Here is a 144,179-nt window from a genome sequence, read left to right as displayed (position 1 = left end):
TACCTCAAGGTGTCACTGAGGCTTGACTGGAGAAAAAGAAGCGTGTTCAATCACATCTCTCTTTCAGAACTGATGTTACAAATGGTTTCATGAAAGGGAAAAGGCATCGGTGATGTGCGAGGACGTGCAGAATAGTGTGCGTGTGTGTGTGTGTTCCTGAGGTGAAGCTGTTTGTGTTTCTGCTGTTGTCAGGCTCATGGCAGGCCTCAGTCTGGATCAGGAAGTCGATGTGGGCGCACATATAGAGGAGGGTAGCCCTGTAAATTGTATTTGTGCCTCTGAGTAATTATTAAAAGTGCTGAAATAAACCAAAACGTTTCTGCATCCTGATTCTCTTCACAATGGTTGCCTCATTAATAGAGAGAAGTATTCGTTTTATCATGAGTTACTCAAAGAAGCATGCTTTCTTAATATTGAATCAATGTTGACATTTTAAGGCCGTTATGGACCAATGGCCTTACCACTGTCTCTGCTACATGTCTACAGTTGTGCTAGCAGGCATGTTTGGCTGTACTGTGCTTTGTGCTACATGCTAACATTAGCATGGACATGATGATGTTCAGCAAGTATGTTAAACCTTGTTTTTAAGAGTGTTAGCATGGCAACATAGGCTAATTATCACTAAACATAATGTTTAATAAGCTGAGACTGAAGAGAATGTCAAGCTTTTGAGGTAAAAAAAAGTGGCAGGGGAGCAACAATTTAGCAGGATTTATTATAATAACCATTTTCCATGGATATTTGTACCAATGGTTGATAGGACATTGAAGTACAAGCCACAGAGGTGGTCCTACTTTTTTATTTGTTTATTATTACGTTTATACCTTTTTTCAAAGTTTTTCATTCCTGAACACACTGCTGCTACTGTAACTAGGATCAATAAAGTATCTATCTATCCATCCATCCATCCATCCATCCATCTATCCATCCATCAACATTGCAAACCATATAGAACAAAACCACTCAAACAACATTTTTCAACCTTAGTGACAATTAAAGAAAAGCCAACAAATCTTGTATTTATTTCTAATTCATCAACAATTTCAATCATAAATGGCAACAGTTTTTTCCCACTACAATTTTGTAAATGTTTTTATTTTTATGATTTTTCAGCCTACTGTGAATCAGCTAACTTTCTTTGCAGGATGTCAAATTGTGTGGCCTTAATAATAACAATTGGAGGGGTAATTACACTACACAGGAACTCCTTAGATTTGCAACATATGATGGATGGGAACAACTAGATGAACTTTATATTAAGTGGTCAAGAGCAAAGATAGTTTGGAAAGACTGCAGTAGCTCTGACAGACCACTAGAGGGCGGCATTACCTTCCCGTGAAACTGCAGCTCCATGGCAGCCACTTACATGGAGCCAAATCAATCATGGGCACATTTTTGTATCAAATGTCTTCCAGAGAGCTGCTTTCAAATGCTTGTCAACACAGTGATATGGTTACTGACCTGTACTGATCCATCTACATCATCTCAGGTTGTCAGGTTATCATCAGCTGCCCCTGCCCCATCTATCTGCACCCCCCCTTCTGTCTGACTGGATGACATCCAGTCCACGCAGGACTGACCCCCGACTGGTCACATGATCTGTCTCACACAAACAAACAAACCATACTAACATCTGATTTAATTAGAGCGTGACAGAGATAAAAGAGGGGGAGTAAATTAGACTGTTGGAAAATGATGCTTTTCATGTTGACAGATTTCAGAGTATTATTATGAAATTGTGTTTGCAAGAAGTAGTTGTTCTCTAGCCTAAAAATATGTTTCTGTTACCTAAGGAGGAAGTTGTGTATCTTATTGCAACAACACCCTGAACCTGAATCCTGTTACCAAATAATCCAGTTTTCAAAAACGGCTTCATTTTCTGGTGCAGATCTGACAAAAAGTCTCTGACAAAGACTCCCTTGAGCTTTGTCCTTGGCTGACCTTTGACCTCTTGGACACTGTGTCTGCCTTTCCTTACTTTCTCTGCACAATCTGTCAGTCCCCAGTACCGTCTCTGTCTTCTGTTTGCTTTGTTGGTCAGATCAATAGACTGGATGCTGACAGCCGACCCAACGTGTGTCGAAACTGGAAAAGTGACACAGGGAGACTGAAAACACAAACACGTGTTATCATTGATTCCAGCAGCATCAGCACTATAGTCCAAAAACAGTTAAGAGATATGTGTTCTTCAGTGTAATAGTATAGTCTTGTGCCCATATTGATTTAAGCTATGCTGTTCAGATATTTTCATCCAATGAAAATTCTTGGATTTATCCCATCAGCTGGTATAGACTGTCATTTGGATGGTTGTGTAAAGGACTGTGCCCTCAGTGCATATTCTGTTAAGGCAACCAAACTGCATGGTTAGGTTTAGTAAAACATCGTGACTTGGGTTAAATAAATATATGAATACATTACATTTACATGATTACAACAGCAGATATAGCAGATACAGTTAGGGGAATAAATGGCTAAGTATGTACACGTTATGAATAACATAATAAATAAAAAACAAAATAGCAGTTATGTACACCATGGTAATACATGTGTAATTTCAGGAGGTTATATTGCACTTGCATGTATATTGCACAAAGATTTATATCTACAGACATTGTTATTGCACATCAGGGGAATTCCAGGGGCCATGGTGGTTGAAAAGCCTGACCACTGCAGGAAGGAAGGACCTGTGGTATCTCTCTGTGAGACACCGTGGGTGCAGCAACCTGTCACTGAAGGAGCAGACAGGGTGTCCTGGAGGGGGGGGGGGGACTGTCCAATAGTGATGACAGCTTGGCCATCACTCTCCTGTCCCCCACCACCTCCACAGTGTCCAGGGTTTGGGGCAAATGTCAATAACAATGATTAAAAGAAGACAACATAAGTACATTATAAACACCATTTAGATTATAAGAACAATACATTGTATACAGGAAAATGTGTTTGCCCTTTGCTGTTAATTCGGAAGATAGCACCTTAAGAAAATAAATGCTATTAAATAAATATTAACAATTATGGCAAGACATAACTGATAAGATAATGATAGGCTAATAGAAATCACAGCAAGTGCACTTTCACCTCGTGAGGCTGGCACGTCACAGCCACTGGAATATCATAGTGACCCTATCATGGATATCCAGTAGCTGAAGGGTTAAGGAGAGGAGGAGGAGGGGGGGAGGGGCTTCGTCAAGTGACACAGGGTAAGACAGAAGCAGACCGGATATCGTCCAAGGTATCCATCAAAAATAAAAGTGTGACAAAGGTAATAAGGACGCTACAATAATGTTAATGATGAAGTTATTCAAAAAATAATTCACTCATAATCATAAACATAATCATAAAAATCTAAACTATTTTGTATTCATTAGAGAGACAATGCTTACGATAGCGTTCATAATGGAGGGGGTTAGACACACACATATATAACGTTGCTTTGCATTTTTGTGTGCTTTTAGAATCAGAATCAGAATCAGGTTTATTACCAGGTAGGTTAACACATACGGGGAATTTGACTTGGTGTTGTAGTGCATACAAAAAAATAAAACAAAAAGTAAAAACACAGATAGAACTATAATAACATCAAAAAAAGATAGTAAAATATAGCTGTATTAACATTGACTATGATTGAATTCGTATAAATAGAATTGGAATAAAATATAATGCAGTAATGAAAAACAAAATAATTATACATTGTGGGGTTGATAATTAAGATAACATAAAAATGACAACATAAAACTATTTTCAAAGTAAATAACACTGTATTGATGTATTTAAACATTTATTTGTAAACCTCAATACAGAAATAACGTTGCACAATATTGAGCGTGTCATAAAGCTTTTATTTTGAAAATTCTTTACGAGTAGCGTTTCTGGTCACTGTGCCTGACTTGACGTCGCAGCTCTACGCTTTAACATCAGTAGCAGCCTTCGGCATAGTAGCCCTGCTGCAGATCCTCTGGGGAGCGGACAGAAAGATAGCACTGTGTTTGTGTGAACATGCCGACAGATAGAGCATCTTTCTGCCTCTCATTTATCCTTTCTCGCTTTATCTGAAGAGGAATCCTGCAGAGGAAGGACTTACAGAGCCAGGAAGGAGGTGACATGCCCTTCACTGCTTGGCGCAGTCATTCGCTGTCAGACTTGTACGAGGTAAATACCGGAATTGTGCTTTAAAATCGTTATTTTTAAGGCAAAGGAAGCGTGGCCATCTGTTTTGGATAATCTTCCAGGGAGAATAACGACATTACATGCCGGAGCGACGGGGAAATGCAGCACAGCGAGCGTTTGGCTGCAGGTGGATGGCCAACCTGACGGTTCCAGCCGCTTCCCTCCCGTTCCGCAGCTCTGGCGTCACCCGGCGCTTTAAACCCAACTGAAAAACACAGAGATCCGAATAAACCATGCTTCCAGGGGTCGGTGTGTTCGGCACCAGCCTGACCGCCAGGGTGATCATCCCGCTGTTGAAGAACGAGGGCTTCGCCGTGAAAGCGCTGTGGGGCCGGACCCAGGAGGAGGCGGAGGAGCTGGCCAAGGAGATGAACGTGCCGTTTTACACCAACCGGATCGACGACGTGCTGCTGCACCAGGATGTGGACCTGGTCTGCATCAACCTGCCTCCACCTCTCACCAGGCAGATCGCAGTCAAAACACTGGGTGAGTCCTGACTCCTGATGCTGCTGCTGGGGAGGGGGGGGGGGGGGATGGATGCTGCGGCCCTGCTGTGGTGGGGGTGGGTGGTGGGGGGCTGACAGACAGGACCCCAAGCCACTGATACCACAACTTTGTGTCTTTATTGTCCTGCAGTGGAGATGGGGATGAGAGCAGATTTATGAGCAGCATCACTTTACATCTTCACTCATTTATTGATGAAGTTGCCCTCTTTGCTGACTTATTTAAGGCTGCTGCTGGATTCATGTGGAGTCAGATTGTGTCTGCAGTGCCCTTGAGCAAGCCTTATCTCCAGGTGTAGTAGCTGTAGAACAGAGGCAATCATTTATCATGACAGTGGTTTAAAATATGACCTTATGACCTTCTCTGACAGGATGTAGTTTGGATTAAGGGGTTTCACTAAGCACTGAAACACATCCTTGTTGTGTGGTGTATTGTGTTAACAGAGGCATGACTTCCTTCAGTAATGCAACTAAGAATAAACGTGCATCAGTAGTAGATGTGTGTTAGGGGACTCCCCCCTAAATACAGAACTTAACCTGTGTTAGTGAAACTGACAGACACAGAAGAGGTCTGAATGCAGCGAAAGAGAGAACCACAAAGAGAGGTTGTTCCAGTTTCAATCTGGAGCATCGCAGCTTATTTTGGAGATCACATTCAGGACTCCTGAGCTGTGCTCCACACACACTGGCTTTATTTACCCACATTTATTTGGCAGCAGAGCTCAGCCGGCAGTAGGCTCAATAGGTCAGGTTTGTGACTGAAACACAAATTAGTCTTAGTTAGCATCCAACGAGGATCTGGATCATAATCTGGAAACGCATATTGGATCCGTTTGCAAAGGGAGTACAGCAGTAGTGATGATCTTCAAATTTATAAAACGCAATTCTCCAGAGCCCAGATTGACATCAACAAGTCATGGAAATGAAGCTGTTCCGGAGCTTTCGGTCATAAAATATGATCTTTATCACTAAATGAAAATAAATAAGAACATCTGCAAACCCATGACTGCTGTGCAAATTCAATCTGTAAAAAGCTCATGTGATACATCGCTAAGCGGACCATGTCAACTAGAGGAAGTGCACCTTTGTGAACCGCAAGGTCAAGGAACAAACACTGAAGCATCTGTCGTTTTACTGAGATGTATTCGAACAGGCATCACATTTCCATGAAAGATCCTGTTCTTGTAAGACATTGTCTATTGACAACACCTAGGGTTATTCTGCACCGTTTATCCTGTCACACACACACTGTACTATATGATAATGGGATACATTTGAATGAGAATGGCTATAGAAGTGATACTCCTTGTCTATTACCATCATGTCAACAGGCTGACAGCTATAAAAAGGGACTACATTAGCGCTAAGGGACAGAGGTGAAAGGAATAGCTGTGTGTGTGTGTATGCTCCTTTTTGATCTTAGCTCAATGTCATGGTTTGTCATCTGACTTTTTGATGCGTAGCACGAGATGTTGGAATTAAAAGTGTCACATGCATCTGGTTTGGTTCGGTGTAGGTCTTAAGGGCATGTTGGCATGGTTGGAAAAGTGTCCATAAAGTCACTTCTGCATTGGCATCTCAGCATCAAGATAAGGCCTCTGTGACTCCATTCATTCTCACACTGCTGCTACTGTTTGGTTTCACATTCTGTGGAGGAGTACAGTAGACAGTGTTTGTTTTTACCGTGACCACACTAAAGTCAATATATACTGTACATGCCCGCGCTTAATCATAGGCCACACTCATGCATGCAAACACATTCCCGATTAGGAAGTACATCTCTTTCTTCATCCCATCATGCATGTGTTAATCCGTGTGAATACCAAATGTAGCCAGCTGACCCAGGATCTGGTCCCAGTGAACTTGACTCAGGCTGCAGCCACACGGAGACGATACGGGTCGTATCCGCTACAGTTCTCTATAGACGGTTCGGCCACACAAGGCCGACAGGGAAACGCAGAAACGATAACGGGTACCCAAGTTGGGTAGATCTGCAGACGCAACGCTCTGGGGGGCCAAACGGCTCCGTGATTACGCCCTATACGATCATTTTTTGATAACGAAAATACTGACGGGCTGTCAGGAGAGGGGGAGGAAAAGAGAGACTCCGTATATTATTATTATATTGTTATATAGAGTTGTTATTCATTTGTTTTAAAGCTTAATAAATAACAAAGAAGACCTTTGACCGGCACTTTTATAATTTTGTCCGGAAGATTTGAACTTTAACGGAAACTCTGCCGCCCGGTTCCCTCATCCCTTGGAAGAGGCGGAGAGGTGGGTGTTTTTCATCTGCTGGTGGACTACCGGGGAGATTTACAGCAGGAGCACACGCTTGCCTCGGGGAGGGAGAAAAGAGCCAGAGCCCTGGCCCTTGCCTCTCCCCACTTCTGCTGCTAAATCCACAGCGGAGAATAAACAAGGGCAACCATGGCAACCATGCATGCTCGTGAAGTCTTCTTCGCTGCTACAGCTCCACTTACAGGCCCGGCATATGTACTACAGCGTCTCCAGCGGGTGGAGCGGTCTCGTGTGGACGGGCACGTTTCTGGTGCCGATTGCGTGTGGACTGAATACTTTTTTGATATCGAATTCAGTTCGTTTTCGTTACCGTCTCCGTGTGGCTAGGGTCTCAACCTGCACAGCTCCTCAAAGACTATTCTTTCTCTTTCCTCCGGGCTGGTTTCCTCACAGCTCCATTGTGAGAGGGCCGCCTGTTCCTTCCCAGCATCCTCTCTTCCTCAGCCAAGTCTGAGTCCAATCCTATTTGCATTCTGTCAGAACACAACATAAAACAGCGTTGGGGAAATTCTGCTGAACTTCATTTTAATGATCAGACTTGGAGTTCAGTTCGCCTTGGTTGTGCTAGTTTGGTGACTGAGAAGTTGTTATTAGTCATGCTATGTTACATTACATTACATATTATTTAGCTGATGCTTTTATCCAAAGTGACCTACATTCCTTCAATACCGTAGACATGCTTACAGAAGCAATTTGTAATAGACTAACACAGTGGTATAATAATGTATCTGTTTATGCACATTGCACTTTACATGGAACATTTTAAGAATTTAACTTGCTGGAGAAGAGTCGGTACTCTGAAAGAATGTAAAAATAGAACAAAGTTAAACATTTGACTAAACATACTGATTATTGTATTTCAATGTGGTCCATTTTGGGTCTACCTTAGTCAGTGTTACATATTTTCAAACATATTTAAAGAGATATTTAAGAAACTATTACTTTTTATAGTGTTTTCACCTTCCCAACCTCTCCATACAGTCATAAAAGTTACAAAAACAATTGAATTGTAAGAAGACACATAGTGCTTGTGAAATAAAAGGATCAGCTGAAATGACCTTCAAAATGATTCCCGTAACACATCATTCAAAATGTCAGTACTGTATATTGCAACAGTATAATGCATGATTCTTCCAGAGAAGTCTTACGGACACAGTGACTGGTCCCCGAGACGCTAGCTGGGTGAGAATGCACAATTTACTTCCTCTTCTGTCAGGGTGTGTGAGCTGATGCTAATCTGCCCGGGGCTGGCTTATTGCTTTCCTCATGAGCTAAGTTGATAAGTGTGATCAGACTTCTTCAACAGAGGAATGTTACATTTCTAGCTTTGAAGGCATTCAACAGTAGATTGTGTGAGTTATTTCTGTCTTAAAGGTCCCCTATTATACTCTTTTTCATCAATATATTATAGTTCTCAGTTATATACAAAACATGTCTCTGAAGTGTTTGGCTCGAAATACCAAACAGATCAGGCATTGTAGCATCCCATAATCCCCTCTATTTCAGCCCTGTTTCAAAGGTGCTGATTCTGGGTCTGTTACTGTAGATGAAAATAAAGTGCCACTCCCCACGCCCCTCTGAGAGATATTTGGTTAAAAAGAACACAATGGTGCTCTAGGAGGAGATTCAGGTTATCAGGTGGGGGGGCTAATAGTTACACAACCCAAAAAAACATTATGACATCATAAAGTGGCCAATATCTGATCAGCTTGTTTTGAGACAGGTTTTTATATGTACATATAAATGGATCAGGACAAAAAGAGAGCAAATGTTTTTTTCCTGAAACTTTCAGAATCTTATCATATTTATATATAAAAGCCATGAAAAAGTGGATTTTGCATAATAGGTGACCTTAAATGTGTCTTATAGCCCATGTTTATTTTACAACAAGCGTTGAATATTGCCTGCCATCCAATGCTGACTCCAAAAAGGAATGAAGACTACACACATTAGATGTAAACTGATATAAAAATAGACTTGAAATGCCAATGTTAACCAATGAGGAAGGTGGGAAAACACTGGTTCAAGTCATCAACATGCTCCACGTGTTGTTCAGGTTTTACAGGAGTCCCCCCTCCAATCCTTTAAACCAGTCCGTCCTGTTGAGCTGCATCTCGCCTTCCATTGGGATTTCTTTCACTTCTCTTTCTCTTTCTACTACTACGGCATTCCTGAGGCGTCTGATGTCACTCAGGCTTTCAGTGTGTGGGCAGGGGGGACCTTACTGTGAACCCACACACACACACACACACACACACACACACACACACACACACACACACACACACACACACACACACACACACACACACACACACACACACTTACACACAATTCTCTGCTTTCAAATACATACTTGTCACTGAGACAGCTCCTCTGCTCATATGTTTGAATACTTGGGAAAAATCATAGTTGACCTTATTTGACCTCTAGTCATTTTCCTCTTTTTTTTTTATCCTAAAACTGTCTTTTTTTTGTTAGACATAAACAATGTTGGATTATCTTGCTGTATGAACTTTAAAGTGGCCTAAATTCTTTGAAATTATCAAATCTTACTGTTTTAGGGACGTAATTATATTATGTCGATTAATTTAAGGAACATTTTTCTTAATCAGCTAAACAAGTGATCCAGGAAATGTCCTAACATCGTGAGTATAACCAATTGAATGTCTTCAAATTGCTTTTTTTGTTTGACTAACACTTTTTTTTGGTTTAGCTCTTATTAAATTACGTTTTCACCCTATAGTTGTGTGTGGTTGGGGCAGCAGTTTGTGTGTATGTGGGCCAGATGCTGGGGGGGAATCTGAGAGCTGAACTGAAACTTTACTCCAGCCGAGTTTCAGGTGCGCTTTCTGTCCCTTTGTGCAGTTTTGTTTTGACGCTGGGAGAAACCCTTCAGCTCTGGGGGACCTGGAGAATTTCACACTGATGAGCAACAGGCATGGAAGTGTGTCATGCAAAACCCCCCCTACATCACGCTGTTCCATCATTTATCAGATGGGGAAATGGAACAAATCCTGTTATTTTTAAAATGTAGAAGAAATGTAATACAAATCACAGGGGAGTTGAAAAGGTCAAGCAGCACTGCATACTGCAACAATGACTGATACGACCCAACTGAAACGTTGACTTTAATTAAATGTATTATGTCAACTTAATATTATTGCTTTCAACTAACCTAATACAGTTATGTGAAATTTGTTGACATAATACATTTAATTAAAGTCAACATTTCAGTTTTTTCAGTATACTCAATAGGAAGCTGAATACATATTAGTGTGCATCCAAATCATTGAACTGATTACTCATGAGTCATGACTGAGCCCATTTTTTAAAGAGGCCCTATTCTATTTATTCGGGCTACAATATATTGTATGTAATAGGCTAAGAGGCAGGAAATCTCTAAGCCGTTGACCAATCACAACAGCTTTCCAATCAGAGCAGACTGGGCTTTTATTCTTGCAATTAAAAAAGCTTTTGAAAGGCAGCTTCAAACCTCCAATAATATTTTAAAGTAAAATATTTGGGCAGTTTAATAGATTTCCCATACTCCAATGCTTCGTTCCTTTCCACACATACCCTTAAAGCTGTACTCCCTCATGTTTTGATATGAGTCAAATGACCACTATTTGTTACTGTTCCTTACTAACTCACTATCTGTGTTCTGAAACTGAATTCCTTTGTGTGGCTATAACACCAGGGAGTGTATGTTTAAGTTGCCTCAAGAGTCTCTGTAGCATTAGAGGGTGTTTACCAGTTTACTGACTTTGTCATTTAAATCAAAAGATAACATCAAATAGGTTAATCAAAATAGGCCCATGAATAATCAGATGAAGTTCAACAAGTGTATTGGGTTGTCGTAAGCTGTGAGGATGATTAATGGCTTCCTCAGTGTGAGTTTATCCTGAAAGCTGTGCCGTCATGGAAATTTGAATGAGGTTATGACACCCAGTATTTTACCTCCACCCTAATGAATACCTCCTGTGATTAACTGTCAAATTTCAACATATAGTGGACAGCATATACAGCAAATTACAAGTTTAGTTGGATGAATTCCTGTATTTGAAGAGAAAAAGGGATGAAAACATGAAAGGAGAGTATGGCCATTCAGACTGTGAACCCAGCAGTGAGCAGGATACAGTGTATATATGAGTAAATACAGCCCCAGTAGTGTTTTAATGAGGTGTCCCATGATCAAGATGAGAACTAGTCTGGGTGTGAGTAATCAGCACATGACCTCTGCATGGCTTCTTGATGTATTGAGTTGTAGCGATGGTTTATCCGCTCTGCGATGAGCTCTCAGACACCTGCTCTGAAGGGCCACCCAAAGGCAAAGAGCTATTTATAGCCGGCCTGCAAAGGGCACGCAGGCAGGCGTCATCATAAATACATGCTCCCCCCCACTGATGCTCTTATGCAACTGCACTTCCTCCCACTGGTGAGCTCTTTGGCAGCCCTCTCAACTTTTTAAAGGGCTAGTAGACCCAATATTTACAGACTGTGTTATAATAGTTATACTGTAACCACCTGTTTGAGGTTAGATATTCATGCACCTAATTCGGATTTACACTTATAAAGACATGTATAGATATTAATTCAAATCCTTAACTATCTTCACTAGTATCTGTATATATTTAAACTAAACTACTCTGTGTTTTATCTATACTTTTTTATCATTTTGCTTACATTTTTATTCTCATTTCTTTTCTCTTATTGCTGTTGCTGCTCTGACAACTGAATTGCCTAGGCAGAATAATATTGTCTTCGTTTCATGTTCGTTTTTGGACAAATTTAGAACACTCAGTTTGTAAAATATAAATATACATTTTCTGTTCACTTTTTGTAGAACAGCTTATAGACAATAGAACAGCTTTAGACAATAAATTGATAATAATACAGCAATTTCTGTGGATATTTGTAGAAATAAGCTTGAAGTCTCTGGGTGTCTCATGGTAGTAGCAAACATTTGTTGTAAGGTTAACCCTAACCCTTCTCAACCTATTTCTAATATTTCAAAAATCTCCCAAGGTACATTTACTCAGAGCAGCGGTTTTGAAAGTGTGAGGTGCGCCTCCCCGGGGGGGCGCCAGAGAGCTTCAGGGGAGGCGCAGCGTGAGAAAAAAATAACGAGAAACAGTGAAATCTAGCTAGTTAACTTCAGCTAACTTTATGCGAGCGGCAACATGGAGCGATTTTTTGTGAAGTTACCTAAAGTGAGAGAGGAGACTCAGAAAACAGAGGAAGTATGACCACGAATATTTGAAGCTAGGATTTTCATGGACCGGTCCTGGCAGGGGCGGACTGGCCATCTGTGTGTTCTGGAGAATCACAGAACGGCCGGTCGTCAGCGGGCCGTTGATGGACGGCTCGGTTCGCTGAAGGCCGGCACCGCCCTTTATTTAAATTTGAATAATACTTACTTTGATCAAAAGCAAGTACCGGTCAAGGCTGCAGCCAGAGGATGATCTGCGTTTATTCCTGTCTACATTGCATCCCCGCATCATCCGCCTGTGCGCATCAAAGACGCAGACTCATTGTTCCCACTAAAGTAAGGGTGAGTGTAATAAGGAGGCAAAGTTGACGTTCAGTGCGTTGCCGGGAGCATATAAGGATGTATCCACGATGTTGAACATTTAAAAACAAAATTTAAAAAAAAATTAAAACATAAAGATAAAAAGGTTTTAAAAGTTTTCAGGAGGTGACGCTACTCAGCCAATCAAATCGGTGCAGTCAGTGAGTCAGCACGATAGATTCAAACACACACACACAGAGACGAGACAAGAAGAGAGAAACAGTCAGAGTAACTTCAAATGGCGTGCTCAAAAAAGAGAAAGGTAGACAGAGAAAACAGAGCATTTAATGACATTTTCTCTTACTGGACCTCTTTGAAATGCAATTGAATACCCCTGGATTATAGCAACAACAACAATAATAATAGCAATAATAATTGGGTGGAGGGGCGTGGCTGTTCTTATGTTCTCTGAGGGGAGGCTCACCTTCCCACACTGAAAACCCCTGACTTAGAGCCATACATTGAAACCAACTTAATGTAACCAGGCTTGAAAATACTTTCCAGGCTCAACTTCTCTTCAGTGAGACTTCCCTTTCTATTCATCAGTCTGATGGATTAGGGTCTTTGGGTCGAGCTGTGTTCCACCAATGGAGTCAGCCAAGAGAATGTTGCAGATAGAGCGTTACGCTGCCATTCCCAGGCCTTCTTTCTCAGTGTCGGTGCTAGCTCTTTTCTCCACCAGTTTCCCACTGGTTCACGTTCATGTTCTCCTGGACGTCCATTAGTATGGTAATGCCAGTGTGTGTGAACGAGCTTGCGAATGGATGACGAGGAGTAGTGAGGAAGAAAAGCAGAGAGAAAGCTTTACTTCCTGTGTAATTGCCTTTGTGCGTCAGATGAATGGCTGGACTGGGGAGGCTCTTTCAGGCCGCCGCCACGCTGCGCTGACAAGTGAGCATTCCTGAAGAAAACAGGGAGAGTAGAAGACCTCCCCATCCCCGCCCCTTCAAAGTGATGCTTTTCATAGCATGGACCCTTAAAGAACTGCTGTGTGGCGGAGAACTTGGGCTTCAGGCTTTGGAAGAGGAATCACATTGTGTTATTAAATCCAGGGGCAAGAGAGAGGGCAAGCTTTTGATAAGGAATTATTTCCAATAAATCCAAAGGATGGGATTGGAAGGAAAGCTCTCAGTAATGAATAATTCTGCGTTATCAGACTGCAGTCCTTATGAATTTTTTTTTCTTCTCTATTATTCAATTCCAGCAGAGGAAAGACTGTGTTTTGTCCTCGGGTTAATCTGTAAGCTGTCGGGGACTTTTTTCTTTGCATTTTTGACTTTTTTCATAGTTGACTGTAAGGTCACAGGAAATAGGGAGAAAACGAATGATATTTAACAAAGGACCTCGCTCAATTCAATGGGAATGTCTTAAACCTGGCCATCAGCATGCCCTGAAATGTTGAATGCTTCGAATAATAAATCATTTTTAATTTAATCACAATTTTTCCAACACTTTCAACCTCATTATGAAAACCTGTGTTTTTGCTGATGATGACCGGGGCATTTTACAAAATTAACCCATTTAGATTGCGGTTATCATCAGGGCTGGTTGATATGGATGACATTATCTTCAAAATATTAATGGAATATTTCCTGATAATGAATGGGGACAGTGACAAAATAGAAAAAGCAACATACCGTGACATTAAATAAAATTGTGGTCTACCACAAGAATCAGGAACAGCTTCAGTGCTCTTTGTCATAGATTCACCCCATGATTGGAAACTACTGGAGGGATGAACAACATTTTCTCTAAAATATATTCTATCATTTGGTGTTCAGATCAGACTGTGAAACAAGCTATTATTATATTTGAGTAGTGTAGTGTTTGCACAATGTAGTCATAGTGCAAGACATCACGTAGCAGGTGGGAAACCTCACAATGTCATGATAAAAACACACGCACGTCAGATTTTGTTGCCTTCCTCTTGCTAGTTTGACAAAATCCACCACAGATTCTTAAACCTTGACCTATAAGAGCATGCAGCTATCTTCTATGCAATTGTAGCAAAATACAATTTCAGTGAACCTGTTACCATGACTGTCATTCTCATGATGGGACAATTACACTCAGCCCCCTCATACCCCATACCTTCTTCCTGACTAACTGTATGGGGTGCAACATGAAGTTTAGTCTAACTTTTGTCACAGCAACAATTTAAAACTCTGTGATTGTATTATCTGACACAGTGACTCAAAAGATACATAATTGATATATTTCTTAGTAATTATAATGTATCACTGATCTTTACTAATATATAATATTTTAATGGATGAATTACTGCTTATAATAGAGGCAATTGTTTGAATTTAAGACCAGTAGTTTTTGTTTTGGTCAGATGTGTTGCCTCTGTTTTTCATCAGTGTAGCTTTTATATCCTGTAATGACATGCAGCTGCAATAACTTCTGGGCTTAATGCTTTTCCCCTTTAAATACTTCACTGATGAGGCTGCTTAAAACAAACCTTGTGTGTGTGTGTGTGTGTGTGTGTGTGTGTGTGTGTGTGTGTGTGTGTGTGTGTGTGTGTGTGTGGTGTGTGTGTGTGTGTGTGTGTTGTGTTGTGTGTGTGTGTGGTGTGTGTGGTGTGTGTGTGTGTGTGTGTGTGTGTGTGTGTGTGTGTGTGTGTGTGTGTGTGTGTGTAAGTGTGTGTGTGTGTGTGTGTGTGTGTTGTGTGTGTGTGTTGTGGTGTGATGTGTGTGTGTGTGTGTGTGTGTGTGATGTTGTGTGTGTAGTGTGTGTGTGTGTGTGTGTGTGTGTGTGTGTGTGTGTGTGTGTGTGTGTGTGATGTGTGTGTGTGTGTGTGTGTGGTGTGTGTGCTGTGTGTGTGTGTGTGTGTGTGTGTGTGTGTGTGTGTGTGTGTGTGTGTGTCAGTTGCATGCCAAAACAGAGACACCTGCGTAATCAGTTGTGGTATTGGGAAATCACTTGTGAAATATTTCTTTTTTGCACAAACACATGTCTCTACTGTATTGTCCTCCTCTTCCCCACATTTTCTATGTCTGGTGTCATGAACTTCATCTGGCTCTATATTTTCTGCCTTCAGCTCATCCTGTTGTATCCCCAAGGTGAAGCCCATCCATTATAGTCGTGCTCAGATGTCCTTTATGTGCCCGTGTTCAGCAGTAAGCCTGACTTTGTGTTTTAATTGGTCCTGTGAGACGGAGGACAAGAGGCAGCTGCAGATCTGAGAGCAGGGCGGCCATGCTTCAGGACCTCTGATCCACTGGCCATGTTCTGAGTGTTACTACTTCAGATATTATCGCTTTGTAGGGTAAGAGATGTGAATGGTGAGAAACACAAAACCTTTAACATGGGATGTGAGAATGAATTGAAGATTCATAGTGAAAGAGCTGCAACAGGAAGTGATATTTTGGTGTCTTTACCGCAGTGAAGTGTGTCTCGCTTCCTGTGTGTAGGTGGAAACCGTCTGTTAATGTGTTTTTGAATCACTTCCTGCTAACAGCAGGCAGAAATGTAATAGTTCACCATTATGTTTCTCTCTGAATTGACGTCCAAGAGATGTGGAATGTAATCTACCGTCCACCCTTCTCTCTACTGTATCCCTCCATTTAAAATATCACCCTGGTTTCAGGTTCATGTTACGGGATGGTTCATATCTCTTTCCATCCTATCCTATTTTTGAGATAGAGCAGCCAGCTTTTTATAATGCATGACGCTAAGTATATTCCTTCAGTTTTCCAATGACTCAACTAGCCCAGCCAGTCACAGGGATATACTCAGCAGGTGCATATCCCAGTATAAATGAATGATACTGAGAAAAAAAAGACGAAACATTTACATTTCTGATGATGCATGAAGCAGCCACTTTGATAATCTTGGTGGTTAAACGAATACTTCAAAACATTGGGAAATTGTTATTATTATCAATCCTATGTCTATGATTTCTGCTGCTGCTAGAAACAATGCTAGCAAGAGCAGTCAGATTAAACTGAAATGTTAATTTGTCGGCCACAAAACCGAAACAGTGAGCTGAAGGGCAAAAGGTTTCCATTCAATTGTCAAGCTAATTTTCGAGCTAAAAAAGGAATGCCTACTAGCTGCATCTCTACCAACTGGTTTTGAGCGAATAAACTCAGCTACAGGCTGTTTTGTCCGTCGGCTTGGTCATATAATCCATCTCCCCGAGAAACAATTAGAGGTCTTTAGAAATGTCTTTCAACTGAGCAAGTTTAAATTGTTCTATCATGTTAGCTAGTATGCTAGGCTAGCCGTTTCCTCCCGCTTGTTATAGCTAAACAACATGCTGATTCTAGCTATGTAATGAACTCTGAGACATCATTGATATACATTTTCTCATGTGATACTGTGAAAACAATATCCTAACATGTTAAACTATATAGTTTTATTGGAGACAGTATGTCAGTTAACACTGATGTGTTAACATGTACTTCAAGGAGGCTCAACATGCGGTCTGAGGAAAACATTCTAAAGATATGAAATAAATAGTGAGGAAATTATAATGAGCTGCCTTAAACAAATTTGAGGTATGTTCATATGGCAAGGATATGCTGTCCTTTGTCACAGAGCAGTCAGATAAACATGGGGAAAAGCAAATAGGTGATTTTGTATAAAAGAAAGGTTTTACCATATCTACTCAGTTATTCAAATTCTCACCGGCTGTAACAACCCTAGTTGATCTAATTATTCCTAGAAGGACAAATGTGTCATAGGTCTGGGAATGCCAAAACCACTGCACATCTTGATATCTTGGGAGACTTTGATGAGTTCACAAAATGGTTTGCTGCAGAGCCATTGCACATGTGCTTTGCATTTTCCATCTTGTTTATCTCACACCCCATAAGAGTGAATGAATCATTGTGTTGGTGCCCTGTCCTCTGTCAGCCAGCCAAAGTGAGTTATATCCTCCAAACAGCCAGGAGACAGCCTGCCAAATCCAATTGTGGTAGAAACAAATGGTCTAAAAAAAAAAAAAAGGTATACGGGAGGCAGTATCTCAACTCGTCACACAGTCTCAAAGGGCAGGAATGTGTCAATAGTTAATGGAGGTCATCAAGGTTGATTTATGTAACATCATTGTTGATCTCAGTCTCATGTTAGTGACTAACCACAGACCGTCCAGACTGCTATGTGTCATGTCTCAGTAGTCACATTGCAATTGGGCAGCATTCCCAGCAAGTGTTTATCGCGATAGGAAACACCTTTTCCCCTTAGCTATGATATCAGTGACCCCAAAGGAAACATTTAACATGTTGTGTGATACTCTTGTCAGAATAATGTGTGTGAAATAGAATCTTTTCTAAAAGGACAGAAACACTTGCAAAACCTATTTTTGTCAGTTCAAACCTAATGTACACAAGGTCTACACATCACTGAATTAAAATGAGTTGCACCACATACAGTAAACTTATTTTAAATACATTTGATGAAATTAACTAAATACCACACGTTTCTAAACATTATGCTGATAACATGTGACAAAATGGCGGATTAGGATAAGTGGACATTTCTTCTGAACAACTGCAAAATAATTGTTAAACTTAGACGCATACAAACTAGTTCTCAAGTAGATATTTAGAGAATGTTTCTAAATGTTTACACCTAGTAGCCTAACTGGCAGGTGTAGCTATTGCTAATCTGACTGAAATGAACGACTGACTGTTAGCTTCCTACGTTCATGGTTGCCTTATACGGGATGACCCTACAAATATTTTTTAGCAAAGAAAAAAACGTTTTAAATTGCTAAGACATCTTTAGGCTTTAATGGATACATTTGATTGTAAAATAGAAAATGAAGCAGCGTATGAATTAGGTAATTTTAACGTTTGTGAAACTGAATTCGAACATTTTGTTGGCCTAAAAATGTGTTTATGGTTGCGCCCATTCTAGAAGTCTTCAGTATGTTGACTTTCCTCCACTACACTGATATTTCTTATTATCTATTCTGTCACCAAATGCAGTCTGGCCATATTCCCTCTGCCTTTTTTTTTTCTCTCTTGACCTCGGTGGAAGACAGAGCGAGTGGTGTCAGGGGGCGTAATCACCATGACAACAGTCCAGATTCAAGCAAGCATCAGTGAGCTTTCTCTCCTCCCCTCCTCCTTTGTTTTGTACCGAATAAAAAAGAGAAGTTCATCTGTCGGCGGGCCTCTCCAGAGCGCCGCTGACAGTGAGATGGTTAATAGCGGAGCGTCACTGGCACACAGCTGTTCAGGAGGATCTCCGCCCCGTGGTGAATGTTATTCAGCGAAGATGTCTCTATCCATTAGTTTGTGCCTGAAGTCATTCGCCTGCCTGTTCACCTCAGGACATTAATGGTTATTAATGAGCGTTTGCTGTCTTTATTACAATGTCAGCTCATGGTACAAGTGTGTTTTCTCCCTGGTTCTTGAGGATCTCCCCAACAACCTAAATCAAAAGGTGGCATTTCGTCTTCTTGTGCTCTCCGTCAGCACATAGTATGGAGGTAATAAGCTTAAGAGGCAAATGAACATCGATTGCATGCTGTGAGTTATGTGCTGCTAACAAGAGCAGTGTGTAGATGTGTATCAGTGCATGCAGCTGTGTGTATGGAAAAACTGCATTATCTTTTAAGTGGCCAGTAACTATTAGCTCTCTGTTGCTCATTAGCAGTCCGAGCCTCCTCCCACCTAATTCAGTCACTCCTTGTCTGACACAAAGATGCCCTTCATGGCCCTGATAGAAGCCACATGAAAAGATGGGTCGAGCTCACCTCATGTTGGTCAAAGCCGGATTTTTCCCATTGAGATGAACTGAAACAGTGCCCTCTTGTCATGTAATGCTTCTAAGTTGTGATCAAAAAGGAAGTTTTTTGAAATTTGAAAGTGCAGGTTTTATCCTGGCCTTGTTTTGTCCAAGTAAATGGCAATTTCAAATGGATAACATCCAACTCAGTCATTTCTTACCTGTTTTCTCATAATAAAAAAGGGATATAACAGGTAACACATTGGACACATCTGCTTTTGTATTTCTAGACAGATGTACCATCCACCTTAATAGTTTGTAAAATGGGCACATACAGATGAACAGACTGTCCTAGAATGATATTTCTAGTAGACAAGATAGACTTCACTTCCAACAAATGATGCCCCTTGTGTCTAAGGTCAGTTTCACAGCTTCAGACATGCACAGCTCTTTAAATAAGTTGATATAATATTGATACTTCTTGGTGAAAAATTCAATCTTCTATTATTTACCGCTACTTTTAAAATAACTTACTGTAGCCAAACTCTGTCACCAGAACATTAGAAGCAGTTTCTATGGGACAAAGAGTCACTTACCTATATATTATTGATGAGCGCCGGCAGTCTCAGTGGGTGTTGTTCACTCCAGCTTTCCTCAGACATGTGAGCAGTCTAATGGCAAATTGCTCACACATTGTGTGTGGAAACGAGGGGTAGTAGTTCAGTTTGGCAGTTAATTAGACCCACAGGGGGTGCAGGTGGAGGCGTGAACACACACAGGCACAATCTCATTTGTTTTCTCATTAGGTGTTATTTCAAAAACAGCAGAATTTGTGTTATTGTTGATCAAATACAAAAGCTACTCTATAAATCTATATTCTGAAATATACTATACTCTGCCAAATGCTGAAAAACATTCAACAACAATGGGAAATACTACTTCACATTCTGGTTGGCTAACCACCTTGATCAGATGATTATCTGAGAGAAACCATTCTGCAGAAATAAATCAAAATCTAGTTGATACTACCAGAGTAAGAGAGTTTTGTAATTCAGGTGAACTTACCCTTTAAATACATTTTGGAAAAATATCCCACTTTCATAATCATAGCCTACAGACATAACATAAACCATTATGTTAGGGATATAAGGGCAATATATATTTCAGGATGTCGTTACTAAATCCTACCAAAAATCATAATTTCCTAAAATCCATCAACATTTTTTTGGGAAGAGTCACACATAATGTTTTTATAACTAACTGCAGGGACATTCAGTGTGTGTGCAGCTTCTCTGTGCACGCCCACCATTAGCATGTGCTTTCAGTGCACGCATTAGGAAACACATGGTAGGAAGCCAATCCTTCAGTTACTATTCACCACAGTAGCAGCGAGCCACTCTGGTGAAGGGGTTAATGGCAGCACTTTAACACATTTAGGAATGCTAAACTCCCTGCAACTGAAGGGCATTAGCTGAAAGGGAAAGCCAGTTGAGTGAGGCTAATGCTTGTCATCATTCATAGTTCTGCTGAGCACTAATGGACCTGAAGCTGCAACACAGACAAAACAGACCCTAGATGCAATCTGCAGTTGTTTTATCATTTCTATCAGTGTGTCAGATGTAGTTGCTTTTTCTGCCAAAGACTAAAGACAGCCTTGCATAATATTTCAACAGAAGCAAACACACAATACAAGGGTTAGGGTTACACTCACCTGTGTCAAATCTCTCAAGGAAAGCTCAACTAGTAGCGGACAATATCTACGATTTTCCCCCCAAATATTGTGATTTGAAGTTGTTGTTTTATGTGCATTTATTTGGAGACCTCTTTTGTAGTCATCCATTATGACATTACGTTTTTACCAAGCATCATCACAAACTTATCTTGTGTAAAATAATCCAGTTCCTCGTTGTTGAGGTCCTTCCAGACCTTGTTAAACTAGCCAGTCAGAGAAAAGTCAACTTCCACATATTTAATTGCAGTTTTCTATTTAAAAGATGGACTAATTCAGCTTCATTAATCAGACTGTTACATAGGTGATTTACCAAACACTCATCCTTAATATTGTGATTTAATCATGACAAACAAAATAGTTTAATTTCATTAAAGACAAGCTGCTCATCACAATGTTTGATATCTGACTGTCCCTTAATTTAAATAATACAGTTGGTAGCTCTGCACATTAGCTGCGTTTTTCACTCACAGCACTTCTCATACGCTCTTTGTATTTGACTTTGTTATACTAAAAGGGCCCCTTTAATCCTTAAGTAAACTATTATATCAACAACAGAATAGGCAATGGTTCAACTGTACAGTACTAAATAGCATGTTTCTGCTACAGCACACATATCTTATCTTTAAATCCCTTGTCATGTGTTCTTCTTTGAGAAAAAAAACGGTTAACCCCATAACATAACATCATGTAATTCAGTTTTATACACACATTGACTGTCTGCCCCTGGATAACAGCAGAGGGCTGAGCCTCAGCTGCAGGGGAAAGGCAAACTTCACCGCGTCCATCCATCACTGCTATCAAGGTTGCTTTTGATATGCTAATTCCAGACTGGAAACGCATGCCAGCTACACAATAGGGGCAAATTGGTCAGCAGGAAGCTTGTTTTCTCTGATTTACGTCCAGCAAGAGAACTTTATGCTGACATAATGTATAGTCTTCCTATATAGCCTGACTCTCTGTCCCACCCCTCCTCTTTTTGTAATTGCTTTAAGCTAAATTTAATTTGGGATAATCAGCCAAAAGATGACCTGGCCTGTATTTCTTATACAGGAGCCAGCATAACATTCACCAGGGATTTCCACCCTTTCACATAATAAATCATAAACTAACTAACCAAAACTATAACGATATAATCCTTTCCAATCCTAAAAGACACTTTATGGTCCAGTCTTGATCATATTCAAGCCTCACTTCAGTGTTTTTATGAAGCAGACCACACAGGGCATTGTAACATTGTAACATTTTGAAGGCCTCGCTTGATTACACCCTTACTTCGTGTGTGTTTGTTTGTGAATGTCTCTGTGTTTTTCTGAGCTTTTCCACCTCCACAGGCCTAATAGACGAAGCTAATTACTTTTCCAGTGCGTCGCTGGTGGAGGATGCTTTGTGATCTTTCAGGCCCACTCTCTTCCCTTTGTGTGATCCAGCACTGATACACACGGTATAACAAGCATGCACAGAATTCTGAATATACACTAACACATACTCGCTAGAGAGCCACGGACAGTTATGCGGTAACCCCAGAATTCATTTGGAGTGATATTTGTGTGCACCTGATAAATATTGTCCAATTTACACCCTGTTTAACTCAGTTTCTGGTAAATGCTTTAGTTTGTTCAAAAATATTTGTTTTTTATGAAAAAAACACTGTTAATCATTTAAAAACGTGCAAGATTTTTCATCTAGAAGGTTGGAACCATTCTATACCAAGACATTACTCTGACAAATGAGTATCTGACAAATGATTCAACAATGGTACTCCCTGATACTTCAGAATTTAAAGATCAATTAAAAAAACGTCATATAATCCATAGACTCCCTAACATCCCTGAGTGTACTAAAACACATGATGTCATTCAATACAGCATGTAAATCATAGATGACGTGTGGACAATCATTTACATCACTATTTAGTAATGTATACATCTACTTCCTGACATGTCTCCTCCTCCTGACCCTCGGCCTGCAGCAGCAGCACGTGCAGGGTGCATCGTGGCAGATGGCTATCACCCCCGACCGGTTCTCCTGGCTTTTCTATTTCTGGCTTCCTTATGCAGAAGGCCTATTGTCTAGGCTGTCATGATATAGCGTTCAGCATCCTTCTTAATCGACCTGGTTTTCCTCTGTAGTGATTTCCAGCTGTTGCCACTGGGAAGCGTTGAAGATGCTGCTGATTTTAGCACGGGAAACACATGGTCTTGTATGCAGCTGTGGACATTTGAGAGGTTTTTGTGTCGGAAACGGTTAAGAACTACTGCTTCAGGTTTCCTGTCAAGTAGATTGTATCACATTTGCCATGGTATGTTCCAATCTTGCCACGGTAAAATGTAGTAGGTAATTACAAGTTACACAAGGGAGCTTTGCTGTCATTAACACATCTGTCAGCCTTGCCCTCACTAACACACAACCTCACCTTCCTGCACAGCCACCACTTCCAGCCTTTCCTTCCTCGGCATTACTGCGCACAAACACTAGAGGTGTGAACGCACACAGTGTCATGAAGTAAAGACTCTCTCTTGCTCCTTTTGTGACCTGTGTTGTGTTTGTTGCAGCGAGGCACACATGATGATGAGAGTTGGCCTTCATTCATGATGATGCAGCTGCTCTCTCTCCTGGTCTCTCTTCGCTCTTACGGTCTCGCTTCCTTTCCTTTCCTAAGATAGCCCCTTATATGCTTTTTGGGGGTTTTCCCTTTCCTGTAGTGTGTTTTATAGGTTTTGGTACATGTAAATGGTCTGCAAAGGCTGAAATCCCAAAGCTCACGCCAGAGGGAGTTTCTCGTCTCTTTGTTCACTTCCCTAACATAATGACATCACTATGTAACACCATTGCTTCTATGGCTAGTGCTCCAACACATTGTATGTGATAGGCTAAGTGGCAGAACGTCTATAAACAGTTGACCAATCACACAAGAGCCGGCCAGCTAACCAATCAGAGAAGACAGGGCTCTGGTTTCAGACAGAGGGGAAAAAGAGGTGCTGGAGCAGTTGACTAATCAGAACAAAGGCGAGCCAGGTAACCAATCAGAGCAGACTGGGCTCTGGTTTCAGACAGAGGGTGAAAAGAGGTGCTGCAGCAGGCAGTATGAGAAAAACAAAGCCAAGCATGGAAACATGTCACAGTCGAGGCCAATACAAATATAACCTGACAATTAGCATAATAAGGCCCATTTAAAAAGTAGTCATGAGAAATCAGACAAAACAACATCTCCCATGTTGTTTATTCAGTTTGATTTTACTTCACTATTTAGCATTCAGTGAACTGCTGAGGTAAGCCCTTCTTCTGATCTTACAGTCAGTGATGTATACATTTATCAGGTACCACCTGCCTTGCAACATGTCTTTGATGTCCGTCATGGTATACAACATATCCCAATGCTTGCTGTATACTACATCGTATCAAGTTCACCTTGCTCACTAACAATTTTGCTATAATACTTGCATAATATCTATAGATTTGCTGTTTTCTCTCTCTCTCTCGCCGTCTATGAAGGCTTGATACTGTATGTGCTGTACATGAATTATTGATGTTGAGGGACTAAGCGGCCATGCTGGAGGTTTATCTGCTCCATTACTGCTCTCCCTATGAGCCGGGAACTTTACCTGTCAGTTAAGCTCCACTGTGCCCCGGCTATCAAAGAGTTACTGTAGCTATTTTACTGTCTGCAGCCTCGAGAGACTTACTGTAGAACTATATCTGTTAATACATGCCCAAACATGATCCTTACTGTCAGCGTTTCTCAGTCATGCATCTTAGTATACCCATTTCTGGAACGTATCTTGATAAAGGCGAAAGAATGTGGCAAGCCATTTCTTTTTTGTAAATCTGCTGAACACTGCAGCTAGAAACCTTGCATTCTCGATCTTTAACAAGACATTGGGGAGCATCTCACTTCAGAGGACCGTGGCAACAGGTTTAAAGGTCCTTACTCTCATCCTTGCTGTAGAGATAAGGAGCCAGTAAACTGTGTTACTATGGTAACAGGGATGTTGTTGTATCACCTCCCAACCAGTGTTGATGACGCAATGACACATATCGCTAACAATTAAAGATAGGACTAAAATGTATTTTCTTTACACTGAAAAACTGAACCGTTGACTTTAATTAAATGTAAGATTTCTCATAACTATATTATGTTAGTTGAAAGCAATCATTTTAAGTTTAAATTAAAAGAATGTCAGTTCAACTTAATATTATTGCTTTCAGCTAACTTAATACAGTTATGTGAAATTTGTTGACATAATAAATTAAATTAAAGTTTACGTTTCAGTTTTTTCAGTGTATAATAAAAACAAAAATCTCTTTTTTCACTGACTATAACTATTCAACGATAATTACAATTTAACATGATTGAAGTTAGACACAAATTTAGTTAAAAAACAGGGTGAAAAAGAATAGCTGACAAAAAAAACACTACAGTCAAAATAGGTTCTACATTTTCTATCACGCAGCGCTCTAACGGGAACAGCTGTGTGTTTTTGTAAAGGTTATGGAAGCATCACTAAACACATACACCTCTCTCAAAAGCATTTTCCACATAAATAGTTGGCTCGACAGAGGCTCCCTTTTACTTACCTCTTTTGTCTCTTCCTTTTATGATTGGTCTATTCTTTTTGTTTTGGCTAGTAAATGTTAAGTCACCTTTTTCACCCCTGGTGTTGGTTTACTGCAGTAGCGTCTATGATTTTCCCCTGTGCTCAGAGGTGCATCCATCATCCAAAATCTATTGGACCCGCATGCACAAACAATGCGCATGGGTACAAACCTCTCACTGTATGAGGGGAGGATGTTCCTGGGCAGCTATGATGACTCAACAGGCTGACCTGTCTAAGCCGACTCAACCTTTCAGAGCATTGTATATGAGAGGCGGAAGGTCATTGTAGATCTGAAGAGGAGCTGTTTTTATCCCTGTAAAGGTCAGTCAGTACAGTCATGAGTTGGAATGACTGCATAAAAAGCCTCGAGTTGGCTTTAGTGTGACATAGTTGTGGACTTTCCTGATATTATATATTGGCCAAATCATGAAGAGGATCGCTGTTGGAGAGTGAAATCTGCCTTGAAGCATTTTAGTTGCTAGCCAAGCTATTGTCCTGTAAAGACATTGGGCTCAAAATGAGTGCCAATAAAATCAGTCAAGAGCATTTAGCATTTCCCCAGAAGGGCCTTACCCTGGACAATGCATCTTCCCAGTATCTGTGTTTCTGCCAAAGGAAGGGGACGGGGTTGCTCGGTCGTTGATGGCTTTGTGTGTCTGCAAGGGTTGGGTAAAGGGTGGGGGCTCCAAAGGCGCTCCTCAGAACTGGGTCAGAGGGATTAATTTCCTGGCCTTGGCTGATTCAAGCTAATGGCAGATTAGCATGGGAAGTTTAACTTCCAAAACCTCCCCTCCACCCACAACAGACAGCCAGGACTGAAAGTGAAGCGGCATGCTGCTTTTCACACACCTGGGGCCCGAGGAATGTGTGTGTGGAGTGATGCTATCCCTATATTGTGTGTATTATGCGCTCTGTCTGACTCCTAGCTGACTATGTGTGACCATCACAGTCAGAGGTAATTATTAGAAGACAACCCAGTCTCACGGCATTTCGTGTTATAGTCACGACATTTAATCTATTGATTCGTGTTCACCAACACGATTTCCCCCTTTTTTTCATGTCACACAGAACGATTTTAAAAGCAATGTATTTCTATTGGTAGTGTGTTTCGTGCCTGCAACATGTCTTTTTGTCCGGTCGGGTCTTGGAAGACCGGAAGCTGTGTGGTTCATAAAAACATGTTCTTACTCAATATCAAGCCACGATTATTGTTTTTAATTTTAAATCGTATAATGTCTGACTTTTTTTGCCGTCCGCGAGGAAAATAAATGGGGCCTCAGAATACTGAAATCTGTATGTTTTAAATCTTTTTTTCCTTCTAAAAAGAAGGAAAAAAAGAGTGTGTGTGTGTATTACAATGCCGTTATGTGATGAATTTCAAAGAGAAAAGCAAGCACACTCGGATTAAAGTATTATTTTCTTTTTTTTTTTTAATGTTTTTCGGATTTCATATCGCATTAACACCATATCCCAACGTGCATTGCGGGTAAACAATCCAATCACCGAGCTTAAACCATAGCTGAGGATCTTGGGTAATCAGTTCAGTGGGTGTGTATCTGTTTCCGGTTATTTTATTTTGAAATTCAGTTCCTGACGGACGCCAAAAAAGCCAGAGATTATAGAATTAAACAAATAAATAAAAACAAGGATAATTGTGTGTTATTGTTGAGTAAATAACAGTGTGTTATTTAGAAAAGAATAACAAATTAGAAGGAAAAAAAGATTTAAAACATAGGCCTACAGATTTCAGTATTCTGAGCCCCATTTCGCGGACGGCAAAAAAAGTCAGACATTATACGATTTAAAATTAAAAACAATAATCGTGGCTTGATATTGAGTAAGAACATGTTTTTATGAACCACACAGCTTCCGGTCTTCCAAGACCCGACCGGACAAAAAGACGTGTTGCAGGCAAGAAAAACACTACCAATAGAAATACATTGCTTTTAAAATCGTTCTGTGTGACACGAAAAAAAGGGGAAAATCGTGTTGGTGAACACGAATCAATAGATTAAATGTCGTGACTATAACACAAAATGCCGTGAGACTGGGTTGTAGAAGAGTATTAAGACGTATCATTGGTCAAATAAAATCCTATAGATGTAGTAATCGTCTGACACAGCTGGAAGATTAAGCCAACAGATATCTCTTCCTTTTAGCCCAGTGTTTTCAGACTTTACTTACTGATTTGTAGCTGAAAGCTATAAAATGCACTCTTGTTTCATTAACTCTTTTACCTGCTAAACAATCTGTTAGCTAATGTTTGGTTTACGGTGCACTTTTTTCGGACGTGGGAAAGTAAATCGTACATTTGACAAACCACAGTCATACTTTGAAACCGCGTTTAATCAAAACAATTCAAACTGTCTGCTGTGGGCAGGCTCAAACAGGGATAGGCTAATGTTAGCTTATATTGGCATGTTGCTGCTTATTAGCCATTACTGTGACAGTTGGCTAACTTTATGACTGTTGTCTACTGTTGCTACTATAGGAGTATTTTGCTGTCCCTTTCATTTCACTTCCACAGAGTCTGCTTTGCCACTTTTTGGGAAAAAGGAACAGATATTTGTCAGTTCATTGAAATAATAATCATCAGATTTATCAGTAATGAAAAGGATTCCTAGTTGCAGACCTTATCCTAAGAAACAGATTATCTTCCTGTGACATTGGAGGATCAGGTTCAAAACCAGTTAATGATGTATTCTGTATTCCGCTGGCTCCCGTCTGTCTCCTTCCAGTCGACTGTCCAGTAAAAAGTAATAATAAAAAAGACAATGTGTTTCTGTCAGTCTCTTTTCCCTGCACCTCTTAACGCTGTTTTGTTTGGGTGTTGCTGGCACCAATGGACCGTTTAATGTGCCTGAAGTGATTTTAATTAGGTTTCATTCTGTTTCTACAGGCTCTTTATCTCCTTCCTTCTACGTCGCTTCTTTGCTTCTGGGCTCGTCTTTTTATATCAAGCTTTTATCCCTTCTGGCAGTACCAGCAAAGCCTGTCTGAAGCTCTATGAGCTATGCAGTTGCACCATACACCGCAGTTGTGACTGCAATATCTTGCATGTCTTCCAAAATTAAAGCCCCTAAATTGTATTCAATTATCCAGATTTTGTCTAGGCGATATTACAAATTCTGTTATGGTTCTAAATTTGATTGTGAATATAGGTTATACATCTGCTAATTTTAGCATGGTAGCAGTACAATTACACTTAATCTGAACAGGTTTTATAATACTATATGCAGTACACATTGTATTTGAACCCTCCTTCGCCATGACTCAGATGAGAAATCCCAGAAAGTTTAGGAATTCTTGAGTCAGCTGTTCTGGGAGTTTCCACTTTTTGCAGCTCTGCATTGTTTCTTCGGGGGATGTTTTCATGCCCAAGAGGATATTATGTCTGCTAGTGGTGTAGCAAAGATTGACCACATAACTTCAATCTCTTTTGTTTTTTTGTTCCATACCTCTATAGTTGAAAACAGTCCTGTCAAAACAATGGCATTCCACAGCAAAACCGAAAAGCTCATTCCTGTCTCTCCTCTCTTTTATAAGGTATTGGAAAGAACGTCATCTGTGACCGGACAGCAACGCCTCTGGATGCCTTCCGAATGATGTCAGCGGCCCAGTACTACCCCAAGTTGCTGAGCATTATGGGAAATGTGTTACGTTTTCTGCCCGCTTTCGTTCGAATGAAGGAGCTGTTAGAAGAGGGGTACATCGGAGAGCTTCTGGTCTGTGAGGCCCAGGTACGACAACATCTATAAATGTTTCTTTGCCTTTTATTATAATGACAACAATATGTTACTATTGTTTATGTATAGTTTGAGTTGTGCCCACAGAATTGGCAGGTAATGTGTGTCTTAAGGAGTGTTGGTTAGGGTTAGAGTTAGGGTTAGGGTTAGTTGGTCTCTTCCCAACTGTTTCCTTTGTTTTATTTATTTGTTATCCTGACTACGTTCACGAAAGAAAGACCTACTGTAATATGGTATCAAATCTTCACAAGTGTTCCTCTTGCCCTACAGGTCCACAGTGGCAGTCTCCTAGGAAAGAAATACAACTGGAGCTGCGATGACCTGATGGGAGGCGGAGGTCTGCATTCCGTGGGTAGTTACATAATTGACTTGCTAGGGTTTCTGACCGGTCAGCGCGCAGCAAAAGTCCACGGCTTCCTCAAGACCTTCGTCAAACAGACGGACCACATCCGGGGCATCCGTCAGATTACCAGCGACGACTTCTGCACGTTCCAGATGGCGCTGGAGGGCGGCGCCTGCTGCACCGTCACGCTGAACTTCAACGTTCCCGGAGAATTCCGGCAGGAGGTTATCGTCGTAGGTACGGTGGGAAGGCTTACGGTCACCGGGACAGACCTGTACGGACAGAAGAACAGCAGCGGAGGAAACGGTGGGGGTCCTGAACTCCTGCTCAAAGACAATACACCTGTTGAGAATTCTTCCTTACCGGAGAAGGCCTTCATTGACATTCCGTCCCCGTATCTCATTGGAACAATCCGCATGATCCAGGCCGTGCGGGAGGCCTTTCAGGACCAGGACGACAGGCGGACGTGGGACGGGAGGCCTCTGACAATGGCTGCTACATTTGAGGATTGTCTTTATGCTCTTTGCGTGGTTGATACCATCAAGAAATCCAACCAGAGTGGAGAGTGGCAGAACATTGTGGTGATGAAGGAGGAGCCAGAAATCAGCCCGGCCTATCTGATCAGCGAGGCCATGCGTCGGAGTAGGATGTCCCTCTACTGTTAGCATCCGGCTGATTGGCTGACGATGGCCTGTGTTTAACTTAACTGGAGGTGGCAGCTCAAAGGCTTAGTGTTGTTTTGGAACTTTATTTATTAATCTTCTGGGTACAGTTATTAAAATCATCACTCTCTTTTTAAAACCGTCCAATGTGTATTGCTACTGTTACAAACAGAGAGGTATGATACAGAGAACTATGGTTTCCTGAAACCCTGCCTCAGCAGTAGAAGAAAAGCAATGTGATCAATAATTAAACTTTTATTTATAAGGAAGCCTTTCCTGTTTTCCTTTTGACAGAAGTCTTGAGTCGTTAATGGGAGATACACTCGTAAATCAAACTGATTCATACAACAATAAGATATACTTTGGAGGCAGACCAGGCAGTGAAACTAATGCTACTGTATCCTGTTTGACCATAAGGGTATTGCGCCTTTCTTCCCTGCTTCTCTTCTTTATGACTGGGTCTGGAAGACAACACCTTACACTGTGGGTCCAAAATATGGACAGCCAAGGAAGAATGATAGTCCCTTAGCTTAAAACTGTGCTGCTGTATTGTCGCTGTAGTCTCTAGTACTTGCTAGTTTTACCAAGTGAATGTTTTAAAAAATAATCAGTGTGCTTGATAGCTTCGGACTGCTCTGTATGCTTCCTCTTTGCGTGTGGAACAAGAGAGAAAATAAATCAATAGTTTGGCTGCTGGGTTTTTCGACGGGGTCTACCTTCTGGTTAATGTATGCAATTTTTCCAGGCTGTAGTCTGTGGTAGAAATACTTAAACTTCCACCTGGAGCAAAGGGTTAATGGTTGGCCTTTATGCAGTTATAGTAGCCTGTGCATACAAGTCTTGTATGAGTGGCCAGTGCAGTTCTTATTTTCTTATTTATTTAATGCAATTTCTGTCGTAATTAAGCATGGCCAGGAAATACACTGAGCTTGTGTTGTGTGTGCATATGTCTACCGAGCCTTAATAAAAAATCTATCTTGCACTAGGTTGCGAGTAAATGCTGAGCAATATGGGTGGTTTATCCCAATGTTGTAATGCAAAGGCTCACTTGCATTTAGCTACCACGCCTCATAAAGCTTCTCTGACACGCACAGTGAGATGCAGGTTTGTCAGTTTGCATCATGCATCAGTATGCAAGTTCAGTTTGGACCGAAACATAGCATTTCTTTAAGCAGTAGTGTTGAGCGCAAAGGCTGGTGTTATTCTCTGTTCCCATGTCTGTAGCACTGATTGATGTAAACAGATGACTATGTTCCTTGTGAAAGGTGTCACTCATAGTAATGATCCACAGATTATTATTTCCTTACTCTTCAGTTCCCATCAACTCCACATAGCACATCATTATTTTCATTATTTTGTTTTTTTGGCCCACAAATGCTGTTCTGGTTCATTCTCAATGCTCTCGTAAAACGTGTTTTCAGCCATGGCCGACGGCTGTTTTCATCACCAATAGGCCCGATACACCCATGGTACTCTTCTTTTAAGAAATTGACACCTAAAATTAGCCATAATCAGGAAAAACTCAGCTAAATGAGAATGATTTTGGGCTTTCTTAAAAATTAAATAATAGCTCAGCATTTTTTGCTCAAGTTAGCCAAACATGAGGGAATAGAGCATTTGTTTGGGACTAGTTTTAGCTTTTGAACAAAGAAAATGTGGTGATGTAGTAAGAAACCAATACATGATTGCAGCCAGTCTTCACAACTTTGGTGGATTCAATTAGTGGACTAATTAAACTAGAGCAAGAGTGAGAACAATTATCAACAGTCATTCAATATAAAGGGATTCTAAAACCCACCATCGGAAAGTATTTGCAAATCTCGCTTGACTTAAGGTTTGGTATCACTCAATACAGGTGAGAGAACAGCACAGACCTACAGTACAAGCCAAAAGATTGATTTTTTTTTTAATGCATTCTCTGTTCCCGTGTGGTTTTCCAAACTCTGCTGAAATACTATCTATGTAACGACTACTGAAAATGTACATATGCAACAATATGTGTTTGTCTAAAGAAATAAACAAGTACTGTATGTATTTTATTTGTGAAAACCAAGGAAATGGAACATGTTTCGATGAGTGTTAAGCTATTTATTATTTGCTTGTGTAACAGCAGAACGAGGCCTTATATCATTCAGCTTCTTATTAATTATTGACCAAAATGATTTTCTTTTAACTTTGTTGTAAAAAGTGTGTTTGCTTTTTAGCTGCGTCATAAATCATATACTGTCACAGTAATATAGTCTCTAACAGTAATGTTTGACCCTTGTTTTTGTTTAGCGTGTGTTAACACTCACTAAAGTTACACACTTAAGGTCCAACACTGATAAGCTATCACCCTGTAAGATAACTCGAGTTAGATTATTGCGTAGTAAGCATTTTATCAAATCTGCATATAGACTTTCCCCCTTTGCCTGATTACAGTTTTCATAATATTAATGATTTGAACCTACGCACTGGAATTCCCTCTTTTTATTGAATCATTACTTTTTGTCCACTGTTCAGGCACTATGCACACACTGTATAGGAAAAAAAGGAATAATAATTGGTCCAATCTTTTTACATTTATTCCAAACAAGGTTGTTTTCTTTCCCTCTTCAGGCCTGTAAACATACTTTGTTTCTGTGTGATTTGATGTAATAGCCTCTTATGATGTCTGAATATAATTTGAATTTAAATTATTTTCACTGTTGAACTGATGTATGTATAGGGAATCTCAGGTGAGGGGCCCAATTTCACAAAAAGACAAGTCCGTTCCCTGAATCCCCCTTTACCCCTATGTTTGGTTTAGTCCAGTGTGGATCATACCATTTTCAGGGTTACACAAAACAACAGAAGGTTCATTGTTTGTGTCTGGCAGCTTCACCACTACCATGCTTTTTATAATTAGTTACTTTATTTTCCCAGTGCATAACAGTAGAACAAAAACTCTGCTCTTTTCGTAAACTGTTGGAAATAATAGGAATTTACAGACTTGTAAAATAAAATGTTAACTTGGTCTTGTCTTTGAAAACTAAATAGAAAAATAGCCATGACACAAGTCACTGTTCAGAATACTTAATTCTGCTATCATTTTAGAGAGAAATGTTGTGTCAAATTGTGCAGGGTTAATGCAGAGAAGTGTGTTTGATGCTCAGAAATTGTTTTCCAGTGTTAAAGCTGTTTTTGCTTACTAAGCTGTAGACATTTTAAGGACTCTGAATTCAGCTTTTATTACATTAAATATCTAATATATTTCATTTGCTCATATCTCTCCTTGTACGTTATATCATTTAGGCCTGTGGCGACCAGTGTTTCATTACCCAGACACAGGTTTTGGCATCTGTGTTTAAGGATTATCTCACAATAGACAGAGTTTGTTTAACTCGGCTTGGATCCCATGCTAAGATTAAATGAACTATATATTTAGCCGCTCCGGGGGTGAAACGCTCAACAGGGACTCATAACATTAGCTTAGTTTTTTCAAGGGTCTAAAACATGGATATTCTTTCACTTTGTGCTGGCTGGAGGTTTATCCATGTCCATACAGCTCCTCCTTCTCCATGGAGATGCAATTACACTGCTCAGCAGACACATGGACTGTGGTAAATGTGTCGTTAGCATCTGCTTCAAATTAAGAACATTAGAAGACCAGAGGGCTTTTCATTTCAGCAGATACTTGGCAAAACATGGAAAGATAAAAGCACCTGTAAAGGCTTTCGAGTGACACTAACCGCAGTTTCACGTAGATTCACACATTGCATGGAGGTGCATGGGCAGCAGTATGAAACAGATGAGGCAATATCTGGGTCTGAAGCACTGAATATTTAATGAGTGGAATTTTAATGAGCTGATACAGTACAGTGTGGGGATTTTAAAACAAAACGTTAATTATCCCTTCTGTTTTCTTCTAAATGTTGAACCACTGATGATTTTATTTACTCTTAAGTTATCCTATGCTGCCCCATCACTCAAATGGTTAGTGAGGTGATATTATGGCTAGTGCAAAAGAGAACTGTGGACAGTGAAGCTCATGTTTCCCATATAGTGCAATGGGCTTTTCTTTCATTTAGCTTGCTGCTTGTGGCCTATTATGGATAAACCGGCTTCAGAAAAACACATTGCAGAAAACGAACACAGGAGAAGCCCCCAGTTCCCACTTTGCATTGGACTGCCTTGTCAGTGGTGAATATGAATTGCTTGTCGCTTTGCCAGCATTCACAAACTGTTCAGGAAAGGCTTTCCTTCACTGAAGGGGGGGGGGGAGGGTAGAGGAGGAGGTGGTGGGATGGGCTGAAAATTGTTCATTTTGGAGCCGAACAACCTCAAAGAGGCACTTCCTCTGCCCTTGGAGACCGTTACTTAGCAACAGGAAGCAACGTTGCCAAAACTAGGTCCTGTCTAGGTTTTTTTTTTCACTTACACAGTAACACAGTACCCTCACTCCTCCATTTCTACACTCCTCTTTTTCACACATTCTTCCTCTATCTCCCTATTTCTCTGCACTCTGGTCAAAGGTTGACAATTAGTGTTGAGAAAGGTAATGGTTTTTGATCTCCTGTGTTCTACCTTTCTACATCAGTTTTCTCTCCGTATTTTCCCCTTTCTTTCTCACTCTTTCTTTCTACTGTGAGTCAGGTTGAAGCCTGGAGGACAAGCTCACCGGTGCTTCTTCACACATTCCCCCAAAAAACATTGAGTCTTCGCTTTAGCAGCCAGAAAAGGAGTAACCAAGGTGATCCGTTAATATAAACCGATTACAGACAGGTACAGGTTGTGAAGGCCTTTCCTCAGCTGCTTTATGAATGCTCCGTGTCTTGCTGTACCCCTGAAAATGTTCAAAGAAAAACAGATATCCACCTTGATACTGTACTGTGTGTCCAATATGTATTGTCATGTGTGTATATTGTGGACGCATGGACAGTATGTACAGAGGTACATACTGTAGTTTGAACTCTCAAGCGCATTTATGGGTCTTAATCTAGAGAATGTACTTAATGTTGGAATTATTTATATTTTCTATCCATTTTTAGGAGTTCTGTCTGTGAATAAAAACCCCAACCAATGAGTTCTCTGCGTGCTGTAAAGTGTGATGGTGCACTTTTGGTAAATTAGCCCTCCCTCCCTTCTTTTTTTGATTGACTGTGTGACTCCTGCCTCAGTGTTTTACTGCCTCATCTCCCTGCACCAGTGTTCAGCATTGATTGAATGTGTGTGGATGAGGGTGTGTGTGTGTGTCAGCAATATGGTTTACGGCTTCAGCACTTGTCTAATGCTGCAGTTTCTATAGAATAAAAAATAAATATGTACAACCATGACAAGTCTAATTTCATTTTCTTATTTAATTTCTTTGGGTTACAGAATTAATCGGTGTATTATTGTTTTTATTGAAGACATCTTCATTGTATAAAAACACCTAACAAGATTTCAAGTTTCATGTTATTAACTATATATTGTTTCATGGGAGGACATGCAGGACTCCATCAGCCTCTCCTCGGCTGCATACAACACACTTAAAGCTGCTCCTGACCCCTGCTGGCTGCTGTGGATGCTGCACATTATATAATTCTGCTGCATATTGCCAGAGGTGGAAGAAGTACTCAGATCTTATACTTGAGTAAAAGTAGAAGTAACAGAGTGTAGGAATACTCTGTTACAAGTAAAAGTCCTGCATTCAAAAGGTTACTCAAGTAAAAGTAGAAAAGTATTGGCATCAAAATATACTTAAAGTATCAAAAGTAAAATGCAAATTGATCCATTTCAGAATAATATATGTTATATGTTTGATTTTAATTATTGATGCATTAAAGTATTATCAAATCTGGTAAAGGTACAGCTAGTTTGAATGACTTTGTATACTGCAGGGTATTGTATTGTACTCCAGGTGTAACTAAAGTTTTTTTTTAAGGGTTGATTATATTTCATATCATTAATCCAAATCTGTAAAGTAAATGTAAACAAAATAAATGTAGTACAGTAAAAGTGCACAGTTAACCTCTGAATTGTAGTGTAGTAGAAGAATTACAAAGTAGTATACAAATAAAATACTCAGGTTTAATACAAGTTCCTCAAAATTGTCCTTCAAAAGTCTCAAGATGCTTGGAACACATACACCACTGGATGAGCATTAAGCCACGTTTACACGGAGACATGGACAGTTCGTCCACACGAGGCCGTAACGGAACCGCGGAAACGGAGCCCTCAAACGATAACGGGTCCCAAGGTGGGTAGATCTGCGGACGAAACGCTCTGGTGGGCCAAACGGCTCCGTGTGTACGTCCTATACGATCATTTCCTGATAACGATGACGCCATAGCCCCGCCTCTCCCCACCTCTGCTGCTCACCCCCGCGTCATTGCTGATGTGTTTCGCCAACAGCAACAACAATGGCGGATCACAGGGTTGCTTTCGTGCTCCAGATGCTACTGACCATTCTACAGATGTTAGTGCAAAATCTACAGCTCCTCTACCACAACCATCAGCAACAAGTGGACATGGAGAACTACATGAACTACATGTTGCTAAATCCACCGCGGAGAATAAACAGAAGGGCAACCAGGCAACCATGGCAACCATGCTCGGGGGGTCTTCTTCGCTGCTTTCGGTGTATTTTGTGGCGGAAGTACAGCGCCACTTACAGGCCCGGCATATGTACTACAGCATCTCCAGCGGGTCGAGCTGTCTCGGGTGGACGGACAGGTTCGTTTTCGTTTTCGTCTCCGTGTAAACGTGGCCTAAATAGCAGCAAATCAGAGGCCATTCTGATTGAACACCACATCAAATACAAAAAAACGATATCCCTCATATCAGCATCAATGGCCACTCCATTCCCCTCTCCCCACTTGTAACGAGCCTAGGTGGGAAACTGGACTCATCCCTTTCAATCCAAGCACACATAAGATGGTCTGCCAAGCCTCATACTACCACCTGAGGAACATCTCCAAAATGCGACCCTCCCTCACCAAACCGGACGCATAAAAACTGGTCCATGCCTTCATCACCTCCCGCATTGACTACTGCAATTCTCTGCTTGCAGGCATTCCAACAAAAAACACTCAGAGACTGCAATATATACAAAACTGTGCCGTCTGGATACTCACAAAAACACGCAAATCAGAGCACATCACCCCCATCCTCCACTCACTCCACTGGCTCCCTGTAACCCACCGGATCAACTACAAAGTCCTCATAATGGTCTTCAACGCCATTAACCACACTGGCCCCACCTACTTACAGGAACTGCTAACCAGAAAACACTGGGGGTGTTTCTCAACGTCGAGTAAAGCTGCTCCAGAGCCACTATTTCAAGCATACTACGTCATCGAGTGCCGCCGAAGGACTGTTCCAATGTCCAGCATACTTGGACATCTACCGAGCCCGGCGTACTTCGTAGCGAGAAATTTCGAGGCTGCACATGTGTAGACTCCGCGGTCTTAAAATCCCCACAATGCTTTGCGCACGGACCAATTTCCCCAAATCTGTGGCGGAAAATGTAAGGCGGGGCCTCTCATATGACGCACACCTGCACACTTGCTCGCCTGTTCCACTCTTCGTTTTCCGAATGCCAGGAAGTATTCTTGCCTCGCTTCTGAAGCAAGTGCCTCGGAAGACATGTGCTATCAAGCAAGCGTACTCGACATTGAGAAACACCCTGGGTGTTTCTCAATCTTGAGTAAAGCTGCTCCAGAGCCACTATTTCAAGGATGCTACGTCATCGAGTCCCGCCGAAGGACTGTTCCAATGTCCAGGATCCTTGGAATTCTACCGAGGCCGGCGTCCTTCCTTAAAATCCCCACAATGCTTTGCGCACGGACACATTTCCAAAATCTTTGGCGGAAATCGCGCTCCATTTAAGACGGGGCCTCGCATATGACGCACACCTGCACACCTGTTAGCCTGTTCCACCATTCTTCGTTTTCCAGGGCGAAAAAAAATCACGGAAGTGATTTCAAAACAAAAGCACTCGTTTGCTAAAATTACACTTTGAATCACTACAGTATCCTGCTGAAGGAACGGTGATTATTATACCGAATTTAGCGATCACAACGGAAACGGCCAAGACACATATTGAGCCCAGAAAATGGATGTTATCAGGGGCTGTAAATATAATAAGCCTATGTCTAAAATGGACAACATTGTTAGGAGATTTAAACTATACAGCGATTCTGCACTGCAGTCAACTCAGCCGCCTCTCGAGTTTGTTTTTTCAAATCAGCTGCTCTTCATTATTCCTGCTATATTTGACGAGTGATACAAATATTTTTTACCACAAGTTCTTAAGGAAACTGACACTGTTGGACTCGGTACTAGTTTGACTTCTACCAGAAATAAAATTAAGTACTTTTACTGTATACTTTGTGAGTAATCCTCTGTCAAAGTCCCCTCCACAATGAATGTTTTTCTGCTATCTTTGATGAATGATAAAAATATAATTTTACCATTAGTTCTTAATGAAATTGATACTGTTGGACTTTGTATTAGTTAGCCTACTACTTACAATACATTGAAGTACTTTTACTGTGTATTTTTTGAGAAATACTCTGTCAAAGTCCCCTGCTGAGAACAAAATCAAGCCACTTCTGCTAAGTTTGATGAGGGAATTATTTTTTGTTGCCATTAGTTCTTCGTGAGATTGATCCTGTTGGACTCAGTACTAGTGAAACTACCCCCACAAGTACTATGAAGTACTTACTGTGTACTTTTCCAATAATCCTCTGTCAATGTCCCCTCCTGAGAACAAGAATGCATGTTTCTCTGCTATTTTGAATAAGCGTTAAAAAAACGTTCTTCAAATCAAATGTATTATTATTATTACGTACATTACTTGAGTAAAGATACATTTACTTCCCACCTCTTGAAATGATGAGCTTTTGACGGCGCGCTATGCATGGGGACCCCTTGAGGGGGCTACCCGACATGTCGTTGCAGTAAATTAAAGGGTGTGTCATGTTGTCGTTGCTGTGGACCTTCTTAATCTACCTTCTTTGGGGGCCCCCTTCTGGTCCGGGGCCCCAAGCAGTTGCCTGCCTTGCCTGTTCGCAAGGTGCGCCCCTGCTGCAACAGACAGTCACGCACTCTCTTATAGGAGCCATTTACGTTTATTGCTGTCATATCACACCATTTAGTTTAGTGCAATATTAATTTGGACACTTGGTGGCAGTGATTAGATGCATAGAGATGTAAAAATGGGGGCACAGGTGACAGGAAATGGAGGGCACAGGTTGAGTAGGAGCAGAGTGTTCTTAACAGATGTTGCAGACAGACAACCCTCAGTGGCATAATTGGAAAAACTGGTCATGTACAACAACTCCAATAGGTAAACTAAATTAGATATCAGGAGTGGGATCTTCTGTTTTGTGTCATCAACAAGAAAAGAGGACATAAGGACACCTAAAAAGGCTCATGCATCTCACATGTCAAATAAAATGCTGAAAACAGTTGGCGTTTGGAGTGCAACATCTTTTCAGGATGCAGACATGGCAAAGTATAAGGTTTATTAAAATATTTGCCTTTTTTCTAATTTTTGGTTCGTCTAGTACCAATTTCTTGTATTGCATGTATAACCTCAACAATGTAAAGCGTAATCACAATCAATATGTTTCCCCAAAAACTGGGCAATTAAAGAAAGATTTATATTGAATATCACAGATGTTTATTGAAATAACATTTGGCTTTGGGTTCTCTTCTAGGCCTTGACTATAAGGGGTAAATTAATTGTTTAAAAGGTTAGTTTGGACATTCCTGAAAGAAGTTTCACTCTGAAATCACATGTATATATTTTCTACTTTTATTATATACACACCTTAAAAGTTTTAAAATGCTGTTAGTGTATTGATGTGTGGAATAAGGTAAAGTTTGGCAACCATAACTATAGTTTAAAAACGAAACACTCAAGAGGTTTTGGAACAGACAGGTGTGTGTGTATGAATTAAAAAACTGTCCTGCCTGTTAGTTTGATATAATGGTTGAATTTGGGCCCATGTCATGGCCATTTCTACTGATCATAATTCCATTGTTGAGGTATACTAAAATAGATTTATATTGTGCAATTTTCCAAGCTCACATTGGTTTCTCATACAGCATCTCTGTAAAGTATGTGTATTCACCGGTATTCACTCTCTGTCCTAAACGGCTTGTTGGAGCTCCTGCCCCCTCCCTGTGAGCCCAGTGTGCTCTGATTGGTTGGGACGTTGCGAGGCTCGTTGCTGCGATCTGCTGCGAGGAGCGGACAGGCTTCCGGGTCGGCGATACAGCGAGAACAAGCTAAACTCATCCTGAGCGCACACAAACACTCACAGCCGAAGTAAAAACAATAAGTGTGGCTTGATATTGAGTAAGAAAAAGGTTTATAACGCTGTGAGAATGGGTCTGCGGAGAGCATTTCTCCGCGATCCCAACTTAACAGCCCGAAAAACGTTTACCCATTTAAACAGTCGTGGTAGATAGCCTACCTTGTTTGTTTTAAACATCATAAATACACAAACAACAATGAATACTTACAGGTTGTGTACCCGAATCTCCCGCTGGTCCAAACAAAGTAGGAACAGCATCGTTCTTCAGTGCCCTACGCTGTACATATCCGGCATGAATCGCTGAAAGGTTTGTGAAGCTTTGTTTCGTGAAATGCTGGCAGAGGGTGTGGCCTCTGGGTATTCACACGTCACAGTACCCAGGAAGTAAACAATGGAAAATGAGAAATCTCCAACGAGGCGTTTTGGGGCAGCATAGACTGTGTTAGAGTTTTACTCGCTACAGGGTGTACTTTGAGGGTTTTTGACTCTGCAGACCGTTTACATGCATAAAAACCTTCATAACACACAAGGGGACGGGTAATAACCGGAAAAGCATGGGCCCTTTAATGGCGCGTTTCCACTACAGCCCGCAGCCCGGTTTAAGAGGGCTGTGACGTCAGCGGCCCGTTTGTGGTTGCGTTTCCACTTGGCCTAGTACCGGCCGGCGGGTCCTAATTCACAGTTTTTCTGGCCTCATAAAATCGTGGGGCCAGGGCCAAAGACAACCGGGCTGAGTTTGTGACGTCAACGCTCTCGGCTGCTGATTGGTCGGAGAGAATCGTCACAATCTGCGCGCGAGATAATCCATTTTTACAAACAGCATTTTTGTTAACAGAGGAGCTACAACAATGGCAAATAAAAGCACACCATGGTCGGTCGAGGAAGTGACGACGTCCATTATATTGCAGATAATAAGGTCCAGCGGGTGCTCGACGGGACAACTCGCAATATCAAAGTCTTTCAGGAGGTCTCTACACAGACACTGGACTCTCCAACGGCGTTACTGGAGTCTGCATGGTACGTTTTTGCTAACGCTCTGTTATTTGCTTGAAAGCTTTGTGTCCCTGCTTTGTGTCCCTATCTGTTCTAAAGCTCACTTCTAACAAATAAGTCTATTTTATCCTTACATTTATGTTCGACAACCCATCGTTTCCTATGTCTGAGCTTGTCCTTCGGGTCGGATGGAAGCATCTCTTCTGAGTCGTCAAGGTAACCCTGGATGTACCTTTTCCTCCACGGTGAATGGCAGGAGCTATTAATGGTTAGTCAAAATAAACTGGCATCATTAAATTGTGATATATATGATGGGTATAGTACAATGTGTAGGTAGTTTGGGCAATAGCATAGTACATTTTCTGTTCTTATATTATATCCTCCTCTACTGCTTTTGTCCACAGTGAATCACAGCAGCTCAGGAGGTGGAGTAAGAAGAAGAAAACATATTGAAAAGACAGCAAAGAAACATTTAGCCTTGTAATCAATTCCCAGTGTTCAAATGACACAACAATCATACTCTGGTTAAAAAATAAATAATAGATTCACATTCCGAATATGAAACAAATCAATCAATACAGGTGTTAGTTAAACAGGTAATAGGCATATTTTGCTCTGACAGTGACAAATGGTTCATTAAAAATATTATAGCAAATGTGAACAAACTCCATCAACAGTCAGTCAGCTGTCAAGGCCGACTGAAGCTGATCAGCTGTGATCACTTCAGAGGAAAGGACATCTATACTTCTCCACATTTCCTGGTTTCCTCTCTTCACATGGCTCTAATAAGAAAACTAGTCTTATCTATCCAGGCTCAGTGGTGTAAAGTAACTAAGTAGATTTACTCAATTAATGTACTTTTTTAATTTTAAGGGACTTATACTTTACTTGAATATTTCAATTTCTTGCTACCCCACTAATTCAAAGGAAATCTTGTAGTTTTACTCCACTATATGTAATACTTTTAGTTACTTTATACCAGATTTGGAATAATGATGTGATATATAATCAACCCTTAATTAAGACTTTAGTTAAACCTGCAGTAACATTCACAGCAACCCTGCAGAAATCAAAGTTAGCTGCACCTTTACAAGCTTTGATAACACATTAATGCATCAATCATTTTAATCAAAACATATCATATCATATATGCAACCCGGTATCACGGCAAGACGTGAACATGTGACGATTTACCATGCTGGGAGACACATCTAGTATTGTGATTCTTTTATTTATTATCAGCAGGAAACAAAAGCACTATGTTCAAGCTTATTTTTACTCCAATAGTAAAACTAAAAACCTTTCAGAAATATATCGATCCTCAATGTTGTTTTGATTTTCAAATTAAATGGGGGCTGTTTTAAAATGTCACATGTTAAAAAAATAACAAGTCAAACGCTTTTTCAAAATCAGTTAAAGGTTCGTACTTGTGATGCAGATCAATGTGTCACTCTGATATATCTTTCATAAAACTTCTGCACACTGCCCTTGTTTCCTTCGTTGGTAAAAAGATAAAGATGTTTGCGATGATGTTACGATGATGTTGTACTCGGATGGAAAAACAAACCAGCTGATTCTGCATGATGATTAAAAGCTAGAGTCATGTGAGTGTTTTATATCTGGTATTAATCAGACGCACACTCCACCCACACATTTCAAAGTGTTGCTCCCACTTTATTTCATGTGAACTAAATTGAACTCAATTCTGACCGTAAATAAAACAGTGGGGGGAAAAAACAATTTCAATCATTAAATATATTTTTTTGTCTGCAAGGAAATTCACACTAAAAAGCCTATGTTTTTAAAATACACCCGTGATCGTATAAGAAATTAGAACAGCATTGTGCTCCTTTAAAAAGGCTCATATCTATGTAAAAAACGTTAAAGGTCTCCTATTATACTGTTTTTCATCAATATATTAGGTCTCAGATATATACAAAACATGTCTCTGAAGTGTTTGTCTCCAAACACCAAACAGATCATTGCAGCATCCCATAATCCCCTCTGTTTCAGCCCTGTTTCAAAAGTGCTGATTCTCTGTCTGTTACTTTAGATGAAAATAAGGAGCCCCTCCCAACGCCCCTCTGAGAAATATTTGGTTAAAAAGAAAACAATGGTGCTCTAGGAGGAGATTCAGGTGATAAGGTGTGGGGGGGGGGGTTACCTTGGTTGCTGATTGGCTAATGGTTACACAAGCCAAAAAAACATTAGGACATCATAAAGTGGCCAAAATCTGATCAGCTTTCCAAAGAGGGGACACATGTTTATGTATAAAAGACGTGAAAAAGTGGATTTTGCATAATAGGTGACCTTTCAAATAAAACACCCCCAGTGTCTAGCTCATGTCCATGCTCCCTGCGGGCCCGATGCCTCCCCCCTCCCCCCCCCTGAACGCTCTGGTAGATGGAGGCCATGTCGGCATTGTTTCTGATCTGGTTTGCGAATTCGGCCATGCTGGGGCTGTGCTCCACCTCGGGCACGGCCAGCAGGGCGGCGACGGCACGCATCGCAGAGCGCCGAAGCTCCTCCTGCTTCTGAAACTCCTGCTTCACCGATCCCGCCTTCACCTGCAGGAGGAGAGTCACTGCAGTGAGGAGGGGAACTCATCTCATGCTAATTCACAAGTGTAGTCTTTAATACTACGTGCATTATGGAGTGGTGCAGGAATGAGCCCTAAAACTCTGAAAAGAGTCAGCACGTTTTTGGTTGTTAGCCTGAAATAAGGTCTGTGGTTACACAAGCTGAAGACATTTTTATTCTACGACATAAAATACGTCAGTAAATACCCAACTGGTGGATTTAAAAACAGTGGTTGCTAACAAGTGTCTAAATGAGGCGACTTAGCGTCATCACGCCCAACTTTAGCCGCCTTTAGCTTAGCGTTGGTGACGTGAAGTCATGTGAACGTTCTGTAGTTCCTTTACAGCCTAACGTTAGCTTTTTACTTCTGGAAACTGCATTTACACTTTGCATTATATATTTTATCGGAATTAAAGGTAGGGTAGGTAAGTTTGAGAAACCGGCTCGAGATCGCTAGAATTTGAAAATACACAACCGGAGAAAATCTGCCACTTCCTTACAGAGCCCCTCCTCCAACACACACGAACGCGCACATGACCAATGAGGGCACGAGATAAGTTTGTGCACAGATGGAAGGCTGTCAGGCAGGTAGGCCATCCAGTTATTTTAGCCAGGCCGGCTACAATGATTGGTCGTACTTTTTACAGTATTACGGCTTCCACAGATGAAATCTTTGTATGGATTTTTTGTCGAAGCACTTAAGATATTCATTGCTATCGGGATGTGAAGAGCATTCCATGGAATATAACAAAAAGTGTATCTCGAGCCGGTTTCTCAAACTTACCTACCCCACCTTTAAATTACTTGTGTATGTATATTACATGTATTATTGCTACTTTTACTTCAGTTAAGGATCGTAATACTTCTTGTCATTATGTTATTAGGAGGCCTATACACACATTAATATTCTACCATGTTTGCCTCTGTCTGCTTAGGAAGAAAAAATGACAACCCCATGAGCCCTGACTACATCCCCAGCCTGTTTGCGCACACGTCAGCTGGACAGTGTTATAGTGTAAATATAACCTATCTACCAATTGGATCAAATATAAAAGTCAGCCAAATTAGTATTGATACTGCAAGGAGACGTATTGTGTGAAAAGAAATGTAAGATGTTGTTTAATTGCTGATATATTTATGATCCACGTCACGTTTTCAGTTTTGGCGGCAGTGCTTCCTGTTTGTCTAGAAGTCTTCTCATGAGGGCTCTATAAATAGAGAACTACGGCAGATATGTAATATTTAATGCAGCCGAACCGTGTATTACAATGCCGTTATGTGATGACTTTCAAAGAGAAAAGCAAGCACACTCGGAATAAAGTATTATTATTTTTTTTTTTAAATGTTTTCGGATTTCACATCGCATAAACACCATATCCCAACGTGCATTGCGGCTAAACCATCGAATCACCGAGCTGAGGACCTTGCCTACTTCTGTTTCCGGTATTTTTTATGACGGATGTATTTTGTTATACACACTTTCCTTCACATTTACATTTTAATTTACATTAAAGTATTTCGTGAGGCCTTCTAAAATGTTTTTAAATATAACTACGGTTCTAGTTGAAGAGTTTGTAAATGAACATGAACCGAAGCTGTTGCCTGGCAACGCAATCGCACAACGTCACGTCCGTTAATTCCACATCCACACACATGGATTAACATCGATTTAATACATTAAAGGTGGGGTAGGTAAGTTTGAGAAACCGGCTCGAGATACACTTTTTGTTATATTCCATGGAATGCTCTTAACATCCCGATAGCAATGAATATCTTAAGTGCTTTGACAAAAAATCCATAAAAAAATGTCATCTGTGGAAGCCGTAGTACTGTAAAAAGCACGACCAATCATTTTAGCCGGCCCGGCTAAAATAAGTGGATGGCCTACCTGCCTGTCAGCCTTCCATCTGTGCACAAACTTATCTCGTGCCCTCATTGGTCATGTGCGCGTTCGTGTGTGTTGGAGGAGGGGCTCTGTAAGGAAGTGGCAGATTTTTTCCGGCTGTGTATTTTCAAATGATTGCGCACTCGAGCTGGTTTCTCCAAAATGACCTACCCCACCTTTAATGTAGCCTTTGTTTCTGCTAAAAGAGGTGTCGACCAGCTGGGGCAACAAGAAAATCGGCGAAATCGAGTGTGACTATTACAAAATAATTCATTATTATATTAATATTGACAATAACAACCGACCTTCGGGGTAGCATTTGCTTGGCATTTCCGGGTATATCTCCACTGGTTGGGCCATGTTAACAATACCGTGTAACTGTCACGTTTGAAGGGACGAAATCGTGCCATCTTCACGTCTCCCAGCATGGTAAATCGTCACATGTTCACGTCTTGCCGTGATACTGGGTTGCATTTTTCACATCTAGTATTGTGATTCTTTTATTTATTATCAGCAGGAAACAAAAGCACTATGTTCAAGCTTATTTTTACTCCAATAGTAAAACTAAAAACCTTTCAGAAATATATCGATCCTCAATGTTGTTTTGATTTTCAAATTAAATGGGGGCTGTTTTAAAATGTCACATGTTAAAAAAATAACAAGTCAAACGCTTTTTCAAAATCAGTTAAAGGTTCGTACTTGTGATGCAGATCAATGTGTCACTCTAATATATCTTTTATAAAACTTCTGCACACTGCCCTTGTTTCCTTCGTTGGTAAAAAGATAAAGATGTTTGCGATGATGTTACGATGATGTTGTACTCGGATGGAAAAACAAACCAGCTGATTCTGCATGATGATAAAAAGCTAGAGTCATGTGAGTGTTTTATATCTGGTGTTAATCAGACGCACACTCCACCCACACATTTCAAAGTGTTGCTCCCACTTTATTTCATGTGAACTAAATTGAACTAAATTCTGACCGTAAATAAAACAGTGGGGGGAAAAAACAATGTCAATCATTAAATATATTTTTTTGTCTGCAAGGAAATTCACACTAAAAAGCCTATGTTTTTAAAATACACCCGTGATCGTATAAGAAATTAGAACAGCATTGTGCTCCTTTAAAAAGGCTCATATCTATGTAAAAAACGTTAAAGGTCTCCTATTATACTGTTTTTCATCAATATATTAGGTCTCAGATATATACAAAACATGTCTCTGAAGTGTTTGTCTCCAAACACCAAACAGATCATTGCAGCATCCCATAATCCCCTCTGTTTCAGCCCTGTTTCAAAAGTGCTGATTCTCTGTCTGTTACTTTAGATGAAAATAAGGAGCCACTCCCAACGCCCCTCTGAGAAATATTTGGTTAAAAAGAAAACAATGGTGCTCAAGGAGGAGATTCAGGTGATAAGGTGTGGGGGGGGGGTTACCTTGGTTGCTGATTGGCTAATGGTTACACACGCCAAAAAAACATTAGGACATCATAAAGTGGCCAAAATCTGATCAGCTTTCCAAAGAGGGGACACATGTTTATGTATAAAAGACGTGAAAAAGTGGATTTTGCATAATAGGTGACCTTTCAAATAAAACACCCCCAGTGTCTAGCTCATGTCCATGCTCCCTGCGGGCCCGATGCCTCCCCCTCCCCCCCCTGAACGCTCTGGTAGATAGAGGCCATGTCGGCGTTGTTTCTGATCTGGTTTGCAAAGTCGGCCATGCTGGGGCTGTGCTCCACCTCGGGCACGGCCAGCAGGGCGGCGACGGCACGCATCGCAGAGCGCCGAAGCTCCTCCTGCTTCTCAAACTCCTGCTTCACCGATCCCGCCTTCACCTGCAGGAGGAGAGTCACTGCAGTGAGGAGGGGAACTCATCTCATGCTAATTCACAAGTGTAGTCTTTAATACTACGTGCATTATGGAGTGGTGCAGGAATGAGCCCTAAAACTCTGAAAAGAGTCAGCACGTTTTTGGTTGTTAGCCTGAAATAAGGTCTGTGGTTACACAAGCTGAAGACATTTTTATTCTACGACATAAAATACGTCAGTAAATACCCAACTGGTGGATTTAAAAACAGTGGTTGCTAACAAGTGTCTAAATGAGGCGACTTAGCGTCATCACGCCCAACTTTAGCCGCCTTTAGCTTAGCGTTGGTGACGTGAAGTCATGTGAACGTTCTGTAGTTCCTTTACAGCCTAACGTTAGCTTTTTACTTCTGGAAACTGCATTTACACTTTGCATTATATATTTTATCGGAATTAAAGGTAGGGTAGGTAAGTTTGAGAAACCGGCTCGAGATCGCTAGAATTTGAAAATACACAACCGGAGAAAATCTGCCACTTCCTTACAGAGCCCCTCCTCCAACACACACGAACGCGCACATGACCAATGAGGGCACGAGATAAGTTTGTGCACAGATGGAAGGCTGTCAGGCAGGTAGGCCATCCAGTTATTTTAGCCAGGCCGGCTACAATGATTGGTCGTACTTTTTACAGTATTACGGCTTCCACAGATGAAATCTTTGTATGGATTTTTTGTCAAAGCACTTAAGATATTCATTGCTATCGGGATGTGAAGAGCATTCCATGGAATATAACAAAAAGTGTATCTCGAGCCGGTTTCTCAAACTTACCTACCCCACCTTTAAATTACTTGTGTATGTATATTACATGTATTATTGCTACTTTTACTTCAGTTAAGGATCGTAATACTTCTTGTCATTATGTTATTAGGAGGCCTATACACACATTAATATTCTACCATGTTTGCCTCTGTCTGCTTAGGAAGAAAAAATGACAACCCCATGAGCCCTGACTACATCCCCAGCCTGTTTGCGCACACGTCAGCTGGACAGTGTTATAGTGTAAATATAACCTATCTACCAATTGGATCAAATATAAAAGTCAGCCAAATTAGTATGCTATCGGGATGTTAAGAGCATTCCATGGAATATAACAAAAAGTGTATCTCGAGCCGGTTTCTCAAACTTACCTACCCTACCTTTAACACACAAAGAATACATTGTAAATATATAAACACTATCTGCCCCATGTAAAGCTCTTGTAAAGTAATGAGTATTATTGTGAACATGAATGTTAAAGTTTTGTATCTTTATCGTTTCTGTCATTCTAATTTAGTTAAAAATACGAACATTGACCATTGTATCCCTTTATTGCAAATGTTTTTTTACCTCTTATGTTTATATAAATGAATAAAAGTGGAATATTGCATATTGCATTGTAAATTACTTGAGTAATTGGTACTTTCCACTATGAGTTTTGCGTGTATAATCAGGCTGTTTAAAAGTTGACGTGGTTGTTTTTAAGGAGCAGAAAGCTGCACATAACTCTGATGTGATCTTTTATAATTGTATTTCCTCAATGTGTTGCACCAACCCTGATGTCGTAGTGATCTTTGAGTCCCTCCTCCACGTGGTCCAGGAACAGCAGGACGTCCAGCCCCTCCATGCAGCTGTCCAGCAGAGTGTACATGCACTCGAACGCAGCCTTACGGACGTCCAGACCGTCGTCCACCGTGTGTTTGAATGGACCCATCTCCACCTGCAGAGGAGAAACAGGTTCAGCACCAAGATACAGGTTTTAGTGCATGTTAATGGTCTGCAAAGGCTACAATCCCAGGGAGGTTTTTTCTCAAAGCAATGATAAACCTGTGAGTTGGATGTAGAAAAGTCAGAATCAATATAGATTTTTTTATTTTAAAGTAAATTCAGATTGAACATAGTAAAAAAATGTAAATTATAGTGTCCGTCCAAAAAAAAACGTATAGTATACTTATTTATAGTGAAAACCACCCTTGAATGATGGGATCGGAGACTATATGATATCAAGATTGATGCAAAACAAGTGACAATTGACCTTTTTAGAGAGATTTAGAAAAATAAAACACCTCTGGGGTCATTTGGGTGCATTTTCCATATCTCTGGCCCCCCTCGGTCGATTTTGATGAGACACAGCAGCAATGAGGAAAGACCAGGCAGGGAATTATAATATCTACTAAATGTATGACCATCATTTCAGCTCATTCATTTTTGATGTTATTTACATTGAGATCCAGATCAGACTTCAGGAATTACACACAGATATTAGGATGTTGGGACCTGAATCCTGACATCCACTCGATCATCCACTTTGCTTATTGTTGGAAATCGTGATGAAAGACATTTTGTTTTTACTTTTGTAAGCAGATACATCATTAAGCAACTTATATTTCATGTTAAACGTATTGATAGTGTGTCAGAACAGCAGGTTTAATTGTTACAGTAGGGGAGACTGAAAGTGTTACATCTCGATTACACAAAAGAGAACTAACTTGTGAAAATTCAGTCTGCTACTTTTGGTCAACCAAACGTTATTCGACTACACATGATGCTCGATTTGCTCCTTGCTGAAGACGAGGTCGGAATCAGAGCCTTGTGGTGAAAACAGCTAGTTAAGTTTTGTTTCTATAGCTACATCCCCCCACACATGCTGTCATCTGATTGGTTGTGCATCGAAAGTTCAGCAGTAAACGTTGTCGAGGTTTAAATAATCTTTACTTTGATCACAGCGCCTTGCTTTATAGAAACACAACGGCAACTTGCTTTTTTATTGATAATAAAAATGGTATACCTTTGAATCGAGTGGTCTTAATTATCCTACAGTTGATATTGCAGATGTATATATGGCACAACACAATAGTTACAAAGTGCTTTACTGAGAGAAGCAAAAATAAATTAATAGAACACAAAATGTATAAAAAAGCAGAAGTTTCTGACAGCTCTAGATTTGCTCCTTGGAGACTTTATAGGTGCTTTTCAAAGAGCTACATTAGTAAAGTTACCTTTTTTACTCATTTGAACCTCAGGCTTGACATCATGTACGTTTTTCTGTTTGTATGTTTTTTTGTAAAATATGTTTTTTTAAATAAACATTCCTGATATCACATTAATTCTTCTTCAAAACAATAAAGGGAAGAACATTTCTCCTACACTCTCATCTAGTTTTCACAAACCTTTCTAACTCTATAGGGCTCAAACCTCATTATCTAGAACAGTTCCCTAAACAACCATAACCAATATTAAAATAACACAGGGAACTACTTAGTGACATTGTTTAACTTTACATTTGCATTGTGATGAACAGTAATGCTCGGATGTTGCTTAAATTGCTTTGAAAAAGTGCAATGTTGAACCAAGTTCATTTTGATCGTGAAGTCCAGGGCTAGTGATACATTGATTAACAGTTAGGAACAACAATCTGTTTGAGCACAAGCTATGGGGTTGATAGTAATAACGCTGTCAAATACAAAAACACACGGACGACAGAAGAAAGATGAAGGAAGAAGATAGGAAGGGGGGCGGGTATTTTAGCTAACCTAACATATCATTTCAGGAAACTCAGCTGTGATCAATATCAACGCACAGATAAAAACAAGTTACAGAAGTAGTGCAGAGAATATTCTCACTGAAGATTTCAGCATCCAAGATCATCACAATGAGGAGCTTTCTGCTGTTCCTCTCGCTCATTACAGGTAAAATATTACTTCTGTCTGAATCCTGATATCAGAGACTTTCTGATTCTCGTTGAGAGTATTTAAATGAACAAATCAGTTCCAAATAACCTATCATTCAAGGCTTTGACGTATTTCATGTAAATCTGCAGCTATAAGAGCCGATTTTGTGATATTCCGTTTTCTTTGTTTTCGTAGTATTGCCAGGTCCGATTGTTTTGTTGTTAAACTGTTTCTTTCATCAGCTTTTCGGAAATAAAAGCTTATTTTTGGTTATCTATTTCTGACTCACTTTTACTGCGTTTGAGTCCGACATCCGGCCAAAGCCCTGACATAAAGTCTGTGCTCATTTGTAAGAATAAGAGGCCGTTAAATACATGTTTATAATTGATGGATATCACTCATTATTAATACATCCACAAATCAAAGCCTGTATGACCAGCTACAGATTATTATTTAATATTTTCAGACACCATGGACCGAATAGACCCACTGAAAATGTTAAAACTTTCTAATTTAGTCCAGAGTATATCAGCCTCTAAACAACAGAAACACAATTAACTATGTAGAGGTTATTTGGGAGAAATCATTTACTTGTTATCATGTTTAAACTCTTTTAAATTCTTTTATTATAGTTGCCTATTACACATCCAATAAAAGGAGTAACAAATAATGTATTATAATTAGAGTCTCATTATTTTATCATAGCAGTTAAAAGCTGTAACAACAAACTGATCTATTCATTAATCCTGAAAGTGTGTCCTGAGATAGTTTGAGAATCTGACATGTTGTGAACTTTTCTCTCTACAGGCTGTGAGGCCTCTAATGTGTGGGGATGCATTGATGGATGGGTTGATTTCACCTTGGATTACCCTAAACCAAATGAAACATATTCAAGTATTGATGTAGTTAGAGGTGGAAAAACAATCATTCAAATCACTCAGAATGACACGTGGGAAAACAAAGAACGCTTTTCCGTGTACCATGATGCAAAAAATAAAAGTCTCAGCGTGGGCATCAAACCGATTACACGGGATCACTATGGGTGGTACAAGTTTAAATTTAAACCTGACCGAAAATCTCACTCCAATGAAGCAGTTAATTTGATAGTTGGTAAGTAATGCAGCATCTTTTATTATTAGTCCCTTTTATCTTTTTTAAGTGTGTTAAAGACTAACCACATCCTCAAATAACTAAGGTAACATGCATGCAAACTTCAACAATTTAATTACACATTGAGTCATTTACATAACGATCAAGTGAGACAAAATGGAAATCAAGTTTAAGTTTTACCTTTGTTTTTATTTGCAGATCCCGACTGCAACACACCATTAAATCAAACTGCGTACAGAACAGCTCAAACCACCATCCAATGTAGAAAGACAGAGATCACTCCAGACTCCAGGTTCAAGTTTTTCTGCAAAGAGAACGGTTCAATCTGTGAAGATATTTTATCAACAAAATCAGCTCTGAGGTCAAACGGGACGTTCACTCTCACAGAAACAGAGAGTCGCTTCATTGTGTCGATCAGTAATGTGTCCACTCAGCACGGAGTCTACTGGTGTGGAGTGGAATCAACTGAAGGAAGTTACAGAGCTGCTCTCAGGAAAATACGGCTGGAGGTGGAAGGTGAGAAACTAAATATCTGACCTTTATGTTTGTTTACCCAACAAAAGAAATATACAAATGTACCTCCTAACAACTTTTATGCTGACTGAAGCTTATAGTATCAGATTGCATTTTCTGAGAGTTGTGGTTAGAGAGCATTTTTGACAACTAAAACCTGCTTCTTTTTGCTATTTTCTGTGAAATTCCTGCATTATATTTTCTTTGTTGTGTGTTTGTAGATGGCCCTCCTATCGTCATCATCTGCGTAGCCGCTCTGCTGCTGCTGCTGTTTGTGATCATTTTGATCCTGATCTACAAACGTAAGCATTACTACCAGTTTGAAACATGTTAATCATAGACATGATACACTCAGAACCACAGTCACGACAGCTCCATCCTGTAAGCATCTGATTACTTAAAGGCTAAGTAGATTAAAGACTTTAGTTTGTTTTACGTCTTGAAGTTGATTTTTATTCTACAGACAATATTACTCCAAATAGTCAATTACAAAATGATCACTTCTATACTGAATAGTGCAGCAGATTAATTAGGAACACAGAAAGTCCACTGTGTCTCAATTTAAAGTGGACTTATCATGCTATATTTTAATAATATAGTGTAGGACCATACCTATATAAGGCATATTTATACTTTTTTTTTTCCAAAATACCAAACAGATCATGCATTTTAGCCTTGCCTCATTTCGCTCAATTTGCACTTTTTTAGCCCTGTTTTTGCAAGGGTTGATTCTGTGAGAACAGCACCACCTACAGGCCTGGCATATGTACTACAGCGTCTCCAGCGCTTTTGAACGGCAATGGCCGTGGTTGTCTCCTCCTGATTGGTGGAGTTGGCCCAATAGTCGTAGCGCCACCGTACTGACGTCAGGACAGTGTTCAAATCTGGATCAGTTTTTATCAGATCCGTTGCAGCCCCTTTTTTAGAGATTTGGGTATGGAGGAAAATAGAGAGGGTTGTGTTTTCTGACACTTGGTGAGTTCCCTGGAACACCGGGGACACATATTCATGTATAAAAGACGTACAAAAGTGCATTTTGCATGATAGGTCCCCTTTAATGAAAGTGTTGGAATAACTAAATGTATGTTTTTTTTGCCTGTTTATGTTTACTTTGTTCTCTGATTTATTTTTTCAGCTAGGATATTCCAAATCCAAGAGAAATGCCGCAGCAGAACAGCACGTCACACAGGTGCGTTTATTAATACACTTTGTGGTAATGTAAAGCTGGTTGTAGGAGCCTTATTAATCAAGTGTTATGTTTGGGTTCAATCACAGTTGTGTGTCATTTATTGTGCGTGCCATGCGGTGTTGCTGTCCTATTGGCTAGCGCACAGGTGTTCAGATAATTGGGTGTGTTTGACTCAAGAAGGCATTTGGTTTTTGACCGCCTTGGCGCGAGTGCGTGAACTCCACAATATTAGTTTTCTGGAGAATAAATGGAATTTGATGCATATGAGAAAATAACAGAATAGCATTAAGCTGCAAACGGTGACGAGCCTGCCGACTATTGAAGAACAACAACACACGGTTTCTTATCCACACTGTATAGCCCGTCCGTTTAGTATTAGGCTAAAGCTCCTACACTCATGTTTATATTCCTGTAAACAATGAGCAAAAGGTAAACTATGAATACCCCAATGATGCCAGACTCAAGGTTCTTCTTTGTTTTGAAAAAAAAAGTCTATACTTGTCGTATTTTTTTATTATTATTATTAACACACTGTTGAGTAGCTACAAAAAAAATGTTCATTATATAATATATTTAGAGTATGTACAGTGGAGGAAATAAGTATTTGATCCCTTGCAGATTTTGTAAGTTTGCACACTTACAAAGAAATTAACAGTCTATAATTTGAAAGGTAGGTTTAGATAAACAGAGAGAAAGAATATTAAAAATAAAATCCAAAAATTGACATCATATAAAAGATAATAATTGATTTGCATTTAACTGTGGGAAATAAGTATTTGATCCCCTTGCAAAACATGTCTTAGTACTTGGTATGACATTATTTCCTAAGTTATTATTTGATGTGCACAAGGAAATCTACATATCTGAAGTTACTTTAAAAGTGTTGATGAAGTTGAAAAGTTGAATTGGATGAATTGTGTTCTCTATTCTTTCCTGGAAGGATTATATCTACGAGGAGATACAGGATCGCCCCCAGAAGCCAGACTCAGGACATTCATCAACCACGATTTATTCCACTGCCAACTTTCCCACAAACCCCTCTGCCTCGCTGCGTTACTCTACCATCTACTTTAGAAACGGCTCTGGTGAAGCTGCTGAGGTACTGATGACCAATCCCAGCTCCTCTGCATGTGATTATTCTGCTGTGAAGGACGGAGAGATACCAACCTACTCTAATGTGAACCAGCCCTCTCCAGAGGATCCTCTCTACTCTAACGTCAACAAGACACAGCAGCAATGAGGAAAGACCAGGCAGGGAATTATAATATCTACTAAATGTATGCCCATCATTTCAGCTCATTCATTTTTGATGTTATTTACAGTGAGATCCAGATCAGACTTCAGGAATTACACACAGACATTAGGATGTTGGGACCTGAATCCTGACATTCACTCAATTTTATTGTTGGAAATCGTGAAGAATGGACTGGAAAATTATTTGAAAGAGGTTTTTGAATTCACTTTTGTAAGCAGATACATCATTAGGCAACTTATATTTCATGTCAGACGTATTGATACTGTGTCAGAACAGCAGATGTAATTGTTACAGTAGGGAAGACTGAAAGTGTAAAATCTCAAATGCACATAAGAGAACTAACTTGTGAAAGTACAAGCTGCCACTTATAGTCAACCAAACGTTATTCAAATAAAAAAGCCTTAAGCTGCATTCAAATGATGCTCGATTTGCTTCTTGCTGAACACAAGGTTGGACACAGAGCCTCTTGGTGAAAACAGCTAGTTAAGTTTTGTTTCTATATAGCTACTTCCCCACTTAATATAGCGGTCGTCTGATCGGTTGTGCATCGAAAGGTCAGCAGTAAACGTTGTCGAGGTTTAAATAATCTTTACTTTGATCACAGCGCCTTGCTTTATAGAAACACAACGGCAACTTGCTTTTATATTGATAATAAAAAAGGTATACCTTTGAATCGAGTGGTCTTAATTATCCTACAGTTGATATTGCAGATGTGTATATGGCACCAAACAATAGTTACAAAGTGCTTTACTGAGAGAAGCTAAAATAAATTAATAGAACACAAAATGTATAAAAAAGCAGAAGTTTCTGACAGCTCTAGATTTGCTCCTTGGAGACTTTATAGGTGCTTTTCAAAGAGCTACATTAGTAAAGTGACCTTTTTTACTCATTTGATCCTCAGGCCTGACATCATGTACGTTTTTCTGTTTGTATGTTTTTTTGTGAAAGAAGTTTTTTTAAATTTTAAATTCTTCTTCAAAACAATAAAGGGAAGAACATTTCTCCTACACTCTCATCTAGTTTTCACAAACCTTTCTAACTCTATAGGGGTCAAACCTCATTATCTAGAACAGTTCCCTAAACAACCATAACCAATATTAAAATAACACAGGGAACTACTTAGTGACATTGTTTAACTTTACATTTGCATTGTGATGAACAGTAATGCTCGGATGTTGCTTAAATTGCTTTGAAAAAGTGCAATGTTGAACCAAGTTCATTTTGATCGTGAAGTCCAGGGCTAGTGATACATTGATTAACAGTTAGGAACAACAATCTGTTTGAGCACAAGCTATGGGGTTGATAGTAATAACGCTGTCAAATACAAAAACACACGGACGACAGAAGAAAGATGAAGGAAGAAGATAGGAAGGGGGGCGGGTATTTTAGCTAACCTAACATATCATTTCAGGAAACTCAGCTGTGATCAATATCAACGCACAGATAAAAACAAGTTACAGAAGTAGTGCAGAGAATATTCTCACTGAAGATTTCAGCATCCAAGATCATCACAATGAGGAGCTTTCTGCTGTTCCTCTCGCTCATTATATGACTTCTGTCTGAATCCTGATATCAGAGACTTTCTGATTCTCATTGAGAGTATTTAAATGAACAAATCAGTTCCAAATAACCTATCATTAAAGGCTTTGACGTATTTCATGTAAATCTGCAGCTATCAGAGCCGATTTTGTGATATCTTGTTTTTTTTAGTTTTCGTCCTATTGCCCGGTCCGATTGTTTTGTTGTTAAACTGTTTCTTTCATCAGCTTTTCGTAAATAAAAGCTTATTTTTGGTTATCTATTTCTGACTCACTTTTACTGCGTTTGAGTCCGACATCCGGCCAAAGCCCCGACATAAAGTCTGTGCTCATTTGTAAGAAGAGGCCGTTAAATACATGTTTATAATTGATGGATATCACTCATTATTAATACATCCACAAATCAAAGCCTGTATGACCAGCTACAGATTATTATTTAATATTTTCAGACACCATGGACCGAATAGAGCCACTGAAAATGAAAAAAGTTCTAATTTAGTCCAGTGTATATCAGCCTCTAAACAACAGGAACATAATCTGTATTAACTATGTAGAGTTTATTTGGGAGAAATAATGTACTTGTTATCATCTTTAAAGTTGGCAAACTGTAAATGCTTACATTATAGTTGCCTATTACACATCCAATAAAAGGAGTAACAAATAATGTATTATAATTAGAGTCTCATTATTTCATCATAGCAGTTAAAAGCTGTACCAACAAAATTATCTATTCATTAATCCTGAAAGTGTGTCCTGAGATAGTTTGAGAATCTGACATGTTGTGAACTTTTCTCTCTACAGGCTGTGAGGCCTCTTATGTGTGGGGATGCAGAGGTGGATGGGTTAATTTGACCTTGGATTACCCTGAACCAAATGAAACATATACAAGTATTGATGTAGTTGCAGATGGAAAAAAAATCATTCAAATCACTCAAAATGACACGTGGGAAAACAAAGAACGCTTTTCCGTGTACCATGATGCAAAAAATAAAAGTCTCAGGGTGGGCATCAAACCGATTTCACAAGATGACTATGGGATGTACAAGTTTACATTTAATCTTGACCAACAATCTGACTCCAAAAGAGAACTTGGTAGGTAATGCTGCATCTTTTATAATTAGTCCCTTTTATCTTTTGTTACTGTGTTAAAGACTAACCACATTTTCCAATAACTAAGGTAACATGCATGCAAACGTAAAACATATGATTCCACCCTCAGTCATCTGCATAACTATCCAGTTAGACAACATGGAAATCAGTTTGCTATAATGCCCAAACAACGGAGAGAGAAGTTTGACTTTTCTTATTTTTAGTTGCAGATGAAGGCTGCGAAGGACCATTAAATCAAACTGCGTACAGAACAGCTAAAACGACCATATCATGTGGAAAGAAAAGGATCACTCCAGAATCCAGAGTCAAGTTTTTCTGGAATGGAGACATGTTGAAAGTTTTTGTCACTTCATGCCCTCGAGGCATTTTGTTTAATTATTTTTTGCTTAATTATTTGTCATTTTTCAAGCTAAGAGATGTTTTCCTACGTTTGTCATGAAAGGTTATGTCTCAGGAATGTAGGGTTTGGGAATTATGGCAGTTTTAAAAAAAAATATGAAGGCAAATTTCAAGATTTCCTACCCTCTAGCTGTGACATCACGCACTCTAGTTAATGTTAAAATCTGAAGAAAGCCTCTTTACCAAGGTCTGAACAATGTTTAATATCTCTAAAAGTAAGAATCAGATTTAAAAGTTGTGTTACACGAATAATGTCAGAAAGATGTGTAACATTTTAAAGTTGGAATGAGGTTTCTGAGTGAAAGTATGAATGAACAGTTAGCAGTTGAAATCGCATGAAGATTGTTCAAGTCTGAAGATTTTCTTCATTGACTTCAATGGTTAAAAATGTGATGAATTATGGGATGTATCTCTGGAATTATGAAAATTATGAATAATCCAAATTATAGCCATCGATTCCCGACCGAGCTGAACGTTTTGATGTTTGAACGGAGTTTCTGCGATGTTGAATGCAGGAGGTGAAGAGGTGCAAAATTCCGGCGGAATAATAATAATTTTGTCCGTAGAATAACATATAAACCAGAGGATTGTGGAGCAGCCTCTGAGTAAGCTCAGTGTGAGGGGCGCGGCCTCCCCTCCGGCTCCCTGCTGCTGTCTCTGCTCTCTGAGTCTGTACCGGGAGGACCGAGCGCTCCGTCCATCCACAGCGGCGGAGATGGCGGACCCCGCAGCGGAGACCACCATCAAGGTGGTGTGCCGGTTCAGGCCGCTGAACCGCTCGGAGTTGGCCCGGGGAGACATATACGTCCCGAAGTTTCAAGGGGAGGACTGTGTGCAAATGGGGGTGAGTGTGTTTCTCTCTTCTCAGCTCTGGGGTGAAAAGCTTAGAGGGCTATACTTCTTCCACTTTTCATTACGGGAATGTCAGGAAAATTATCTCTAATTGAGTGTTTTAACTGTAGCCTATATCAAGTATTGCTGCTAAATATTTCCCTTTTCTGCTTTTTATGTCTCTTCAAGTGTTTCAAATACCATTTAAAACAGTAGTTAATTTGATAACATGGAAGTGATTTGAGCTCTGGTTCCAACATGGACAAAACTTAAAACCAGACTCTTGATTGAATGTGACTTTCCAACACATTTTTTGAATCACTCGGCATCACTTTACTGCAAAGAAATAACATTGTATAATGTATTATTTATGTTGCTTTACATTTTTCCAAAGTACTTTAAACTGTGGTGTTTTAGTCGTGTTTTTACTTCAGTAAAGTTTAGGCCTAGCTTATACAGCTTTTCAGGCGGTCGATAATGTCATCATGACTTAGAAGGGAAGACATTTAAACACCGTGTAAATAAATGTTGTCAGCCTTTTCCCATCTTTAACCAGTATAAAGTTCCATCACTCAAGCTTAAACTTGCCAGTTTAACACATGTTCAACCGGTTCACCTGTGCCTTTTTTTTTTTTTTAGCTCCACCTGCATTCAATTAGCTCAGCAGAAAGCTAATTGAATGTTAGGCCTGCTGCTAACTTTTTAGCATGAGTCGTGACAGTGCTAAAATGCCAACGAATGAGTGTGTTTTGTTAGCAATAAGCGACTCTGTAACTTCAACAACTGAAGTTTAATAAAATATTAACCTTCAGCATCTATGAAACGTCATTATACTTTCCTTCACAACAGCATTTAGCTGCATATAAAGGGCTAGGTCCCTCACCACGTAATTGAAATTGTCTCAGTATTGTAAATATTATGTGAATTTACTTTTTTTGGCAATAGATGAAGCTTAAAACTATATATATTTTTTTATTTCCATGCCTCTTGAGTCCAGCTACTTTCCTTATTTTGAAGGCCAACAGTCCATATTCTTATTGTTTCCTGAATCCTTACAAACACTCTAAATATTCCACCCCTTACTGCTGAATATCCGGACTAAGGTTGAGTTATGAATGCCTATTGCTGTGTAGCAATATGGAAATTCATGTTTGCACGTGTAACCCATCACTGCATCCACCTCTTTTCAGGGTAAACCGTACTACTTTGACCGCGTGTTCCAGTCAGAAACAACCCAGGTGCAATTCTACAACGCTGTGGCTCAGAAGATTGTCAGGGGTAAGATGTACTGTAAAATACTGATGCTGTGTCAATAACTAACATACTAAAATACTACTAATACAAGCTTTAACCTCATTGTCCTATTTATTTTTCTTGATGTGTACAGATGTGTTGGAAGGCTACAATGGGACGATATTTGCATATGGGCAGACAGCCTCTGGTAAGACGCACACAATGGAGGTAATTGTCTTATCTTTTTTTACTACTGGACAAATATACAAAACAATTGTGACTGAAAAGCCAAAAATTCTATTAACATTTTTAATATAACTGTCTTCTAAAGGGGAATCTCCATGACCCAGCCATGATGGGAATCATTCCCAGAATTGTTCAAGACATTTTCAACTACATTTATTCCATGGATGAGAACCTGGAGTTTCACATCAAAGTATGTTAACATCTCAATCAGGTGCTCATATGCTTCCAAATGTCAGGAATAACACGTTATAAAGTGTCACTTTGCTTTGCAGGTTTCATATTTTGAAATCTATTTGGACAAAATCAAGGACTTGTTGGATGGTATGGTTGAAGCAACTTCTTCTCATTCAGACTCTAATGCTCACAACATAGATTCAGAACTGATGTTTCCTTTCCTTCTCCTCCACAGCCACAAAGGTCAACCTCTCGGTGCACGAAGATAAAAACAGGGTGCCCTATGTCAAGGTCGGAAACACGGGGGGTTTATTTTTAGGTTGAGAAATGTTATTTGGGTTGCAGCATTGATTGTTTCTGATGAAGTCACAAGTTTTTCCCTAGCCATTTGTTATAGATGGATAAATGAATATGATAAAAGCAACTGTGAACTGCAGGGTACGAAGAGGGCTACATAACCCAACATTTACAATCATTTTGTATTATGGAATGAGTACGTTTGATTTAGATGGGGATAAAGAGAGAATCGAAAATAAACCTAGAACATGTAGTTATTTTCTCTTTTTAACTTTCCCTGTGAAAGCATCAGCCTGATAAAGTAAGTCACGGTCTTTTGAGCTAATAATTGTCTTTCTGTGAAGCCAACCTGCTGCAGGGCTGCTGAACACAGCGTCTCCTTGTGATTGCATGTGTCTTCAGGGGTGTACAGAGCGTTTTGTGAGCTGTCCCGACGAGGTCATGGACGCCATAGACGAAGGCAAAAGCAGCAGACATGTGGCTGTCACAAGTGAGTTCACACACTGAGCGCCTTTAAGGCTGCTTCCTCTCATGGGTTCAACCTCACTGAGTCTCCTGACTGCAGCGAGACTCTCATCAGCCAAAACGCTTTGTGTGTGCAAGCCACATACATAACCAGACAGGAAAAGTGAAGTATATCTTATTCTAAACCCATGGCTTAATCTGTAGCTATCTAAGATTCATTTAGTCTTTGGTATATCTTCTAAAAATCCCAAACTCATTCAAATGCCGGCTGCTGTATACCACCTCCTTTTTCATGTCTTCAACCTTTGTACAGAACAGAGAGGTTTTAGAACAGCACTACAGCCCGCCTCTCACAGGGTGTGTTTTTTCACTTCTTTTTGCATCTGATATTTTCTGAAATGTAACATTTGTCATGATCTATTCTGTAAGCATAGGACATGACAATTTCAGTACCAATGCAACAGCTAAACAATAGTTTAAAGGTTTTAGGGTCCTTTGGCCAATAAAACACGTTTATTTATATTGCACTGACTTTTCAGCACGAGGCAATCCAAAGTGCTTTACAAATATACTATTAAGATATAGTGCAACCGAAACACATTATAAACTGACATTAAAATACAAAAAAACCAAGCTAAAATAGAATAACTAACCTATAAAATATAATTCTTAAAGATATGTAAGATATGAATATTTATTTGATTTCATTGAAGGCAGAGGCGAAAAGAAAAGTCTTCCAGCTGGACTTAAAAGTATTGAGAGTTGCGGCAGACCTGCAGTTTTTGGGGAATTTGTTCCAGTGGTTTGGAGCATAGAACTGAACTCGCTTTGTAAACCTACAGTAAAATGTTGAAGTCTGGGGTGATTTGATCCACTTTCTTTGTGTTAGTGAGAACTCGAGCAGCTGCATTCTGAATAAGCCCTGAAAAGACACCATAACAGTATTTGAGTTTGACTGAGGATAAATGCATCATAAACCCTATTTACAGGATTACTTTTTATTACTTATACTAAATATAATCTGCGGAGGTACTAATTAAAAATCTCTATGCAAATGAAGATGCTTTCAAGTGGGCTAATCACCAATAATTTTGTTAAATTGTCAAAAAGCGATAATCCTTTTCCATAATGCATCCGGATAACATTATTATTAGAGATTCCCTGGCTTATGTTCAAATGTCATAGCCCAAACAACAGAAAGGTTTGAGTGTCCCATTTAGGCTGTATAAATCTTATTGTCATGGTGACTTTACTATGCTCATATGCTGCATGTGACATCAGTGCAGCATAGCTATGTCTTGTTAGAGAGTCATCAGCCATTTTCTCATGCTCTGTGATAAAAGCTATCTCTTTTCACACTGCTATCATCATGTGAATTTGTTTGTTTTTTTTCACCTTTTTAATTCAGTCCTTAAAGATATATTTAGTTCAAAAAGCAATCCCGACTAGTGCAGTTAAAATATTTCAATATGTTTTCCTTACACTGTATAACAGGATAGGATTTTATGATTTGTAAGAATTGAATGGATTAGCTGAGAGTTTTTAGAGTGCAAAAATCAGATTGCATGTTATTGTGGCTTGGAAGGTTTTATAAAGTAGACTGATGAATCCTTTTGGGCAATGTGTATATATTAATATTGTTGTTAATACTTACTATACCTAGAATTGCTATACTTATCATAAATAATTTGGACTTTTCCTCAATAATACTAACAATGTACACTTAGCATTAGCCCAATGCTTATTGTGTTTCTGTGTTTGTTTGTTTGTGTGTGGATGTGTCACACCTGTATGTCAGACATGAACGAGCACAGTTCCAGGAGTCACAGCATTTTCCTCATCAACATCAAGCAGGAGAACTCTCAGACCGGACAGAAGCTGATCGGCAAGCTGTACCTCGTGGACCTGGCCGGCAGTGAAAAAGTTAGTTTACATCCTGCACTCGTCCTCCCCCTCGCTTTGGATTGCATCTGCATCCTCCTCCAGATTCAGAACACATAATTGTAGTTTTTTTAGATGTTTTGTTTTGTTTTAAAGGCATGGTAAGTACTTCTTTTAAACATGGTTTAACTTTCTAGATGCGGACCGATCTTATGAAGGCTTTGCTGTATTAACTGAATTCACATAATGAAACTTTATTGACACACAGCTGCCTCTCCTTTAATCAGGGGACACTACAGTAAACTGTCTTATCAGTATGGTATCCATAATACCAGTAAAACCTATAACATGCTTTGCCAACCCTCTTTTATAAATCTGATTATGTGTCTTCAGTTAATAATACACCGTTCCTTAATCTTTGGTACTGTATAGTCATTTTTGACAGTTTGGAGAATGATAACCATATTGTGAGCAGTTAGAATGTAGAAGTAATCCTATTAAGTAATTTTCTTATGATAAAGTGTGCTTCTGGCCTTACTCTGAGAACTCTCCTGTGTTTGTGTGTTTCACAGATTGGTAAAACAGGAGCAGAGGGCACAGTGCTGGATGAAGCCAAGATGATCAACAAGTCGCTGTCTTCACTGGGAAATGTAATCTCAGCTCTGGCAGAGGGCTCGGTGAGGCAGTCGGCACTATCTCTGGGATGTTGGGTTTTCAGAGTTATGTTCTTCCATCTAACTGCCTTTTAAATAGCCTATCTAAGAGGGAGAATGTGATTAAAAGTTTAGTATTAAAGGTAGGGTAGGTAATTCACTTCAGAAACACTTTTTGTTATATTCCATGGAATGCTCTTAACATCCCGATAGCAATGAATAAATTAAATGTTTTGACAATAAATATATACAAATATTTCATCTGTGGAAGCCGTGGCGCTGTAAAAAGCTAGTCCAATTATCCGCCCCGGCCCGCGGGAGATAATTGGATGGCCTACCTGCCTGTCAGCCTTCCATCTCGTGCACAAACTTATCTCGTGCCCTCATTGGTCATGTGTGGGTTTGTGTGTGTTGGAGTAGGGGCTCTGTAAGGAAGTCTGAAGGAAGGGGCAGATTTTTTTGGTTGTGTACTTTCAAATTCTAGCGCACTCGAGCTGGTTTCTCCATTCTTACCTACCCTACCTTTAAGTAGGAATAATAATAATATGTAATCCAAAACAAATAGCCTTTAAAATGATGACATTTTACACAGTATACCTTGGAAATATTATTAAATGATCTCAGTAGGAGCTCTGTATGTCCTGCTGATTGTAAATGGTGTCCTCTGTCAGGCTTATGTGCCGTACAGAGACAGTAAGATGACCCGGATCCTGCAGGACTCCCTGGGGGGGAACTGTCGAACCACCATGGTCATCTGCGCCTCACCCTCTGCCTACAACGACGCTGAGACCAGGTCCACTCTGCTGTTTGGACAGAGGTACGCTCTAACACATACACTCACAACTTACCGATGAAATATGTGGACCACACTTCATGGAAATCATAGGAATCATGTCAATGCAAGTTACATAAGTCCCAATCTCTAAATTAGCTGCACCTTTACCAGCTGTGATAAACTTTTAAAGCATCAATAATTATAATCAAAACATACAATATATATTATTCTGAAATGGGCTAATCTGCATAATGAATACTTTTACTTTTGTTACTTTAAATATATATATTTTTGTACTTTTACTTGAGTAACATTTTTGATTGCAGGACTTTTACTTGTAACAGAGTATTTCTACACTCTGGTACTTTTACTTTTACTTTAGTACAAGATCTGAGTACTTCTTCCTCCTCAGAGTAAAAGCAGTACTGCGTGGCTGGGCTGGTGATATTACCTTCCTGTGTCACCAGGGCAAATACCATCAAGAACACAGTGACTCTGAATGTGGAGCTGACTGCAGAGCAGTGGAAGAAAAAGTGGGAGAAAGAGAAGGAGAATAACAAGACGCTGAAAATCACCGTCGCATGGCTGGAGAGCGAGCTGATCCGCTGGAGAGGCGGTAAGGACAACAACATCCCACATATGTATTTGCCACTTAGGCTGCTTCGGGATATTTAAAGAGAGGCTGATGAGCTTGAATGTACTTACTTATACTCAAAGAGTTATGTTTTACAAATTCCAGCCATGGCACACAAAGTATTTATCCTTATGCATAATCACAGATGTTTCATGCCTTTAAAAATGGTCTAACCTATTTTCCTACTGTATTTTCCAACCAACGCAGAAAAAAAGGTTTGGTAATATAGATTTATAAAATGTACACTGTAGTAATCTGATCATCATAAAGGAGTACAATACTTTCGTTAGGATGAGTTTAAAAATAAGCAAAACAACTAAAACTTTTACCTCTGATTTTAGTATTTTTGTACAAGGTTATGGTTTGAGCTAATTCACATTGGTCATATCTTTGGCTTAAATATGACAATTGCTAATCAAAGACTCCTTTGTTTTCACACGAGCAATGACTCTTCAGAAATGTGCATGATCATGTCGGTCTTACACTGATCTAAAGAGCCGAGAAATCTCGAGTTGTCAGAGGTCTCCCTCTTAATAAGCCCGGTGCCCCCGCCCCCAACACAACAATATTCACAAAACTGTTTCTCAGGGCTTCTTAACATTTAACAACCTATTAATGTGTCATACCCACTTAACGGGAAGAAACTCAGCTAACTGACGATATGAACCATTTTTACCGAAACGAAACACAACTCTAACGCCAAGCCTCTGAATTAGCACTAAGCGAAAGTGTGCTAACGCACTTAGCACATAACTCACGGTAGAAATATAAAGCTTTTAGTCTACTATCCCATCATTCAAGGGTGGTTTTCACTACAAGTAATCATTTAACAGGTTAAAAGGACATATATATATATATATATATATGCACACATATGCACACATTGTCTCACAAGCAAAAACAACCCTCCTTAAAACAACAGTCAAGTGTACAGTCCACTGTCCATACAAAGACCCAGATGCCTCAACAGGCCATATCCAAATCTGTATTTCAAAGTTTTCGAGCAAGGAACACCAACATGTTTGCATTGTCGGGCAAATGCATCTTTGATTGTAAACTGTCGGGAAGGTGGGGGCTCTCCTTCTCCAGCTGCCGTGTTTGCTCCCAGCTGGGAAAATGGAATGGGGTGGTTATGTTTTAGGTGTAGTTTAAGATTTGTGGTATTGCCTGCTTTTGTCGCTACCTTTTTTTAAACAAATACGACATACCGGCTCATTCAAATCCGTAGGTTGGCCTCGTTCATTTGGCTTGAATCCAAAATACTGCCACACCGGAGATGTGTAGTCCACTTGTTGCTGATGGTTGTGGTAGAGGAGCTGTAGATTTTGCACTAACATCTGTAGCATGGTCAGTAGCAGTAGCTACTGACCATGCTACAGCAGTGGGCAGCAGAGGTGGGGAGAGGTGGGGCTATGGCTTCATCGTTATCAGGAAATGATCGTATCGGGCGTACACACGGAGCCGTTTGCCCCCCCAGAGCGTTCCGTTTGCAGATCTATCCACCTTGGGACCCGTTATCGTTTGTGGGGTCCGTTTCCGCGTTTCCGTTACGGCCTCGTGTGAACGAATGGGCTATACGAAAGAGAAAAGTATCAGATACAACCGTTTGCGTTCTCGTGTAAACGGCACATAAGAGTGTCAGAAGAGCCCGGGGGGCATCACACCGACAGAGACCACAGAAAGTTCATGCTAAATGATGCTAATATCATTTTCTGCTGCCCCCTACAGGAGAGAGTGTGCCAGTGGAGGATCAGTTTGATAAAGAGAAGGCCAAAGCAGAGGTGCAGGCCCTGGACAGTAGCGCGCTCAACAACGACAAGACGGCCCCCACACCGGCCCTCAGCACCCCCCCCCGGGGTCAAACTCACTGACGCTGAGAAAGTGCATTATGGGGCAGAAATGGCCAAGATGTACAAAGAGATGGATGACAAGGTGAACACATTTTTGTGGGGAGTGTTTTTGCAAATGCTTGTGGCACGCACACACACTAGCATTTTTTACAGCTGGGCATTGACTCACTGGATGCTCATCTCTGTATGGTGGTTTCACTGATCAAGTCAGAAAATGTTTAATGACCTCCACTAAAAATAAGAGAGTAAGTCTTTTTGAATAAGACAATACATGAATGTCCTATAAAATTATGCCTTAAAAAACTTTTGAAATATCAGATGATACTGAACAAATTAGAGTTGTGCCATTTACAAATCAATCGGATCACAACCATAATATAACATAAGTCATGAACATAGAATAACCTAAAACCAAGTATGAACACTAATATATTGTGGTAGTAATGGGTAATAATGCTGCACATGACATGCATACATCCACTGTATATTTACTGTTTAAGAATGATGAAGCTACCAGTTGCTTTATATTAAATAGAGCTTCACTACACTGAAGCTACTCCTCCCCCCCAGCAAGATTGCAGATTAATTAAACAACATCAAAGTTACTTTTTACATTGAAACAACTTCACTCCAAGTCAATACTATTATTATAAAAAGTTGTCGTACATACATAATAAATAAGATATCATTCATATTGAATCATGGAACAAACATTCACATGTATATTCTACTATCAATGTTTTTTTTATTCTAACTTTCATAGACAATTATGCACCTTTTTACTACTAGAGCAATCATTTCATTTTAATTTCAATGTAAGATTCTTAATTGGGATGAGATAACATTTTTGTGTAATTTACACCTGACTTGCCCTAATGTACTGTGAACTAGCCTGTAGCATATTAACATAATTAAGCATTGTATGTGCACGCTCATACCGACTTCCACCTTAATCATATGACCAACAAATCCATCCTTCTGCATTATACCTGCCTGTTTCAACAGCTGATGGAAGTTTACTCTAAATTAACTATGCATGTCAATCAAAAGTCTATTATTTTCTGTCTGATGTATTATTGACGTAAATAATAAAGAATAATTTTAAATATATAAATAATAGACAGTTCAGATGTAGCTTTATACATACTTTTTTAATGACATTTCAATGTTGCTAATATTGCTAGAATTACCTGCTTTAGTCCTTCTTACATGTGATATTTCAATTGGTCAGCAGATGGCGTGATTCACTGCTGTTCAGTACTGCATGTGGATGTGGTGGAAATAAGTTGTGTACTTAAAATAATTTGTCTTCTCTCTTACAATCTTACACTTATTTCAGGACGATGAGATCAACCAGCAGTCTCAGGAGTTAGAGGAGCTGAAGGAGCAGATGTTGGACCAGGAGGAGGTGACAAAACTCCCCCTTTCCTCCCTCCTTCCCCCCCTCCTCCCCTTCCTTCCATATAGCCCTACAGCCGTTCCTGTTAGCACAAACCCGGTCTGACAGCTTGTGGCAGACCATTAGTATCCCTGCAGGAGAGGTCAGATTGTAGCTCACCCTAGCAACAGTTGAGCCCTACAGATGGAACACATGAGGTTTCTTAGCTGTGCCATGTCATTCGTAGATGAACTCTACTCCCCTTGCACCCTTTTCCCTTCCCAGGCTGAGCATCTCTGTCTTATCTTCACTCCCTATCCCCAACTGTAGCTCTTAGCCTCCTCCCAGCGGGATCACAACACCCTGCAGACTGAACTGAACCGGCTGCTGGCTGAGAACGAAGCCTCCAAGGAGGAGGTGAAGGAGGTGCTGCAGGCGCTGGAGGAGCTCGCCCTCAACTATGACCAGAAGAGTCGGGAAGTGCAGGACAAAGCGCAGGAGTTTGAGGCTCTCAGTGAGGAGCTTAACGAGAAATCGGTACTTATTCTATGCAGAATCCATCAAAAATACATGACACTGATCATGTGATCACCTTGTGTGTACTTATATTTATCACCCTCCACCACCAGAGCTCCCTGGCCTCCATTGACTCTGAGCTGCAGAAGCTGAAGGAGATGACCAACCACCAGAAGAAGAGGTTCACTGAGATGATGTCATCATTACTCAAAGACCTGGCCGAGATAGGCATCGCCGTGGGAAGCAACGACATAAAGGTGACCAGCCAAACTGTTACAAATTCAGAAATATTCTATAAACTAAGAATTGTTTCACAGAGCAACTATGGCCTGTTGAGAGTAGATGACATTCTCATTTCAGACATTATTAAAGCAGTTGAAACATACCCCGCCTGCATTGCATGTGTCTTTGGGCAGTATGTTTCCAGTTTTTTTTTGTCTGTGTTTGAGTTGATTAGGGCAATATTTTCTCAAAAAAGAATGGATTTGTGTAAAGCTGCAGAAAACATCTATTATTATTGTCATTAAGTTCATTTTCTATGAAAAAATACGATGAATGAAAAAGAGTGTTAGCTGTAGCCCCTAATTTGCCGTTTACAGTTTTTTCTGTAGATGAGACTTTCTGTATATTTGGCTGTAATGGTTAGTCTGTGGTTTTCAGTTGGACATTTATTGACATTTTCAAAAAGGACAAAAACATTTGAAGGAAATATTAATGACTCACTTTTAGCTACGGACAAACTGTCAAAAACGGCTACTTTGTTTCCTCTCTTTCCCCTCAGCATCACAAGAGCAGCGGTCTCATCGATGAAGAGTTCACCATGGCCCGCCTCTACATCACTAAGATGAAGTCGGAGGTGAAGACGATGGTGAAGCGCAGCAAACTGCTGGAGAGCTCAAAGACCGAGAACACCCAGAAGATGGACGAGACGGAGAGTGAGCTGATCGCCTGCCAGCTCCGCATCTCCCAGGTAACCGCTGCCTCATGGATACTGTCTCCACAGTGACAAATATGTCGGTTAATTAGAAAAGCAGATCATATCGTTGTCAAAGGGGGGCTTGTTGGGTTTTTGCAAATCTATGGATGTCTTAGTTCTTGGTTTAAAAATAGTTTCTGTGTGAGTTTTTATGAGTTCATTATGGTTTTAATGTCTCTTTCCTTTTCCTGTGGTTGTCCAGTATGAAGCTAAGATCAAGTCCCTGACAGACAGCCTCCACAATGTGGAGCAGAAGAAAAGACAGCTGGAGGAAACGGTGGACTCTCTCAATGAGGAAATAGTTCGGATCAGAGCCCAAGGTAAGCATCACTCACTGTGCTGTCAAAAAACAAATCCAGCGTTAACCATTCAATGATCCAGAGCGAGTTTAAAGTTGTGATACCAAAAACATCCCAAGGTGCATTGGAATTGTAGGATGTCTTTCCATACAGGGAATAAACTGCAAAAAAATCCCAGATGGCATATTTATGATGCACCTTTTAGATTTGTTTTGCTTTTTATTAACAGACCTTAAAGTTGTTTTGAGTACTTTGGCCCCACTTGGCTACTTCTCATATTTGTAATAATTACACATTATAGTTAATACTTAAACATAGACTTATTTAAACACAATAACAATAGCACAATTGTGGACATTGATGTCTTGGAGATAAATCTAAGCAGATGTGTCTTAATTGCCATTTCTACTGTTAGCTCAATGTAAAATAAAAAATGGTCAGCTTTTTCCATTGCTTTTTTTCTCACTGTGGACCTTATATGTTGCAGCAGTTGTAGTAGTATTCATAGAGTGATAGTGATACCTTATCAGCTCTTTTGCTTCCAGAGAAAGTCAACACCATGGAGAAAGAGAACGAGATCCAGTCTGCCAATGAAGTCAAGGTACTGTCTCCCTAAGCTGTCCCTTACTGGTGTGGTCTCCATATTAAAGAGGGTGACTGTAGCTGTGTGTGTGTGTCTTCAGGAAGCTGTGGAGAGGCAGATCCAGTTTCACAGAGAGACCCATCAGAAGCAGATCAGCAGCCTGAGAGACGAGCTGGACAACAAGGACAAACTCATGACAGAGCTAGAGGAGTAAAGCACAACATCACCAACATTAGTCTCTCTTATTGTTTCCATGAGTGACATACTGATACTGTTACCAACATGTGTGTAGTCTGAACCAGAGGATCATGCTGGAGCAGGAGCGGCTGAGGATGGAGCATGAGAAGCTGAAGGCTGCTGACCAGGAGAAGAGCCGCCAGCTGCAGGAGCTCACGTAAGGCCTCTGTATACTCAGTGGGCATTGTTTTCATATAACCCAACATGCATTTAGTAACATGGATTTTACATTGTGCAGGGTGATGCAGGACAAGAGGGAGCAGTCCAGAAATGACCTGAAGGGACTGGAGGACACTGTGGTCAGTTACTGCCATCTCCATTTCAATCTGTTCATTTAAAGGGGGAGGTCACCCAAAATTAGGACAAAAATAGATGTTTAATTTAATTAAAATGGCGGCAAAAGGAATTTATTTCGATTGAAGAATTGACAAAGTCATGTAACATGTCAATCCAGAAACTGCCCCGTTAAAACCAGTAAACTTAAAAATAATAGTTTAGTATGCTCTATTATTTATGTAGACTGTTCCTGTATACTTTAGACTTCCACAAAGCAATGCGCAACTGAATTATCCAATTGATTATTTTTGCACTTTTTAAAGGACTCTCTACTTGTGAAGTTTAATTCGCATGGACATTTTCATGTTGCATATTGATTTGTTAAGCATGGGACATAGGCATATATTGTTTAATTTCACATACAATTAATATTGTAAAGTATGCAGAATTTGTATACACTACAGGAACTGCAAAAATCAGAACACCACAAAGATTACAATATACTGTATATTTCACACTAAATATATATAGTTTGGATTTGGGTCAACAACAATGGATGTCAAATTAGCTATCTCTTATAAGGCAGGTGTCCTTATAATTAAACAAATCTGAATATCTCCTAAGGACAATAACTGTATGGATATTAAGCAAGGTGACCACACAAATCATATCAGCAAATCATCCTCAAAGTTGATATTCTTTATTTACATTAACTTGATTTATGGCATTTAATGTAAAAATCTCACTTTGAAGTAGAGGTACCATCCACAAATGATTGGAACACATTTTCTATACTAAGATTCAGGTGGATATGGGTCACTGATTTCTTTATAAAACAACATTCTATTTACTACTCTGTTTGGGCTAAAGCATATATCTCAGGGGAGGATAACTCAAATCCTGGAACAAATCTCTGTGAAGCAACCCTTTATGTCTCCAAATGTTTGTTTTTTTCTGAAGTGGGTTTCCTTGCTGTCCCACAGGGCCGAGAGCTGCAAACACTCCACAACCTCAGAAGGCTTTTTGTCCAAGACTTGGCCACTCGCGTCAAAAAGGTAAATCCCTGTCTGTGTGTATACGTCCTCATGTTCTCGAGAAACTGCTCATGGTACCCTATCACTCTAACATCCTCCTGTGATCTGGTTTTTGTGTGATTTCCTCTTCTATCTAGTGTAATATCACATTAGCTCCTGTTGCCCTGACTTCCACATTTACCTGGAATGAGACGCGTAGTTCGCTCATGCACCGGCTGCACTCCATTTAATTTGCACCATGATGACATTTTAATGAATCCAGGGAACACAACAGAAAGGGTGTGCAATAAGTAGGCCATCTGATTCTTCAAAGGTAGCAGCTGTAAATTAGGGACCCAGACTCAGCATGGCGCTCATCTCCAGCACTCAAGCTGAGGCTCCACGAGATAAACAAAAGCAAAGCATGCTCTGCTGCTGTACCCATCCCAAATCTACTTATCACCTCATTAAGCCACACATGGGTTGCTTTGGATTCAGAGGTTTTGGTTACCGACTTCTTTTAATACTCCGTGTTTGAAGAATTTGATCAATCAGTTACACTGAGATAAATGAATGCAGAGGTACAACATGGATTGAAATCAGTGTACCAATAAAGCTGTGTCTCTGTAGAATGCTCATGTGGATGGTGACACAGAAGGCAGCTCTGCACATAAACAGAAGATCTCTTTCCTGGAGAACAACCTCGAGCAGCTCACCAAAGCTCACAAGCAGGTAGAAATACACACAACTACCACAGTGCTTCCTCCCTGAACTTATCATGGACGTGATTTCTACATGCTCTGTGTCCTCTCACTCTTTGTTTTCCCCTCTGAAGCTGCTACGGGACAACGCAGACCTGCGCGGTGAGCTGCCTAAACTGGAAAAGCGCTTGAGGGCCACCGCTGAGCGGGTGAAAGCCCTGGAGGCGGCGCTGAAGGAGGCCAAAGAGAACGCAGCCCTCGACCGTAAGCGCCACGAGCAGGAGATGGAGCGCATTAAGGACACTCCCAAGCCCAAGAACATGGGCAGGAGAGCCTCCATAGGTAAGGGACACGCACATATGGAACCATGTCAGTCATGCCTGCGACCATGGAGATTCTCAACACTCAAGCATGTAGATGTTGGCCATGAGGGTAGAGTAATAGGTCAACAATGTTAGCAGGTATATGTGCAAAATGTATGGAAGCTCTACAGTATGTTAAATGTACTCGTTGGATTGGACTTATTGGAACATGTTAATGCCCTTTATCTCTGAATTTGTATGTATGGTTTTATTTAATGTGGAACTGCAGGACTGATACCAAAACAAATATCCTTGTGTGAACAATAGAGAATATCATATTGTATTTTAAAGTATCATAATGTAACTAGCACTGGTCTAAAAATCCTCAAAATGAGTAGAACAATTATGTGGTAATACGAAAGTCAATAGTCTGAAATAAGTTAATTAATTATATGAGGTTTTTCCAATAAGTCAAATCCATTGAGTCATTTTAAGACAAGTAAACATTTTGTCCTTTATTTATTGCTGAATATGGAGCCAGTCAGGTGTCAGCTAGCTAGGCTTAGCCTAAAGACCTGAACCAGGGGGAAACGGCTAGCTCTGTCTAAACTTGAAATATACACATTTAAACTACAAACAAAGACATGGGAAATATAATAACATGTGTTGTGTCAGCCTGCTCTCTGTATGTGACTCCTTTTATCTCTCCGTGTCTGACCCAGCCAAGCCCATTAGACCAGGCCAGCTGCCTGGAGCGTCCCCCCTGATCCCCGGCCTCAATAGATCCAACCTCATTGGGAACAACATCAGGGAGGCGGGCGACAGCAGGTGAGAGAAACCTCTTCATAGTAGCTAAATAAGAAGAGATGTTTTATTTTCATTTGTATGTCTTCCTTATACATATGTCACTTATTTTCCATTCATTTCTTTTCTGGTTTTCTTTACAGCCCCTGAAGATGGAGCAGTCACCCATGTAACATCTTGAAGCTCCAGACCCAGCTATGTTTTCATTACAAAGATATTGAACTCTCACCTGAAACCACTGCACCACTCTTCCAGCATCAAAGTGTGTATATAAATATATATAACTGTATATAAGAATTCCATAAACTGTGTAGACAAGCCTCTACAATAACCACATCAGTGCCTTGCAAAATCAACACATCCATGCAACACGTTTTTCTGTCCTGATGTTAGAGTAAAATATTAGTTTCGGTTTGAGCCCAGTTGTTTTTTAACTGTACTTATTATAAACACAAGACACTGTTCTGCCAATGCTTGATTGTAATGTGCAGATGATTGTAATAATCTTGCATAGTCATTCAATAGTGTATTCCATATTGGTGGCTAAAAAGGAGGCTCCCATTTAATTAGAACAGAAAGAGCAAGTGTATGTATGATCCGCCTTTATTTAATCAGATGTTTTATTCTTTGTCACATGCTTGATACTATCGCTAAAAGCCCTTAACTCCTCAGCTTCCCAGAGATGATTTGACTCGGGAACTGCACTTGTGTTTGGGCTAATGACAGGAAGAGCACTAGCAGTGGGGAGATACATTCCTAATTTATGCCTGATAGCTGCAGGCACTTTGTTTGGTTAAACATTAATTATGTTTTGTTTTGAATCCATTCAGACTGGATTTACATTAGGAAAGTGGATGATTGAAACTTACCCTCCTGAAATACACTATACAAGTGCAATGACATCCTACTACTGTTCAGATATTAAAGGTAAAGCTTTAAATAAATAATGACATCATTTAAAAAATGTTTTGGTTCCTTAAACTTAAGGCACCTTTAAATGTCTTGCTGAAAAAACCCTTTGCTTATCACGCTGATCACTTTCTTAAAATGAATGTACCACTGGAAGTATTATTATACATGATTTAATATTGAGAAGTCATCAAAATGATTGTAACTGCACTGTACATGTACTGTACAAGAAGACCAACACTGCAGCATATTTTCACAAGGGTTTTTTGTAGACTTTGACCTCAAGTGAATTTATTTTCTCTAGAGATAATACATTGAAATTGAAAACCTTTTTGTGGTTCATTTATCCATCTTCCGTGAGAGAATGGAAACAGATTTAGACATATTTTTCTCCATCAAAATAAGATTATTGGTATTAAAGGATTTTCCAAAGAAACACTGCATGCTAAAGAGAAGATTACATTTTCTACACAATCATTTTCAACGACTGCTATGTTGATCAAATGTGTTAAATGTTTTTTTTTAAATAAATGTAACGCCTTAAAATGAATGAATCTTTTTCATATGCCAAAACATTCACATTATCCGTCCATAAACCTCAGAACAGAACTAAATATCAGTGGAACAACCAATGCTCATGTGTTTCACTTCCCCCCTTACACCAATAGGGTGTGCTTTTACACAAAATATGCAAATACACAAGGAGAAGTGATGTGATTAAATAAGCATGCAGACGTTCATACATTATTCTGAAATAATGTAAACTTGTTGTTTTATTGCCTGAGGCTTATTTCAGTCCTTTTATAGTCTGAGCGTTCTCCATTGAGGACTTGCTGAGTTCCTGGATCATCCAAGCACTAAATCATTCATGATCCTGCTGGATGGTGAGACTCCCTGCTGGGATTGCCAGATAGAGCCTGGCTGAGGAGATGGGGATGCATCTTGACATGTTTATCCTACACATTTTAATTATGTTTAATGGTTTTAGGAAATGGGCAATGAAATCCTATCAAATAATGAGAACAAACAGATAAGCCTGCAAACTTTTACAAATATGTATTCCTATACCTGCATTGATTTTTCAGGGTCTTAAGGGAAAGTGAAATTTAGACCATTACAGATTTAACAGTGGGTCCTTTGGAAATCCGTGGACCCTATGTTGGGAAACACCGGTCAGTGGGGTGTTGAACCTGGAGGGGGCAGGCCGCCCGCGGGGATCTGGGAGCCGTCTATCAGCGCTGACAGACGGGTGGGGTGGCAGCAATAGACCAGGGTCTGCAGGGTTAAAGACCTCTACTGCGTCATGCTGAACCAAAACTCACCGACTAAATCGGATCTTTAAGAATGTGCCTTCAAAATAAAACAAATAAAACCTGACCAAAATTAGGTAATCTGTGTATGAAAGGAAACATAGTATGTTTTACAATGGCGGCATTTGATCCCATAATGGAGACATTACTTTAAAATATATGATAGCACAGTTAAGGTGCTACGGTTTTTAGGGCACTTTCAACGTTCTTGTATAAAAAATGACCCTACATTGTTCTATATTTAAAATATGATTAAAGTTGTAAACACAATTTAAGTTACCGTGCATGCGAGTTATGACTGAGAATATAAATATATATGATAACACTTACATTCTTGTAGTGACTTTTAATGAATAATGTTCATTTCAGTAAGCTTACCCAGCATGCATAAATTGATTTTGGATGGATAAAGGATATCAGTTTTAACATTGCCTACGTTATATCAAATTGTATTGTGTTGTTTGGATATACATACAAGAAATCACTCATCGTTGATTTGAAATAACATAATCACTACTTGCAACATAACCCCACCACACACAATTAGAAACGTTTAATTGATCTTGTGCCAACACATCTAAGATCAAGAGAGTCTTGAATACATTTTGTATACATTTTGACTACACAGCCAATCATGTTTTTTTTTTGGTGTATTTCATCATTATGTTTAGCTGCTCTGCTGTAATTCCAAGCACCAAATAACAAAACACAGGTTCTTCCGCTAAAGCTCTTACTTTGAAAGCTGTGACCGGATGTGTGTTGTGTTGACGCAGTACGCTTTACTGCCTGAAGAGAGGCGGGGGATTGCGAACAGACCGACTGACTGGAGGTCTGCTGCGGACTTAATCGGAGAAGCACACACTGAATTGGGGAGAAAAAGTTGCTTCTAACTACCCATACGGCCGACACAGAACACAGAGAGTCACCCCTGGAGTTTCTAAAGGTAGGTATGTTTGAATGTTGTGCGTGGCTTCTCCATACCATTGGTCAGCGACAGGCTATTGGCTTCTGACGGAGTTACTTTGTTGCTATGCACGCTGTTGCAGAACGGAGGGCTTGTATCCGAGTGAACCTGCAGTGCTTTTGTCCAGGCACGAAGCCTCTGGAAATTGTCACTCAAACGCCTCACACCGGTAAAATATCCTGAATACGAACACTATGTTTTGCTTGTGTTTGTTTTAATATTTAAACAGCTAGGTTATCATTACATTCCACGTGATAGCATCAGTCTGAGTGGCACGCACCTACAGATTTGGTGAGCTTGTTTTCTCGCGGTGTGCTTGGACATTTGTCCCCGTTTAGGTGTGCTTTCTCCGGCAGGCACGTCGACTAACACTCCCCTCGCTCCTGGGAATCCTTGGTAATGTCGAGTCGGGGTCCTTTGTTATGATTGCACATGGATTAAACTCCTTTGTGCTGTATTTCTGCAGTCTGCGGGGCTTGAAGGGACCCTGCCCCCCACCCATGGGCCATGCCCCCCCTCACCACCGCCCCAGGCATGCTCTGGCCACTCAGCCCCTGCGATTTATAGACCCTAGCTGCTTGTTTTCAACAGTGCATAATTGCAAAAGGACTGTTTTGAATTCAATGCATACCCACATATGCATCAAATAACCCGCATAGATGAAAGTGAATGCAGCAGCACATGTTGAGTGGATGCTGCTTGGCCACATCTGTTTTGAATGAAGCACAGGGACAAAGGCAGTCAGGGTCTCAGGATGTTTTGCTGCTACAGTGGCTGGTCTGCAGATGTATGCAGACAAAAGCACATGTCGTGATTCCTGTGTTGATACATTGCATACCTTCATTTGTTGCCAGATTAAGTGCTAGTTTTTGCAGGTTCTGTTACAGTGGATTTGCAATAATGCCACTTACACAAGTGTTTTATACATCACACTGATTTCTGCACGTTCCTGTCATTCATCAGGAGCGTTTTCAGCACGTAGCCCTGTGTGGTTTTATTAACATTTTATGCAATTGTTTTCATTATTATGCTTTCCTCTCATCTGATTGGTGGATGTTTTCCAAATTACTTAATTCGGACTGTTTACATATTAAATAACATCTCATCTGGAAATAATATAAGCAGCAAAATATGCATTTTCAACCAAGAAAAAGGTGAGGACTTGAAGTCTTAAAAAGTTGCCAATGGTAATAGTTAGCTGCTACACATAGTTTACCTGATAAAAAATACTTCTCATTAGACTAATTGTTATTGTTGCCTTGTGCCCCAAAACTACTGATTGATTCTTAAATAGTAAGTAGAGGACAGTGGGGAATTGTTCAAATGGACAATGGTTGTTCAGTCACTGCTGTGCTTTGTTGTGCCAACCTGTTCCTAAACATAAGCGAGATCCTTTTGGGTCTCCACAGAGCAGCACGTTGACTTCACTTTGCTCTGACACCATGCGGTGACAGGGATTCTATTGCAGCAAAATGTACTCTCTCGGGTCCTGTGCCAGAACTGTGAAACACCACAGCAGTTCGGAGAGAGAGGAGAAGAAGAGAGAACTAGGGGGGAGTGGAGTTGTACATTTCTGCTGTATTGTGCCGAGGAGCCACTTTAAATGTACGGTTAGCAGTACGTTTTTTGTCATTGTGACTCAGTTGTGGGCCCCTGCAAAAGTTAGTGATGTCATTCTTCCATTCTGTGAGGTTTTTAAGGTTACTGTTGTCTTGCTAGGTTATCAGCTCTTTGACACAGTGTGAGAACTGTTAATGGTTGTAGTGGTGTTATATTTGGGAGCTGTAATCTTTTGGATAAGTGTCCCAACTTTAGATTGTAGTGGTATGAAGAAGCAGTTGCTGCTAATCTAACGGATAAACTCCTTCTTGGACTTCCTAACAGCATGACATTTGCCTGGTGCGGCAATGTCATGTCACTTATTACAGATTGTACCCTTTATCTTAGAATGCAGTAGCTAAACACACCAGATACCCAGTCTGTATTTACTTCAGGACAGTGGCTGTCATACGCCATCAGTGATAGTGCCGTTATCATGTGTGTGACTTGAAGCTCTGACACGCTCCTGACTACATCTCTGGCCCCTTTGGTGATGGTGTGAGCTGTAGATTGGGTCCGGTTGGCGTTAGGGGACGAGGATTTGTGACTGATTCCCATTACTACACAGTCAAATTAAAACAGACAGTGACTGTTCCTCGAGAGACAGTCATTCATTCATAAAGGATTGGGTATGCCGTGTATTGTCATAGCTTGTAACGGGACAGGCCCGCACTGGGCAGGCACACACAAGCCCTGGCATGACGCAACAATGTGTGTGTGCTTAGCGTTGAAACGGATAAAACAGAAACCATTCAGGCCCATTATGAACCAGCAGCAAATCTCTCATGGGCTCCCATTCTGGCCCAGACAGCCACCATAAATCTATTCTGGGTTGGTAGCTGTTAGTCTGTGTGTATATTCCTTTACATGAGGATGGGCCCCTTTATAGATTCAGCGACGCGTTCTCACGCCTCACTAAAGGCACCTGCTTTTACCGCCCACACTTCCAGGATGTCAGTCCACCGTGGCTGCTATTTCAGGGAAGAGGAATATGATATGGGGGAACTGCAGCCTGGTAGCGGCTCCTCTGCGATGGGAGCGCCCCGGTATTTATTTAGGTTAACCGACGAAGGGGAGACTCTGACGGACGGATCAATGACAGGCATCATCTCAAAACAAACCCTGCAGGAATGGCACAGGCCCAGTTGTCCTCTGACTCACACACTGTGAATAATATATCGAGAAAGATCACCCTTTTTAAAGGTTTCTAAATGTGTCTGCATTAATGAGTAATGATGCAGAACTCTATGAAACGACACACACTTTATTTCGGGATGCAGACACTCTCTGAGGGAATGTAAGCTCCAGGGAGTCATTGTAGTCATTGGATCGCATGCAGGATCTTAGGGGTCATGTTGTCATCACCTTTAGCTCCGCAGAGGGTGATCAGGTTACCGGGCTGGATATCCTTTGCAGCGGTATCGGTTACCAGAGCAATCAGTGTTGACTGTCTGTTGTGGTTTTTGGATGATCCGAGGTAGGAGTTGCCTTTACTCGACTCACCAATTGAGAATTTCTGTCTGGTATTAGATCATGTCATAATGTTAGTGTGTCATAGCAGTAGCACTTTGTGGTTGTGGTAATCAGGTGAATAATACAGCGGTGTGTGTGACAGCCTGGGAGGTTAGTACGAGGAAATGTGAGCATGTTGGTGTGGTCTGGTGGGTGTATGTTAATGTGTCTGAGCTTGCTATAGCTTGTGACATTTAACGAAAAATAACTGTCTTATCTCCCACAGCCCAGCAGTTCCCCACAAGTCGGACATGAGGTGCCCTCCAGGCCTGGGTCGCTGAGCAGCTGAGGTCAAGGTTCAAGTGCTTGTTCCGGCAGTCATGGCTGACAAGGACGGGCCGCCCATCGCCTCGGGCCAGGTCTACATCGAGGTGGAGTACGACTATGAGTACAAGGCCAAAGACAAGATGGTGGCCATCCGCCAGGGGGAGTGCTACATGCTGGTGAAGAAGACTAATGAGGACTGGTGGCAGGTGAGGAAGGAGGAGGGCGCAAAGGCGTTTTATGTGCCGGCGCAGTACGTCAGGGAGGTGCGCCGGGCGCTCATGCCCCCTCAGAAGCCCACCTTAAGGGCCAAGCCCACCGTTTTGGATATCCGCCGGGCATCCGATGAAAACCTCAACCGACCCCAACCGGAAATGTCCAGCTTTGGGCGTCCGTCGCCTTCCTCCACCCCCTCGCCGTCCTCGGATCGTGTCTCCCCGCCGGCTCTGTCCAAGGATGTTAACCAGAACCTGGGGAGTCCCCATCACTGCAAGATGGTAGCTGAACTGGTGCTACTTCACAACAACAACAACCACCACCACGCTAATAATTCAACGTTGCCAAGGACACGGGCAGACTCGCCTCCGCTCAAAGTAGGGAACAACCACAACAAAAGTCCAGATAGTGACAAGACCTCCCCTCTGAGCAACCCGCCAGGAGATCGGCTGAACAAGCTCCACAACGACTCGGAGTCTGGGGATGAGCTGAGCAGCAGCTCCACAGAACTCATGCAGGTACGTTGCTGCTTTACTTTATTTAGAAATGGCATATTTACAGGATTGGCTTAATTTGTTGCATTTGTGAGTTTTGATTTGTGCGTTATTTGTCAGTTTATGAGAATAATAAATCGTTCACTATGCCAGCGTTGGTAGGGGCAAAAAACACAAAGCACTGTAGCTCATTCAGATCTATCCCTGAGGTTTTTGCAGACAGCATATCGGGAGTACTGACTCTTTGAGTACCATTTGGTTTTGTACATCTAATACCCAAAATATTGCCTTATGTTTTGTTCCTTTTCTTCCATTCCTCCTGGTTTATTTCCCTCTGGTGCTTTTTTCTTCTTCTCATGGGTCGGCTGCAGATAACCGCCCTTGTCCCCATCAGATACTGTCATATTGGATGTGCAGAGATTGCATGTTTTTCACTCTCCGTCTCTTGCAGAGCTGCATTCATTCATCAGCCCCTACGCTTCTCCACCTCAAACTGTTTGTGCCTCATTTGCCAGATTTCACAGAAGCAGCAAAAGTTGCAGTGCCTTATTAAAATGCTACCGTTTCCCTTGAAGCATAATTAGTTTGGCATGTACAGATGTGCATTTTTTATTTTTGGGCAGCTGGGTTTTTAAAGACTAAACAGTCTTTCCGGTTAAAATTGGAAGTACTATAATTGCGTCTTCAGGTATATTTAAACCAAGGAAATGCCAAACACAACTGCCAAAATGTGTAGTTTTGTAACGTTGCCTTTCGCTTATGTGATTTTCTTATACTACAGGAATGTTGGCCATGGTATTGTTACACCCACAGCTAATTCTTAAAGGCAGATCATCTCTGCAAGGGGTCTGGTATCTGTGTAAAGTGACTAAACCCCATGTAGGGATCCATTCCTGATGCTGGGATACCAAACTTCCTGATGAAAACATGAAATATTTCCCTCCCCATGTCCCTTCAGTCACTAGATTGACAACTTCGGCCTCTTCCCACATTCATAATATGTGTCTCGGTGCTAGGAGAATGGAAGAATGAGTTGAATGGGAACAGGAACTGAGGCTTATCCTCCCTCGTCTGCAGTGAAGGTAGATCAAAGTAGAGAAAAGGAGAATTCTAGACGGCGGGGGTCCAAGCTGCACTGTTCTTCGTGAGCCATTTCTGGTGTGGCTGTATCCAGGCAGGGTCAGCTTGTTTGAAGGTTCCAAGTGCTGCTTGTGTTCTTTGTTCCACAGGCTGCAGCAGCCTCCTCCACCATGGAGGGAACAAAGAGAGACGGGCTTGAATAGAAACTAGGTCATATCAGCGGCGGAGGATCAGTCTGTAGCCCCCTGTCGCCCCGCCGTGGGGACCACTGTGTGAGTGTGAATGCCATGTGTGATGCGCCCATGTGAAGTGGAGGAAAGTGAGAATGGAAGCACACCAACACAGTTTACAACTTCATAGCCCCTCATGAAGGACGGCTATATTGATTGTGGGTCGCAATTTAATTGACACACCTCAAAAGCCCCTATCAAGGCGAGAACAGGGGTTGTTTTCTGTGTAGCTGCCTGCCTTTTTAGATAAATTTCACGCTTGTCAAGTCACACGGGCCAAAATAAACACCCATTTCACTCTCTGCAATTTACATTTGCACGGGCCGCTCTTTGGGGTGTTTTTGTTGTCGTTCAGGGTACAGTAGTGCTGGAGGGGCGGATAAGAAGCAGACGGGATTCAGCCAAAACTCCCTGTGAAGCTCAGCACTGTCTGGTCACGGGACAGGTGGAGCCCTCTCCCCTGCTCTCTCTGCCTTTTGTGATGTTGTGTTGGCTTGTCCTGTTTGGCTTGTTGCCAGGCAATTGAATGACCCTGCAGAAAACCTACAGCTTCCTGTCTGTGCTCAGGTGCAAACAAACTGGGTCTGCAGGAGACAGGACCATTTTGTGACAATGCTGTAATGTCTGAAGTGGTTTTGGAGAGTTATGAGTGCTTACAAGAGACTGATTGATAGTAGATTTATTTAGACATGTGCCAATATTTGAGCTACTGCACTGAGTAGTATATTTTACAGTTATACAAAAATGGAGGTGAGCAAATGATGCACAGCTGCAGGAACTATGAAGGAGCGGCAGTGTGTTCTGTTTCTTTCTTTTAACTAAACTATAATCAAGACACATTCTTTTTTATTTTCTATGATGTTCCATTACATTAGGACTCACACAATGGAGTGTGGGCGGCTGCTTTGCAGATGCACTGGACTGCACAGCAATTAGAACTATGAACGATAATTATAATGCTTATAATTTAACATACGGTTCATTATGAACATGCGTCAGCAAAAACTTGTTTTTAAGTGAAAATGACCCATTGTTGAACAAACTATTGAAAGTTCTCCAAAGTTCCCCCGCGGAAAACAACTTTATACAACTTTTCTATTTGTTAAATCATCCCCTCGTAACCAGATAAAATAAAGATGCTTTTGCTGTAAACCAAATCAGTTCACCTTCAGCCTGAAACATAAGTCCTTCCCTCCCTTACACATATCCTCTGATGGAGAGAAGGAGCCTCTGGATGAATGGGCGGGTGGGGGGACGTATGGACGTGTTAGAAGGATTTGTCGCTGACATGCCTCCGCTCGAGTGCCAGCTGGCCACCTCTAATTGATTAGATTTGATCTCGGGGTGACGATTAACGCCTCTGTGTCTCTCCGTGCTTTCCGTGTGTAAAAGGCGGCTGCAGAGCGGGATCGCCCCCCCACCCCCGCCTCCTCAGCACCTTGCAGAGTTGCATAGGTTTGTGGTCGACAGCCATCCTCATGAATCCTACTTAAGATACCAAGCCCTCCCCCCCTTCCCCTCTCCTCTAAAAAGCTCTTAAGGGATTGGCGAAATAAACCTCTTTTCCTCACTTCCAAGAACCTGGCAATGGGATACTGTTTGTTTCGCTAAAAGAATGTGGCAAACCATATGATTTGAAAAGCCTGTTTTTCACTCAAACACATGGGGTTTCTCTACGGCTATTCTGTTTTTAAAGTCACTGCAGAATAACAGATGCTCAATTACAACAAAGAAAGTTATTTTGGGTCCTTTTTCTGGAATACTTTTACTCATATCTTCCTAAGATACGTAACCTTTTTTATGGGAAACGTCTCCCTTTCTTTCCAAAGTATAGTAACTTGATATATGTGTGGGATTGCTGGATCACAGTGGCTGCTGTGTGGGATTGTGTGAGGACAGACTGTTGTTTTCTTTCTGAGATGTGTCACAGAGGGGAAGATGTGGTGGCCCTGGATGTGTTTGCGTCTGTGGCTTTGCACTCAGGAGCCGGGCTGTGCTCACTCACTGTCTGATAAAAAAAGAACCTTGAGTGGCCTTGCCTTTTTATACCATGTCACACTCCAAAAAGGTTATCAGCCGCTAAAGGGGCCCTCCCTTTCTTTCCCAATTTCCGACACTTTTATCTGTTAAGTAACTCCCTGTAGTCTGTTACATGCAGACCTCCATGTTAATAATAAAAAGTGCTAATTCCCTGAGATTACAAACGAGATTAGTCGCTCCCCTTTTAAATAAGCTGCCTTTCTGTATGACATGTCTTGTTTCTCAGAAATGTCCCTAGAAGCTCCACTTTAAGGATGCCTACAGTCACAATGACATAACTGGCTTGTAAATGTATCCCGATACATTCTCAAAGGGTTTAAAAACAAACGGAAGCGGCTGAGTCTGTCTGCCTTCAACCTTCTGTGTGGTCTAGATGGCAATGCCTGGGGGTGGAGGAGGAGGAGGAGGAGGAGGAGGGAGGGAGGGGTTTGTGGGCGTAGAAAGACAGGGACAAAGTGCCCAGGCCCCACAGAGCTGCTGTAGCACCGATGGGATGGCGGAGACCTGGGGGACAGGAGGCCAGAACGATGTGTTTTCATGTTTGGGTGAATCTGAAGATTAGTTGTAGCCTGTGAGCCGTGAACCTCCGGTTGGCTGGCGGCGAGATGAATGACTAGAAAGCGCAACATTACAAGGTCACCGTCAAAGATGGAGGAGAGCAGTAACACTGGCTGTGGTGATTGTTGGAGTGTGCGTTGAGATATTCTTGAATGTCGATGGTTTGTTCATTGTTCATGCCCACATGCGCACTTTGGCTTCTGCTAAGTTGTATGTTTACCAACTTGTGCAACAGGGCAAAGGCTGAGAATGTGTACCAGGGGCTTAGCGGTGATTTGAAATAGACTTCTATGTGGGGGTGGTTGCAACTCCTAAGGGCACTTTGAAAACGCATTCACTCCTAGAGAGGTTTGATCAATTTGCTGCCACTTATTTGGTGCAGTGAATTGAATAATTATTATCCAATGACGTGCGCTTTTCCCACGTGAAGCAGAATGTGTGTATTGTTCATAGAAAGGACAGCATGGTGGCTGTTGAGTGAGCCTGTCTCTCGCTCTTGATGGTCCTGGGAAGCTAGGGTTTACTGTACAGAAACGACCTGTTCCTAACATCCCAACGCCACAATAACCTGCTAATTACATGCTGCGCTGAATGGAATCTCTGCGGAGTCTCAAATTTGCTGCATAGCCCTCTTAACAGCCAATTTCCAAATGAGCTGCGATCTTTTTGAAGTAAGAACAAGAGGTCCTTGTTCCTATTACATAATGACCCTAGTAAAAACCCAAATAAGTAAGCAAGCAGTGCTGTAAAAGTGCAACCATCTCCTGTCCCGTAATCTGGAGCTTTGCCGCGAGTCTTACTCCCGGGCCGGCTAAAAAGGAGGCCCCTGCTTGTTTTCCAGTGCATACTTGACATTCCATCCTCAGTGCACACACACTAGCATACAGTGAGGCAACAGGCATGCTAAGTCAATGAAGGCCCGCATTGCCTTGAAAAGCGAACCACTGGACCTTTTAGTAATTTAATATTAAACTCGAGGAAGATTGTGCATCCGCTGTGTTCATGCGAGAGGCTGCCGGCATTCTTTCTACTCTTTCCTCTGTCTAGACCTTTTAGTTTCTCTTCTACTTTTCCTGTTTGCTCTGTCTCTGTTGCTTCCTCTTCTGCTGTCAGCCTCGTGCTCCCCTCTTCACCTGTCTCTCCCCTTCAACCTTTCCACAGAGTCGTGCTGTCAGATAGGATCTCGGTGAAGGGCAGGATGACAGTGAGGAAAACCCATGAGCTCCTCGGTTCAACCTGTGACCACCATTATTTTGTTCCTCCCTATTATCTATCCTGATCCTTGCCTCTGACTAAACAACGGGATTAAACCCACAAGAGCCCCAGGGCCTGAGCCTTCAAGACAACCACAATAATTGAAGATGTCAAATAAGGGTTACGGGGAATCCTGCTGTTGTGCAAAATGCAGGATTTTACCTTTTGAATACATCCTATGAAGTATTGGCTATGTGAGCCAGATAGCATGCTTCACTTGGATCATTTCAAAGAACAGTAAGGTTTGATTGAAGCAGGCAGTGATGCTAGCAAAAGTTAATAAAATATTCAGTGTTTAATTTATTCTTGGCACAAAGTGGGAACCCCCTTTTGAAACCGACCGTCATTTGATACTCCCATGATAATGGAGCAGTTGAAGCTGGAGTAGCAGCTACTTAATGCTAACAGGCAGGTCACATTGCACGCTGTCGTTGCTGATTGAATCCCCTCCTAACTACAACGATTATTCTGGCAATGTAAAATGAAACTGATGGAAAGCATTAGCTGCGGATGACATGATGTCTTAACTTAAGGTAAACACTAATATCTGTCAGAGGTTTCACACCAGCAATGATACAGGAAATGTTGACCGAAATACATTTAATTTGGGATTGCTTTGATGTGTAGATTAGCTTTGTGAGGTTAAAGGTGCCCTGTAGAGGTTTTTTTTTGGATGCATTTCCTTTCTCAACCCACTATTGTTTACATCCATGTTTGAAGTGGTCTTCTTCACTGCCTCTGTTAGCACATCGCAGAATAGCTTGGCCTGTTAGTGCCAATTGTGGATCAGTGGAATACAGTGATATTATTGACGGGAATGAGTATGGCGTGCCTGTGCATAAGAAACTAAACGGGGACCCACTCGTAGAAAAACAGCCAAAAATTGCTTCTACAATTCTAAAACTCCACAAGGAATCTTAAAGTATGCATGTGGTGCTTTTACAAAATACGTTTTAACTAAACAAAGAAAATGTGGTCATTTCACCAATTGGATACAGTGATGGAGATTCCCCAAAAAATCATATTTACTGTCACACCATCCAGTTTTCTACAAAGATACGGAATGGTTAGTTTGATCATAATATCAGGCTAAATTAAGGAAGTGAAACTAAAGGGGTATTCAGTTTGAAAGTTCTAAAGGCCACATATCTGCAAGTTGTAACCTAGATTCTAGCCATGCCCATTTCAATAAGACATGCAAATTACATTTTTACAGATCTTGCCCAAAATACACCATTATCTCAAAGCATTCATTTAAGTTTGAAAAGCCTGTCAAATATATTCTTGAACTCCACCAACTGGGTTACAGTATGACCAAACTGCAGGAGTGTTGCTCTAACTTAAAAAGCCCAGATGACAGTAGAGAAGATGTGATTCAAGCTTCCTCCGTCTCTCTCTATCTCCCCCGTTGGTAGTAGCTCTCTCCGCTCTAGTTTCCATAAAGCCTCTCCGCCTGTCAGCCTGTGATGCAGCGTGGCGTACTCACAGAGCGGATGACGGGGATACATCACCTATTTAATTTGCTCTCCTCCTCACTCCGTTGCTCACTGTGCTTTATTGGGTCCCTCCCCTGTCGTTCCCTGTCCCTCTTCTCTGGGCCTGCCTCACTGCTGTGGCTCGGTGCACTGGGACATCATGTACCCAGAGAAGGTAAGAACCTCTAGCTGGCCTGCTTTTGATACCACAATCATTTATATCCACCCCCCCCCCCCCCCCCCCCCCCCCCCCCCCCCCCCCTGTCTCTCAGCCCTCCCTGAATCTTTCCCTGCCCGAGCTGTTTGGGAATTTTTTTTGTTCCAGAGTGATTGCTTTCTAAGCCCTTCAACTTGAAGCAGACAGTGTTTTGCACCATTATATGTCAGATATAGCATCGGGCACACGTGGGCGTTCTTGTACGGGATTATTTGAGCAAGTAACATGACCGCCCTACGCTGTGTTATCCACAGAGGTTTGCATACAAGTGATGATGCTCTGGGCTCTCGATCCACGGTTACATAACTGATGCTGGCTGTGTTCAGAGCCTTTTAAACAGCTGCTAGTCATTTCCCCCCCCCCCCTCTGCGGTCTCCTGTTTTGGATGAGCGGACAGGTCGAGCTATGCTAACACTCAACCCTCTGAGGACAGCAACCGTGGTTGTCTGAGGAACTATTTTCCTTCAGTATCTCTTACAAAGCTGTCTCTGTTGCTCGTATGTGGCTTAGCACGATGACGGTAAAGTCATATTGATATTGCTTTCTGGGTATAAGAGTGTTTTTGGCCCTGGCTGCTGTGCTGTGTTTCTGGTGTGGTGTACCGTGTTTCTGATTTCTCCTATTACTTCCGAATCCACCTTGGGGATCGGAGTCTGCAGAGCGCTAAAGTGGAGCAAATTCCCTCCCCCCAGTGCTTGGATGTGTGTTTCCTCTCCTTGTTTTCGCCCACATTGGCGTTTTACCTTCTTAGAGACCAACTGATTTGCAGCAAATCTAGCTTCTTAAGATAAATAGTTACTGTTGTCTGTCAAAGATTTGTTCTCTATGTCCTTTTGGACGAAAACCAACTGAACAGATTTCCTCTCTGGATGTATTATTTCAACTTCTTTTAACTTGCCTACTCTTTCTTGACTTGTTGCACTTTATTGTGTTGTACAACAGCTTGTATTCCTCGTTATAATACAGCATATCACTGCAGATTAAAGACAATATTTGTGAGCCATCCAGTATTTCTCTGCTCTCACTGCTGTTCTCAGGAGAGGCGCAGCTGTTGCTGGTTGCCGAGAACTTGTGGAAGCATGGCAGTGTGGGCGTCTTTGAGCATCAAGGGGTGCCTTTTTGTATCCGTCATATGCCACTGCTATCGTTAATTGCTTGGTGTGGCTGCCAAAGAGACAAAGGATGAGCGGTGAATCAGTCGGCGCTGAAATAGTCTTCGCTAGCCGCCGTCTTGCCAGAGGTCATTTACTGGGAAAGAGAGATTAGAATTGGTAGGTCACCATCATCTAGCAGCGGTGGAAAGGTGTGGAGGAGTTACTGAAGTGTGGTGTGATGTATGTTGAACCTCTGCATTCTGTTGATGACATTGTGCTGCTCAGTTTATTGATCTTCTTTCAGTAGAGTTTGTTTTGCTGCTATGCTTTATCATCAGTTAAAGTTTTGAAGGGCATTTGTACACTAGTTTTTGAGGATGTGCGGGATGCAATAGTGAGGAAATACTTATTAATAACTTGTGACAACACGAGTTACCAGTTTTCAATTTGATGAACACAGGCGCTGATATGTAAAAAAAAAAGGAACTAAATGGGTTCTTTTTTATTTAAAAACTGAGGGTAGCGGTGGTGATAAATCTTTAGTGTGGATTTCAGAACACAGTGTGACATCAGAAACACTGACTAGCATGGCAATCCCACTACAGTCCTGTAACAGCCCTCTGAATTAACTTTCCAGAACTTCTGTGTTATTGTTACTGTGCAGCTGTCACCGAACAGCGATGCTAACAGTGAAAAACAAAGGGGATGCAGTGAGAGAGAGAAAAGGGTGCACTCTATACCAGTCTGGATCCTTCTTCTAGTTTTAAAGCTCTGTCATTTCAAACAGCAAATCCAATTTTAGCATTAACACACAGTCCTATAATTGCACTCAGATTGGCTCAGTTCAGCTCAGCAGGGAGTGTGCCAACCGAGCTCTGCCTTTTGGGGATACAGTGCATGTCTCTGTACATTTCCCTCAAAGCTGGCCACAAATAGCTCACAAATAAAGCAGAGACACTGGGAGGCTGATCAGCGTTCACTCTAGTAGGCGGAAGAGACTTCCAAGGCCAGCAGACTTTCAGTGCCCTTGTTTGTGATTGGCAGAGAGGCACTCCCAGTGTCCATTAATGAAATGGATATGCCAACGGTAACGGATGTCTCAGTGTTCCTGTCATGCTCTGTTGCCTCTCTAAACCATTGGCTGGTTTGATCACCTCTTTGTTTAGTTGATTGACAGCTTGTTGATTATTCTGACAGGAAAGGATTATAAGGTTTTTAGTCATAAATAGATAGAACAGCCAGTACTTAATGCAAGGGTAACCTTACGGTGTTAAAACGGTGCTGCTGTTTTGCGGCCCCCCCCTGGTTTAATTTGTTTGACTCCTTTGAAAGCATGGTATCTTTTCTCCTGCCGTTTGTCATGAACTTTGGTCAGGTCAGCTTTATCTTGCCTGAATGGGAGCAAAACAAACTTATGTTTTGGAGTGGGAGGGCCAATGCCTGACTTTTTTGACTTGTTGTTTTGGAGCATTTCCACACCAGTTTTTCAAACAAAGAATCAAAAACATTTATGAATGAAAATAAATGGATAAAGGGAAATTGTTTATAGTTCAGTAAGGACACTCATCGTTCAATTTCAGAGGTTTAAGCATGTGTCTCAGATTAATAATCAACCTTCCACATAACTTGCATACACAAGGACAAATGTGAATATAAAAAGAAATATTCAAACACAATGAACTAAAACTTAGATTATAATAGAATTCACCAAGCCTGTTGCACGTGTCCTGCATTTTCTCTTTGTTTAGTCTCCGTTGGGGACCAGCCAGTGATTGTTTACCACTGATGGAGGTTACACAGACTAAATCCAGTCTGCTTATGTTTCCTCAGTGAAGAGAAACCAGATAGTTGAGCTCATTTGACCCTAGTGGCGCTAACCATCTGCTCAGACAAACATGCCTTATTAATGCCTGTTTACATCTTTGCACTTTATTTCCTTGTTATAAGTGCATGCATATCATTATAAATATGTGTAGTCTGACAATCATGTGGCCTTTGAGCTCATTTAAAAAATGACCTTTCAGCTTAATTTAGAATGTGACTGTATGCTGATTTAATGTCTTGTTCTGGTCATTTTATTCTGACTTTTTCTACATTTAAATTACATTTTCTTTTTACTGACTAAGATCTATATTATAATACAATTGATTATGAACTCCAGCCTTATCCATGACAAAGGTCAGATGTCTGAGTACATCACATTTCACTTCCCTTTTGTACTTTCTGTATGAGTTTGTTTTTCTGCTTCAGCAAAAAGCCGGTGTATAATATGGTTGTTTTTTTCAGTGTCTGCTACAAAAACACTGTTTCGAATGGATTAAGGAAAGACTCAGTCCAAGCCAGAGTGCCATAATCATCTAAACAGTGGTACATGCTTCACTGGCTTCAGGCAGCAGTAACTGTGGAACAGAGAGGGGCTTACAGGTCAGCCCGAGCCTGGCCAGCCCCAGCCCCCCCCCACACACACACTAGAATGCAATCTTCTTACATATCTGGATTAAGAGGTTGTGTACAGTACATTCCTGGGTTAAACCCCTTCCGTTCCCCCCAAACTCCTGTTCATCCCACACCAACATGTTCCAGCGTTTTCCCCCCTGGTTGAACAATGTGCTTATTGCTCTGCGTTGATCCTCACCCTGAGTTTGTTGGGAGGAGTGTGCCATACTGTTGATAACATAAGACTGTGAGGGGGTTAGTCCAGTGTTATTTTGTTGTTTCCTAATACACAAATACATTGTGTTTACTTTTGTCTCTATCTCGAGACCACTGGCGTTAATTGAGAGGCGAGTAATCCGTCTTTCTTAAGGCCCCTACACACCAGGCCGATATCGGCCGTCTTGCGTTGTTGGGCGAAAACGGGTTCCTTGTCGCCCAAAATCAATTTGGTGTGTCCCGAACCCTCGGCCGTGACACGCCTTATTTGGCCTTTCACGATCGACACCCGGCCGATTCAACATGTTGAATCGGCCGGGTGTCGGACACAAGCTATCGGGCCAAGAAACCACTCTGATCAGCTGTTCAGCTAGCAAATGAGAAGCGAAACGGAAGTGAGGGACGTAAACAAACGATTTAAAAAGGCACAAGACAGCAGCTAAACACCAGCAGGTGATACTTAAAGACATCAAACATAGCCCTTAAATGTCCTCTCTTACCTCCCACACATAGCAGGGACATCTCTGATATCGGCGGGAGCGTCCCCGGCTGTCCTCTGCTGAGAGCTCCGTGATTTGTTTGGTCAAGTCCGGTTTTTCATCTCATCGTAAATTTTGCAAGAAGTGGCCATTATTACATTGCTGACTCAATAAACTACACACCCGCCAGAACACTGCGATCATCAGATGCAGGTCTATTAACTGTGATTTTATAGTATGTCTGCACTTTATGTGCTCATTTCATCATTCATGTATTTTTATATTCTAAAACATGTTTTCGATGGACGAGAGTGAAAATGGAACGCACACGCTATTTGTTTGTTTATATCAGTCTGTTCTTCTTCTCTGTCTTCCGGTTGTTGCCTATTTTGAATGACGAATACACACTACTGCCGCCTGCTGGTAAGGAGAGTTATTGCCACTCACGCATGCGCAGTTCGTACGTGCTCGGCTGAAGTAAAGCGGTGTACACACGGCCAAGACGCAGGAGAACTCGTCGATGGATCTGTCGGTGTCGGATGTCGGCGAGTTCTCTGGTGACTGCCTGGTGTGTAGGGGCTTTTAGAGTTTGGGATTATGTGGCTGCTCTATGGCCCGGGCCAGGACCCCCTCCTGGTGGCCAGTAGAGGTTTGTTGTTGATTTGCCAGCCAATCCCCAGGCACTTGAGCCCCTATTGATCTAAAACAAGTGAGTGTTTGCAACCATGGCGACATATTCAAATCAGACAGCAGCCACTCAAGTGTTTATTCGGTTGCGTTGGATATGTTAAGTGTGGTCTGTTTGAGGTGATGCCAAAGAAAAAACAGCTTCTTCACACAAGGATCCTTAAATTCTCAAATAATTAAAAGGCAATAAAAGGGGAAGCATTGTTATTTCAGATCAAAGCATTAACACTCAAGGAAGATCTACTTAAGAATACATTTGCATATTTTCTAAATGTGCACAATAAAAAGGGTAACCTGTCTTTTTATGAATGATAGTGTACATTTATGTTAAAGTTGCTCTTTGCAATAATTTGTATTCATAATTTATTAATGTTATGTTACCTGCTGATTTCAGAATTATTGTTCTACTAACTCCTGTTAACTCAATATTACTCAATGTTACACAAGTCAAGGATAGTGTAGGCCTAATATTATGTTAGTTCTATGTTGGTGCCATCACTTTTAATCATTTAGACTACAGTAATCCGGTACCCCCTTTGAAAAACAAATTCAGCCAACTTACCCCCTGATCATCGCAATATATAAAGAGGTACAGTACAGCGCTGCACCACCGGTGTCTGATTTATTAAAACAACAACCTTGTAACTGAGAAACACTTAAAGGTAGGGTAGGTAAGAATGGAGAAACCAGCTCGAGTGCGCTAGAATTTGAAAGTACCCAACCGAAAAAAATCTGCCCCTTCCTTCAGACTTCCTTACAAAGCCCCTCCTCCAACACACACGAACGCGCACATGACCAATGGGGGCACGAGATAAGTTTGTGCACGAGATGGAAGGCCATCCAATTATTTGCCCCGGGCCGGGGCAGATGATTGGCCGTGCTTTTTACAGCGCCACGGCTTCCACAGATGAAATGTTGTTATGTATTTATTGTCAAAGCATTGAATGTATTCATTGCTATCGGGATGTTAAGAGCATTCCATGGAATATAACAAAAAGTGTTTCTGAAGTGAATTACCTACCCTACCTTTAAATGCTACATTTCAAATGTTTACAATCCATCACTAAATTCATGGCAAGCCAATTTCAACATCATGCAATAACACTAAGACGACATTAGTTGCATTGAACTTTTTAATAAGTTGTTACTTAAAATGTAGTGAGAAATATGGGCTTGTGCTTCACTGAGGATCTTTGTCATTCTCAGTGACAGGGAGGCTACTGCAGTTATTACACTTTGCGTTTTGAAATATGTGTAACTCTGTTAATATAAAACCCACACTGCTCAAACTTCGTTACTTTTCCTAAAATTGGTATATTTATTTATTTTGGGGCGTGGGGAAGAGAAACAAATATATGAGCATTTTATGAGCATGGGATTTTGACCCTCATATGCGCATAATGCTGCGCTATACTTTGCGGCCACACGCCATTGCCAAGCAACGCTTATTGTTTAGGTCCTTTGATAAGCAGGCAGTCATATCATTAGCTAGAACTAGCTAGATCTGATAGATTTGGACATAAACGCGAGTGAAGTATAACCGGACGCGAGAGAGAGAGAGATCAGAGATCAGATCAGCTGCTGCTGACGGAGAACACGCAGCTCTGCATGATCACAGCTCCCCCGCTGTGACGGACCGTTGAGCGGAGCAAAATACACTAAGAGTTAGATCTAACACACTTAGCTAGTTTATCTACTCTGGAACTAGCTAAACTAGTTATACATATATTTATTCTTTACTTTCAGGTCACTTATTACAGGTTCAGCGAGCTGCACGAGACTGACGGGCTGTCAGGAGAGGGAGTGGAAAAGAGAGCACTCCGTTTATTTCTCCCATTTTATTATCCAGAATTACTGTAAACTTTTGAATAAAGTACTTAATCTACTATTAGTAGTTTGTTTAAATGCATTACTTACTTTCAATAACATAAAATAAATCTCACTTACCCCCTGCAGTACTCCAACTTACCCCTAAGGGTCCGCGTACCCCCATTTGAGAACCACTGGTCTAAATAGGCGCTTTCACACCGGAGTACTTTTCCCATTATAGTTCCGATATAGTTCCGAAAATGTGCGTTCACTCCAAAAAAATCCGGAACTAGAACTTAGTTCATGAGAACCTTTTCACCCCCTTTTCAGTCCCTGCTAGAGAGCAGGTACTTTCACGGGAGAAAAAGGTTCCCATTTCTGATTGGCTGGGCGTATTGCAAACCACGCCCCGTAAAACTCCCAAAAAGTTTTGTGAAGCCGCCATTTTATTTTCCTCGCATTAGCATTATTAGCATTAGCATTAGCCCAGCGCACAAACGGAGAGACTAACTTATGGCAACACAAAAGAAAACATGGGAGCGGTGGAGATGAGGAGGTGTCGGCGTTTCTAGCGATTTACTCGGAAGGCTTCAGTAGAAGCTGCAGCCAGTCCCCAACTCCGGGGGACTTCCGGCCGGGGACTTCGGGTGGCAATATACGCCGTGAAGTTGTTTGCGGCCTGCCAGTAAACCCAAAGCAGAAGAAGAAGTGACGTCAGCGGCTTCATTTGCCTAATCCTCCCTCAGGGACTTATTCCGGTGTGAACGCGATCTGCTCTTTAGTTCATCAGAACTAAAGAGTTCTGATGAACTGAGTTCTGATGAACTAAGTACGGCAAAGTACTTGGTGTGAAAGCGCCTATTGATCCGTACATTTCAGGCCAGTTTGACATAGTTTAACTTTAGACTTAATTTTCTACCCATAATTTGGTATTGAATCCAGTCAGAGATATGGATCGGAGAGGTAGACATTGTTGCTTATTAACAAAGTTCCCAGAATTTGGATGTAATCTCATCAGATCTCCAAAAAAGCACATTCATTACATTCCGCTCATTGTTAGCGGCTCACAAAACAGGGTTATTAAGCTCAGTAATAGGATATTTTCAAGCCAAATTTACTCATTTACTGCTAAAAGCTCAGATCAAACCCACTGACCCTGTTCACTACTCCCATTGAACCCATAGCTCCAGATCCCTGTCAGCATTACTCAGCAGGAGTGGACCACCTCATGGCTCAGGGTTACCGAGTGCCCGGTTCCAGCCTGCACGGTGCACATTCTGTCAATGGGCCTTGGACAGTTTGGCGGACAGAGTTGCCTTTACGTGCCATTGCCCGTTCAACAAAACAATAGCACCATTCTTGCTAATGTGGCAAGACATGCCCAGTGGAAATTGAATTGCTTTCCACAGAAGCAGCTCTTTGACAATCAATTACCCAACCAAGAGCCTTTAATGGGTCACTCAGAGGACAAAAAGGAACAAGGCCGTTCGCTAGGATATATTAGAGCCTGGGAAAGTGTCACTGTATGTAACAGGTTGTTCTGTATTAGGAATTTGGAACAGGAATGATTATTACCCTGGACTTTGTGTATTTTTTCTAGAAAATATTAAAGGTCCCCTATTATACTGTTTTTCATCAATATATTGTTTGGTTATTGGCTAATGGTTACACAAGCCAATCGTTATGACATTATAAAGTGGCCTGAATCTGATCAGCTCATTTTCAGACAGGTTTTTATATAAATGGACTAAGACAAAAAGTGAGCGAATCTTTTTTCCTGAAACTTTCAGAATCTCTTTAGGGGACACATTTTTACATAGAAAAGACATGAAAAAGTGGATTTTGCATAACAGGTGACCTTTAAGAAATTGTCTTTGTTTCTTGACCCAAATGTAGGCGTGTAAATCAGTAGGTGGTAGGCAGTCCAGGGTTCAGTATGTGGTCATGTTTTCAGTGTGACACGCAGACCAGTGGCCAGCTGATGATGCAGTTCATTATTCTAAAGACCCCAAGCATGTGACATGGGCAGTATAGATGACAAGGCAGCCCTCTCACTGACAGAGACAGTTCACAACAATGGCTTTACAGTGGCTCGCCTGCTACTGGAACCTTTCTCTGGAGAGGCATGGGGCTCAGAGAAGGGAGGGCTGGCTGGATTGGCAGGCTCTGGGGTAGTGGGCCGAGTGACCCATGACCCATTCCAACGGCACACAATGTACCTTTATGTCCCTCGCATGTCCGTCCCCAGCACGCACTCGAACACTTGAGTCATGGTATGTGGGCCAATGGGTAGATAGGCTGGAGATTTAAATGTGCCCTTTTAATTATGTGTATCCCAGAAGCCCACTCTCCCATATCTCTTGGCCTCGTCATCACAAGACCCTACGCATTATTAGTCATTCATGTAAAATGACAGACGCCCATTGCAAGTTATGATAATGAGAGCCCAAAGCAGTGTCTAAATACAGCCAAATAACCCAGCATATTACGTTTTTTAAACCAATTATCAGACACGTTTGGTATTCTACCGGAATATTACTAGCTAAGCATCGTCTATCAATTGATGGCCTGTCAATAAACTCATTCAGCACCAGTAAGGTCACATACTACTACAAATGAGCTCTAATTAGAATGCTGATACACTGTCTTGAGTGCTTGGCAGAAAACATATAGCCCTGAGAGAATGCCTTTTTTTGTACCTAAGCGATTAAACGAAATAAAGTGTCAAATTATGGTTATTTTTTATTTTTTTCAGACAAACGTTCATTATGAATTGGGTAAATTATAATGTCTTGCAAACCTTGGCTGTCTGATGCCACTGTATTCCCAAGATATTTAATTATTGCATACCCTGTACCAACACCAACTGCATCTAATTTACATAATATATTCTGCTAGGCCTCATCCAGCAGTAATTTGCAAACTCGCCATATGTTTTTGAGTGAACCAAAATCAGTGTTGTTGCTCTAAGTTTTTCTCCTGTGCCTGAGGCAGTGGAACAGAATGAGTTGTCCAAACCCCCTGCTGTGCTTTGGGTTCCATCTCTGCTCAGGTAATTCAATTTCCTCATTGCAGATGTGTTGGGAATGCAGACGTCCCCTCGGTAGGAGGCCCCCCCGCTGTCAGCCTCTCTCACCACAGATGTGATCCTACTGTCTGCTGTCCCCAAAAAACAACCCTCTCTCTCTCTCCTTCCTCTCTACTCATCACTCCCCTTCTTCAGGCTTCCTCTTTCCTTTCATCCCTGACCTTTCACTACGAACCACCATGCCACCATTGCTGTGATTCTTATCTGGCATAATCCTACCTGATGTTAAAGGAAATCTTTAGTTTCTTCTTCAAATAGTAATTAATGAAACCTTGATATTCTACAGATTCTGTGGTGTCTACATACATCCATATGCGTTTTCATTCTGCTGATATTTGCTGGTTGAACCTAGGTTGTTTGCTCAGATCATTCTTAAAAATTCTACATCTTCCGCCTCAAGAACCCTGCCTTTCACCTCAATTTGTAGCACACCACTTCCTGTGTCTGTCTGTGTTTGTGGGCTAGTTGTCTTTGTGTGTGTGTTTGTTTACCACAGCCTGCTGGGTTGAGGGTATCATCTGGGAGGAAGTTTCCATTTCCTTTGTGAGTGGCTACCGCCTGTTGAAGTGGTACACACACCGCCCCTCGGCACTCTGTTCCACCACAGATTCAATCAGCGTCATAGAGAGTGTGATAGCGACGGGTGGCCTGAATATTTCAGCCTGTCTTTAATTGCTAACGCCCGCACACACACACACTCTTAAATCTCTTGCTCCCTATAGCACGTCACCGAGGGTTAAAGGGTTACATTGGAGTGTGGCAGCAGAGGAGGAAAGAGTGAGAGATGTGTGGAAATATGCCACTTGAACCTCCGGGATAGCAGGGTGGCGCTTATCTGGGTCACATTCTGGAGAGGAGGATCATTAAACTTGGAGCATTAGAAATCAACACACACTAATGCATATGCATGGTTCAGACAGAATCACACAGCTAGACACAGAGTGCGCTTGCCGTCCTTTTTCTTTTCTTTTGCTGTACATAAAGCTCAAATGGCATTGTGAGATAAAAGCACTCCTCGCTGTGCGTTTGATTTTCAATTAACCTGATTCACCGGGGTTGATTCCCGATGCGCCAACACCGACGTGTTCTGTGACTCCAAGGCACTCCCACTCTCTCCTTACAAGTAATGAGTCATCATCTGTTCTAGCACATGCAGACACACTCGTCTCTGTCTCTGCCATGAGCATCTGTGAAGAAATACAAGAGAAACTAACTCAGAGAAACTATATTGTATTGTCAAGTTTGGTTTTCTGGTACACATTTTAACAATATAAACCATATATTTTTAGTTCACATGGTGACTCACCCATAACTGTCTCTTGTGCAGTGGTTCTCAACTGGTGGGTCCCGTTTCGAGTGGGTCGCAGATGTGTGAGTGAAGGGGGAAAAAAGTCAAACTTTTATTTTGAAGGCCCGATTTTCTAACGCTGTGCATGCAGTAGGCGTTGGACTGGAAGTACCGGAGACCATAAACGGTTTTGAAAGCTTCTGTCACATAGTGATCATCTTCTCAATAAAACATCTTTGCTGATGTTTTTTCGAGTCTTCTGGCCAATCAGAATCAAGATTGTTGCCGGAAGTCCCCACGGAGAGTAACTTTGCAGTAGAACTATTCTTTATACATCCATGGGTACAACTTCAGATAAAAATGAACACAATTAAATATGACTCCCGGTTTGATGATTGACAGGTCACAGAACAATGGGAGCTATCTACCCTTACCCACAATTTAAAGCAATTCACACAGACTATCTCCTCTTTACTCTTCTCTCTGTGAGGAGCAGCAGGTTCAGCTGTCGGAACAAAGTGAAAAACAAACAATGGCATAAAATGTTATTAATATGTCGGGTAGTAATAGATTTATTTATTTTCTTCTCAGAGTGTACCAGAATGCGTAGTTTATATGTTAGTATTTCTAAGAATCTCCTGGGGGAGAAACCCCCCAGACCCCCCTTCTGGGGTTGGGTTTTCAGCATGTGTGCCTTTTTATGTTATACAGTTCAGCGTTGATTCCTTCATCTCATTAAACCTTTTTAAGAGCATACTTTGGTTCTGTGAAGGGATATAAGGGAGATATGCACTGTACTTCACTTTAATTAATATTGTATGCTGAAAAGCATATATATTACAGCACGATTTTTTGTTGAATAGATTTGAGTGGTTCAAAATTTCAGGTCGCGATTTATTGACAAAGGAAAAAGTGGGTCCAGAGGCCTGACCAATTGAGAACCACTGGTCTAGACTCTAGTGTATCACTTCATCATTTGCCAACTCTTGTTAGCATCCTCAAGCTATTATTAGTGATTCGTCATTTATTTGAAGTCTGGGTGCACTGATGCATCTGTATACCCGAGTAAGCCTACTTTGGTTTTTATATTATTGGGAATACATACTAGCATATAGAAGTATGTGTGGGGGTCTAAGCATTTGACTTGGTGTTAAATCCCACAAACACATATTTGTTTACAGAATTGGCAGATCTGACACTGCATGAAGAAGGCTTCTATTCAGTGACACAAATCAATGCTTTACTCTGACAATATGTTGACCCTTGACTAAAGAAAGACATTGCCGCTGTCATCTTTAAATAGGAGCATTTTGTTTCTCTATCTTAAAGCAGCTCAAAGTGGTTCAAAAGGGAACCTTTTACTTTCATACCACACAGCAAATGTTGTGAGATTCCCCCAAAGTAAGAACATTCAATTTACTTCTGCTTACTCTCCTGATCTACCGCTAAATGACAACATTTTCAAAGAAATGCCATGTCATAGTCTACTTGCCAGCTCATAGAGTCCTATTGTTTACCTGGAAATGTTAGCTAAGCCATATTTGAACCATTATACACAGACTTTAATGCTAAATTATGCTAAATAACGCCATTTATATTTTTATTTTATGTGAAAATTGCCCAACATATGAAAGTTAGCATCCGGCAGTTTCTAATGGGGACCCTTGCTAAACATTTCTAGCATAAACTTTGGGTTACTTTTTCGGGTTCAAAGTGCAGGTTGTAGACTGTCACTTAGGACTTGTGAAATGCATATTAACACTTTTCTTGTCATTTTTTTTTTTTTCACGTGCAAAATGAATCCCAAGAAGTTCATAATTGTTCAAAACTGTTGACAAAAAAACTATCTGTGAGTATAGGAATATAAATAAATTATGGCATTAATGCAATGTCAATATTTGACAAATATTTTATACATAATTATGTTGGTACATAAATAATACTGATGTTCAATATAAAGGCCTTACAACCTGTTATCCTGCGCTGTGTTTACGTGTGTGTGTGTGTGTATCTGTTTCAGTAGTGTCTGTGCGTCAGACACACAATCTCAATGAGATCTCCTCATCACAAAAAAATGGTGACGTTCCCATGGCAGATAACTCCTCCCTCCAATCTGCCACACGACTAACGAGGTAGATAATGGCACTAATCTGTCATCATCCTCATATATTTTGGCTGACCTCTCTCTGTTGACAGACTGGGAGGAAGCAGTGAAAGAGACGTCTGGATCAGATGTGATCACTTTGTTTTCACACACAGCTGGTGGCAGATTTACCACAACTCTAAAATCTAATCTCGATAAGCTTCTCCCAACACTCAACAAAGGAGGGAAAACACAGTGGGGTTTTGGGCAATTTGATGATTGCAGATGTTTGGGTGTTATTTGCTGTGTAAAATTGGGTTTCAAATCGCTTTTCTTGATCCGTTTTTGTGTTGCGCTGACATCACTGGGATTAGGCCCTCAGGGTTGTTTTTGGCTTACTTTCTCTGAACTGTTTTGAGTGCAGCGTCTGTCGATGTGACTGGAGCGTGTGAACCACAGACTTTATGACCTCTGGATCGTGACCCCTGACCTTTTATGGCCTATTCGATGAAAGTTGAGCATGGCCACCCGTCAAGCAATCCACTCTTTGTCACTTTCTTTCCTTCATCTGCTCTTTATTTTCTTTTCTCCATCTCTCTTTCTCTCTCCATGTGATAGGCTCAGGTCATTCAGCTAATAAGTGCTCCTATTTAAGGCGAGCACCAGGGCCCTAAATAGATCTTAAGATCCTTTAATCGGCCGCTGAGGCCTGTCCTGTCCTGTATGACGACACTCTGTGTGCAGTCAGGCTCTTACTGTAGCCACCACCTGCCACGTACACATACCTGCTCGGGACACCCTAGCCCCGACTGGACTCCCCTCTCGTTTTTGGACCATGTTTTCATACCTGAGGAGCCCAAACTACATTGTGAGTAGCTGTCATTGTGCACGGTCAAAAAGCAGACATAGTGAATGTGGTTTTGTTGAGGCTTAGGCTACTTGGCTGAGGAAAAAGTAGAGCAGGTGTCAGTGAGTCTCTGACAGTGTGATTAAACCATGTGGCTTCCATGTGATTTGGTGGTGTTAGTTAGCTGAGGACATTTATAACAAGGGGGAGAAAACCAGTTGACACAATGTAATGATAGACTCTCTAGGGACAATGACATTTTTACAGAAAAAACAAATGTTCAGAGGTTAATTCGATTATGACACATTTTTACAACCTTTATAAAGCTCTTCTGTTAATAGACTTTTGGCTTACATCAGTGGTTCTCAAACTTTTTTCAATAATGTACCCCCTCTGAAAAGAAATTCAGCCAAGTACCCCCTGATCAGCACAATAACTATTTGTTAGGGAAAAAATGCCTATATAAAGAGGTACAGTACAGCCTTGCACCATCAGTGTCTGATTTATTAAAACAACAACATTGTAACTGAGAAACACTTAAATGCTACATTTCAAATGTTACAATCCATCACTAAATTCATGGCAAACCAATTTCAACATCATGCAATAACACTAAGACGACATTAGTTGCATTGAACTGATCTTTTTAACAAGTTGTACTTACAATGTAGTGAGAAACATGGGCTTGTGCTTCACTGAGGATCTTTGTCATTCTGACAGGGAGGCAAACTGCAGTTATTACACTTCACGTTTTGAAATATGTGTAACTCTGTTCATATAAAACCCACACTGCTCAAATTTCGTTACTTTTCCTAAAATTGGTATATTTATTTATTTTGGCGTGGGGAATGAAGAGAAACAAATATGAGCATTTTATGAGCATGGGATTTTGACCCCTCATATAAACATATGCATAATGCTGCGCTATACTTTGCGGCCACATGCCGTTGCCAAGCAACGCTTATTGTTTAGGTCCTTTGATAAGCAGGCAGTCATATCATTAGCTAGAACTAGCTAGATCTGATAGATTTGGACATAAACGCGAGTGAAGTATAACTGGACGCGAGAGAGAGAGAGATCAGAGATCAGATCAGCTGCTGCTGACGGAGAACACGCAGCTCTGCATGATCACAGCTTCCCCGCTGTGACGGACCGGTGAGTGGAGCAAAAATGTACTAAGAGTTAGACCTAACACACCTAGCTAGTTTATCTACTCTGGAACTAGCTAAACTAGTTATAAATATATTTATTCTTTACTGTCGGGTCACTTATTACAGGTTCAGTGAGCTGCACGAGACTGACCGGCTGTCAGGAGAGGGAGAGGAAAAGAGAGCACCCCGTTTATTTTCCCCATTTTATTATGCAGAATTACTGTAAACTTTTGAATGAAGTAGTTAATCTACTATTAGTAGTTTGTTTAAATGCATTACTTATGTTGTTTTTTTTCATTAACATAAAATAAATCTCACGTACCCCCTGCAGTACTCCAACGTAGCCCTAGGGGTCCGCGTACCCCCATTTGAGAACCACTGGCTTACATAATACATAATTGAAGGTAAAAAGAATGCTATACACCATTAGCTCTTGTAGGCAGTCAGAAATGAAAACAAACATATATTATAGAGCCTGAGAAACAGTAATTAACACACAGTGAAAGTGGGAGTGGTCTTATCTTAAATTGTGCATTTCAGAACAAAAAAACTTGATCATAGAAAATTAATCTGAAACTATTTTTGGTAAATAATTAACATTTTGGTTCCCACTCTTACATTGGAATGATTTGCTGCATTTCTGTTTTTAAACTGAATGTGTTGGAGCCATTTTCATTTAGTTATTATTGTCTGAATGTTAGGTTTAATAGGCGCATTCACACCGCAGTACTTTTCCCACAAAGGTTCATGAGAACTTAGTTCATGAGAACTAAGTACAGATCGCGTTCACACCGGAATAAGTCCCTGGGGGAGGATTAGGCAAATGAAGCCGCTGACGTCACTTCTTCTTCTGCTTTGGGTTTACTGGCAGGCCGCAAACAACTTCACGGCGTATACTGCCACCCGAAGTCCCTGGCCGGAAGTCCCCGGAGTTGGGGACTGGCTTCAGTAGAAGCTGCTGGGACTCCCAGCAGCTTCTACTGAAGCCTTCCGAGTAAATCGCCAGAATGCCGACACCTCCTCATCTCCACCGCTCCCATGTTTTCTTTTGTGTTGCCATAAGTTAGTCTCTCTGCGTTTGTGCGCTGGGCTAATGCTAATGCTAATGCGAGGATAATAAAATGGCGGCTTCACAAAAAGTACCTGTTCTCTAGCAGGGACGGAAAAGGGGGTAAAAAAGGTTCTGATGAACTAATTTTAGTTCCAGCTCTTTTTGGTGTGGGAAAAGTACTGCGGTGTGAACGCGGCTATTGATAATATAAAGTAGATTTAAACTCTTAATTAATCAGGTATTTTTTGTGGGTCAAACTATGGTTTAAAATGTATTAATTTAAGGCTCACTTATTAGTTATGATATGTGCGTCAGTATCACGTGCATGGCTATATGCCTATATATGGTAGGTTGATGGGACACAGCTGGGGGTGATGAGACGGGGAAGCGGAAAAGTCTTTTGACCGTGTTCTTTATGTTCTTTTTGAGACTGATAACTTTATTTTACTATGAAGCGAAGAAATGTGTCCTCCTGTTTGTATGTCGTCTGGACCATTGAATAAAGCTCATCTAATTCAATAACGATCTCCGCTGAATTGTTTTTGGAAACAAAGAGAGGCGCGTCAAAACCCACAACCCCGACAGAGGTGGCGACTAAATGTAGACTAGGATTAAAATGCCTCCACAGAATATCTTACTGTTGGTAAAACAATAAGCAATTTTGAAGACGTCCCTGCGGGTTATGAGGATTGTGATTTTTAATTTTGTACAAACATATGGTATTCTTACTATTCGAGGCAAGAGAGAGATTTACTTCTTCGATTCTTGAATATTTAGCTCACAGTACTTGGCACAAAAACAAACTCTTGTTGTTTATGTTTACATACACTCCTTGTCATTCTGGTTTGATTTCCACCATACTTCACAATGAATTAGCCTAGAAACCCTTCTAAAGAACAATAGCATCATTATCTCCATCTTTACCAGCTTTATTAAATAAGTAAAGCATTCTATGGATAGCCATTGGGTGTAGGACTTATTTTGCGTTTTATGCTCAAGTACATATTGTTACTCACACCTCCTTAATGATGTATTTAATATTGTGATTTCCTACTTTAACATATGGGAAAGGATCTTAATACTGCAATACTCTGCTGTTTCAGTTTCCTCTCAGGACACACGCATCCCTTGTTTGTTTATTCTGTATATAGTTTTTCTGAAAGGGGTTGGTGTGGATTGCCCTCAGGACTTCTAGCAAACCTTGTCTGTCTGTTGTAAAGGTTTTGTGTTACATAAGAAAGAAGAGGTTGATGGTTGTTTTCAGTGTCCTCTTTCAGCATCAAAAGGAGTCTATAACTGGTTCACAGAAAAAGTATAAAGAGGATCTGACCTTCACTTAACTGCGGGGCAAATGCATTTCAGCATGAGCGGCTCGCTGACGAGTATAGAGTCTGTCGGTGAACAGAGCTGATATTGTGGGATGTGACAGTGCCTTGAGGTTGCATGTGTTCACCCATGTTGGAGCACACCGGTGATTGTACTCCTGATTTAAGCTTTTCTTCAACAGAGAAAAGGTTAAAGGCTCGTTTCTCCGCAGCCCTGACACACCTGTCTTCTCAAAGGACGGAAAAGACTTAAGTCATGTTGGCTTAACCCCTTTTCCACCCCCTACTCTCCATAGTAACCACAGCTGCCAGGTATACCTGCTGTGGCTTCATCATTCTCTACGCTTCAGTCCTTTCTTTCTTTCTGTCACAGTGTTTCTCCATCCCACTTTTTTTGTGACTCTTTACATTGCTTTTTATCCTCCATCCTTCATTTCTTTCTTCCCCCCACCTCCCCGCTCCCTCCTGTCATTGTCAGCTGCTCAGCTGTAGTGACTGAAGGCTGACTGGCCATTGTTGTCCCCTGTACCAAGAGCCCTTGTGTCCCGCGCTGTCTCTGCACTTCATGTGGCCCAGCATCAATAGACCTCAGGCTGCTGCCACCAAGGCCCCCTGGGTGTGCGCCGTCACTCCCGGCACAATTCAAATAACTCACGTCCTAGTTTCAATGATCACTTCACCCAAGAAAGAACTTAAATATGTCCGCTCACCTGGACTGCTATGTGATTATCATTCATACTAACTATTTCCACCTAATAATCTCTTCATTATTCGTATGTGTGAGAGCCATGCATTGATGACAGTGATTTGATGTAAAACCAAAGCTGTATGCAAGGGTTATGTTCTCCACTAAATATGGCGACATAACATAACGCATACTAGTCATATTTTTCAAGAACTGCCACTTCTGCCATCTTATTTCTCAGGTAAAACATCGATTAAACTCATAAAATAGTCAAGCAAAGCGCCTCGTATCATTTCCTAGAGAATAAAGTGTCATCTTGTTTTGTTCTTTAACTGAAATAATATTCCAAAACTTAACAGAATACATGATCTGTTATCTGGAAATATTGATGAGTGAATTCCCTTTGAGCTGCTTTAGTATCAGGGTCCATTCAGCAGGAATTTTGAGCTGTCATAGCAGGAAAAGCAGAATTCCAGTAAATGTCCCAGTGATCTATTCCATGCACAAAACCAGAGGAAGTAGAATGCAGCCACCCTTCTTTTTATTATTTTATTTATTTTTATACCCCCTGCTATGACATATCAAAAAGCTCTGTAGCGCATGCTAGCTCACTGACATAGCGTACTGTGACACTTGTATAGAACAGACTCATCGTTAATGGTATTAGTAACACCTGTGTTCTTCCTACTATATCAACATCAAAAATATAGTATGGGGGCAATACTGTGGCGCTGATCTTGTATATGAGATTGATCAATTCTCCCGAGAACATGACGCCTGTATACAAGATGGCGCTGTGGACGTAAACAACAACGTGATGTTGGAGCTCCGTAAAAACAAAGCTGTCTATGCCACCTGACGGTATATTTGACACGCTTTTCAATTATTATTTTTTATTATACAGTTTTTGACAAACAGAAATATTGTTTTCACTTTAAAATGTTACAGGGAAAATCTGCATTTTGGTATGAGGGTGCCCCCGTTACCCGGTTTAGACAAAACCCTAACTATGTCTCCTGTAACAGGCCTATAAAAGCACCCTGGAACTACCTGTCATTAATGTAACGAGCTACACCTGTGTTTTACGACTCAACATTAACACGGTGGGAGAGGTATAAGCCACCTTAATGACTGTGAGCAGTGTATTGTTATTGTGCTGTAAAGAATGGTTCCCTGTGATTCCCATCCAAACGGCACACCCAGAATACTGTTCTGTATAACACATAAATCCAAAGCATCTGCATGGATAAATAGCAGTCCTAATACCCCTATTCTGTTAGTTTTAATTTGGCCCTTATGCCCTTGTGATGTTGACCACAAGAGACTTTAATCAACACCTGAAAAAACCTTTTCAATTACGGTTAATTAATTAGACCTCAGGAAGTTGCTTCCCCAGTTACTGATTAGTAGGTCGTGTTCCAAATCACTCCGTACTCACTTTATGGTCCATTTTATAGTGAGGTTTGCCATTTTGTAGTGCTGTCTGATTGTATAGTGAGGAATATCATGCATTGTGGCATGGAAATAACATGGATTAATGTGAGCGGAACAGCACATTACAACACAAATGTCCATAAAGAACTGAGTTAATATGGGGAAAATGTGCCCAGTATGATATGTATTAATCAGAAAATGTATTGAACATAGCCTTAGTACATACATGCCTATCTGTCATGTACTGTGCAGACACAGATAGACTTGTTTGACAGATATTTGTGGATGATTGGACTTTACTATTGATACAATAATCTGTTTTTTTCTCTTCAGCGAAAACTTTAAATGAATGGAATATTGAATGACATCACCTGTGGTTTAGAGTCGGTTTCCTCTGTGTTTTTTCACTTTGCACTGATACACACCGCTGTTCTTTTTCTCTTACATGTACAAATCTGAACCTTGACCTTCTACTTGTAGAGCATTGTAAGATCTTTTTTATATTAACTGGATCAAGACAAGTGTTTTGATTATTTCAGTGTCTTCTAATTGATTGACATGTGCTATCAGTTGTGTAGGCTTTAGTGTGAAAAGGTTATCGGCAGTGAAAGGTTACAGGGTGCTGGGACGTCCCCGTTATCAAACATGTTGATGTCTTTGCTCTGCTGCAGTCCACTCTTGATATATTTGGCATTTGCGGTGTGAAGACTGTAACCGGATCTGTTTTTGTAACAGTCCCAGCTTGATGTGTTTGCAGTGGGAAAGTCTCTGGATCCTGAGATAAGGATGGAGGAAGGACCAATTGTAACTTTTTCTAGCATTAACACATTGTTTGTTTGATTTAACATTGCTTTATTAATCTTTTCATACTTCAATGAAACTAAATACTGCTTGAAATGTAACATAAGATTTAGTTCTGGCAGTGGAAGTGCACGAGACATCCTGTTATTCTCTTTTCAGCTACTTGGGATTCAATGCAAATTTAAATTCCTGCAGATGATAGAGGCACAGTCAAATTCTTGCAGTGCTGAAAGAGATGTAATAATATTAGCAACATGTTTTAAAGCAGTCATTAATGCATTGGCCCAACACAGAAACTTAACTAAAGCATGTAATCTGCTTCTTCTAAAACCTAATCCAATAAAACAGAATGTACTGAGGGCTCTTTGTTGCAGTTTTATTTTTATCATGATATGGCTTATATGCTTTTCGTGGTTTATTTATACACGTGGATAATGTGTGTGTGTGTGTGTTATGCATGTCCACATACATGCAATGGTAGACAGAGTGTACTGTAAACGTACATCTTGTTTAAATATTAAAATGATGTTTTATACCATTTAAAAGGAGATTCTGTGGTGGATCAGAGGGGAGTTCAGGGACCCCCCTGCTGTCTCTCTTGGCCTCTCTTTTAGCTCTTAGAAGCCCTTGGAGTATTTCTATCTGTTTCCACATAAACAGTGCAGATTAGCAGAAAGAGGAAGAGCTACTGCGAAATGTGTCAAACATGAGCTGATCACAAAGTGTGTATGTGCTTCAATGATGAACTTAGTGCGGACTGGTAATGTATTCACAATAACATGGAGTTATGTTATAATAAAAGACTTAATTCCAAAGCTGAAAATGGATTTAAAATGTGATCTGGCAGGACTGAGACTATAGTGTTCTTAGTGCATGGAGGCCTGTCTGCACTGATGCTCAGAACAAGCCAAATACTGCATGTGGGTTGACTTTCTGGTAAAGATCCTGTGGCACTGTGTTCTGCATGGTATGAAAGCTGATTATTTGCTGCTTGTATATCCAATCGTGATATCGGTCGCCATTCTAAAGAAAGTGGAAACACGTCTGCTTTGCATGACTTTCTCTTAACTAGCCACATTAATCGCCTGGTGGATGTGCGGAACATTCCTGCATACCTTTCATTGTACAGGTGCACACGGTGATCTGCAATATACTTGGCTCAAGTTTGGCTTCTACCACATTTAAGTTGTATGATTAGTAATTTATTTGTTTAGTTTTTAGATACCTTTTCAACTAACACAAATGTAGTTACAGGTTAAGCACTACATCTGGACAAAAAACACATTTAATGGGGCACCCAATCATTTTCAGTGGGACTCAAACAAATAACAGTTGGAAGGTCAGGGGAGTATGGACCCCAAAACATTGAATATCTTTTAACATGACTGCTGATGTAAACAGTGACCCTCGTGATTTAAATAATACTCACAAATCATCCACACATTTTGAGAAGCTGTAACCTTAAAATACTTGGACTTGCGAGTTAAATCATGTTGATTATGACAATACTAATCAAATCAATTTTTTGATTATCAATCAATTACATTCTTAGCTGTACCTCCACAGGGTCCATACTGCTTTAACCCCCACCACACCCCTCTCGCCAGCCATTCAGCACCCAGGTTGCTTAGCTAGTGTAATTAGCCTGAGCCAATCACGCAGGAGGCATGAGGGCAGGATTAGTCATTAACTGGGGGCTTAGCTGTCAGCTGTCAGCCACACAGGAATGCTGCTAAGTCTCTGCTGCAGACCTTTTTTCCCTGCCGCAAAGAAACGGAGCGAAATAATAATTCTGCAAAATCTTTCTTTCAATACAGTTCTGTTAATAGCCAGAGCCAAGGGTGTATGGATCAGACACCAGCTGTAAATGTCGCATGTGTAGCCTTGGCGCTGCTGTTTTTATACTCTGAACATGATATTGCTGTAGTAATTGCAGAAAACTGACCTGACAACAGTTTGTATTGGCACTAATCAACCAAGTTTTCATATTCCCAAATGTCCTAATCGTGTCACTCAGCACAGAACGGACCTTCTGTTTGTTTTGGTTCAGCAGCAGGCTAAAACCTGATGGCAGTGAGTTTAAACACAGAGTCTTTGTTCGGCGAGAAACACTCAAAATGAGTAATAAGACAGAGATTTGGCGATGTCGGTTCCATTAAAGAAATTGAATTTTCCTCTGGCTTGTCGTCGATTTTCTTCCCCCCTAAAACTTGTAGGAGACTAAACAGAACAAATTGAAGCTGTCAGTGCGCTGGCAGGTCGTTTGACTTCTACGGCTAGAATTCATTTATTGGGCCCCTTCCCATTCTGTCTTCTCTCTCAGGAGTGTACCCAGAATCCATCACGCTCTGTTCTTCCTTTTTGTTGGATGGTTGAACGGGGAACAGATTGCACTGCTGCTCTGTCTTCCTGTTGGAGTATAGCAGTCTGTCTCGCACTTTGATCACAGAGCCCCGGTTTGCCACAGAAAGAAGAAAAAGAGGAGGTCAAAAGGAGAAGGAGGAGGGGTGGGAGTGCATACCCAGACGACACAGCCTGCTGGGGGTCTGGGAGTCACTCCTGCTGTGTGGGTCCGTGGCCTTTGACCCCTGCTGTTGAGAGAAACGTAGGCGTCTCTACACATGCGCTCTCTTTGTATCTCACACTCCTTTTCTCTCTGTGTTTCTCACATGAAAGGCCTGGGGTCACACCAGCATTTAAAAGGGTTATATTTGCTAACTGACCATTAGCACGCTTGCTAGCTTGGGGAGATTTATTTCCCATGTTTAGCCACTTTTTATTGCACATAATTGTGGACATACCAGGAAGTATAAGAAAATAATACAAATATAAAAGCACTTAAAAGGATCTAGCTAATGTACTTGCATGAGTTTTGCTATTTTAAGTTTGGATCCTCATGGTTGATATTGTAAATTGCTCTGGATAAAAGCATCAGTATTATGAAATGAGATGATAAAAATGAAGAGAATCCCTAAAAGCTATTTTGACTGTCTAGTGCTAGCCCAGCCATTTAGAAAGAACAGTCACTACGTCACTATCCTTCAAGACTTGTAACATGTTGCAGGATTAGTTTCTCTCTCTTCCCCGGCTCATCCGATCTGATGACTATAACAAGAAAGGAAATAAGCACACACCAGGGGACACTGAGACACTGAGACAAAGCACGCCCAGGTGCAGCAGGGACACAGGTGGCGCCGCCTAGAAGCCGCTTGTTACACAAATCATATCATTCACGCTGACCGTAAGCAACATTTTGCAAAAACACAGTCTCTGATTCTCTCTGGCGCATCTTCACACACACACCGTCTCCAGCAGCTGTATGCTTCTGTGCAGCGCCGGCCTGCTGATATATGAGATGACCCCCCCCCCCCCCCCCCCCCCCCCCCCCGAAACACATACATATTGAAATACTCCAGGAATGTCTCCATATGCTTTATAGAGACTTACCGGGGCTAAAAAAGGAGATGTCTGGTCGATTCTGGTTGGCTCGTCTGCGTTTGCTTTCACGCTCTGACTCGAGTTTAGGCCCCAAATAGAAACCAAACGCTCTGATCCTATGAAATATCCATGGGCGTGTTGTCCCAGATATGAATTGTTTGATTCCCCCGCTCTAGTTAAGCTCACTTACTGGCACACTCACACGTGCAGAATCTGCATCCCAGTACGGCAGACTGGTTTTTGGCTGATGGCAGCGTCTCCCCATAGGCGCATGAGACTGCAGGCTTCCCCTGTCCTCGAAATTCACCCTAGCTTATTAACATTTCATGAGGAAAATATGAGTGGCACAGTAAACCCCTTCTGTTTTTCCACGCAGAAGGAAAACAGCAGAGGTGTTCGGAGACTCCTCTGACTTTGAAAAGGTGTCTGAAAAACGGTTTATTTTGGCACTGAAACTCAACAACTGAATCGTGTTTTCCACAGTTGCACCAGTTCTTGCTCTGATCATGTAAAGTGTCCCTTTTCTGTAGCCTTGAAGCTTCTTTGTCTGCCATATCCAAGCAGCAGCAGCAGCAGCAGCAGCAGCAGCAGCAGCGGTGTCTATTAGAACATTTATTCTCCACAGAGCTTTATCAGAAGCAGGTTGTATTTCCACAGACACAAACTGACATTTTAGCCGAGCGCTATCAGCACAGGACCAGAAGGTTAATTGCTCGCGTCTCTGTCAGGTTGTGAAGCCTCTGATCCATGAAATTAAAATAGCTGCCGTCATCCTGCGAGAAAATGCTGACTCACTCCCATATCAGGGTTTCTCTTATAGTTTTAGTTTTTTACTCGCCATGTTTTGCTGACCCATGTATGCGTGAGATGCAGTTGAGTCGATTTTTGAAATCCATTACCATATTTTTTTGTTCTACCTACACCCACTATTTCAGCTTAGAATCAGGTCTCTTTCCTCTCTGAATTACTGTCGAATTCTGGGACTGGTTGCTAAGGAAAGAGATGGCAGTGTGTGTGATTGTAAGCATGTGTTCATGCTACATTTCTGTGTCAGTGTCTGCTTGTGGAGAATAGGGAGGGGGGTCTTGCTTATGAAATGCCACAAATGTGATGATGGGGGAGTGGGCGGATGCAGTCTGACACCCAACGAAGTGGAAATGTGGGTTAATCTGGTCATATGGACACAACCATCATGATCACCATCATCACCTCCTGGAGCACAGAGAGGTTGGGGGGCAGTGGGGCGTTGGCTCACTAGAAGATGGCAGAGAGAGAATTGTGTGTGGGTGTGGGGGGGGGTAGGTGTGTGTGGGGTCAGCGGAGGAAGATGAGAGGACAAAAGAACAGAGTGGATTGATGCATTAGCTCGGAGGTGGTGTGCCTCCCCACCCACCCCTCTAACCCCGCGCGGTCCATCTTCAAACACTCCTCTGCGCTCTCGCCTGATTGGCTGCGAGGTGTCACCTCAGATGCAGCTCCGTCAGTCACCATGCCACCTCTCCGCGTCGCCACGACACACTTCCTTGAACCGCTTTCAGCTAATTCAATAATCACATTATGTAATGGAGTTAGGGGAAATGCACACACGCTCCGAGGCGTGACATTGATGCATCTGTGACGGCTGAGATGTTTTTAAATTCAGCACGGAATCATTGTTATTGCATTACAGCTGGAATTACCTTTTATTATGTCTGTAGCCTATAACCTGAAATGCGGTCACATGTATTTAACAAGATACTTATATAGCACATCTCACACTGAGGCATCTCACAGTGTCAAGTTTCAAGATGTTCACCCTCGAAAGGAATACAAATCAGAACAATCAAGACATTTAAATCACAGAGGCTGTCGAATAAATGTTGACACCATATCATGTGATAGGTTATGTCAAGGGAGAATCAAAATAAAATCTATGTAGAGCTCTAGACTAGCATTGTTTATTTGACTACCTTTACCTGTAGCCTCCAAAGTAACTATATAAACACCTCTCTTTTAAAAAATATAAATAAAAATAGTCACCTTCACAAAAGAAAGGATTTATTGTCAGATTGTTGTATTTGTGAGGTTGTAACTTAACTTATAAACTGGCATGGTTAGCCTGGTATGAAAGTCAATATTTAAGAGTTGGTCAGTGCTAGGGCACAGCTTGTAATCTTTGGTCAATTTCCATCACTTTAATTATATCCACTTTATGCAGAGTTTAAACTATCTTTTTCAAGCCAGTCCAAAAGTGTGCGACGTCATCTTCAATACAACTTGCTACAGTTTGTACAATGCATCACAACAAGAGGACAAAAAGCATGACACTTCTTCTAGGAGAAAGATCTGTTTTTGGGTTGCAGCTAGGAGGAAGCCATGACGTCAAGCTTTACCTTTCAATGGTGCCCATTTCCAGAGATATGGCCAGATGATATGACTCATTTGACATATAATGACTCTTAAAAAGGGACATTGTCATACTGTACCAGCAGGATCTTAGCGCTAAACCAATTATTGATTTACATACAGTACAAGCATTAAAACATTCTATTCCGTGACAAACTGGAAGCCATTGTGAGATGTGTGTGTTCTCTTCCTCTGTGCATACTGCATCACACTGACACAGTGCAGTGTGGAGATGCTGCAGAGTGTGTTGCCATGTGTGCATTGAGAAAAAAGCACTGTCCCTCCTTCTCTCCTCACCCCACTCCCTCCCAAACCCGAGAGAGACACCTAGTGGACTCAGGGTGCAACTACACCCCCCACATGCCTGCTGCCCTCACCCCGACCTGCGCTTCTTTACACAGGGAATAATTTATGATGCTACTGTAGACACCGGCATTTTCTGGTGATTGTACAGGCACAGAGGGACATTAGACAGGAGGGGGGGGAGAGGGGGGGGGTTGTATTCCCAACATGGTTATAAATACGAAGGCTCCAGTGAGCTGTGTTTCCCGCAGCAGAGCATAATCTCCATTAACCAGCCAATTCTCATCAGTTCTTCTGCGTCTGTTCCCCTCTTCCTTCATACTCCATTAGACCCCTGAGTTGAATTAATCACACATTCCCATGTTGGGTGTGGGTACCCTCTTCAGGCTGCATAATGCGTTGTAATGCAGATTCTGCACTGCACCGGCCTGCAGTCTGAAACTCATTTATCACGCCATGCAGCACATCTCCTCCTCTCTTCTGCCCTCTACCTCTCACTCCATCCATCCCTCATAAACAACCCCCAGCCCCCCCCCCCCCCCTCCCCCTCAGGTCCTTTTTTAATTTATTGACCTACCTGTCAGAGACCCTGGGGCTTGACCCCCTGCCTAGCAGCTCTCTGCCACATCTCATTCATTTCAAACTAGCCGGCAAGCTTCCTACGAGAATAAAGTGACTCACAACAATGCAGACAGTGAGAGTGCATTGTCTCCACTGACCACTGTTATGAATACGTTGAGGTGTGTCATTGTTGTATAGCATGAGCTAATATTACCAGCCTGATTTTTAGCTTATTACTGATCATGACTGTATCTGCTTCTTTAAGTCATTATTACAAGAATGTGCATTACAGAATGCCAAGGATCTGCTTTGAATCTAATGTTTGTTCTTTGAAGTTCAATCTGTTGATATTAATGATACTGTGAAAAAGCTTTCCTGTAGCTTGTATCTCATAAAGAAACAAAACATTAGGAATACATTGATAAAGTAACACGAATAGGTGAGTGACGAGACAGGGTATTGTATAATGTGGAGACTATGGCATTCCCCTGGTTTATTAAGAGTTGCATTTATTGAGTTTTTGGGCACCTTGGGAACTGCAGCAACACAACACTGACGTATTATTATCTCATAGACTTGTCTTATTTAAGCATACAGCAGAAAGGAGCAAAGTCTGCATTTATTTCAAGTCATGTCTCTGGCCACCTGACATATGTAATAATATCTCTTCTATCATAATGTTTAGATGTCCATTAACTCTTGAGGGAAATATGTGGCTCTGAACCAGAACGATACAGGAGCTCATCCTCTCACATGACACACACTGTAGTTATTTGATCCACTGTGAAATATTTATTAGTGCTGTGTGTTTATGACAACTCTATAGAATACATTGAAACTATTTATACCTTTTTCAAAAGATATGGCATGTGTTTTGCTCTCTTTTTCTTTAGGATATTTCTTTAGGCGTTTGATTGAAAAATAATAGTCTAATGCTATATACGACCTTCATAGAATTATAATGAGATTGGTAGAGCTCAAAGATTCAGTATCATCCCGACACTACTGCAGAAAGGTTCCAAAAGCATATACTGTCTACAGCCAGTATGGGACACTTCTATCAATTGTGGAAATATTGGATAATTAAATAACAGTTCCTGTTGCAACCAAAAACCTAAAATGTGTTAAACGAGTGTTCAAAGTTGGAAAAAGTAACTGTTTTGTTGACATTGTTTGTAGTTACACAACAACATGTTTTGTTTAGGGACATTTTTGTCCATGTAAATTGTCTGCAAAGGCCAAAATCCCTAATTCTCTCCGGAGGGAGTTTCTCTACACACATAGTTCTGTTATACACAGCCATTTCCTGTTGTGTCAGTTTGTGTGTTGTGCTGTTTGTGAGGTAGAGAGATCCTGTTCCCCTTCGCCTCTGTCACAGTCTGGCTCAAATTCCCTCCTACCTTCCACTGGACTGTTGCACAGCCAAGAAGGACGCGGAGAAAAAGATGGAGCGTGTGTGTGTTGGAGGGAGGTGAATCCACAGGGCTCAGCGTGTGTCTTGTCACACTCGATGGCCGCCGTGCATCACCATGCGTCGTGCATTACATTTATTCAGAGGCTACTGGAGAGCCGGGGAGGATGATGACGACGTGTTTGTGTGCAGCTCTGGATGCAAGGTGACACAGCAGATAGGGATCAGAAATAAGACAACATGTAAATATCTTTATTTCCAAAAAAAGGTGTTCTTACCATGGCAGGTGTTCACTCAGATTAATATAGAAATGGGTGTGTATGCTTTGTCAGCCGATGGATTTCATGTCCCGTCATAATTCATTCCTGGTGTCCACTTACAGTTGGAGAACTTTCCATCAGAAATGTTGGCAGGCATCGCCGGCTTTGTTCTGTTTTAAGCTGTTAAATGTAATTCCAGGTAGCATTTAATTAGATCCTAACAAAAGTTTGCCTGTTTGAAAGTAGCACATTGTAACCGACTGCCAGTAAAACTCTTGATGTCCAGTTCAATTCAACATTTACTGTAGAAGAGGGCCTTTTCTATTCCAGGCATGTGTTGGACTCCTCTCTCAGCATATGGTGCACACTGCATAAGGTTTCTATCTAAAATAGAACAGGGCATTTTTGAAGAAGAGGGTCATTGTCTCCTGACATCAATTCTATTTTGAGTTTGTTGCAAGGGAGCAGTTGCATGTCTTTTAAAATGTCTTTTTTTTTTCTTTATAGTTAATGTTTGAAACAAATTAGCAACTGTCCCAAAGACATTGTTTAACCACCAGATAGAACTGACACGTTTAAACGTCAACTGTTGTTGCTCTGAATAAATCTTGGTCACAGTTCTTTAGCAACCAAGTTTAAAAGATCCTTTAAAATAAAAAATATTCCTTATGTTATGTGTCTCAACATTGAACTGAGACTGGAGTCTTCAACCGGGTTGGGCCTACTCTAAATTAAATATCTCATTAAAGCAAACTTGTGTTATTTTAACACAATTACGTTACAGAAGTTTTTCACCACCTGAGATCTAACAACCATGGCTCCTTTCTCATAAACATATTTTTTCAGATTTTGTATGCCGTTATTGCGGCTCAAAACAAATCGGATTCGCACTATCATAGGATCATTTTTTACCTGATCCATTTATCCGATACAGGGAGTACTCGCCTGTGTGAATTATTGTTAAATAATTTCTGTTTCTCTTGAGGAAGCTTCGACAAGTCTGAGAAAATAACCTCTGTGGCCATAATGGAGTAACCATACAGGGTTGCATTTGGGAATTGTTTGATCCAAGAGCTTTGATTCATAAAAGCCCATATAACTCGGGGTCTGCTTTTTCAGTTTGAATCATTCCTTTTTTTAAATCTCCTTCATGCATGCCACCCTAGCTTTATGGTGATGAAGCTTAACAACCCCTTTAAGTACAGTTTTGGACACATTCCCTGTAAAGGCAGCATGAATAATATGAGATTAAATGGTTGTGACTTCTGCAGTATGAATGTCAACATTTTTCCAAAGCTCGTTACTGTGTAGACTTCTGGAATTTTTTTAGTTTAGCTTCTTAAATGTGTGTTTAAGCTTTAAAATGACTTCTCCACCGTGTGCAGTTAAGTTAGTCTGACCTGTGTGGGATCTAAATGGATTCGACCCCCATCTTCAAACTCAGTCATCTGCATTTAGATTTGCTATTTGACACATTATTCCTTAAAAACCCAATTGAAGCTGCAGCACACGTTCTCCATTCTGTGTGTAATTGATGAGCGTGAACCCAGGTCCAGCCACACCATCATCTCTCAGCGGTTCACCTCCGTGCACGTGCTGTTTGTTGGACTGAAAGTGAGAAGCAGCAGGACACCGCCGAGTCCTTTCCTCTGCTCCCGCATATGTGCAGGATATTAAATAATAATGCCTGTGAAAAATATTCCTGTTATTCCAAGAATCAGCAGGAAGTCCCATCTGTGTCCTGAGAGCAGTTCAAATCCTCTGACTGAAGTGCATTTCCCCCCCGCATTCCTCACCTGTAACCAAGAGAGGAGTATTGCTGTCCAACTTTTGGCGTTTATCCTCTCTGTGCTTTACAGCATGTTTGCTGCTGGATCTCCTCCAGAGAGAAACAAAGCTGGCATCAGTCGCAGAGCCTCAGCTCCTCTCCAAAAAACCCTAACTATGTTTCAGAGGCGAGAACAAAGTTATATGCTCTGAGCCGTAACCATGGTAACATAGCTTTTTGGCTTTTGTGGAGTGACCTTCGGATGCTGCCAAGTGTTCAAAGACCGCTTTTAAAACTGTGTTTGAAGTGTGTGCTGACACTGAGGGGCCACGTTTGTGATTAAGTTTGTATAGTGTAGCTGTTCAAGCATATTCAAAGTTGTAATATGGAATAACATTTTCACAAACCATGCTGTTTAAAAATAAGTAACCCTCTTCTCCAGTAGCAACATTTTAGTTTCACTCACATGAAAAGCGGTTACATTTTGAAACATGCAACCAGAGAATACAGAATCTGCTATCTGCTCTGTGGTTCTCTATCAGCATGTCAGCATAACACCAGAATTGTTTTCTTATCTGCAGTATTAAGTTGTTAGAGAGGATTATCTATTATGAGATTCCAACATAAAGCTCAATGTGAGATCTTGGCTTTCGTCCTGCTTTTCCAAATAGTCAACCTTTCGTTCAGCCTGAGAATTTTGAGCATCCATGAATGTCAAGCCTCACCTTCTGTAAAGCTGCTTTTAGTAGCCTTGGGTGAAAGAAACGTTTGCCTTTTCCTTATAATGTGAAGCAAGGGTGCTATAACAGTTTCCCTCAGAGAAAAAGTTTAACTTGGGTTCTGTTGGCAGGTTAAATACATGCTTCCATTTCTGGTAGATCACCTCATTACCTCGCTTTTTTTGTGATAACATACACAAAAGTTGCTAAAGGGAGAACTTGCAAAATCCTGTCTGTGTTTTATAAACTGTAATGTAGTTTGTTGGTGTCTGATAAGCCTTTAAACGCATCATCTGTAACTCTGACTTCCTGGATCACGTTTCATTGTGACACGGCCCAACGCACTGTTTAGAACTGGACTGTTTTCAATCTAAAAACCGCCAAAAGTAAAGCTAGGTGTAGATTAAACATCAGTCCAGTTTAAGTTCCTCTTCTTTAGTTCCTTGTCACTAATTGGATTCATTTGAAGGTTTTACTCATACATGGTCAAGCCCTTCTATACTTATTATAGTATAGTTATTTTTGCTTTTGGGGAAAGCTTCAAGCAGTGATTTCTGATCTGTGAACTAAAGGTGATCACAATCAGCTCGTGCAAAGCCTCACAGAAGCCGAATCAGCTGTGTTCTACGCCTTCTCTTCCACTTCTTTATCTCCATCTTTCTTTTGTCTTCTTCCCTTTAATTACCGAAGATATTAAAGTTATTTTACTTTAAATAAGTAAAGCCCTGTATGCTTTAAAGCTTGGAGTCTAGTAGCTGTTTACGTTCATAGCATTGGTCTCTTAGTAGACAGAAAACACATGACGCAACTGTGCTGAATGCATTTGATTAGAATCATACTGATATGGTTTTAAAGTATCTGCGAGCCACATGTGGCGTGTGATTGGCTCAGCAGCTGCTTCCTGCCGTGCAGACTGTCAGAGACACTCATAACTCACCGTCTCACCTTCATGCTCTGAGAAAGAGAGTTGGGCAGGTCTGTTTTGCAGCTAAATGTGCATGTTTGTGATTTTTACTGAGCCAACTCACAGCTCAGCTCGTTACATTCCCTAGTCCAATCCTGGATGTGATAGCTGTTGGTTCCTGTGCTGGACATGAACAACATTCCTACAGCTATTTAAATCTGTCAGGTTGTGGTGGGATTTCAGGGCTGCTTCTGGTTATGGAATTCCTGGAATATCATTGAAATGTCAGAGGACACATAGCGTTTTCGGAGAATGTTTAGATATTAAAGGTCTCCTATCATGCAAAATGCACTTTTTAATGTATTTTATACATAAATATGTGTCCCCGGTGTGTCGGGGAACTCACAAAGTGTCAGAAAATAAAACCCTTTCTCTTTTGCTCCGTACTGAAATCTCTAAAAACGGGGGTACAACGGAGCTGATCCAGATTTGCTGCCGATATGACGTAATATCGGCAATGTGGACCCACGGCCCTATCAGAAACAATGCACGACGTGTTTTGGACGTAATATGGTCTTTGTTTACATTAGCGAGCATCGCTAACACTCAGAGCTAACCTGTACTGGAGAGAGTATATGTAAAAAAGCAGGAAATAAAAAAAGGAACTCGCCTTGTGGTAAACCCGCAAGAGAAAAAGCATTTGAGCTCCATACTGTTTCAGAAATAATCCCCGATGTGGTTTGGAACATGATATGGCGTTTAATCACGGCAGCATTTAGCTGTATCTCGTAGAATTCTGAGCAGGCACAAGCTCCCCCTCCTCTTTTTTTAAGGACCCCGAATCAGCCCTTCTCTAACAGGACTGAAATAGAGGGATATGAGGGATGTCTAAAATGCATGACCTGTTTGGTATTTTGAGCAAAACACATCATAGACATGTTTTTTGATATATTTTTATATATCTGAGACCCTTAATATATGCCTAAAAATAGCATAATAGGAGACCTTTAAATTAAATCCTGACTTGTATAGAATTGTAATCTAACGTATTCTCTCCTCTCCTCCACCAGACAACGTCCCCTACAGGTCAGGGCCGCTCCGACTCGCCGGTCTACACCAACCTCCAGGAGCTGAAGATCTCTCAGTCCAGCCTGCCGCCCATCCCCTCCAGCTCCCCTCTCCACATCCTGGGCGACTGGGAGACCCACAAAGACCTGAGCGGCAGGCACTTCTACTACAACCGAGGCTCCGGAGAGAGGACCTGGAAGCCCCCCCGCACCAGGGACACCAGCGGCAGCACCAGCAGCTTCAGGGGAGACAGCCAGGGCACAGCGGAGAGCGAGGTGAGGGACGATTAGGCCAATTCAAAGATTTTATTGTCATAAGCTACAGTGTAGACATCGCAATGACATTCTTATGACCCGAGCTCCTCCAACAATGCAACATATATAATAAAATACAAATAAAAAACAAAAAATAGTGCAAGAAGTCTATATACATGTAAATAGAATATGATTTATACAAGAACAGAATGTGAAATTAAATATTGTACATTAAGACAAAATTAAATACGGTTTATTGCGGGGATAACTATTTAGATAAATAAGTAGATTGCAAGATGACAAACATGAATGTTTATGGAGGCACAGAGCTCAGGTGTTTAGCATTCTTATTCAAGCCATTTCTGGTACATTCGATGTACAGTTTTTACAGTGACTACTGTTGAAAAGCTTCTTTGTTTATTTTTATTTTTGTATTAGTCAATTTATTGAACATGTTAAAAACAAAACAAATAATAATAACAAAGATAAGTAAAATAAAAAACTGTTCAGGGTATAAAAATGTAAAATAAATTCTCAAATAGTTTCCGTCATGTTCAAAAAGGGCAAGAATAACTTTAAAACGTTTCTGGTCCTACCCCCTCTAGCATACAATGTTCATGAAAATAAAAGATCAGGAACAAATCATTCCTTTGTACAAAACAAACAAAAACAAATAATCTTTACAGGTAAACCAAAACCGTCAACAACAAGAAATAAAAAGCATGAGTTCACAGGTCATTCTTAATGGGTAGCATTACAATATGTTCACAAACCTGTAACACAATTGCTTCTTTTAGACCCAGAGAAAACACAACAGTAGGTGTGATCACATTAAACAGGATTCAGGTATTTAGTTTGCATGCGAGTACATAAACAGTCTGTATTTGGACTCTGGCGGTCATTCTTAAATAAACAGGCTGTGGTGGAAGTGTGGTTAACCACCAAAGACGTTTTAAATGATGTGGTTACTGCAGGTAAGGAAACAAGAGAGGCTTTGATATGGGGAAGTCATGGTTTCCTGTCAGGGTGTAGCTTTCTGACAAGCTATCCAACATCGCCCCCCTGTGGTGGTTTGGTTTATTGCAGCATTCTTTTGATATGGTTATTAGAAGTCAATCAACAGGATATTTATCGATTGGGCTGCCGTACAGCTCACCTGGTAGAGGTGTGTTCATGTATTGGGACGCGCAGAGGACCCATGTTCGAATCCGGCCTGGAACCATGTACGCATGTTATCCCCTCTATCTTCCCCTTTCAACACTTTCACTCTCAAATAAAGGCTAATCCAGCCCAAAATATCTAGAAATTAAATAATACTATTTAAAAAAAATAAATAAAAAGAAAGTGAGAATCTTTCTCTGTTTTATAAGATACTGAATGTTTTTATTTAAAAATGTTTTAGACCAACTGATTTAAACAATGTATCAAATATAAATGCTATCAGTATTCAATGGTAAGAGTCATTAGTACAACTTTCTTAACAACCAATATAGATGCAGCTTTGTGTTAGGTAGTAAAGTGGTAAGTGTTTTTACGGGAATAGTTATATATTTTTGGAAAATACTATTATAATACTTCTATTTATTTTCATTTGAGGAGAGGGTAATTTAGGATTGATATCTCACCTTTGTCTTAAGAGTAACATAAATATGAAGCTAAAGCTAGGTTAGCTTAGCCTAGCGTTGCGAGACGACTGGAAACAGGAAGAAAAAGCTAGCCTGGCTATGTCCAAAGGTACAATTACCTGCCTTCCAGGACCTGCTAATCATGTTGTATGTTTTAATACCACAGAAACTGAAGTGTAATGACACAATTTCACAGATACAGTCTAACTGTTTCCAGTCTTTGTTTGTATGTTAGGCTAAGCTAACAAGCTGCTTACCATTGGTAGCTAATACATGTAGTGTTGACATTCAATAACACCTGTATAATGAAGCCCCCCGTCTCTTTGTGTGTGTCCTCCACAGCCGCTGTCCTCAGAGGAAAACTGTCACAGCACCCACTCCAGTCAGTCTGACAGCCAGTACGGGTCCCCCCCCAGAGGCTGGTCTGAGGAGCTGGATGAGCATGGACACACTCTCTACATCTCTGAACACACACAGGAGAAGGTTATAACTGATTACATGTCATTACTTACTTTCTGCATGCTATGTTAGATCCATACCTGCAAACCATACACATCAAATATGATTTTCTTGGTTGCTGACAGTTCTTTTGTGTTTTCAGTGGATAAAACATGTGGATGAACAAGGCCGGCCCTACTACTACAGCGCTGATGGATCCAGGTCAGAATGGGAACTGCCCAAGGTAACATTAGATTACATACATTATACCTTATTGAAAGTAATCTCTTTTTCTTGAACATTTTAAATCACTACCCAGTAACACTCCCCCTGGCGATCCTTCTAAACACTGGTCCTGTGGGTGTAAGTGGATGAGCTCACGCAGGAGCCAAGTTTGAATTGAATTCTGGGTGATGGACTATTATTGGCTCTTTACCGGCTAATCTGTAAGGGCTGATCTAAACAGAGCAGTCCATTCTCACTGTGGACATGACAGTGGACTGTTGACGACAATCGGGCTGTAAAGTCCCTTTGTCCAATGGTGCTGTGGACGGTGAAAGGAGAGGTAGGGGGGCGCAGGGATACTGAAGGCTGTGTTGGAACAATGGATGTCCTAAGCTTAAGATCTCTCCTGTGTCTGCAGTACAACATGTCCCCTCTGTCCGGGGAGGTTCCCAAGAGTCGCAGTCTGGAGAGGAAGCAGCAGGACCCCATCGTCCTCACCAAGTGGAGACACAGCACCTACGTCTTAGACCTCAACGACAAGGTAAGATTGTGAAAACGAATGAGGTTACAAAGACAGTGTGGTGTGGAAAAGGCTCTCTTGTTGCCGCTGGTTCTCTGGCAGCCAATATGTCTGCTCTTTCCATTACCTGTGTTATTGGCAGTGAGCTAATCCCCGAGTGCTAATGACGCCTTCAGCTCAACAGAGGAGCAGGTTTACAATTAATTAATCTTTTTATTTTGGAATCTTGACAAATGATGGTGTACAGTATGTAAAATAATAATAAAAAAAGGTCTACTTATATGTGTGTCAAACAACTGTTCTGAAAGACAACTAACTTTCACAGAGCAATTGTTATAGCTGACTTAATAACTTGAAAGAGTGCTATAGTGATTTATTGTCTAACTCCTATTGAGCGGAGATAAATTATTTAAATTAAAGCAACGGAGATAATAATATCCTTAATTGGGGTCAAGCTTTAGAAACACTGGATACTACATTTCCCATGGTGCAACCAATCACATGTTTTTACTTAACTGCGTGATAGGGCCAGGCAAATGTCATGGAGGAAAACAACTCATGTTTAATATAAACCAGTTTATTGAACTGTATTATAGTACAATATTTCCAATATGAAACAATAGTTGACATTTCACACATATTTAATATATTTAAAAAAAGAACTAAAACATACTGAAATCACTTTACAAGTAAAACAATAATAATAATACAAAATAAATGCTGGTAGACATACATCATATTTTATGTGCTTATTATTCAGGTTCTCTTTTTCAATTCTTGACCCTGATAGCAACTAGATAACTTTTTTTCAAGACACTCATGTGAGGAATTTCACGATTATCAAGATTATGGAAATTCACCTGGAGTAAATTATTTATTTGTTTATCCTTAAAATTCTATATTGTACCATCCTTCCCTGACACAGGCATGAAAAATAATCCTGTGAAATCATGTCTGCTTAAAACAATTTCACTTTCCTCAGAGTACAGGTTGTTAATCCTTTTGAAATACATTTCAAGTTTAATTCAGACAAAAGGTTTTTAAGAGTGAGAAGAATACATTGGAGTTTCACGCTGTGGCGGTTTCCTTGCAGTTCTCTTTCAAACTGTGGCGGTTTTCATCCGACAAGAGGAGATTTCGCCTCTCTCTTTACCGTGACAAAGTTTGTACTGCGCAGAGCCTCCTCCCCCCCGGCCCCCTCTCTAATCAACAGATGATTGATTCACTGCCAGTGTGTTAAATAGCTGTCGTGATATGACGATCAACGCCATGTTTCACCCAATCAAATAATCATTATTACCTTAGATTTGAACAGGAAGGAAAGCGGCATCTTGGAATGAACCTCTAAATTAACTTCCATCAGAAGCATGTTGTTTGCAACCTTTTTCTAACTCTTCCTCCCTTCCTTATCTTTTGATGACCTAATCTAACATCCACCACACTCTTGTGATTCCTCTCCAGGTTCCTGCTTCCTTTTCTTCCCCTCACTTACCTCAGACCTGTAGTTAGCCGGTAGCTATTAGCGACTCATCATGTTTATCTTGTTGGTAGGAGTGTGCTCCGGCGCCCAAGCAGAGCCCCCCCGACTCTGACTCCTGCCCCTCATCTCCTAAGCATCCCTCGACCGTTAGTATCCCAGCTTGCATTGCACCACACTTATTACCATCCTTCTTTCACCTGCATCCAAATACATCCTCATCTTCTAAAACCTCCAAACATTGCATTTTGATTTCTCATCTGCTGCACGCCACATTGGATAACTGCATCACATCTAACAAAAAATGAAACCAGCGAAAAATCCAGCTACGATAGCACTTTGCTGCAGTGTCATGGCGCCCTCTGCTGGTGATATTTAGGCATAGCATCAAGCAGCAAAGCCACTTCCAACCTCCAACATAGTCCCATTTGCTTCTCAAGCTTCAGCGTGTGTGTTTGTAGATGTTTTGTTTTTTTTCATACATGTGTTCTAGCAGGTTCTTATATGCGTCTTTGTCTCCTCAGCCCTCGGAGAAATGCGGAGTTCTCAATGTCACCAAAATCACGGAGAATGGAAAGAAAGTCAGGTAGGAATCTGAAAAAAAACAGCAGCGATAATATGTTACATAGTTTATCTGTTAATTGTGGCTGTTTGTTCACACTTAAATTAAACAAGCCGCCTTGACTTCCTCTACAGTGGACATACTGTAACATTTAAACATTCAATAAAATAAAATAAAAAAAGTCTAAATTGCAAGATGTGTTTTAACCCTAAATCACCCAAAGATTAACATTGGAAGACACATTTTTTCGTCAGTTCCCAGAAGGATATAATGTTAACCAGACAATATTTTCTTCCTTAGATTTACACCATATTTTAGCGTCTTCTAGCTGTTTTGTGTATTTTTTGTGCCTTTACTGTTTTAATTGAGTCTTTTCTTAGCATTGTTTCCAGCAGCAGAAGGCAGTTTTTTTTTAACCCACTGCTTAACTTTAAACAAATCCTCTGACATCTGCGACCCTAAATGTTTTTGTTTTTGTTTTGAATTACAGGAAGAACTGGACCTCCTCGTGGACAGTGCTGCAGGGGTACTCTCTCCTCTTTGCAAAGGGTCAGGGGGGCAGCACCAGCTGGGTACGTGTTTATCAGCCTCTTAGTATTTTTAGCATTTGTACCATCTTCGTGTTATTCCTCTCTTCCTCATTTCTGCATATTCACCTGTCCTCATGCCACCTGTGCTGTGAAATGTCATCCTCTGTTCCTCTCCTCTCCTTCCTGAAGTCTTACTACCGCAGCGGCTCCATCCCTGAGCTGCTCCTCACTCTCCTTAGCAACTGGAAGCGCTCAGTGAAGCCCCGCCCTGCTGTCTCCTATGTGAACTGTAGGCCTGTGCAGGCTGCCGCTGTATGTCCCCTCTCTCTGCACGTGTCTCTGCTCCTGCCTGTCCTTCATTCTTTACTCACTCCTAATTCACCTGACCGTGTGTGTTTAATGTTTGAAAGAAAAGTTGCAATACCCAAGCAACATTTTAGTGCCAATACCTTTACTGTTTTAATTTAGTATTTTCTTAGCATAGTTTCCAGCATCAGAAGGCAGTTATTTTATTTCTTTAAACGCTGATAAACCCACTGTTTGCAACCTGCTCAGCAACAGCAGAAAGACAACATGTGTTACTAGCTGGTACATTTAGCTTATTGGAGCTAAAGCAATGCTAAAGAGCCTTCAGTTAGTGGTAGAGACCAAATCTGAGTTATAAGAAGAGTGAATATTGGACAAACTATTTCCAACACAATGAAGGTTAATGTTGTAATGTGTCTGTGTCTGAAGGTGATGATAAATCAGTGTGTGTACGGCTTGTTTTGGTTCCCTCAAATGGAAACAAATCCTTAAATGCCAGTTGAAGTTAGATAGAAAGATGAAATCAAGGTTGTGAATCAAATGTCAGACTGTTACCACCAACTCTCTGAAAGCTAATTTGCCTAAAAAATGGTCCATTTCTCCTCCAAATATATGAATATCACCTCATTTAAACATGTCCAAAAAGCACAGGAGCACAGAAGAAGTAGTTTGGTTTCATATTATATGTGCAGGTTTAACAGTAAGACCATAACTATTTAATCGAAGTTATAAAAATGACAATAATTCATAATGTTCTGTCTGTGCCACTAAAACCATGTATTACACTCTGTAAGATTAAACTTTTAAAAAAAAAAGGGGGAAATGACAGGAGCTTGAAAGTAACTTTATGTATTATTAATACTCACATTATATGAATAACAGCTACTAACATTTTGTTTTGCTTTTCTTGTAACACATTACTGAGATTTACTGTGCTCGAGAATGTGATGTGTGCTTTTAAAATCACTGAATATGTCAGGAAGAAGTCAACATCTCAAAACCTCCTTAAAGGTCCCCTATTATACTCTTTTTCATCAATATATTTGAGTTCTCAGATATATACAAAACATGTCTCTGAAGTGTTTGGCTCGAAATATCAAACAGATCATGCATTGTAGCATCCCATAAACCCCTCTGTTTCAGCCCTGTTTCAAAAGTGCTGATTCTGTGTCTGTAGTTTTAAATGCTAATGAGCTGCTGCTGGCCACGCCCCCTATGGAAGTGATTGGTTAATAAAGACACATTGGTGCTCTAGGAGGAGATTCAGGTGATAAGGTGGGCGGGCGTTACCATGGTTGGTTATTGGCTAATGCTAACCCAAAAAAAATTACAAAAGTGGCTAATCAGCTTATTTTCAGACAGGTTTTTATATAAATAGATCAGGACTCAAAGAGCGAATCTTTTTTCCTGAAACTTTCAGAATCTCTTTACAGAAAGGGGACACATGTTTATGTATAAAATACATTAAAAAGTGGATTTTGCATAATAGGTGACCTTTAAACAACAATGTGTCCCTGTTGTATCTTCTTTGCGTCAGACATGGACTGTAATTTTGTTTCATTGATTCCAGAAGTTTGGGGGCAACCAGTCCAAGCCGGAGTTCACTGTGGATCTGCGGGGGGGGTCGGTGGACTGGGCCTCTAAGGACAAGTCGAGCAAGAAACACGTCATTGAGGTACTGAACACAGCCGACCTGCTGTTGAATTTTAAGATTTACCTGCCATTTGGGTTTTAATGTGGTCAAATGCTGTCTTTCCCTCCCTCAGCTGAAGACTAGACAAGGAACAGAGCTGCTGATCCAGTCAGAGATCGACAGCGTAATCAACGACTGGTACCGGGCCCTCACAGAGACCATCAACACACACGTGAGGAGACATCTTTTATTAACAACATCTTGTCAGACGTTTTTCAATCCATCTACAATCTATCTTCGGTCCTTGGTTGTAGCAAATCTGCCTTGAAAGTACATTTTAGATTTCAATTTCAAATGTATTTATTTGTATTTATTCATTTATTTAACATGGACAGTGCACATTAATCAACATTTCTGTACATGTGCCAGAGTAGTAGTCCCTGGACAGATTTTGTAAGTCACCCTAAAGACAAATTTCATTTTAAACAAGTAAATACAATCAAATAAAGACATGCAACATACAGTACTGGATATCTTAATAAAAAACCAAAACGGAACAATAAAACCAAACAAAGAAAGAACATGTTAAAACACAGGCAGTGTAGACAGACACTTGGTTGTAAGGTGCAGAAGATTGTGTCAGTGTTGGCAGAGCTGATTCCTCAATAACCATGTTTTGAATTGTGATTTAAATAAACTAATATATTTAGATTTTGTGTGTCTCCTCACGTTCAGGCCTGGGAGTCAGATGAGGCCATTGAGGAGGACATGCCTGAGTCCCCAGGAGCTGAGAAGCAGGACAAGGAGAAAGACCACCGGGACTCCAAGAAGAACAGAGGTAAGACAGAAGGAGAATGTCCCTACAACATACTCTAAATGTCTGGACGAAATGTGCTTATATCCTGCCTCCTGTCTTCCTCAGTGATGAAGACCTCTGTGAGTATGGACTCATCAGACCAGAAGAAAACCAGGTTGAAGCTCAAGAAGTTCCTGACGCGTCGACCCACATATCAGGCTGTACGAGACAAGGGATACATCAAAGGTATTTCGAGACAGAACAGGCAGAATTCATATTCTTCATCATTTCCCACATGGATATCTGCCACTGTTTGAGTATGAATCAATAAATGTGTGTTTTCTGAATCTCAGATCAGGTGTTTGGCTGCAGTCTGACCAGTCTGTGCCAGAGGGAGAACACATCGGTACCCAACTTTGTCACCATGTGCATCGACCATGTGGAGAACACAGGTATGAGCAACACCCACGCTAGATAAGATAAGATGAAACTTTATTCATCCCCTTGGGGAAATGCAGGCGTTTATAGCAGCAACAGGGTCAGAGTGACCAACAGGATTCACACAAGGTACAAATGTAGATCAAATAGAATAAAAATTCTAATTAATAAAAATAAAAAAATAAAGTGATAAAGTAACCGTTGAAACAAGATATCACAGTAAAACGTTGTTATGTTAAATATATTTAGATAAGTGTGCAATAGCACTGAAAACTATGTGGAGAATATGGGATGTTGAAGATAACAACAATATTATTTGCTAAACAAAAACAGATATAAAAGTGTCTTTCATTTAACTGAATGAATGTTAAACACAGAAGGCACCAATACAAAATAAAGTGGTGGTTACATTTAAAGTGCATTTTTCTACTAATATTGTCTTCTAATGAACCGTCTTTTAGGATGTGTTTATCACGCAAGATAAAAACAAAACAATATATATTACAAGTTTAAATTGACGGCTTAGTTTTATTTGTCCAGACGTAACAGTTGTTTGTAGACTCGAGCTCCAGCTCCTTCTTAAGGGGCCTCGCTCGGTATGGCTGGGCCTCGTTAGGACTGGCTCACTTTATGGCGCATTTCCATTACAGTTTAGGAACTGGGGTAGTATCTATAGTAACGCAGTGTAGGCGGAGCCGTGACGTGATCTTCAGAGAACCCCAGAAAAACAACACAGCCGTTAGCTGTTAGCACTCAGAGCTCACAGCTCCTCATATATGTTCAGAAACTAGACAAAAGTTAAACAAGTACAAACCACAGACTGCCTGTGTCATGGTGAATACAGTCGCTGCTTTATTTATGTCTGTATAGGCCGTTGTTGTGAGTGTGGACGGTCGGAGCATATACTGCGTTAGCTTAGCCAATCTCCATTCAGAAAACACGCATTTTAAAAGGTTTTTCCCCTGCCGTCTGTCTGCAGACTTGACAAAGCATTAATTCATGGTTTTTACTAACCGGTATCAGTATGTTGTTACTTCGGCATCATTTTGAAACGTGTATTACAATTAAATCACGGTCAAATATGTCCATCTTGTTGTAGTTGTAGCCCCCTTGCCAGCGATTCTCTCTCTAGTTTAGCATACTCAGCCCGACTCAGCCTCGTTGTCTCTGGCCCTAGACCCGCGATTTTATGAGGCCAGAAAAACTGTGAATTAGGACCCGCCGGCCGGTACTAGGCCAAGTGGAAACGCAACCAAAGACGGGCCGCTGACGTCACAGCCCTCTTAAACCGTGCTCCGCGCTGTAGTGGAAACGCGCCATTAGAGGTAGTAATTTAGAAAACAATTTGCTGCTTTGATTTGTTTGCTGCTAGCATTTACAGTACACAAACAGCTCTGTGACAATATGATGCTTTTGACTGAATAAGTAAGGATGTTCAGTCTGTTTCCGGTTGTTCAATTCAGTATAAATCTAGACCCTGATTTTGAGGAATGCATGTTCTTTCAGTGAGCTTTGAACCAGTAGATAACACGCTTTGTGACAACGCTGAATCAACAATGCCACTTGTAGTCACTCATAAGGGGAGCTTCAGTGCTATCATTCTTTCATTGACACTGAACAATGAGTGCAACCACGTTTCATCTTAAGGAAACTTATTCATGTTCTAAACACCTCTACTTTATCTTACACAGACCACAGATGATTCATTTTCAGTTGGATTCATACAAGTCTGCATCACAAATACAGAAACAGAACTATTCATTATGATAAACCTTTTTAATCAGTTAAGATAAAAATCATTTGTAGCTTAATGTCCAACTACAAGGTGTTCCTGTCATCCAGCATCGGAGACATCTCTCTTTCTGCCGTCGGCAAACATATACAGCCTTATACTAAATCAAAGTGGAGCCTCCATCCAATACAATTTCAGAGTCCCTCCTCCTTTCTTCTTACAGTGGGTGTCACAGCTGATTATCTGACATTATGCCATGAATATTTACAGAAGAAAAACAAGACACAGATTCTGAACATCTGTACATATCATTGGTCAGCTGTAGTCTTTACTTAACAGGGGTCATGAAGCGAGGGCAGGAAACGCTAAATGTTCAATCAGGTCTCGTCATTTACGCTCACTGCCATTGTCCCTATCCCCCTCTCCTCTCCCTCCTCCTGCAGGTCTCAGTATTGACGGCTTATACAGAGTGAGCGGGAACCTGGCAGTGATCCAGAAGCTGCGCTTTGCTGTGAATCATGGTAGGACACCCCTCTGCCCCTGTCTGATGTCTGATGACCACAAACATGCCTTAAACACTACCTCCTTATAAAGAATGATACACTTCACATGGACTGACCTCTCAGTATGCACAGTACACAGTTTTGTTACTGGATGTGGGTCTTGTGTACACCACTGCACTTTGTATGCTGCTGCTAAATGGCCATCTTTTTCTGCATGCAGACTTTCCCATTGGTTGCGTTTTATATATAAATCTCTCCTTGGGCGGGTTCCCTCTTATATTTGCACATATATGTGTAAAAAACAAAGTCTATATGGCCTTCGCTCCCAAGATATTATTCAGATGTCGGTTCCTAAAGTGAGAACAGAACTAGGTAAAAAAAGCTTTTAAATATGCTGCCCCTTCTGCCTGGAATAATGTACAGAAGTGAAACTGTCAGATTGTATCACTATGGGGGAGTTCAAGTCCATCTTAAAGGACAGAGAAGAAGAATCCATTGGTCAATGTGATTGCTCTTATATCCCCTAATTTAAGTCGTTTAAAATTGTGCCAGTTTTATAACGGTTTATTTTATTTGCATATTGACTGGTTAATGTGACATTACATTTGTGTTTTACGACAGCTGTATTCGTCTGCCTGTATTGTTTTGTGTTCTTTTGTTGTAACTTTGTTCATGCTGCCCTCTTGGCCAGGTCGCGATTTTAATCTCAATGAGACTTTTACCTGGTTAAATAAAGGATATATATATATAGTGTCCTTGTACAGATGTGCTTATAAAATTAGATCTTCCTTTAGTCAAAACGTATTTCTCTCCTCTTATCTTGTGTGTCTCCCCTTCCTCCATCAGATGAGACATTGGATCTGAATGACAGTAAGTGGGAGGACATCCACGTCTGCACCGGAGCTCTGAAGATGTTCTTCAGGGAGCTTCCCGAGCCGCTCTTCACGTACGGGTCCTTCGAAGACTTTGTGGAGGCCATCAGTGAGTGAACTCATTCCTTGTGTCTGTTCAGATTCCCTGTGACAAGGCGTTTAGAAGAAGAATGTTGTCCCTAGTTTGCCCACAAGATGGCACTCTGCTCCCATGCATGCATGACTGACTGACTCTGTTTCCCTGCTTCAGAATCCTCAGACTACAACCAGCGAGTGAACTCAATCAAAGACTTGATAAATAAGTTGCCAAAACCCAACCACGACACAATGCAAGGCCTCTTCGAACACCTGCGGAGGTAAGAACAGTCACTCACACTGCTATTAAAATGTGTTATTATATCCATCCAGTATCTACCTACCAAAACTATGATTACATGTGTTCTTTGGAACTAAAAAACAGATGAGAACCCATTGCTGACTAATATAAAATGTACAAAGTGTAGTCTTACATTTTGTATTACACTTAGTGTTGTTTACAGACCGAAATGTGAATACAACATTGATTTAAAAAAATGTTTTAATGGCAGTTGAATACAAGTCTTTCATAGATCATGACTACTTGATTTATATATATTTATGAATTATTTGTATATAGATTTATATATTTATTCCTAAAGACACATATTTCCTGAATGAAATCAGGTACCTTTTCATTGGCTTTTTGTAACTGCTATTTGCATTGATATGGACTTTTTTTTAAAAAATCCTTATAAACGCTGCAGTAGATTTTACATGCTGTATACTTAGAATTTAGCTGTATACTTAGAATGTATTATTTTAAAATGTACAAAGGACATCACACCATGTTATTATATAACATGGATCAGTCAAAATGACTTATCACTAAACAAGACCGGGAAACCAAGCTACCCCCATCCAAATAAAATCAGTACAAAAGCATAAAATGACTGCCTTCAGGATGCTTGTTTCACGTCCAGTCCCATTTTGTAGTTTTGCATCACTGTATGAAACCTCTGAATGAGAATCAGAATTCAGAACTAAAGAAGAGCTCCTGATATTAAAGGACTCCGTGTTACTGACCGTACACTCATCCCATGCACTCGGATCTTAAATGTCCCTGAGTTCTGTTTGACTCTCCGTGTTTACCTTTCCTCAGACTTATCAGCCTGTGGGCAAACACAAACTACAGCCAGGTTTTAACGTGTATTCTCAGCCCACTGGAGCCGGTGGCAATATCATATGTTCACAATGACATTTGCCTAGGTTTCCAATTTGCATTTATATGGCGCTGTGTTTGCTGTAATTCAGTACCTATGAAGTGGTGTTTCTTCAGGAAATTTATAGCGTGACATTCAGTGTATGGAGGTCTACGTATATCAGCGGGCGGATTTAATCTTCTTTTTTTTCTTCCTTCCATGAATATGTTATTGTTTTGTGCATCTGCATGCAAGGATGTAGATTCTATTTAAAAAGGCTATTATGCTCTACCCTGGAGCGGAGTGTTACAGGGTGTGTGTGTGTGTAGCCGCTCAATCTCAGGCCCTCAAGATGTGTGTAAGAATCATAATGTTGTTTTTCTTGATGCTACCCTGAAGCTGCATTGAATTGACAAACAAATATACGCTCACCTAAAGCCATTTATGACACATTGCCATCTTTAAATCTCCCCATGTCCTACTTACCTCTCCCCCCAGGGTAATTGATCACGGGGAGGCCAACCGCATGACCACCCAGAGCGTGGCCATCGTGTTCGGACCCACGCTGCTCCGGCCCGAGACCGAGACGGGCAACATCGCGGTCCACATGGTGTACCAGAACCAGATAGTGGAGCTCATACTGCTCGAGTACGAAAGCATCTTCGGCAGGTAGAGGCACTCAGAATACGTGCCGGGGGCTTTTTTCAAATCACGGACTTCTTTTTCCTTCCCCCCCCCTTCTTTCTTTGACTGAACTGAACATTGCTGTGGACCAAGCAGTTGGGAGAGAAAAAAAATGACCTCCATGGACAGGACAGTTTTTCAAAAGTGTTGCACTTACAGAAGTTTTGGAGATAGATTAAAAAATAAAAGGTGTACAGATTTCACCTGCTTCTTCGCAGGCCGGACAATGGACAGTGTTTGGAAGTGATGACGTCCGTGTCATTGTGGTGGATTTCAGTATTCAGGTGTTTTCACATACACTGGATCCCTGTGGCCAGTATTTCAAACGGGGGGGGGGGGGGGGACCCTTCGCCTTCTGGTGGAGCCGACCAGACTTTGGCACACCGCGGGGGGGACGCGTGGCATTATTAGCCAAACCTCATCACCTCGGAATGAGCTGAATCTGAACTGGATAGGTTTTTTTGTTTTTGTCTGTGTCGTGGAGCTTCGTCTGTGATGTACAAACCATGTGTGGTTTTGGATCAGGTGGTAAAAAAATAATCAGTGTTATGTTAACGGACTGTCTTTTTTGGCACTTGGATGAACTGGAGTTACAGATCGTGTCCCCAACTTACCTTAATGACACCGTCACGCCCTGTCCCTCACCCCCCCCCCCCCCCCCCCCCCCCCCCCCCCCCCTTTTCAGCCAGTGTAAACCATTAACCCTGTGACTTGCGCGTCCTGTTACTTGAATGAATGAGGACAAACCCTCCATCTGTGTGTGTGTGTGTGTGAGTGAGTGAATTAACCTAAATGGAATAAAACCTGAGCAGAAGCATCCTCGTCTTGCCACTTTGTACAAACTGTGTGTCGTGTAGTCTTACGTGCTTTGGTAAAGTTTCCGTTAAGCTGCCGGCGGTCATCGTCTGTGCTCCTTTTGTCCTGGTGTTACTGGAAAAAAGTGGATTTCTGGGGGGAATGCAATGTTACCAATTTTTACATGAATTGTCTCTAACTTTCGGCTTGATGACCCTTCTCTTCACCTAAGCTAATATTAAAGAGTATTCAGAGAAGGGAAATGGTACTGAGAATAAGTTGATGTAGCTCGATGTATGGAAGCGTGTGGGTGTTAAAATGAAAAGAAGAGCCTTTAAAAAAACCTTGCAGAGCATATGTACAGCAACAGAAGCTAGTTGTTTAAAATGTGTTATAGTGACTGAGGTATGTATGCTTTGATGGTGAACTAGTGAAAGATTTTGATTTTGTAAATTTGAATTAAAAAATATGACTATACACAGATTGTGAAAAAAACAAACACATGATCGACTGTTATTTTTTGTTTGAAGGTGTACCTGGAGTGTTTTGCGCATGGTCAGCTGCACATTTTGAATGTAATTTTCAGGCTAACTGCTGTTTGTGAAACTGCTATGTCTAATAAAAAAGACAAACTAAATGTTCAGAATGTGTATTCTCTGTCTGGATGTGGAGGTAAATGTTTCCAGGGGATGAGGACGATAAAGGAAAGAGGTGAGTCTGCTGTTTAACCTTCAATCAACTTAAGCTTCACCTTTCCCTCCGCTTTAATTACTGAATTGGATTAATCTACTCAACACCAATATCCTGGTTATTGAATTGAGTGATTAAGCTTTCACGTCTCAATCAATTATACTCCTACCTGTTAATTATGAAATGAACTGCAGTATATTTCTGGATATATTTTCAAATGCAGCACAACCTTTGAGGCTCAGCTTCCATTAATGTGATTTCTCCATTCTTTGAAGGCATTTTTGTCATTACTCCTCAGGTCAAACGTGGCTGCAGACCTGAAGGGTGTGGATTAATTGATGTCTAATTAGGTAATTGCCACGGTGCCAGTTTTGATTAAGAAGCACAAGGCGGAGCAAGTGCTGAGCAAAGCTGCTTGCTGCAGGCAGCACTGAGTGAAAGCCTCCGTTTAGCTTACCTTTTATTTTCACTGCAGGTTGTGTTTGTGTTGCGATATCTGATTAGAATCTGCTAAATGGCAGATCTGTATGGAAGCCCATTTCTGGCAAAAAATAGATGTTTAGGATAGATGGCTTGCATTATGTTAATGTTAGTCATGTCTGTCTGCCTTTCTAAACATTAGGAGAAACGTAGCATTACTATGAGAAAGTGAGTCAACATTTAAGTTTTTGAAGTCAAAATGATAATAGACAACATTTTTATTTTCAAGCCTTATTTGTCGTTTGTCAGAATAACAACAAATGATGTTTAACTTATTCTCTCATAAGTGTTTTAACTTATTCTCTCATAATTGGGACAAACATTATTTTTCTTGTAATTTTCTTGTCATTATTTAATATTTTAAAGCCTTAATCGATTAAATCAACAGTGGAGGATGGCACAACACGGGACTTTATGGTTTACTTTTGTCATTCCAATGGTGCGTTAAAACCGGATGCGAAGATTCCAATCACTCTAATTGCTTGAGCTCACCGCTGCTGTCAGTCGTGTTTACTCGCGTCATTCAAACAACACGTGCTGTCAAGGAGGCGGGGCTTACCTCCATGTCAATACTATGGTAGATACCAACTACAAGAAAATAACCATATATATTTACTGTGATTTAATTGTTAAACACGTTTCAAAATGATGCCTATATAACTACATACTGATACCAGTTAGTAAAAAACATTAATTAATGCTTTGACAAGTCTGCTTACAAGACGGCAGGCGAAACACTTAAAATGTGTGTTTTTTTAATAGAGATTTAATTGATCCGGCTAAGCTAACATGTACATGCTCCTTCTACACTCACAACAACGTCATACAGACGTAAATAAAGCAGCGACTGTATTCGCCATACCAGAAACTGTCTTTGGTTTGTATTTATATATGTTCTAAAGTTTCTGCACAGATATGAGTAGCTGTGAGCTCTCTGCTAACAGCTAATGGCTGATGTTTTGGTTTTCTGAATGCATCATGTAAACTAAACTACCGGTCTTTCCGCGTCTTTGCATTGACTTTACATTTAATCGTGACGCGCCCAAAAGTTGCATCATGTCCAGTGTGAACGCACCATTACACCTAAAAGTGAAGATTTTGACTAAGTATATTAACTTCCCTCATGTATTTTGCTTTTGTGCTAACTTACTTTTCAACTTTTTACTTCCCCCTTTTTGGCAATAAAGGGCTTCCGCAGATTCTCTGAGGACCCATACATTTTCATCCAATCCCCAGGTTTGTTTCATGTGTGTTTACCACCAAATGTGCCCTCATACTTGCACTGATCCCAACCATTCCTCTTTGAAGTAAAATGTACCCCCCTCATGTCTCTTGCCTACGTGTTATTTATAGCAACAGGTTTGACTTATACCTCAGCTGTGGCTCTGTTTTGACAGGACGGACCACCTTGGATTCAACGTGTCGGAGGTAGGCAGCACTGAATCATGTACCCCGTTAGAAACCACAGGCAGTTAAAACTGAGACCTGGAGAGGAGTGCCACCAGTATTTCCAAATGAGAAAACAATTAGATCATTTCTATAATTCATGGGTGCGACCACAGCGCAGGCCCAGGGAGGCTCTGAGTGTTTGAAGTGCTCCATATGCTCATGGTGGTTTCCAGGCCTGCTCAGTGGAGGCTGAGGTGTGGGCAGGTAATGTGAACAAGCCATTATGGAGCATAAAAGATTTATAGGTCTTCAGTGCTTCCCCCTGCTTCATTTGCAGGTGGGCTGTCGGTAGAGTGGCTGTATGAGGAACAAAATGCTAGGGAGGTTTTGCCACTATGTGAGACAGACCGCTGTACTTTACCCAACCATTTTTACTCATAGCTCAATGAGCAAATGGCTGCTTATCCGGGGGAAGTAGCGGTTTAGGAAAAAACAATTAAAAAAAAGTTTTTTAGAAGACTCTTTAGCAGTTAGCATTTTAAGATTTCGATCACATGTTTGGAAAGTTGTTTTACAACTCTGCAATTTACACACCCCAAAAAATGACCCTCCTTATCTGGCCCTTTAGATACTAGCCAACTTGGTACATTATGTTCACCAGCTAATATCTAACATTTTCTGCCAATTTTGTATGCTCACCAGGTTAGTTTATAAGAGATATTTTGATGATAACGTATGCTGGCAACGGCTGCAAATTAAGTCGATGATGGGATTGAACCAAAAATAGTAAAGGTGCAAGCTATAAAGACAAGATAGCCAAAAGATGCTAAAATGCTATGTGTAGCTAATCGAAACTACAGAATCCTCTGTGGGTTCGTCACTCCAACTAATAGCTATCACATTACATAGAATTTATTGCTTGTATAAAATATTAATTACGGCAGCTTTGAACATAGTTTTAAAACACGTTTTGCAGTTTTACATGACAAATAATTAGCATCGGTCTGAGATGCTATTAAAGCATTTGTATATGGTAGAGGCTACATAATATTACATTTGACACTTTAATTGCTTTAACAGCGTAACATACGGCCCCAGCGACTAGAAGCTTTTCCTATATCTCCCCCAACCTCTACTCTAAACAACTGGTCTGACAGGAAGAATGTTTCACGGCTCCTGTGCATCCATCTTACCATCGTAAGGCCCGCTGCTACTCCGCTGATACTGCACTAACCTTCTGTTGTCGGTCTCTAATGGCAACTAGCCCCCCATTAGCTTAGCCGTACTGACGTGCTATCAACCTTTAGGCAACAGATGCAGGATGTTTTTACAGCGGGCCTGTGTGGCTGAGGTGAGTTGTTCTGACTCACTTTAGGTCAGTGTGTGTGTGTGTGTGTGTGTGTGTGGGTCTTGTTATGAGCCATACGCTGTTATGTGTCTTTCAAGGGTCAGTTCCCCCAAGATGTTCTAGTTATTTTTATCCAGCCATGTAAGTAATTTTGTTTTTATTTATGCCTGTGAACGCTGATTATATTGTTTTCTGTGGATTATGCATTAGATAACTACTTTACCAATGCAGCAATGCACTTTCATTATGTCAGGATGACGCAGTGGACAATATATCCTGATTTGTAGGCCTATACTCGAAACAAAGGATCATACGAATCCCATAATGCCACTTTATAGCCATTTTCATTAAACCCTACTTGTTTGGTCAACATGTTGCTACAGCTTTGACAGTACAACCATTTTCATATGGAGTTCTCAAGTAAACTGCTTTCCATGAGTGAAATTGGTAGAGTGTCCCTTTTTAAATACTAAAAACTACAAGCACTACATTCACATCATTGTTTTGCTGTGAATGCAGAAATCTCAGAAACAGGCATCTCAAAGGCTGGAACGCATAAAAGCCACAGCAATCTGCATTTCTGCATATTTAAATGTTATTTTATCATTTGTGTATAGCTCCTTTAAAACGAACTGTAACCATATCACATCTGGTACCCTACACTGTACTAGTCATGTTAATATAATAGTAAAATTCAGGGTAATGAAGCTGTTTGTGCAAACAAGTAGAAGGCTGCACACGTCCTGCACTCCCCTTCTGCATGATCAAAGATTGCGTGAGCACTTACAAGCAAAACATCATGTGCGAGAAGAAGAACGGGTTCCAGTTGCAGAAATAACTCATTTGTCGGCGCCTTTTAATTCAAAGCCATCCTTTTTCCAAATGTGCTGTCATAGCTGCGGCGCATGGCAGTGTTCTCGCATGCATGGCAATGCTAAGTAAGCGTGTAAGTATTCCAAATGTCAGCCCGGCTCATCGTTGTTATTAATGAGCTTCAGGCGGCAGGAGTGGATCATTTTCCATGGAAATTCAATGCATTTTAAATAGCAGTGGATCAACATTCCAGGCCAGGATTTACATAAGGTAATTGCAGGATGCTGAAAGTACCTTGTTGCTGGCAATGGATTTTTTTTCCACCCTTACCTTCAGTAATACAATCAAATCCATTAAGTAGGCAATAAATACAAGGCAAGACTGTATGAGCGCTCCATGACAGATAATGGCCCCTCTCCAGAATACCTATTTATTTACCCTTGGACAGTTACAGCTGCTGTTCTAGCAGACACACCGACAGTCTGAGTGGGCATCCTTTTCTTCTTCACCTGCTAAAGAACATTTGACAGCCTCGGTCCTATGTGGTATTGCTTCCTGCTGTGATTGAGTATTAAAACAGGTTGGCTGTTAGCAAAGGAGGGCGTGTTGGAGGATTGAGATGAGCCCCCGTGTTACCCCTCTCTGAGGTCTACCTGCAACAGCTGCTATGGGGGTCTTGGGAAATTAACTGTAGATAGAGAGTGGGAACACAAAGACAATAGCGGCTCTATGTATGCAAAGGTAGAAGGGGATTTAATCAACTCCTACTGTTGCTAAGAAAATTCTTCTTTCCGCTTTCTCAACTGGTGGTTTTAACATCTTCCTCCAGGCTGGAACATCAAATATCGTGTCTGGCTTTTTCATAAAGTGGAGTAGCACAGGTCTTATGTGGTAGTTACCCTCTGTATGTCTCTGACACAGCTTTTTCATTAGAGAAATGGACTGAGCCCCTCCTTCCTGGGATTCTGTTTGGGTTTTTTTAGGTCCGTTAAGTAATGATTACACTCAGAAAGTGCTCTGTGTATTTCTTTTGATTAAGACTGATGGCGGGCTGGGTGAACTCGACAGTAAAAGCCAAGGTTTTCTTGTTTGGAAATAAGAGCAGCAGTGAAGTGATCATCGAAACCTGGATAGAGATGTGAGCTTGAGCTTGGGCATGATAAGAACTGACAGTGAGACAGGAAGAACTAGGTGATCTGATTAATATGAAAGGGGTGGGGGGGGGTGGGGTGTCTGTCTGCTTTGTCTCGGTCTCATTAACACTGTTGGCTCCAGAATCTGTTAGCTAACAGCGCATGTATTCCCTGGTGGAGCCTTTCTCCACTGAGGCTGTAATTAGGACATTTCTTCTGAAGCTTTTTCAACACAGATGTCTGATTGGAGGAAAGGCCCTGCGTAATTACAGAGGCCCCGGGCCCCCGACGCTGCCCTAAACAAATCACAAACAAGAATTTAATTAAGGGATCAACACGTGCAGGGTCCATATCTGATCAGACGGTTCTCGATCATGATTTAAAAAAGTTTTCTTTCCCCTCACCGCAGGTAGACCTTTCCGAGGGGGGGCCAGACTGCTCTGCCAGCTCTCTCATAAGCTCATTGGATTTGCTCCTTTGCCAACGTCTTACTTAATTAGCCTGCACATTTTTACAGGCATAAATCGCTTTTACATCACTGCCAACGGAGCGCACCGCAAAGTGGGTCGATCATATATTATGTTGATCCTCCTTGGCGCAGTTAAAGCCATACATTACATTTGAATTTGTCGAAGAGCTGAGAGCCCCCCTGGCATATTTCTCCTTTGTGGTGCTGTCAGCGCTAATCTCTCCCCAGGGGTCCCGGCATCAGCTCTGTCTTTCTCTCTTGATGCTGCCCCCAGATCGGATGAGTAAGGGGGACGCAGGGATTGAGGCGAGCCAGGAGGGCACCCACACATCTCTCCATCACCCCACCCCCCCCCCCTCCTCCCGACATATAAACCTGCCTCTCACCTCCCCCTCACTCCTCCATCAGCAAGGCCCTCAACTTGGAGCATTGATTCACAGATGGAAGATTTGACTAACTTTAAAGCTGCACTAATCTTCACGTGACATTATTCTATAAACAATGGCATGAATACACACGAACAAGGATGGTGTTGCCCATATGGCCGAGACAAAAGAGAATTATCGGTGGACTGTTTTGGCGTCTTTCAGCCTGTATAACCACAATAATAATCATGTTAAACTTGTACCTGGTTTGGTTGATTCACGGCTCTCGTTTTGCCTGCACCATCTGGTTTTCACTACAAACAAATATATAAAAAAATAAAATACATGCTCAGAGCCAAACAGCAGTGGTTGATGGTACTAAGTACATTTACTGTGCTGTCAAGTAATAAACAGATAAATAAGTAAGACATACCAATATTTAAGAGGGAGCTCAGGGAGAGAGCGGTGAGTCCCCCTCCCTACCGAATATTTTAATGTTATTTTACTTGATACTTCTACATGTCAGAAAGAATATATACATTCATTTGAGAGCTACTTTCTTTACAGATTAACATACAAAACATGTGATTTGTTTATATCATGTGATACATTGTTATAAATGAAACTACCCAGCAGCTTGTAAAGGATTTAAAAACCTGCATTAAATGAACACATTAATAATAGTAATCCAGCT

The 144,179-nt window shown here is 40.9% G+C and overlaps 6 protein-coding genes across 13 annotated transcripts in view; 5 read left to right on the top strand and 1 right to left on the bottom strand.

The window, feature by feature from the left end:
- Nucleotides 1-330, top strand: part of slc12a7b (solute carrier family 12 member 7b) — a 67,483-nt gene extending 67,153 nt beyond the window's left edge. For all 4 annotated transcript variants that reach the window (XM_034126737.1, XM_034126734.1, XM_034126735.1 and 1 more), the window contains one exon: nucleotides 1-330. This exon is cut by the window's left edge and continues 2,285 nt beyond it. The gene's annotated coding sequence lies outside the window, so the exon portion shown is untranslated.
- Nucleotides 331-4,397: 4,067 nt separating this feature from the next.
- Nucleotides 4,398-33,536, top strand: si:ch211-276f18.2 (glucose-fructose oxidoreductase domain-containing protein 1). Its single transcript, XM_034126758.1, has 3 exons — nucleotides 4,398-4,650; nucleotides 29,098-29,291; nucleotides 29,568-33,536. Exons 1-3 carry the CDS (start codon nucleotides 4,398-4,400, stop codon nucleotides 30,303-30,305), a joined length of 1,185 nt encoding a protein of 394 aa, XP_033982649.1. The 3' UTR covers nucleotides 30,306-33,536.
- Nucleotides 33,537-47,633: 14,097 nt separating this feature from the next.
- On the bottom strand, nucleotides 47,634-52,902 carry LOC117479627 (cullin-associated NEDD8-dissociated protein 2-like). The gene is made up of 3 exons (XM_034126724.1): nucleotides 52,831-52,902; nucleotides 49,425-49,589; nucleotides 47,634-47,864 (listed from the first exon to the last, which is right to left on the bottom strand). Exons 1-3 carry the CDS (start codon nucleotides 52,867-52,869, stop codon nucleotides 47,640-47,642), a joined length of 429 nt encoding a protein of 142 aa, XP_033982615.1. The 5' UTR covers nucleotides 52,870-52,902; the 3' UTR covers nucleotides 47,634-47,639.
- Nucleotides 50,867-57,361, top strand: LOC117479626. The gene is made up of 6 exons (XM_034126723.1): nucleotides 50,867-51,558; nucleotides 52,348-52,650; nucleotides 52,849-53,166; nucleotides 53,385-53,465; nucleotides 54,303-54,352; nucleotides 55,293-57,361. Exons 1-6 carry the CDS (start codon nucleotides 51,522-51,524, stop codon nucleotides 55,590-55,592), a joined length of 1,089 nt encoding a protein of 362 aa, XP_033982614.1. The 5' UTR covers nucleotides 50,867-51,521; the 3' UTR covers nucleotides 55,593-57,361.
- Nucleotides 57,362-59,200: 1,839 nt separating this feature from the next.
- On the top strand, nucleotides 59,201-76,221 carry LOC117479622 (kinesin-1 heavy chain-like). The gene is given in 27 exon segments (XM_034126720.1): nucleotides 59,201-59,498; nucleotides 60,676-60,763; nucleotides 60,873-60,946; nucleotides 61,050-61,154; nucleotides 61,237-61,285; nucleotides 61,374-61,429; nucleotides 61,838-61,925; nucleotides 63,699-63,823; nucleotides 64,354-64,458; nucleotides 65,106-65,251; nucleotides 65,677-65,825; nucleotides 67,572-67,695; nucleotides 67,697-67,775; nucleotides 69,033-69,101; nucleotides 69,402-69,608; nucleotides 69,701-69,844; nucleotides 70,369-70,557; nucleotides 70,766-70,883; nucleotides 71,408-71,463; nucleotides 71,546-71,655; nucleotides 71,738-71,839; nucleotides 71,921-71,981; nucleotides 72,942-73,013; nucleotides 73,602-73,703; nucleotides 73,807-74,014; nucleotides 74,697-74,802; nucleotides 74,922-76,221. Coding segments are annotated over 27 exon segments (2,868 nt in total). The 5' UTR covers nucleotides 59,201-59,369; the 3' UTR covers nucleotides 74,929-76,221.
- Nucleotides 76,222-77,750: 1,529 nt separating this feature from the next.
- Nucleotides 77,751-137,441, top strand: arhgap12b (Rho GTPase activating protein 12b). 5 transcript variants are annotated; one of them, XM_034126739.1, is made up of 20 exons: nucleotides 77,751-77,940; nucleotides 81,299-82,070; nucleotides 122,194-122,466; nucleotides 124,413-124,553; nucleotides 124,672-124,752; nucleotides 125,152-125,274; nucleotides 126,347-126,415; nucleotides 126,805-126,879; nucleotides 127,255-127,316; nucleotides 127,783-127,864; nucleotides 128,012-128,134; nucleotides 129,702-129,803; nucleotides 129,895-129,993; nucleotides 130,497-130,599; nucleotides 130,684-130,803; nucleotides 130,911-131,009; nucleotides 133,171-133,248; nucleotides 134,077-134,211; nucleotides 134,353-134,458; nucleotides 135,818-137,441. In XM_034126739.1, the coding sequence occupies exons 2-20, from the start codon at nucleotides 81,393-81,395 to the stop codon at nucleotides 135,990-135,992; spliced, it is 2,724 nt and encodes a 907-aa protein (XP_033982630.1). In that variant the 5' UTR covers nucleotides 77,751-77,940; nucleotides 81,299-81,392; the 3' UTR covers nucleotides 135,993-137,441. The 5 variants fall into 5 exon arrangements, with proteins under 5 accessions (XP_033982630.1, XP_033982632.1, XP_033982631.1 ...); XM_034126741.1 differs by lacking the exons at nucleotides 126,347-126,415; nucleotides 128,012-128,134; XM_034126740.1 differs by lacking the exons at nucleotides 126,347-126,415; nucleotides 128,012-128,134 and having other exon boundaries at nucleotides 129,699-129,803.
- Nucleotides 137,442-144,179: the final 6,738 nt, after the last annotated feature.

The sequence above is a fragment of the Trematomus bernacchii genome, unplaced genomic scaffold (assembly GCF_902827165.1).
Source record: "Trematomus bernacchii unplaced genomic scaffold, fTreBer1.1, whole genome shotgun sequence".
Taxonomy (NCBI): domain Eukaryota; kingdom Metazoa; phylum Chordata; class Actinopteri; order Perciformes; family Nototheniidae; genus Trematomus; species Trematomus bernacchii.
This window is presented reverse-complemented; position numbering and strand designations above follow the sequence as displayed.

Bases quoted from the DNA above. Each gene is read 5' to 3' on its own strand.
- si:ch211-276f18.2 (XM_034126758.1), top strand. From the start codon at position 4,398: ATGCTTCCAGGGGTCGGTGTGTTCGGCACCAGCCTGACCGCCAGGGTG. The intron at 4,651-29,097 runs GTGAGTCCTGAC...CTCTTTTATAAG, and splicing joins GATCGCAGTCAAAACACTGG to GTATTGGAAAGAACGTCATC. The intron at 29,292-29,567 runs GTACGACAACAT...CTTGCCCTACAG, and splicing joins TTCTGGTCTGTGAGGCCCAG to GTCCACAGTGGCAGTCTCCT.
- LOC117479626 (XM_034126723.1), top strand. From the start codon at position 51,522: ATGAGGAGCTTTCTGCTGTTCCTCTCGCTCATTACAG. The intron at 51,559-52,347 runs GTAAAATATTAC...TTCTCTCTACAG, and splicing joins GTTCCTCTCGCTCATTACAG to GCTGTGAGGCCTCTAATGTG. The intron at 52,651-52,848 runs GTAAGTAATGCA...TTTTATTTGCAG, and splicing joins AGCAGTTAATTTGATAGTTG to ATCCCGACTGCAACACACCA.
- LOC117479627 (XM_034126724.1), bottom strand. From the start codon at position 52,869: ATGGTGTGTTGCAGTCGGGATCTGCAAATAAAAACAAAG. The intron at 49,590-52,830 runs GTAAAACTTAAA...TCTCCTCTGCAG, and splicing joins ATCTGCAAATAAAAACAAAG to GTGGAGATGGGTCCATTCAA. The intron at 47,865-49,424 runs GTTGGTGCAACA...CTCCTCCTGCAG, and splicing joins AAGATCACTACGACATCAGG to GTGAAGGCGGGATCGGTGAA.
- arhgap12b (XM_034126739.1), top strand. From the start codon at position 81,393: ATGGCTGACAAGGACGGGCCGCCCATCGCCTCGGGCCAGGTCTACATC. The intron at 82,071-122,193 runs GTACGTTGCTGC...CTCCTCCACCAG, and splicing joins GCTCCACAGAACTCATGCAG to ACAACGTCCCCTACAGGTCA. The intron at 126,880-127,254 runs GTTAGTATCCCA...TTGTCTCCTCAG, and splicing joins CTCCTAAGCATCCCTCGACC to CCCTCGGAGAAATGCGGAGT.